Source organism: Tiliqua scincoides, chromosome 12 (assembly GCF_035046505.1).
Source record: "Tiliqua scincoides isolate rTilSci1 chromosome 12, rTilSci1.hap2, whole genome shotgun sequence".
NCBI lineage: Eukaryota > Metazoa > Chordata > Lepidosauria > Squamata > Scincidae > Tiliqua > Tiliqua scincoides.
The window spans coordinates 8,054,928-8,199,106 of NC_089832.1; the positions used below are offsets into that span (position 1 = coordinate 8,054,928).

The window sequence follows — 144,179 nt, forward strand, 5'->3', positions numbered from 1 at the left end:
CCCTCAATCTTTCCTTGCAGGGCTTGTCCTCCAGCCCTCTGATCATCTCGAACGCTCCCCTCTGAATTCGCTCCAGTTTGGCTGCATCATTTTTAAAGTGAGGTGTCCAGAATTGGACATCTCCAGGAGTGGCCTGACCAAAGCAGAGTAAAGCAGAACCACAGCTTCTTGCAACTTGGAAGTTCATCCATGTGGACTAAAATGCCATATATAAAAGCCTGAGTTAGATTACAGTGGTGTAGCTAAGGGGGGACAGGGGGGTAGCAGTTGCACCGGGCATCAAGCCTTAGGGGGGCAACAAGCTGAGCTTGACACTAGTGGCCAAAATTGTGAAAATCTTGGCATGTATGAATAATACCATCATGTTATATATCATTGGAAAGGTAATTTTATGCGGAATGAAATGAAACAAAACTGCACTAGAATATCTGTATTCTATCAAATGTTATGGCCAATTAACCATAAAATGAAAACACAACTGCGTTATGGAACAAAAAGTGGATTTTCTTAACTTAAAACTGATCTATGAAACTGATTGTTCTGAGAGGCAATGACATGTTATTATGTTCTTGGCATGTTGCAATAACATGTTATAATGATACAGCATGAAACCAATAAGGTGTTAATGTGAGTCATCTCTCATTTCCATGTATCATAATACATTTACCCCTGCTAACTGGGTAAAAAGGCACTTTTTCAAGTGTTGCCCCTCTTATATTTAGGAAGGGGAGAATAATCATTCCTCTTCACCCCAGGACAGTGTCTCTGACTGATAAGGGTCATACTTTTTATTTATTCACTTAATTAAATTTGATTTTGTCGGGGGGGGGGCTACAAATCTTGTTTGATTGCAGGTAGCAGATAGATGCCTTAGCTATGCCAGTGACTGAGGGGAGGCAGCAGAACAAGTGGGTGGCGAGCTGCTGGGGGAGGAATTGCTCCTCCCAATTTTCACTTTTTTAAAAGCTCTGGTGTGATGTCACTTCCTGTTGTGACATCACTTCCGGGGCAACATTTTGAGCTTGGCACCAGGCTACACGATCATTAGCTACACCACTGGTTAGATATCAAACTTCTTTTTAAGTCTCTTTGTGAGTATCATCATGGGAAGCTGCAGGAGGAAACCAAAGCTATTGTATAAAATGACACCATATGATCATCAAGGGAAAGGCAACAATATAGTTGAAAGTGGTCCCAGTTGAGTTTGCCTCCAGGGTGGGTCAGCATATGCCGAGACTGTCAGTACAGAATACTGCCTAAGGATTTCCTCCTATTATTTTACTGCACTTTTCTGTCTTTATTGAAAACACGCAGACAAAACTGGGACAATTCAGAATGGATAAACATCCTAGATTTTGTTTTCAGGAATATCTTCTGTCCAGGAAGCTAGACAATAACAATAGTGATTTTGACAGATGTAAAAAAAATTGAAGCACAATGATCTAGACAAAAGTGGGCAAAAGATAGATTGCAATGAATGAATTGCAATCCATTCATTCATTGGCACATTTCTGGTGGATCTCCAAGTTCATGATGGTTATTGAGTTTTTTTTTTTGTAAGCAATATGAAATGAGGTTGGTGCTAGTCTGACTCATCAAGACACTTGTTATAGTTCCTCAACAAGAATGCACAGTCAAGATCACTTAACGCAGGCTAATTGTTTTTAAATTTGTTAGGAACTCTTGAGTCTGAACTCTTGGTTTTGTATACGCAGGACTCATTGGTGAACCACAAGGATTCCAGTTAAAGAAAACAAGAGATCGCAGGTTACAAGTGATGGGTTTGTGCAACTCCTACTTTTTAGACATAGGCTACCTCAGAAGGCCAGGTGCAAAGGAGTAGCACCAGGATGCGGATCACTTGTGTGTTCCCTGAGGCATCTGGTGGGCCACTGTGAGACTCAGGAAGCTGGACAAATGGTCCTCTGACACAATCCAGTGGGGCTCTTCTTGTGTTCTTATCCTTTTTCCAAGATGCTCAGAGCAGCATAAATGGATCTTCCTCTTACCACCTGTCATTTCAGGCTAGAACCGCAGATCTCAAACAATCATGAACTGATTTTTGGTGGGTTGTGTGCTGGCGCTACTCAGAAGCCGCAAGGCATTCTGGGTACAATGCAGCCATTGAAGTAGATTGCATGCCAGTGCTAACCAGACGTCACCATTCTGGGGCGTGATGTGATCAACAAAGTGTGCTGTTGATACCTGGTAGGCTCAAGACATCCTGAGGTACTACCCAGAAGTGGCAAGGCATCCTGGGGCATTACATGGCCACAGCAATGAAGGGCGCAATCCAAACCTGCGCTCAAACAGGCAAGCCAGGAGGCTTGCGCTGTATCCAGCGCAGGATTGTGGCCAGAAGCGGCTTAGCCAGAGGCAAGGGGAAACTCTTCCCCTTACCCCTGGGTAAGGACTGCTGGCCACAATGGGTCTCCTCAGACTAGTGCCACTTCCTGAGGTGAAGCCACTTCATTCTCCCCGGGAACGGGGGTTGGGATCCGGCATAACTGCCGGATCCCAGCCCCACCTCCCGCTCCCCACCCGCCTGCCTGCCCCCAGAGCCACCCATCTCCCTCCCTCCCCCCACCCAGGAACACCTCCCTCCCTCCTCCTCACTGCCCCCCTGTGCCTACCTTTTTCGCTTATGTTGGCCCCGATGCAAGGACCAGACAGGAAGTGGGCATGGAGGCATCTGTCAGCCTCCGCAGGCCTGCACTTTTCGGAGCGCCGGCCTGGCTTCCCCTCGAGGAGGCACAAACGTGCTTTATGGCACGTTTGCGACCCTCCTAGTCTGGCCCAAAGGACTTGGGCTGGCCAAATTGCAAGTTAGGATTGCCCCCAAAGTGAGTTCAGGCAGTAATAGGATTGAGAAGCAATGAACTAGCACAGGGGTGCCCAAACCCCGGCCCTAGGGCCACTTGCGGCCCTCGAGGCCTCTCAATGCGGCCCTCAGGGAGCTCCCAGTCTCCAATGAGCCTCTGGCTCTCCAGTGATTTGTTGGAGCCCACACTGGCCCGACGCAACTGCTCTCAGCATGAGGGCAACTGTTTGGCCTCTTGAGTGAGCTGTGGGATGAGGGCTCCCTCCACTGCTTGTTGTTTCATGTCTGTGATGCAGTAGCAGCAGCAAAGGGAAGGCCAGCCTTGCTTTGTGCAAGGCCTTGAGCTATTGCAAGACCTTCATTCAATCATATAAGTTCATTTTTAATATATTCATTTATGTAAACATATGTAAATTTATTCAAATTTCAAATGCAAATTAATTCTTCCCCCCCAGCCCCCGACACAGTGTCAGAGAGACAATGTGGCCCTCCTGCCAAAAACTTTGGACACCGCTGAACTAGAACATAGGAGACTGCCATAGAAGTCAGTAACTGGTCCATCGAGTTCAGTATTATGTACACCAGGGCTGTCCAAACTTTTTGGCAGGAGGGCCACATCATCTCTCTGATACTGTAGCAGGGGCCTGCAATAAAATTTGAATAAATTTACATAAATGAATATATTAGAGATGGAACTTACATGAATGAATGAAGGTCTTGCAAGAGCTCAAGGCCTATAAAAGACCTTGCACAAAGCAAGGCCAGTGTTTCCTTTGCTGCTGCTACTGCATTGCAGATGTCAAACAGCAAGCAGCCCTTGTTGCACTGCTCACGTGAGAAGTTGAACAGTCACCCTCATGCTGAGAGCAGCTGCGTTGGGCCAGCATGGGCTCCAGAGGGCCAGAGACTCATTAGAGACTGGGGGCTCCCCACGGGCCGGATTGGGAGTTTCTGAGGGCCGCAAGTGGCCCCCGGGCCGGGGTTTGAGCATCCCTGATGTACACTGACTGGCAAACTCACTGGAGTTTCAGGCAGGTATCCTTTCCCAGCCCTACTGGAGGTGTCAAAGATTGAACTTGGGATCTTCTGTATACAAAGCAAAGGCTCTCCCACTTCGGCCTTCCCAAAGAGAGTGATTGGGCCAACCAAGTGAGTGTAACACAGGTGTTCCCCCCATCCTAATACTCTGATACTCTAATCACAACATCACACCAGCTTCCTAATTCTGTACCTGACCTAGACTTTGTTCCTTCTTGGTGTGTGGTTCTTACTCTCTTGGGCTGGCAAGCTGATACTACCATCTACACCAACATATGGACAACCTTAACTGTGGGAAAAGGAATCTGTCAGGCTATTTTGGGCTACATCACTTGCAGGAATTAGACAGAGAGACCACTGCAAGTGGCAGAATCTCTTAGCTGCACAATGCTGAGTTTACACCTTTATGACCTCATTCTCCTCTTCTTTTCCAGCTGTGATATTTTTAACTTTCCTCCTCACATCTGCAGCTTAATATCAAATCTCATCATGGTTGGAGCCACAGCGACAGTTTCCATATCCCCAGGTGAACATCTCATTAATTAATTCTTGTCCTCAATTGTACCCTTTGCATTGCATTCCGTGTAGAAATTGAGGCAGTTTCTGAAAAATTTCCATTCCCGGATCCCCTAACAACTTCCTTTTGTTGATCAGTTCTATAATGAGATACCAGGGTGATGCAGCTAACCCTGTTGGCATTAACACAGAGAGAAATGGGGGTGACACAAGTGACACCAAGTCACTGACATATCTCATTACTTCATAATGAAAAGATGTGTCTTTTAGACACACGCATGGTATTATGTTCAGATACTGAACCTGGCTGCTTTTTCTTCTCAGCTGGGGTGGCCCTCTGAGGAGACTGGGGGAGCAGCTGCTTCAGTGGAAGGCTGGGAGAAGCAATGAACTGGCAGGGGATAACCTGCACCCCACACCTGCCTGCTGCCTTCCTGGACCCATTGCCTGCTTGGCCATTCTGCCTAGCAACTGTTACCCTGCGCATGCCGGATCTTGTCTGATCTCAGAAGCTAAGCAGAGTCAGGCCTGGTTAGTACTTGGATGGGAGACCGCCTGGGAATACCGGGTGCTGTAGGCTTATACCAGGGGTTCCCAAACCCCGGCCCGGGGGCCACTTGCGGCCCTCAAGGCCTCTCAATGCGGCCCTCAGGGAGCCTCCAGTCTCCAATTAGCCTCTGGCCCCCCGGAGATTTGTTGAAGCCCGCACTGGCCCAACGCAGCTTCTCTCAGCGTGAGGGCGACTGTTTGACCTCTCGTGCGAGCTGTGGGATGAGAGCTCCCTCCACTGCTTACTCTTTCACATCTGTGATGCAGCAGTGGCAGCAAAGGAAAGGCCAGCCTTGCTTTGTGCAAGGCCTTTTATAGGCATTGAGCTGTTGCAAGACCTTCATTCATTCATATAAGTTCATCTTTAATATATTCATTTATGCAAACTTATGTAAATTTATTCAAATTTTATATGTAAATTAATTCTTTTTCCTGGCCCCCGACACAGTGTCAGAGAGCTGATGTGGCCCTCCTGCCAAAAACTTTGGACACCCCTGGCTTATACCATAGTCTTTCGAGACTGAAGGTTGCCAACCACTGCCCCACACTCTTCCCATGTGCTCTCCTTGAAAAGCTCTTGAGAGGCGGTTGGGGAGTTGGAGGCTTACCTCTTCACTGCTGCTGAAGAATTGTTGTAGTGGAGAAGGTAGAGTGGGCTCTTCTTATACACCTACTGATTTTAGCATCTGTGAATGCTGAGCCTGCTCCTCAGAGGGCCGCCTGGATGTGACCAGAATCCACCTCAGGTTCATGTCAGCAACTTCCAGTCATGTCCAGGAGGCATTCTGGGTCATGGGTGCGACTTCCAGATGGCCCAGTAAATTATTGCAGCACCACAACCCTGGACATCCATGGATTTCATCTTCAGTGGATTTTGGTATCCATGGGGGACGGCAGGGGTGGGTTGTGGAATTGATGCCCTGTGGATACGGAGAGCCCACTGTAATCATTATTGCGATCTTATTCCTGGTAGCTCTCCTTCCAAGAAGTTACTCAGGAAAAGAGCCATCACCTCTTTTTCTCCTCCACTCTGCTTCTGCTACTGCCATGTCTTCTAAACTGGCAGACTGTGGAGGATGCTGAGACTGGAGAGGTCCTACTCCCTAGTATCCTCCTCGTCCGGCCAGCTTAGAAGTGGAGCTGGGGATGGTGGAGGAAGAGGAGACGGGGGTGGAGGCATATTCAGTTACAGAAAGGGTGGCAGTGGAATGCTCTCCTGGCTTTGGGCAGCTGACCTGTTTCTCAGGCAGGGAGGAAATGGGACAAGTGAAGAATGAAATGCATCTTCTTCCAAGGGGTTCTCCCTTGGAGAGGGACAGGTTTGTAGGGCAACCTACAAGATCTTCAAACATATCATTAGCCTCATGATTCCCCCCCCCCTTTAAAATAACAGGAGTGGAAGGCCCTGATTTGGATTAGGATCGTGGTATAGACCAGTGGTTCCCGACTCCTACTCGGACTTTGTTAAGGCTGTAAGTATTGGCAGGGGTGGTAGGCCCCAACTGTGCTGCAGTGATTGCAGCGCCACAAGGAGCAAAGGGTTTTAAAAGTTACCTGGAGGGTTGCACTGGCGTCCAGGAGGCTTGCAGCCCCCTCTGTAAGCCTCTGCACTGCTCCAAATTGCTCCAATCGGTAATTGGAGCCCACTTCAGGTTTTCATGTGAATTCCATTCATAATTTCATTCCATTAGATTCCATTATCCAGCACGTGACCCCCAAGATGAACCGCCTCCCATGCAGTGCGTGGGGCAATGCCCTGGGGGGTGGGCATTGTGATGCACCATTGCTCTGCTACTGCTGGATTTTTTGGCTATAGGTTTTGACAGAATAGCGATACTTCAATGCGGTTTGTTTAATTGAATTCTACATGAAATTACACATCAAATGATATATAACATGATGGTATTATTCGAAAATACCAAGATTTTAACAATTTTGGCTAATAGTGGTGTCACCTCCCATGTGCGTCACCCAGTGTGGCCCACACCCCCATGTATACCACTAGCGATGCCTCTGCTTCTGTCATTTGCAAGTAATGAATTTCTAAGTGAGAATACAGTGCTTATTTCTGACCATCATCTACTTTATGATGTCACTTCCTGCTTAATGATGTCACTTCCAGCCCACAACAGGCTTGTTCCTGCTTAATGATGTCACTTCCATTCATGGCGCCATGAATGATTTATGAAATAATAATAATAATAATAATAATAATAATAATAATAATAATAATAATAATAATAATAATAATAATAATAAACAATAAACTTTATTTATACCCCACCCTTGTCCCTAAAGGGACCCAGGGCGATCCCTTTATGAGCTTGGAGCTTGGAGCATGAGCTTTATGAGCTTGACGCACCTGTTCTAGCCAGTCTTTCAATATCCTATTATAGGAAATATTTAGTGACGTCCAGCTTATGTGTAAACAGGGCAAGATTTGCAGTATTTCTCATTATTCAGGTATTCGAATTGCCAATCACAAGCATTCCAACACAAGACCAAGAATTGGCAGTTCACGCTGCACTTAATCAATTTTGCCCAGGGGTTGGGGGAACAACAGTGAGGTAGCAGCACCAGAAACTTTAAATCACTGTCGTTTTGAATTACTGAACCACCTCTGCAAAACGGCATTCCCCACAAAGTAATTAAGAAATAATAGATGCCTGGAATGATTTATGGTTTGGAGAATATCTGCTGAAACACAACAACTTTTTGACAAGGGAGATGAATAAACTAGACATAACGGCTATTCACATGGACCAGATCATTTTCCTGACTAAGGGAGAATCAAAGATTTGAACGTTCCTTATAGTTAACTTGAGATGCCAACCGTGTAACCAGTTTTTGCAAACCGAAGTCATAGTAGCCATAAAGAACGAGGACCAGTGAAACAGTCATTGTTGAGAAGGATAATTCTGCTGGGTTGTGCTGCATGGAACCCTACACTAGCAAGTAAGGCTACCTGACTCAGGGCCTAATCCTATCCAACTTTCCAGCACCAATGCAGTCATGCCAATGGGGCATACGCTGCACCCTGGGGTGGGGGAGCAGTCATGGAGGCCTCCTCAAGGTAGGGGGACATTTGTTCCCTTACCTTGAGGCTGCATTGTGGCTGCATCGCTGCTGGAAAGTTGGATAGGATTGGGCCCTCGGTACTCCAGACCTTTAGACCTGGAAGACCTTGGGAAAGTTGGTTGGCAACCTTCAGTCTCGAAAGACTATGGTATAAGCCTACAGCACCCGGTATTCCCAGGCAGTCTCCCATCCAAGTACTAAGCAAGCCTGACCCTGCTTAGCTTCCAAGATCAGACAAGTTCAGGTATCTGCAGGGTAAGTTAGGAAGAAGGTTATCTTGCATTGATGTGGCCTGTAACCAGAGCAGCAGTATCAAAGCAGTGCAGCACATAGCAACACTGACTTGAGATAAGAGCTGCGATTTTCAAGCTTTTTTCATCTCATGGCACTCTGAGAAGGTGCTAAAATGATCAAGGCACACCACCTGTTTTTGGACAATTGACAAGGCATACAAGGGGGCAGTGGGGGGGGGAGCTCACATCCCTCAGTGGCCCTACTAAAATATGACCCTCCCCAAACTCCCACAGCATACCTGCAGGCCATTCATGGGACACTAATGTGTCATGGCACACTGGTTGAAAATTGCTGGTCAAGAGCCTTAATTAGAAGAAGAGAGAGAACTACAGACATGTGCTGAAACCATAAGACATGAAAAACAGTCAAATGAGAACTCTAGTAACTGCAGGAGCTAAACAGCTAACCAGACAGCAAATGGCTACTACTATAGACTGGTATAAAAGAGGATTCATGCTTGCTGCTGCTAACTGTTCCCCATTACCCCCTTATTTTTTGTTGGCATCCTTCAGTCTCGGAAGACTATGGTGTCACGCTCTGAATGGTGGTTCTGGAACAGAGCGTCCTCTCCAGTGTGCGAAGCCTGGGTAAAGTAGGTATGGAGGATAGGCTGCTACGCATGCAGTAAATCCCCCCTCTCCACGTCGCTGGAATGATCCAATGGAAAGGCAGAGGCCAATATGGTTGGTTCCAGCGGCGTCGCAGGAGTTGCCAGAACGTGACTGTGTTCAGCCATGAACTGCCTCAGGGACTCTGGCTCCTGATTTTGCCTCGAGGTTGACTCCTGAAGCCTTTTCCTTAACTGGATGTAGCCACAAGGCAGTGGAGGTTTGGGATCAGAGTTTTCCTTCTCTCAGATGAGCTGCCTTCCCAGTTGCCAGAACGTGACTGTGTTCAGCCATGAATTGCCTCAGGGACTCTGGCTCCTGATTTTGCCTCGAGGTTGACTCCTGAAGCCTTTTCCATAACTGGATGTAGCCACAAGGCAGTGGAGGTTTGGGGTCAGAGTTTTCCTTCTCTCAGATGAGCTGCCTTCCCAGGCTGACGAGTCCCATCTACCCGGTGGCTGTTTAGTCGCCTCTTACGACAAGTACAGCCAAACTGAGGGCCTATTCTTATCCCAGCCCCCAGGGGAAACCCCCTTATAAACCTCCCCATTTGAACCTGGTAAGCTTATTAGGCATTAGGAACGAACAGCTCAGGCAGCAGATAGTATGTATTCAGATGGGCCCCAGAGGTGGGGAGCAAGAGCAGCACTGGGTGCCTGCTGCCTCAGGAACTGGCCAGGTGTGGTTTTGGACCCATGCATGGGCTTGAACCTTTGTCACATGCCCTACAGGCCCCACCTGTGGAGCCACCTATCATGTCAGGTTTTTGGATGCATCTGACTGCCAAATCTAGCGGCAGCCCCTTATATGTTGTTTATAGAAAACCAGAAGAGAGGACCTTGATGTGTCTACCATGGGGGAAGTCAGGGGTTGAGGCTTTCGGATTTCATTGGAACCCTTCTTTCTCCACCTCCCCCTTATCATGACACACAGATGCTAGATTGTATTATTATACCTATTTTCAACATTTTTCTTCTCACACTGACCTCTATGGCCTTTGCCTCTTGCGATGTCACTTCCTAGCCCTGGGGGCTGGGGGATAAGAATAGGCCCTCAGTTTGGCTGTACTTGTCGTAAGAGGCGACTAAACAGCCCACCGGGTAGATGGGACTCGTCAGCCTGGGAAGGCAGCTCATCTGAGAGAAGGAAAACTCTGACCCCAAACCTCCACTGCCTTGTGGCTACATCCAGTTATGGAAAAGGCTTCAGGAGTCAACCTCGAGGCAAAATCCGGAGCCGGAGTCCCTGAGGCAGTTCATGGCTGAACACAGTCACGTTCTGGCAACTCCTGCGACGCCGCTAGAACCAACCGTACTGGCTTCTGCCTTTCCGTTGGACCATTTCAGTGGCGTGGAGAGGGGCGGATTTGCTGCATGGGTAACAGCCTATCCTCCATATCCACATTACCCAGGCTTCGCGCACTGGAGAGGACACTCTGTTCCAGAACCACCATTCAGAGCGTGATACCATAGTCTTCTGAGACGGAAGGATGCCAACATGGATGTTACTTCCAGCTTCTGGGAGACTATTCCTGGTTCTGTGGCTCTAGGTCTAGGGCAACTGCCTTTAGTAACACATTGTCTGTCCCTCTTTCTACCAGCAGAGGAAGATGGGCAATATGTAATTACAGAGAGTTGCCCTAAAAACAGTGCCACAGAATCTGGACGAGATTTACAACTGCTGTGCTCTGAACTTTTGCATCACACCAGCGGACCTTTTGTAAACACCAATGGCCACTCCACCACTCAACACCATTCCAGTCGAAAGCCACTACATTATTAGCTGGTGGGGAGAGATGGTCCTGTACCTCTCACTTCCTGTACGTGCTTCCTTTCCTAGGTTCTTCACTGTTGCATCTCTTACACAGCTATGCTTGCCAAGCACATAGGGCAGTTACAACATAGAGACCAGGAGCATTTACTAGATCACAAACTGCCCAGGGCTGATGAGTAGCCCACACCAGCCACACATGAAGTGGCAGAGAGCAATTCAACCTCCTTGCCGAGATACAGACTATCAAGAGCAATCTAGGACCCTCTTGACCTGTGAATCATTTGAACGATAAAATGTTTGTTTCAAAGAGAACCATCTGTTTGCCCTGGAAATATTCTACAGCTTGTACCAGATATGAAGACAAAGCTAACAGTTTTTTGCAGTGTAAACACTCCCCTTAGATAACAGGGAAAAAGCCATTCTCTTTGTGTTTTATTGTGGGGCTGATAGTTCTGTAGTCTAAATTTGATGAGATTGAACTGGACAGAAAAAGCAAAACCAAAACCCACAAGTCCTTCTCTAGCATACAAAATGTGATCTTGCAGTAGAAGAGAAGATTATTTGTCTACCAGTGCTTATTGGTGTCAGCAGAATAGACAGATGGATTTAAGTGGCTCTGTGTTCAAACCTTGGCTTCTACACAATGCATAAAACCTTGAGTTCCTCTATACAGTGTGCAAGGCAATTATCAGTTAGATAATTTCAGAATTGTTGGCAGTGGGGACAATCCTGTGGAAATGATCTCCTGTCCACTGAAACAAGCATAGATTTGTTTCATTTGTGGCTTGAGCAGAAGACTTTTCAAGGTGGATTGTGACCTGCTGAAATTCAGTGGGTCAATTATTGGATCTTGTAAGGGGGGGGGCCCTTGCTCCACCTCCTCCCGAGGTTGACATCATACGGTGTGGGGTAGGACATGGCAGAGGTTTAAGGCATGGTCAGATGGAATATTTATCTATTTATAGAATTTATACCCTGCCTTTCTACCTAGCTAAGGGCACTCAAGTCAGCTTACAAATAAAACAATACTAAAAACAATGATATATATGATAAAACAATAAAACACAACAAAACTTTGATCCTGATTAAAATACGTTCATTAAGAAGCACCAGCCGCCGCCCCCATGTCAGCATAAAAAGACTTCCCTGAATAAAAAGTTCTTAAGACTCCATCGAAAGAACTCTAGAGAGGGAGCTGTTCTCAATTCCAGGGAGCAGGAATTCCACAGGGGCGCACCACCATTGATAATACATAATGAATACATAATGAACTTACTGCAGCAACTTGGTGCTCAAGGTGAGTAACTTTATTCAAAGGTAGGCTGTACTGTCTCTTGTGCATGCCAGGATACCTCTATCATTGGAAAGGTAATGTCATGCAGAATGTAATGAAACAAACTGCACTGAATTAATTGTATTCTATCAAAAGTTATGACCAATTAACCAGGAAAAGAAAACACAACTACCTTATGTAACAAAAAGTGGATTTTCTTAATTCAAAACTGACCAATGAGATGGATTGGTCTGAGAGCCAATGACGTGTTATTATGACACAGCATGGAACCCATAAGGTGTCAGTATGAGTTAGCTCTCATTTCCATGTATCAGAGCTAATACTAGAACTCCTATTCTAGTGTGACACTAAGGTGTCTACTGGCTTTTTTGTTGGTTGCTGATTTGTTGGGTGACCTTTACTGTTATATATTAAAATAAATATATATGTATGTATGAGTTAGCTCTCATTTCCATGTATCAGAGCTAATACTAGAACTCTTATTCTAGTGTGACACTAAGGTGTCTACTGGCTTTTTTGTTGGTTGCTGATTTGTTGGGTGACCTTTACTGTTATATATTAAAATAAATATATATGTATGTATGAGTTAGCTCTCATTTCCATGTATCAGAGCTAATACTAGAACTCTTATTCTAGTGTGACACTAAGGTGTCTACTGGCTTTTTTGTTGGTTGCTGATTTGTTGGGTGACCTTTACTGTTATATATTAAAATAAATAAATAACTTTACAAATAAATTTATAAATAAGTTACTGTTATCATAAGTTAAATAAAATAAATAAATAACTTTACAAATAAATTTATAAATAAGTTACTGTTATCATAAGTTACTGTTATCTATTAAAATAAAGTTATTTATTTATAAATAATAAATTTTATTTATAAATATTTATAAATAAATAAATAAAATAAATAAATAAAAGTTAAGTAACTTTAACAGGGGTTGCACCAACCCTAATGAAGCCACTGCATTTAGGTTGCGTGTATAATATTGCAATTTATTCTGTATGGTCTGGTACAGGAGGAGGTCAATCATGGGGGTGAGGCAATGAATTCTTGTACCAGGTTATGCCAACCCTAGTGACGTCTCTGATTACAGTCCTTGCTCTTTACTCCCTTCTCCTTGGCAGGTGGGATGCAAGCAAACACATGGGCAAGAGTGACAACCCTAACCAGCATCCATTCCTCCCCCTCCCCCCGAGGTACAATAATACCCTTGCTCAAAAGGAAATACCCTGTTCCAAAACCTAAAAAAAAATCTTGTTTTCTTACTCAGGGCTCCAACTCAGGCCCCTTACTGCAACATCCTTAACTAGACATTTCCAAACCAGGCAACACCAAACAGTAGAAAGACTCATTTTGCATAGTCTGTTGTCGCGCTCTGAATGGTGGTTCTGGAACAGCATCTAGTGTGGCTGAAAAGGCCGATTCGGGAGTGACAATCCCTTCTACACTGGGAGCAAGTGCAGTCTGTCCCTGGTCTGTCTCCCTGGCTATGGGCCTTCCTTCTTTGCCTCTTAGCCTCAGACTGTTGGCCAAGTGTCTCTTCAAACTGGGAAAGGCCATGCTGCACAGCCTGCCTCCAAGCGGGCCGCTCAGAGGCCAGGGTTTCCCACCTGTTGAGGTCCACTCCTAAGGCCTTCAGATCCCTTTGCATAGTCACCATTTGTCAAAGATCAGTAGATGTAGGTGCACTTTGACTGGCATCTTCCTTGGGTAAAGGGGCTTATTTCAGCAGTAGGCTGAGTACCTCGGACACAAAAACCAGTCGTATCAGAGCCTGACCTTGGGCACATGTTCTTATACTGTCAAGAGATTCAGTGAGGCAATTTGATGAAAATCCATACTGATGAATGCCAAACATTCCTGGTAATTCTGGTTTAGGGGATGTTAGAAGCTTTCCACACAGCTTAAAATCCAGTAAATTTTGATACTAGAAATGACAAGTTATGAAAAAAAAAAAAGATCACAGCACTGAGGCCAGAACAGAAAGTGGAGACACCTTTACACTTACAGGTGCTATTTACTAGAAGTCAAATGACAAGTGAACTCCTTAGAACTGCAACGGGGCATTGCTTAGTTCTTGCAAGCAGAAGAGGAAGTAAAGCTGTTCCTCAGCTTCAGGCTTAAGGAGGGTGTACAGTCAAGGTGGTCAGTGCTGGGCCTTTGGCCAAGGATGCTGCGGACAGCAAGGGAGAGGCGTACAAGATGGAGACTGAGGGCCTTGCTCAGGAGTGCAGAGTGGAGCCCAAGCAGCCTCAGATATGGGCAGAGGAGGGGGTTAAGCCACCCAGCTCCTTCCTCTGCCTTCTGGGGCTCACAGGCAGCCCCCCTCACTGGGCAGATGCTTACCCTTTACTGAGCATCTCATCAGCTACTGGGAAATCTTTGTAAACAGGTCCCTTTGGTCTCCATCCCACCCCCTTTCTGCCCTTGCACTGGTGTAAGTATTGCTCCCTTCACAGGCCCTGATCCTGAAAGGAGCCTCCTCTCCCTACCTGGATGTCTTGCCAGCCTGCAGCTGCATGGCTGCATAGTTGAGCCGGTATCTGGTGGGAGTTGGGCCACCTGCAGCCCAGGTTCCTCACAGCGGGCCTGGGGTGGTTGCTGCAACAGGCACCAATCAAGTTAGCCAGGTTGGCTTGCCCAGCAAGCCCAGCGGCAACTGTGTTGCTGTTCCAGGAGGGACACTATGCCTCTGCCACCCAGTGATGGGCCCAGTCAGGCCTCGGCAAAGACCACCAACTGTCAGGGCTCTGCAAGATGGCCCACAAGGACCAGAGGTGAGGACCGCTCTGAACAGTGGGAATCCAGACAAATGAAAGCTCCTCCATATGAGGAAAATTCTAAAAATTTTCTCCTTGACCCTCTGGTTCTCTATGGGGAGATGGCAACTTTTCAGCCAACCGAAAGCAAAAATAACAAACCCCCAATCAGCTAAGTCAGTGGTACTTACATTTTTAGCACTGGGACCCACTTTTTAGAATGAGAATCTGTCAGGACCCACCAGAAGTGATCTAATGACCAGAAGTGATGTCATCAAGCAGGAAAATTTTCAGCAATCCTAGGCTGCAATCCTGCCCACCCTTTCCCAGGAGTAAGTCCCGTTTACTATCATTGTTAAAAGCATATACAGAGCAGTCTGTTCAAAGTACAGATCTGTAACAGTTCCCCAAGTCAGTCACATGCCACAGCAGCATCAAGTCTAATATATTAAAAATAAAATATTGAAATGAATGGGGACCCACCTAGTGGGTCCCGACCCACAGTTTGAGAAACGCTGAGCTAAGTTATTTTCTGGTTGGCTGGGACCATTTTGTAGATGAACTGACTCTACTTACAGACACACTTTTCAGACAGGTGCCCTCATCACTTTCACATCCTACGATGTGAAAAGTTATTGCATCGTATAGCGTGGGTCCCTGTACGGGGAGAAAAGTGGAATAAAAATGCAGTAAATAAAAAGTTAAATAAAAAGATGTGATAACCTGGGGCAGTGATTTTCAACCTTTTTCATGACCAAGGTGAGTATAGTACTTGTAGGAATTTTTTCCCTACTTATAGTGCTATATAAAGCTATTTGTCTCAGAGGCCAATCCCGGGCTCGACAAACCAGCTTACCGTCAGCGTGCTCTGTATGGCATGTTTGCAAGGCCTAATACTGTGCGGGCGTCTGTGCTAGCCCAGCACTGACTGGCGCTGGGCGGGTGCACGGCCTCTGCTGCTCGGCACTAGCACGGACCACCAAGTCGTGAAGAGGAAAGCAGGGGCAGGGGGAAGGCGAGGAGGAGGCATTCCAGGGAGGGGGAAGGCGGGGAGGGGGTGGGAAGAGTGTGGGCTGGAGGCGTGCTGGGGGAAGGGAGTGGGGAGGCAGGGAGGAATGCAGGCTCGACGCCCTACACGAACGCTCTTCCCTCACCACCGACCTTTTGGTTGGTGGTGAATCGAGTAGCCCCATTGTGGTGCTACCTCACTTTCGGAAGTCCCCTTCTGCTGAGGTGCCACCCGCGGCTGTTGTGGGCGCTCTGGATGCAGCGGCAGCCGTTTTCGGTGTCGTCGCAGCCACGTGCTACGGGAGTGCAGGATTGGGCTGTTACTCTTTTGCAACTCTGTCAGTATCACTGAATTTTGTTCTATACTACAATATTTAAGACTTCTGTTACGTTTACTCTTGCTATACACTAAAAATGCAGAATATCAAACAAAAGAAAAGAGGAACATGCCTTCTTCAAGGTATGAAGCCGCTCAAGGGTTGACACCAACAGACAGCAAAGATGATTTTCACAGCTCCAGTCATTTCTCCTAAACAAATTGCTGCTGGGAAATAGCTATATGAGAAAGAAGCTATTGCTCAAGTGTAAAGACAACACGGATACAGGAAATTGGCTGAAAATATGGAAATGAGCTGTGTTCACACCAATCAACTCAAATATTTGGTCATAAATCAAGTGATGGGGACCCAATATCCCAGCGAAACGGGCCAGTGTTGCATGTGGACGTAACTCATTTATGAAAAATGTAATTGCTTGCCGCCCAGGGTAGCTGGCAGAAAGAAATGTGTCATGGGTGGTGTACAAGTCTCAGAAAAAACTCTGCTTCAGTGTACAAAGTGCTGTATCTAGCAACTAATACGCTTGAGGGGTAAATTCTGCATCACATCCATTCTTCAAGCACTTGACAATTTTTGCTTTGTTAAGGTTTAGGGGAAAAAAACAAACACAAAAGCAGACATCTCTGGTGTACATGGGGAAGTGGGGGAACAGTTTGTCTTTCAACAGTGTTTCAAGGTATTTGCATCTTCCCAGAAAATGCATATCACTGTATACCTGGAAAAAATGGATGAATCTCATTGACTCACTGCTGGGTTATTAATTCCTGTTTGGGAATTTTCACGGGATCTAGAAAGTGCTAAGTGTGATGAATGTTTTGTCCAAGGAACCCTGATTGCTAGAAAAACTGAAATGGGACTTTTGTACATCTGCCTTTCAAAAAGATGAGATAAGGGGTATTTCAGCAGTGAAGATATTTTCCAAACTCTGGAACGCTCCAACCTGACCACATTTTTCAGTCAGTACTTCATCTTCTTCAAATGCACCTGTTTCTTTGGAGGGACCAACTTGAGCATCCTTGGACAGAGACATGTGAATCCCCTTTTGTGAAGCCTCCAAACAATTGAGCTGCCTTTTTAGTTGCAAATTATGCAATGTGTGATCATGGGATGTGGTTTTCTAGCTGTAAAACCCATGATCTCTGTAAGGAAATGATGCCTGTTCTGCATTGTAGTGTTTCCTGCTTCCCATTATCCCCTTCCCCAATAAGTTTTCCCCTCTCTGGGGGAAGATGGAAAGGGGGCTAGATAGGTGACATTGTCCCAGTCCAGATAATGATCCCTATACTGTACTCTAGTCATACAAGAAAAAGAAGCATGCTGGGGTTAATGATGTGACTGATTCATACCTAGTTTTGTTCTAAGTGAATACTTAAAAGCGTACCATGTGCTTGTAAAAAACAACCAGCTCAAGATCTCACACCTGAGACAGGACACCAAATTCTGCCTTCCCTTACTCAGTGGCTGCTGCTTCTCCTCTCACACTTCATGGATTTGAAAATAAAGAGGAGCAAATAGTGGAAGTCTGAAAGAAAGTGTTGGGCAAGAGAGTCTCCTAGGAGTCCACCACTCTCCTCTGCTCCACTTCTTCTTTTGTTCCATCACCTTTTTCCTTTCATAACCCATCATAACCCATTCTTTTGCTCCATCACCCTTTTCATAACCCAGCAAGCATGGGGAGAGGAGTAGGAGATAGGGCTCCCAGAAATCTGCCAGCTGAACCAACCACTTCAATCCATTTTGTAGATGAAGTGACTCTACCTACAGACACACTTTCCATACAGGTGCCCTCATCACTGGGATTCCTATGATGTGAAATGTTATTGCATCGTATAGTGTGGGTCCCTGTATGGGGAGAAAAGTGGAATAAAAATGCAGTAAATAAAAAATTAAATAAAAAGATGTGATCATCTGGGGAAGTGATTTTCAACCTTTTTCATCTCACAGAACACTGACAAACTTCTAAAATTGTCAAGGCACACCATCAGTTTTTGGGCATTTGACAAGGTACACTGCACTATCAATGGGGCACTCACATCCCCCAATGGCCCTACTAAAAATGACCCTCCCCAAACTCCCATGACACACCAGCAGACCATTTATGGCAAACCAATGTGCCACAGCACAGTGGCCCCACATATTGGTTCATATCAGAATGAAAAAACAGTGCAGAATGTTTTAGGATTTCTGGAGCAACCCTGCTTGCATGACGTTTTTCTGGTATTTCCTTAACAAGCAACTTAAATGGCGAGTCTGCAAAAAGAAATGTGACATTTGCTCAGTTTGCAATAAGATACAAATGTCTAAACTGAATGCTCTCCTTTCCTGCTTAAAAAAAAGAAAAGAAAAGAAAAAAAAAATCTCCGGGCTCTCTCTCTCTCCCTCGCTGTGTGTGTAAGAAAGAATTAGAACTTTTTTTTTTTTCCCTAACAAAAGCCTTTTCAAAGTACTTTGAAATGTCACAGGTATAATTCTTGGTAGTTGGATAATGAAAGTATGCCACTTTCCAGCCTGATCCCATGGGACGCCAGGCCGAAAAAGATATCTGCAAGATATAGGTCCTAAGCAGCTGCTTGGCAACAGACCAGTGTGGGAAGCCAGGGTGCTGCAGAGACCACAGAGGGGCAGGAACAATGCATGGGCAGGAAGGGTACTGAAGCTTTCTCCAGGCTGCCACGTTGTAACAGCATCTACTCAACCCCTCTGTTTGCACCTGAGGGTCTCTATGGGTGACTGGAAGAGGTGGTGTTGTAGGGAAAATCATCTGGGTAGGATGTTGTCAGAGAAAACAACATAGATGAGGAGAGGGGGTAGGATAGAGGAGGCTGAAGTGCCTTACCCACCTACTGCAAATGCTGCAATCACTCTGCCATTGTGCAGGTGGTGAAATGTGTTCATAGACTTGGGTTTGCCCCCAAGCAAGGCCAGCCTTAGGAGCTGCCGGGTCCAGCTGGAAACATTTTTTATTTTTTGCAGTACTCCAGGTTCACAGCCAAGGTCTGTAGGATCATAGAGATATCAATAAAATTTATTAGTTGTTGGCAACCTTCAGTCTCAAAAGACTATGGTATCGCACTCTGAAAGGTGGTTCTGGAACAGCGTCTAGTGTGGCTGAAAAGGCTGATTCGGGAGTGACAATCCCTTCCACACCAGGAGCAAGTGCAGCCTGTCCCTGGTCTGTCTCCCTGGCTATGGGCCTTCCTTCTTTGCCTCTTTGCCTCAGACTGTTGGCCAAGTGTCTCTTCAAACTGGGAAAGGCCATGCTGCACAGCCTGCCTCCAAGCGGGCCGCTCAGAGGCCAGGGTTTCCCACTTGTTGAGGTCCACTCCTAAGGCCTTCAGATCCCTCTTGCAGATGTCCTTGTATCGCAGCTGTGGTCTACCTGTAGGGCGCTTTCCTTGCACGAGTTCTCCACAGAGGAGATCCTTCGGGATCCGGCCATCATCAATTCTCACGACATGACCGAGCCAATGCAGGCGTCTCTGTTTCAGCAGTGCATACATGCTAGGAATTCCAGCTCGTTCCAGGACTGTGTTGTTTGGAACTTTGTCCTGCCAGGTGATGCCGAGAATGCGTCAGAGGCAGCGCATGTGGAAAGCGTTCAGGAATAAAATTTATTATGGTCTTTATATCTCTATGGCACAAAAGAAAGCAATCAAAATGTGCACTTAAAAAGTGTATGCGAGTTAATGGACCAAATGGATCTAAGCACATTTTAATATAAAATTGCATACAAAACTAGATGAGTGTGGGGGCCCCTTAGGCATGGGGCCCAACTGGGAACAAGATTTGATTGGCTTAAAGCTGACCCTGTCCCCAAGTGTCAAGTTCTCTTTGCAAGAGATCCTGGCTTCAAACAGAAATCGAGGACAGGTCCATATCCCACAGAACTTACAACCCAGATACTGACACATGGGAAACAACAGCAGAAGGTGAGGGAAATGGAAACATGTATGTGATTTGTTTCCACTTCACAAGCTTAAGTTTACAGTGCAAACCTGTGCATGTCAACTCTGACGTTATGCTCAGTGGGGTTTACTCACAAGGAAGTGTGTATAGGATTGCAGCTTGGTCAGTTACTGGAGGAAGGGGGGAGGACTAAGGCTTTGTGCCAAAGGCTTCATGGGAAAGGTGAGCTATAAGAAGGGAATAAGAAGGGAGCTAAGAACGTAAGCAGTAGCAAGGGAGACAAGACGGTGGCATCCAAGGGACACGGAGATCTTTGGAATGTGCACCCATATCTATGAATTAGCTGTTGTTCCCTCCACATCCAGCATTTATTTTTCAGCTTAAAAAATCAGGGACCCTGAAAGAAGATGACTCCGAGGGTTGTATAATATTTGACAACTTAGGACCCAATCCTATCCAGCTTTCCAGTGCAGATGCAGCCTCAATGCAGCCCCGAAGTAAAGGAACAAACTTTCCCTTACCTTGAGGAGGTCTCCATGATTGCCCCCCCCCCAAAATGCAGTGCACACCCCATTAGCACAGCTGCACTGGAGCCGGAAAGTTGGTTAGGATCGGCCTGTTAGTTGTTCTGACAACTGTAATTCTTTGCATTATTTTCCCCAGCCTGTGCATTTGAATGCAGACACATAGCACCGCTTGCTCAGCAGTGTGTGTCTTTGCGTGTGCATTTCAGCAACAACACACCAGAGAATCCACGGCCTTAAATTGATCCTGGCAGGACACTAACAGCATATTACCTGAATCTGGCTAAAGTATGAGGTTGTGCGGAGGCGTTTCTGTTTTGTAGCCTGCTTTCTGTCAACTCAGCACTGTTCCAGGGTGATGAAAAGTGTGTCATCTGGGTTTTAACAGTGCTTAAACAGGAGCTCTGCCTAAAGTCGCTGCCCGTTTGGGGGCTTCTTCTGGAGGTGGTATAGAGCATGTCCCAGTGACCACCCCTGAGTTGCTCATATGAATCAAGGTTGTCATTTATAATAATTTAAAAAAAAATCTGATCTCACTGCTATGCTTTTTGCACTCCAAATGAAACAGTTTGAAGCTTTTCCTAGAGCTTTTCCAGGGCTGGTCCATCCATGAGGCCGACTGAAACAGTTGTCTCAGGCAATGATCTGCTAAGGGTGAGAGCCTGCTTGTCTCTGCTGCTCTTCCTCCTTTTTTCCTTGATGAGCAGGATGTGCAGAGAAAAAGAGAATGATGGGCTAGAGCAGTGCTTCTCAAACTAATTGCAGCTCACTTGGGTCACAGCCCAAGGCTAGGCAGGTCAGGATTTGGGCCCACCTGGCCAAACCGGAGGCAAACAGATGCAACCAGGGGCCATTTCAGGGTTGTGACCCACAAATGGAGGCCACTCCTGTTTCATGCTGGACCTGGGATGGTCTCCAGAGGCCTCTGTGGGCCCCAAAAAGCCTCTGAAAATGACTTCTGCGTCACTTCTGGGTTTTGTGAATGTAATGTCCTGTTGTGTCCAAGGCGTTTCAGAGGCCCGTGGTGGATCGCTGTGACAGAGCTGGAGGCTGAGGTGGGTCACAGCTCTGGTAAGTTTGAGAACCAGTGGGATAGAATTCTGTTCGCCTCTTCCTTTCTGAATCAAGGGAGCAGGAGGAATGGTACTGGTGTGTGAATTGCTGAGGAGGGGTGCAGCACTTTGGTAGACTTCCTTGGACATCTGGAGATCTTTGACCAGTTCTAGTGGTAGAAAAAGGCTTTGCTTGCCTTCTGTGTGCCAAGTCTGCATTTTAGTATTTATTTTATCAAGCTCTTTCTTTGAGGTGAAAAAAATAAAAGGAGTTCATCTAGGCTAGGTGTTCCCAAAATATGTGTCACGATGCCTTAGGGATGTATCCAGTTGCCCCTCCTCCTGGGTGCTGCCATCCTGGATCTCAAAAAATCTTGAGAGTCAAAATGCTGGCGCCTGGCTGAGCTGGGAAGAAGAGGCTGCGAGGCTGTTGTGATCCACGTATGTTTGAGAACCACTGATCTGGGCCATCATCCTATTTCTCACAGCAGCCCATCAGATGCCTCTGGGGAGTCCACAAGCAGGAGATGAAGACATATTACTCTCTTGCCGTTGCTTCCCAGCAATTGATATTCAGACCCGTATTCTGTCTACACCTGGAGGCAGTGTTCCCGCTAAGGTGTGTGGTGGTTTGCCTGTGCACTTCCCAACCAAGCCCACACACTGTGGAGCTTGGCAACTTGGAAGTTCAGCTATGATGTGATGATGTTATCACTGAACATCTGGAGATGGTGTGGCAGCAGCCAAAGTGGTCCATGCGCTGGTGTGGACCCTTTAGAGCAGTGGTTTCCAAACTTACTGGGTGCAGCACCCTCTCAGCCTCTTCTTCCTGGCTCAACCAGGCACCACCATCTTTGATTTCACAAAATCTCGTGAGATCCAAGATGGCAGCACTCAAATGACATGAGATATCTGCCCAAGATATGAGAAATCTTGGGAAGATTTTATGAGATTTATTTATTTATGTATTTATTCAATTTATATTCCAGGCACCAGCATTTTTATTTATTCGATATATATTTATTCGATAAAATTTATATTTTATTAGATTTAAGATGGTGGTCCCCAAATTTCACAAAACGTAATGAGATTGAGAAGGGGGCAGTGGCGTAGCTGGAGGGGGGGTGGAGCACGCAGCCTGGCAGGGAGGTGGGCAAGCAGCCCCTCCCTTTGGAGCCATTCCCTGCGGGGGGGGGGAACAGAGCTGTATGGCTCCGTTTCCTCCCCTTCGGGAATAGCTCTGAAGGGAGGAGCTGCTCACCCACCTCCCTTCCAGGCTGAGCGCTCCATCCCCCCTCCAGCTACGCCACCGGATGGGGGTGACTGGGAGAGCAGATAGGCGGGACCACCCAGGACATACTTTCAACTTTAGGGATCCTGGACCTTTAACAATTATGTAGGAGAGACCATTTCAGCAGGTGCAGCTTCTCATCTGTGAGATAACAAGCTGCACCTGCTGAAATGTCCCCTTCTATACAATTCTTAAAAGATTCAGGATCCCTAAAGTTGAAAGTTTGCCCACCCCTGCCCTAAGGCATTATGATACACGCTTTGGGAACCTGCTTTAGAGGGAAGGGTGCCTGGGTGCATATAGCCTTTACTATACCCATATAGCTATACTAGCCTATAGCTAGTAGCCATTGATAGTCTTGTCTTCCAATGATGGGCATTTGGCTAGTATTTCATAAAGTGGAACACATCCTGTGGCTTTGCCTCCATGTGCTGATTATCCAGCATAGCCTTATCAATGACAAATTGGAGATGGGTGCCATTGTTGCACTCAGAGCTGGCCTATCAATGAGGCTTACTGATTGCCTCAGGGCAGCAGATTGGGTGGGGGGCACTCATCTCTGCCTGCCTGCTTGCCTCCACTGCTGTTCCTTTAACTTCCACTCCCTGGACTGGAAAAGAAATAGGGGGAGCAGAGAAAAAGAGGAAATGAGGAGGGGAGAAGAAAGCCAGAACATTGGAGAGTGGGAGGACCGCCTGGTACACCACTGGTCAAGGGGGCAGCATCTGGCCTGCTGCCTCAGGAGTCAGGGGGTCTTGGGCTGGCCCTGATTGTCCTGCCTCTTTTTATGGTGAGAAAGAGCAATGGCTGGAGTGGTGTGGTCATATTGACATAGGCACAAACTGTTAGTCAGGAAGTGGTGTGTTTTCCACAGATATGATCCTTTAGGGAGAGGACCTCTGATCACTGCAAGCTTCCTCAGCATCCCTTCATAATATGGAGGAGAATTCTTCAAAATTCTACTCCTAGAAACAGGGCAAGAGAAAGGGAAGAGAAGAGCAAGGGAGACAGATTTGACATGAGACCAGGCAACAGAGTTTATATGCTGCCTTTCATTTGAGATACAACTCTACTGCGCTTGAGGACACCCATTTCCAGTAATTTCTCATTTTATGGGTACTGGAATGTACATGAAAAGATTCTTAAGGGGCCATTGAACTTCAGAGAACTGTGCCATGGGGAACTGAGCATTAAAACATACACATATCACTCAGTAAAAAGCACCACTTCCATTAAAACCATATAAATCTTGCAGCCTGACTCAACAACGTTTATGGGGAGACGGTCTCATTGATTTCATGTCATGAAACTTGTTTCCAAGTGGCTGGATGTAGCCTGATTGCCTAGAGATGCTTACCCAGAAGTAAGTCCTACCAACAGGATTCGCTCCCAGAGAAGTGTGCAACCTTAGCATGAGATTCAGTGCTGCTTACAAGCCAGGTTGGTTCTAGTCCACCCAGGGTGTGTGTGGGCAGAATAAAGAATGAACCAATTCGCAAGTGAAGTTGCAGGGCAAGATCTCTCTGGATGATAGGAGGAGAGCTTATATATGCGAGGGAGCAGCACTATCTCTCTCTCTCTCTCTCTCTCTCTCTCTCTCTCTCTCTCTCTCTCTGTGTGTGTGTGTGTGTGTAAGCCTGGCAGCTTGGGAGTGTAATAGCAGACATTTGCCTGTGCTAAGCTGATTTACTTGTTTGAGATCCGACCTCATCATTCTGTCAGAATGGATTCCCACCGATACAGTTAGAACGGGCTGAACAGAAGTGCTTGCAAGCTGCAGGAAAGAAAGAGAAAGGAAAGGAGGGATATATACAAGGCACACATGCCTCTTCTGGATTAAGAGAAGACACTGAAACACAAGAGAGGAACAGTCTCCATTTCCTTTGGAGCACAGGATCCTGTCCCCCTCCCATTTGTTTTCCTCTCTTATTTTTTTTTCCTTTCTTTTCTCCAAGCTGCAAAGATGTCAGTCTCTGGAAAGAAAGAATTTGATGTGAAGCAGATCTTGAGGCTTCGCTGGAGATGGTTCAGTCACCCTTCACAGAGTTCTACCAGTACTGGAGGCTGCTTGCAGCAGGAAGGATATGAGCATAGAGGAACGCCGGTTCAGACTCGGCTGAAAAGCCACTCACGGGACAGAAATGGGCTGAAGAAAAACAGCAGCCCTCTCCACCACAACATCTTGGCACCGGTGCCCGGCCCAAACCCAGTGCCCCACCGGTCCATTCAAACTTGGCATGAACAAAATCTCATTGAACAGCTGCAGGTGACCCAGCAGACACCGAAAGCCGGCACAGAGGAAACCTGTGACAGGGAAGAGTCCAACAAAAACACACAGGAACTGCAGATGATCACAGAAGAGAACCACGATGAGTCCGTTGAGAGGTAAGGTGCTTTAGGACTAAGGGAGAAACAGCTGTGATCTATGCTCTTCTTTAGAACTCTGTGTGTGATGGAGATGGTTTTATATAATGTCATCAAGGTGCGATGTGTGCTTTCCAAAGTACAGGTGCACAGGTCCCTGCCCCAAGAAGTTTACAAATCTAAAATCTGACACTGGTCCAGGGAGACCATAGAGGAAAGCGAAGGTAAACAAAGGTAGAAGGTGCAATTATTTCTCTTGCAGGTTTTGGGGATTAAGGAATTGTAAGAATTATTTTACTGAAAGAGTGGAATTTGGCCCAAACTACTTTAGAGGAGGAGGGAAAAACTAGCACCCCCTTTCATCTTTTCCTTTACAGACACCCCAGAATATACAACTCAGATTTTAGAAAGTGCATGAAACATACACACACACCAGAGAGAGAGAGAGAGAGAGAGAGAGAGAGAGAGAGAGAGAGAGAGAGAGAGAGAGAGAAGCTCTAAGTCTAGGTAAATGAATTTTCTTTTGAAATAAATGCAAATCAAGCAGCACAGTCCTAAGGTGCAAGCTATTTCCTATTTGTGAAATGCCCCCAGAACATGGTCGTTTACATTTCTTCTTATTTACATATTTTTAGTAGCATTGGAAAGCATGTTAAATTTGCCCTCAGGCAATTCATCCAACCCCAGATCATCCCTGCCCTCTGAGTTTATGAGTAAAGTTCAGCTCTGATAAATGGGAAATGCTGGAAACACACAGAGCTCGCACACACACAGAGCTTGCAGTCTTTTGGCACCCTTGCAGCTGCTGCTCCTTTGCCTTGTTGATAAATATAATTAACCTTGAACCATGCAGGGAAGCAGCAATGAGCTTCTCAGAGAGGTTCATTTGCAAGTGGCATTCAGTTCACCTGCTGTTTGCGACAATGGCTGTTGTCCTGTGCATGTTCGCTTGATTCAACCCAATGGGGCTTGCTTTGGAGTTGGTTTAGGATCTACCTGGACTCCTGTGATGCTAAACACACACAAATCCACAGAAATAAGTCCAGTTGAATTCAGTGAGACTTACTCCCCCGTCTGCAGTCCTAGGACTTAGGAAGAAAATGCCATTGAGATAAATGGGACAATATTCAGGCTGCAAGTGGCTTCTTGTGAGTTGAGAAGAAAACAGAACTGATATTTGTGGGATCCAAATGTGTAAACAAAAGAGACGACTTTATTTGGAATGGTGGTTCCAAAAGACACATTTTAGTCATTTAAAACAGAGCCAACAGCACAATTTGCCATTTCATATGCACCCAGATTAGTTTTTTTAAAAAAGATTAAAAATATTGTTTATGAGCAAATTTTAATCCAGAATTGTGAAGTGCAGCTCCATCTGTGAGAACCAAAATTAAACACCACAGAGGCTGCTATCCAATAGGCTCTTTCCTCGGAGTGTGCCCCATTGAAATAAACGAGACTTGTTTCCTAATAAACACGCAGTAGATTGCTCTGTGATTTCATTTGCTTTCTAAGTTGCAACTATATTTGCTGAAAGACACACTGCAATGCAAAATGTAGTTTACTCTCAGGCATTTCCGGGTAGTAAAAATCAGATTAGGCAATGAACCGTTTTATTGCTTCTCATTACTCAAGAGTTGTGATATGTGGCAGCTCTTGAGCCGTTATAATCTACCTTGGGGTGAATTGAATAAGAGGCATCTCAGTTTATTTAAATCAGCAGGGGGCTCACTCAGTGCTCAGTAGGAATAGTTTAAGGGTACAATCCTAACCCCTTATGTCAGTGCTTTCCAGCACTGACATAAGGGCAATGCAGCTCTGAGGTAAGGGAACAAACATTCCTCTGTGAATGTTTCCGTGAGTGACACCCAACTGCAGGATGCAGCACATGTTCCATTGGCATAGCTGGAAAGCGGTGGAAAGCACTGACATAAGGGGTTAGGATTGCGCCCTAATTCTAGGATAGTTTCAGCAGGATTATGGCAATATATCTGTTATTGAATTTACCATGCAAAGATATGGTAAAGAAGCTTGCCAAGAAGCTTGCCGAGAGCCATGATGATGTAGTAGTTCTGGTGTAGGATGTAGACCTGGAAGACCCAAGTTCAAATCCCTGTTCAGTCATGAAGCTTCTTGGGTGATCTTGGGCCAGTCACTCTCTCTCAGCCTCACCTACCTCACAGGGTTGTTGTGAGGACAAAAAGGAGAGAAGGGCGGGTAGTAAAATTACTGATTTTTACTTCCTCCACCTTGGAGGAAGGGCGGTATAACAATGTGAACAATAAATAAATAAGTCCCAAGTTAAATCCCTGACTGTTCTAGAAAAGACCCCGGCCTCAAACCCTTGCTAGTCATTGTAGATAATGCTCAGCTAGATGCACCAATGTCTGGACTCAGAATTGATGCTTGATATCTTCATAAACCTATACAGCCACTGCTAGGTTTAAGCTATACAGTTACTGCTAGGTTTTAAGCCCTGTTATAAGCCAGTTTTAAGCTCTACATAACTATGTAGAGCTTAGCCAACCAGGGCCAGATTTAAACCAACTGAACCAATGGCCCCAATTGGGTCTCACACCTATTGGGGCCTCATGCTATAGTGGTTAGGGTGGTGGGCTAGAACTGGAAAGGCCTGGTTTCAAATCCCCACCCAATCGCTGAATTGTCTTGGGTAAATTGCCATATCTCAGTCTAGCGTCAGGCTATAAGCATAGATGGTTGCTGTCAGGATAAAATGTGTGTGTGTGTGTGGGGGGGGGGACTATACCATGTATGCCACCCCTGAGCTCCTTGGATTAAAGGTGGAATGAAAATGCATGTAAATCTGAAGAGATTAACAGAGTCATATAAATCTGTGCATGGTGATGGAACGATTTGTTTAGTTCCAGTAAGAATCAAGGGCGCTGGCATAATGACTAAGGGCCCAATCCTATCCAACTTTCCACTGCCAGTGCAGCCTCAATGCAGCCCTAAGGAAAGGGAACACATGTTCTCATATCTTGAGAAGGCCTCTGTGACTGCCTCCCCACCACGGGATGCAGTGCATGCCCCACTGGCACAGCTGCACCAGCACTGGAAAATTGGAAAGGATTTGGCCCTAATTCTACAATCATCCCACTTGCAACATTCCAAGTGTTATTTGCTCATTTTTTTAAGGCCCTTTGTTCTTATGGCGGAGTAACACAGATGAACCTCTCTGGAACTTTCTCAATTATTTTACAGGTTTCATACTTAGTTACTTAACCAATCAGCATTTTCAGAATGCCAAAAAGCTTTCAGTAAGGTTTTTCCTGTAGGAAAGATTCTTCTCTGACAAGAAAGGGCTGCAGCTGAAGACCTGTCAGTCACAAGTTCCCTTGGATATGGAGCTCTTAGGGGGAGCCTGTTGTACGTAGAAGAATGAGAATCTTATACTATCACAAAGAAGTGACCTAAACCAGACAGGGGTCCAGTAAATATTTTAAGATAGCATAATGCAGTTTTGCGCTCTACTAGAGCATGTTTACTTAGAAGTAAGGCTCACTGTGTTCAGTAGGATATGTTTTATACAGCTTAAAAGACTTGCAACCCAATCCTGTGCATATCTACTCAGAAGCAAAACCCACTGAGTTCAGTTCGACCTAATCCCAGGTAGTGTGTATAGGATTGCAGTCTTGGGGTCTTTTTAATTTCTGTATTAGTTTATTTTAGGCCTTCCTTCTTTTATACATCCCCACTTTTCTCTTAAAAAGATTCACAGGAACATAAGAAGGTCCCACTGGTTCAGACCAAAGGCCTGTATAGTCCAGCATTGCTTGGACAAATAAATGCTTATGGAAAGCCTGGAAGCAGAACATGTCCACAAATTGCCTGCCCCTGCTGTTACATCCCAGAAACTAGTATTCATATATGTACTGTGTATGAACCTGGAGGTAGCATATAGAGGCTAGCAACCTCAAAACTATCAAGATGCACAAGCCAAAATAAAATGCATACATTGATGAAACTGTGACCAGTGTCATAAAACACAGCACAAGGATAAAATGGCAGCAACAAACTGCCACAGCTGATATGAAATGCTTTCTTCAAAAAGCCATTTTAGCAGCGGAAATGTACATATGGATAGGGTTTGCTTGGCCTCAGTAGGGTGGGCACTTCAGAGATGCTCTAAGTGGATGAACCAGGTCACGCTGGTCAATGGCTTTTTGTATTCGCCACTGCCACCTCTCTCTCTCTCTCTCTCTCTCTCTCTCTCTCTCTCTCACACACACACACACACACACACACACACACACACCCAAACACAAACACAAACCCCTTACTTTACTTGTCATGTGATTTTTACAAACTCAGACGGGTGGGACTTCCAGTTTTGTTTAAAGGTACTATGCAAATGAAGGAATTGCTTTGTACGGTCCCAGCAAATAAAACCAGAAGCCCTGCACTTTCAGATTTGAGGAAATCATGTGAGGAGACTGGTAAGAAGAAGGGTGATCCACTTTCTACTTGCTTTTAGTGGGCAGAAAGAGGATCAATACAGACAGCAACTGCTGCAGGCTGAAGGAGGTGGAGGTGGACGTCGCGGAAGCAGGCTTGGGGTGACAGACATCTTAAATCCAGCACCTTCTTGCCTCTTCCCCTGCAACCAGCTGTTGATGCCACCTGTCTCACCTCACCATATGACTGGGCCACCCCTGTGGATGCCCACAAGATATGTAATAAACTGGATGTCCAGAGTAGAGACTTTGATGACAGCTACAGCGCACAGGAAGGAGGTTCCAAATTGTTCAGGGCTTGAAAGGCAAGCTCCAGGACTTTTAAGATCAACTGAGAGCTATACCATCTGAGCACCAAACAGGAGGTGCACTGAGGGAGCTGTTCTTGGGCTCCCACCCACTAGCAATTCATAAAGTCTGAGCATTTTCCTGAAGTATTAATATGAATCTTTTGCATGATCTGGGTTTTAAGAATATACTGTAAGAGTTTTGATTCATCAAGGCCACATGCATCCACCTAGGCAAGGCTTCAGATGTACTAGAACAGCCAATCAGATCTTTAAGGGACCATCTCTCCTCAAATGAACTTGCTTGCCCACTTTGTTCAATAGATGAGACCTCCTCCATATTCCCACTCTTCTGAGATCTATTTGAGTGACACATGACAGGAGCTTTTCGATCACAGTCTCCAGATTGTCAAACTCCTTTCCCTTGGAGGCCCTTTGTTGGCTCCCTTACTGTTAACACTTTGCTGTCTAGTTAAAACTTCTTTGTTTAGATGGACACTTACAACCCAACCCTATGGTTCCTGGCACCCACAGCTCCAGTGGTGCCAAAATGGTGATTACCAGATCCTGTGGGCACCAAGACACTGCTGGAGGTCTCCATGGGGGATAGGAGCATTTGCCAGCACTCTCTCTACCTGGCATTCCCTCCTCCCATGGTGCAGTAAGTGGGCCTTACAGTACATGTACATAATATTACAGGTCTGTGCTGGAGCTCATCATCAGTGCTGAAGGCTCATAGGATTGGGTCCTTAGTTACATTTATGCTCCTGGTTTGCTTTCCTGTGTTCTGTTGTTCAGCTGTTTTATTTGCTTGGTTTCTTAGCTTTGTTTTGTTTGTTTGTTTGTTTTGTTGTGATTTATGGTACTGTTTTATTGTATAGTATTTTTCTTTTTCTTTTGATGAGTTGGAGTTACTTTTGGAGGCAGAAAGATGAAATACAAAGATCCCCAGATAGAAAGAAGGATATAGAGAACAAATGCCTCTGGGAAGCTCCTAAACTGAAAGCAACATGTTTGTTGTTTTTATTTTTCCTCTCTACCCCCAGCAACTGATTCTCCAGGGTATACTGCCTCTGAACCTGGAGGCTTCATTTAGCTTTTTATAACCTATTACAGCTAGTAGATCCATCCTCCATGAAAACAACTCATTGCAAGAGTAACTGCAACGTTAATATGAATTATGTCTACATTGTATCATTTTGGGTTGGGCATTTTATTTGGTTGTTTTCAACTGTGTGTGCATTTGTGGTCTTTTTAGAAGCTGTTGTTCTCTGCTTCATGGATGGGATAGAAAGTGAAAAGTGCAATAATGTTTAATGTTCCAAAATCGAACAAGTAAAGGTCATCTTGTGACACTTTTCCTCTGCTGTCTTCCTTTGTGAATCATGATGATGTATGTCTACCATCTTTCCCCCCAAGTGACACATACTGAAATTCTGGATTCCTCCAGTGGGAATCTTACTGAGTCACAGGCTATTTCTATCAAAGCTTCATGGCTGTCAGGCCTGACTAGGTGTTGTGCTTTGCATGTCCTCTTCGATTATTCTTCCTTTATTATCATACGTCATTGTGTTCTGCTCTCTAGAAAGCCCACTATCTTAATAAACGTCATGGCCATTAAACAAAAAATTATGAACTGCCCGCATGTTTTGTTTATTCAGTGGTGCCCTGTGCAAGTAGAAGATACACCCCTTGTCTCTGATTTCTACTTGTTCCCTCTTCTGGCTCCTATAGTGCACCAAATTCTGCTCTAGAGTTTTCTGAGCCCCCAGGAGCAAGAAGGAAAAATAGGAAAGTCCAGTGAGCAAAACTCAATTAATAAGAACACAAGAAGAGCTCTTCTGGGTCACACCAGCATCCTATGCTCTTCATTGTGCAATCCTAACTTGCGCTGCAACTGGCAGGCCTGTGGACCTGCACTGTATCCGGCACATGTTGGGCTGTCTGAGACTTGGCCTGAGGCAAAGGGAAAAAAAATTCTCCTTACGCCAGGGAGAGCCGCAGCGGCCTCAATGGGTTACTTGGATCTGCGCCACCTAATAAGCATCTCCTCCCCACCTTCCCCATGCCCCCTGACCCCCGCGCTGGCTGAGCTTGGCCGGCACAGACTTACCTTCTGTTGATGCAGTGGAGGCTGGATGCAGCCTCTGCAGACCAGTGCAACTCCATGCACCAGCCCAGCTGACTCCTAAGGAGATGCAAATGTGCTTGACGGCATGTCTCCTGGGCTGGCACAAGTTAGGATTGCGCTCTCAGTGGCCCAAGATTTCCTGCTGTCTCAAGTGCTATGAAAAATGTCTGGAGATGTACCAGCTTCTGCCACTCTAGCCCACCAATTTCCTCTCTTTCATACTCACGCTTCATCCCCTCTTCCTTTTCCAGTAGGGAGTGGGATGAGAAGCAGTGAATGGACAGATGGGGGGAGTAGGCACTCTATGCCAATCTGCTGCCTGTTTGCCGTCCTCCTCAGTTGGTTTCATAGATGGGCCGGTCTGGCCCTGCTCAGTGGCCAACCAGATGCCCACAGTGGCCAACCAGATGCCCACAGATGTGGGATACAAGGAGAAGGGAAGGTGCTAATTCTTCTCTGCTCTTTGTGCCCCTCTCTCCTTATTGTCAGCATCAGGCATTCAGTGCTGTTTAAATTTCAAGTCACATCTGCATTTTCTATGCAGATGACATTGAACTGGACTGGTAAGTAGCAATGTAAGCTTATTTCATGCTCACACAATGGCTTCCAATCAACATTGCCTAAATAAGGTCAGGGTTGACCATACAGAGAATCATTAAACTGCCTCCGAGTGGGCAGACTTTGGGTGCAAGATTGACAAGGTGATAAAGCAAACATATGCCTTCTAAAAAGAAGGTGGGATTGATGCGGAGGCTTTAGCATATGTTCCTCACCCTCCATCACCAATCAAAACAGTGATTTATTAAGAACTTTCATGATCTAACACAATTTAAAAAAAATACTTTGCAGAAGAATAAAGTTAGAACAAAACCATAAAGGTTTGGAAAAAAAAACAGATACGTAGACCTTTAGGGTATAAAAAATTGGCATGATAAAGTCTTTAAGTAATTAAATTATGTCCCTGTTGTTACAGGTTAGGACCTCTGCAAAATGAAGGAAATAATTACCTTCTGTTTTCAGTCAGATAAGTGGGCAGATAAGGATTAAGCAAGAAGATAAGAGGTGGGAAGGAGGGGTATGTTTGTGTGTGTCAGCTGGCCAGGGACTCAGAGAATACCTTGAAGGTGGTTGTTAGTTGTGAAGAAGATTCCCTGGGCCTCCTAATGCCTTATAAGGCAGGGCTTTTCAAAGTGGGGCTTTGCGACACCCCAGCCTGAAGGCCCTGGCCTCTGCCCCCTTAAGGGGCGGGGGCAGCGAAGAGGCAGGGAGGAAGCTGCAGGGACTGGGATGTACTCACCAGTCCCTGCAGCAGCGTCCTGGGCCTGCGGGAAGCCCTGCAGGAGTGTCTGCTGGGCTCCCCAGCCTGCGGAAAGTGAAAGTGGAGCAATTGCACTCCACTTCCAGTTTTGCGGGATCCTGGGGATCATGTCGCTGCCTTCCCCCACCCCGCTGCCTCCGTCCCCTCCGCTGCAAGCACTTACTGCGACTTTCAAACTCCCAGAGAGTTTGAAAACCGCAGTTATAAGGCATTAAAAACGTTACTTCCAGTTTTTTCAGAAAAAAATGCAAGTGACTTTTTTTTTAAAAAACTCTAAGAGTCAGTCTGAACCTGTCAGAGGCTGAGCGAATGTGTGTGGCCTCTGCTGGGATCAGAAGACCCTCCGGAGGGGGCCCTCAGGGGAGCCCCACAGACCCAATCTGCTGATAAGTGAAACCACGAATATGGGATCTGGGAAAACTAAGAGCCCTCCCATACCTTAACAGTTGCTGTTAGGCATGTGGAAGATTTTCATTTTTCCATTTCATCACTCCATTCATTTTTTTATTAAACACTTTATTCATTTGTTAAATTATATTTCTTTTTTTGTTAAATGAGATCTTGCTTCTAGTATGGCATCAGCAAGCTCCCCTCCCACCTTTTCCTTTCTTTTTTTTAGAGCAGGTGGTGGCAGAGCTCCATTCCAGGGGACCTCACTGCCTTCCTCCAGTAATCACACCTTCAGATTCTTGCTTTTCTCTTGGCTGCTGAACCCTTTTTCTTCAGCTGTCATGTCACTGGCTTCCTCTTTCTTCACTGTCATCTAAACTGCCCCTCGCAGGGTTTTTAGAACATTTCACGTATTGTGATGCATCTTCCACTAACATGCCCTACTTCTTTGACCTAAAACCCACCAGCCTCAGTGTTCCCATGACTGTCCCCTTCCTTCATGTCCCTGGTAGGTTTTATGAATTTTTTTTCCTTACCAAACTATCCTTTTGCTTCCCCTCCAAAGCTGCACTATTTGCCAACATTCTGTGCTGTCACTTTCCCTTCTACAACATCAAGAAGTTCAGCCAATGGCTGCATTTTATAAGCCCTAAGCAACAGGCAATTCTTAGACTATGTGTTAGGTTATGTTGTTGGCAACCTTCAGTCTCGGAAGACTATGGTGTCACGCTCTGAATGGTGGTTCTGGGTGTCCTCTCCAGTGCGCGAAGCCTGGGTAAAGTATGTATGGAGGATAGGCTGTTACCCATGCAGCAAATCCCCCCTCTCCACGTCGCTGAAATGGTCCAATGGAAAGGCAGAAGCCAATACGGTTGGTTCCAGCAGCGTTGCAGGAGTTGCCAGAACGTGACTGTGTTCAACCATGAACTGCCTCAGAGACTCCGACTCCAGATTTTGCCTCGAGGTTGACTCCTGAAGCCTTTTCCATAACTGGAGGTAGCCACAAGGCAGTGGAGGTTTGGGATCAGAGTTTTCCTTCTCTCAGATGAGCTGCCTTCCCAGGCTGAAGAGTCCCACCTACCCGGTGGCTGTTTAGTTGCCTCAGCCAAACTGAGGGCCTATTCTTATCCCCAGCCCCCAGGGGATAAGTTCCCCCCCCCAGGTTATGTAAATCTGTCATTTCTGTGTGATTGGCAAGATGGCCTTTTGGGGAAGCCTTTCGACTGTAAAAAGGGGGGGCAAGCAGAATATTCTTTATATGGGAATGTTTTGCATTCAGGCAGTTTATTTCTTCTTTTCTTTGGCCCTCTTGTGCCTAATGTTAGACATTTCTGGTTTAAAGCCACTATGCTCTGAATCAGATTTTACATTTGATCATATTACACTCAGTAGGGAAATCCGTTTAGAAGGAACTTAAATTATATATCATAGTTCCTTGTTATAAGCAGCAAAAATTGGCTGTAGCTGTTACCTAAGGGAGAAGCAAGAGCTAGTTATCAGTATGGAAGTGGCCTTTAAGTAAAGGTTGTGAAATGCAATTTCAGTGAAATGCAGAGGTATTAAGAGAAGTCGTTGGTACTCCCATTTCAGGCTCCCTATCACTGGATGCTGTGCACACACTAGACCGGGGGTGCTCAATAGGTGGATCGCGATCTACCGGTAGATCGCGAGGCAAAATGAGTAGATCGCGGAGTGCCGAACCCCCTTCAGGTGCCTCTGGGAGGAAACGCCGGGAGTAAGGCCCATTGTACTCAATGGGGCTTACTCCCAGGTAAGTGTGGCTAGGATTGCAGCCTCACAGCCTAATCCTAGGCATGTCTACTCAGGAGTAAGTCCTGTTATACTCAGTGGGGCTCAAGGTACACCAACATACATTGTACACATAAATGTTATATGTTATGATGGTGCGAACATTGTAAAAAAAACTCTGGTAGATCTCCGGGCCTTGCTGGGTTTCAAAGTAGCTCTCGAGCCAAAAAAGTGTGAGCACCCCTGCACTAGACATTAATTTGTGTGTGTGTGTGTGTGTGTGTGTGTGTGTGGTCCATATGATCAATCTGCCTTTTACTGAATCAGATGGCCTATTTCAGTGGACTTCAACCTTTTTTGGGCCACAACCCCAATAAATAAATAATGAGACTGGGGGCCCACTGCCGATCCCGCCTCCCTCTCAGGACCCAGTGTACCCACCCCTGCTCCTGTTGCCACCCACTTCCACCTAACTTGTTTCCCCCCTACCTCTTGGGTCTTCACAATAACCCTGGAAGGTAGCGGCCTCACAGGGCCAGAATTAGGAGCTGTGGGGCAAAACAGCGAGAAGAGGCTGTGTAGGAACTCAGTTTTGATAAGACAGGACTGTTATTGGAGTGGATCAAGGCCTTCTTTTGCACAGGCTTTGAAAGGCTACCATGACCCCCCTCACCAATGAGGCTTTGCAGCCTCATTGGAGTTGCAACTGACAGGTTGAAGAACACTGACCTTTTTAGCTCAACATTGTCTTCCTGAACTCTGCCCAAGGTTTCAAACCAGGGTCTTTCCCTACCTGGTGAAATCAGGACCTTCTACATGCAAAGAAGGTGCTCTGCTCCTGAGCTCTGTTCCTGTTGAACAGCAGTCCTAACCAGCTACCAGGCAGCTACCAGGAAGCCATTCTCTCCACTGTGTGATTCCAATCACACAATGGAGAGAATGGCTTCCTGGTAGCTGCCCATGATCCAGGTGAGATGATTTAGCATCTTCGCTTGAAGTATCTGTTGGCACTTTAAATCCTGGCAGAAGTACATTGCATTGCCTTATGTTATCATGGACTCCTGGATTCCAATAGGATTATCAGGAACTAGGAATATGTCCTATTTTAGTGAGCTAAATTGTACTGTCAGCCTCTGAATTTTCTACATGTACAGAAAGGAACATAGAGATGGGAGGAGGGAGACCAAAGAAAAGTAACTCAATGTATGGACAGATGATTTCCTGATATGCACTGAGATGCATTTTTAAATCCTCCCCTCAGAAGAAATAAGTGCTACCCAGAGAAATCAATAGAGATGTCCAGGATTTTAATATAGGGCAGCCAGTGTCTCCCCCACAGACAGAGGCTACTAAGAAAGAGATATGATCTTGCTTTAACTCTGTTTTAGTAAATCTTTTAAAACAGCCATTGGTTACTTTTTGTGAAAAATGGCTTCTCAGACAAAGTCTGCTGACAATGTATGAAAAGTCAACGCAACCCTGATGGGATGACATCTGAGCAAGCTAAAGCAAAATATAGATTGTTTTCATAAAGGAATGGGAGGCACAACTGCAGAATCAACAGGAAATTGCATCACAGAGTATGCAGTTTTTGAATGGTATGAAAACAGTTGCTATAAAATTCTACTTTATAGAAGCATAGTCTAAAAGCACTTTAGAGCTAATGGACAATTAAAGGTCATTTTGCGGCTGAAATCATTGACTTCCCAACTATTTATGAGGAGATCGGCAGAGCCCATTAGCGGAGTGCGTTTCATGCTTTAGAAAGTTGTCCATGCCGTGCGCCATTAGATCAAACACAGCGCTTGAGCACAGGCTACCCCACAAGGTTAATATTTCCCTCGAAGGAAAATATCACAGGAAAAATAACTACTGCCATTTTTCTGCAAGTGTGATCATAAAATTTTCATTGGCTAGGAAATAAACTATCATTATCTTCTTCATTCTCTCCACATTGACAAGTGACACAAACACAAGGAGCGAGGTTCCAATGAGCTTTCTAAAATTGTTATTTGGTTTAAAAGAACACAAGACATCAAGTCAAAATATTCTATAGCAATTCCAGAAGAAGGGTTCTTTCTAAGAGGTGATGAATCACCTCTAGTGCAGTGGCTCCCAAATCTCTAAGCAACAGGACTCACTTTTTTAAACAACACTCTTATCAGGACCCACCTAGGTTTGCCAGACTTTTTTTTTAAAGGAGAAAGAAAGAAAGAAAGAAAGCAAATTTTATTTATTTATATTAACAATCAGAAGAAAGACCTTCAAATATTTATCTCCCTATATTTACACATGCTTGCGAACTTCAGGAGCTCAACTCATTGCAGGGCAATTAGCAGTTATCTTGCAAACTGCAGGAGCAGAGCTCTTTGCCAGGTAATTAGCAGCTACAGTATCTGATTTTTGAATAGCTTCAGGGCATGAGGCAAGTGGCTATCTGATCTTTCCATCACCCTTTGGTGACCCACCAAAAATCAGGTCCTGACCCACAGTTTGAGAACTACTTCTCCAGTGTGTTCCAATTTTGTGAATGGACATTTCTATGATTCTGAATACATTTGCAGACTGGTTTCAGGACACTTGAGGCCAAAAAAGCAACCTAAAAAAAATCTAAATAGAATACGTACATAAATGGGTTTGATACAAAAAAACAAACATAAGAGAAAAACAGTCTCATTTGCAATGTGAAAGCAAATTGGTTGAGATTTGGTGGCTTACTACAAGCCTGTCCCAATAAGTATGGGATAATAACTCATTTATTTTCAGAGTCATAGCTTGGCTGTTGTATTAAAACTTATGAATGACTTGAAATTGTGCACTTGCCAATTTTAGTTCAACCACATTATTTCTGTCTCTGTTGGTATGATGGTGTAATTTCCTTGGGATAAGGAAGCACTGGAAACTTGAGGCATTTTTAAAATACTTGTTGTATTTATATGCAAGCAGGGGAAACACCCACTCCGAACAATACAGAAGAGAAATGAGAAGTTTCAAAGACACACCTTCAGGATGAGCAAACGCCAGCTACAAACTCATTGTTCAGTCTCTCTTTGTCTTGGTCTCATCCAAAGCAGCCAAGTGCTCTCTCTCTCTCTCTCTCTCTCTCTCTCTCTCTCTCTCTCTCTCACATACACACACACACACACACACACACACTCACACACACACACACCCCTACACAGCTCTCACTTAGGTTGAGAGGTGCGCCACTTTCTCCAGGTTGATGGGCATCTCATTTCACAAAGACATCCTCAGCTATCAGGAGATCCCATTCTTCAGCATTTACTGCCATTGATGAAACACCCACCAAACATCCTGCGCTATTAATCAACAATTCATCTCATACAAGGAATGCTCAACCATCCATTCGTCTTCCACTTTTTTTCCTGTTCTCTAGCCCAATTCTGTTGTGGCAGAGCCAACAACAACAACAACAACAACAACAACAACAACAACAATATTATTACAGGTATTTATATATCGCCTTTCTTGGTCTTTATTCAAGACTTTATTCAAGGCGGTTTACATAGGCAGGCTTATTAAATCCCCGTAGGGATTTTTACAATTTGAAAGAATGTTCTATCTTACAAGAACCACAACATTCAGGTGTTACTTTCTTGATCTGGCCGCACATTCTGGCCTCCATCCCCCCACGCTCAGAGCAGATGGAATTGCTCGGCTTCAGCTTGTCAGCTGCTTCAAGGTCGCACGGTGCCGGTGGCCTCGAACAGGCGACCTTCGGATGTTATCTTCAGGCAAATGGAGGCTCAACCCTCTAGACTAGACCTCCTGCCCAACAACAACCTTCTTAACAAATTCCCCTTTCTCCCCTCCTTGCACACCCAGCTGAATCAGGGCCCAATCCTATCCAATTTTCCAGTGCAGGTGCAACTGTGCTAATGGGGCATGCACTGCATCTTGTAGTGGGGCAGCAGTCACAGAGGCCTCCTTAAGGTATGGGAACATTTGTTCCCTTACCATGGGGCTGCATTGTAGTTGCACCGGGGCTGGAAAATTGGATAGGATTGGGTCCTCAGACATTTCGTAGTTCCTTAAACCACCTATGAAATGTGAACCAGGGAACCATGATTTAACAAATGATTTGACATCTTGGTTTGTTAAGATCATGTAAACCCCAGTGGCTGGTTTAGCTATCATGAAAAACTGGTTTAAGAAATCAGGAAGTCTCCAATTCAGCAGATGGTGCAAAAGAGGAGGTAAGGTTCACGCTAGCTTATTACAGGTTGTTGGATCTCTCTCTCTCTCTCTCTCTGTGTGTGTGTGTGTGTGTGTGCGCGCACCTGTCTGCCTGTGTTCCTTCTTTCTTAGTCACTCTTTAATTTCTCCTTTGGAAACTGCAAAAAAGTAGAGTGATGCTACCATTGGGCTGACCCACTATAGCTCAGGGTGTGACCTGGTTGTGAACCATGGTCACAAGGATAAAAAGTAGTGTGCATTATGGGACAACTGTTTTTACACATTTTCATCCTGCTGAACAAATCTGAGGATGATTATATTTGCTGATGGAAGTACTGAGGCCAAGAGGCTTGCCTAGGGTCAACCTAATAAGCTCAGAGCAAAGGTGAAATTTGAGCCAAGGTTGTTTTCTGATTTGCAGCTCAGTCCCTGAGGCCGCAGTCCTATACACATTTACTCCATTGCACTCAGGGGAACTGACTTCTGTGCAGACATGCCCAAGATTGTGTTGTGTTAGCCTCAATGTCAACTAACTCACCTCTTCTCTTTTGATACCAAATATAATCTCCTGTGTCACTTAGACCACAGTGTGAAGGTATCGCTGGGACATTAGGTTGCTTCCCTGTTTCTACGGAAACGACCGTTTCTAATTATGGTGGGCCTTTCTGACAGTTTATGCAAAACAGCATCTTGCTTTAGGACAAGAACATCGTGCTGCTCACGTTCTCAGTATCTGTTAACTGAATCCTCGCTGGCTCCCAGGTGCGCAATTACTGGTGGTCTGCAGCAATTGGCTTTCTTGTAGAAATGTTTTATTAACAAACCTCAGCTGGGCATGCAGTGAAACTGCGTGTGCTAAAAGCTGGCAGTCCAGTATTGTATCTGTTGCCTCCTTTAAAGAGAATGAATCCAAAACTGGAACCATACAAAGAAGATTGATACAAAGAATTGTGGGAATAGTTAAGAGGGAGAACGATACTGTTAGAGGTAGCAACAGAGAGATCAATGGCACAATCCTAACCCATGTTCCAGCACTGACATAAGGGCAATGCACTAAAGTTGTCAAGGCACACCATTAGTTGTTGGACAATTGACAAGGCAACACTGCATTGCCAGCAGGGGACTCACATCCACCAATAGCTGTCATAATCGTAGAGCCATTGCTTATTTGATTTCTCTGTAAACCACTTTGTGAACTTTTTGTTGAAAAGCGGTATATAAATACTGTTAATAAATAATTAATAATAGTATAAGTGACCCTCCCCCAAACTCCAGAAGTAAGTCCCATCAAGTAGAATGGGACTTACTTTCTGGTAAGCATGCATAGGATTGTACTTTAAAGCTATAATCCAACAGTTTTCAACAACCAGTATTCCAGGGCACATTGGTGTGCCACAAATGATTCACAAGTGTGCTATGGGAGTTTGAGGGAAGGTCATTTATTAGTAGACCATTGGGAGGTGTGAGTCCCTTGTTAGCAGCACGGTGTGCCTTGTCAACTGCCAAAAAACAGATGGTATGTCTTGACAATTTTAGTGCCTTGTCAGTGTGCTGTGAGATGAAAAGGGTTGAAAATCACTGCTATAATTCTATATCCCAGGGGTTCCCAATGTGTATTGCAATGGCTTAGGGTGTTGTCACACATTAACAGGGGTGCTACAGGTTATCCCCAGTTGCCCATCCAACTTGTTCCTTCCCGGCTTCACCATCTTGGAGCTCTCTGAATTTCATGAGATTCAAGATATTGGCACTAAAATCTCACATGATTTGGGTACCATCGTTTTGGCTGTCACAAAATATCATGAGATTTGGGTGTCACCATCTTGGACCTCATGAGGTTTCATGATATCCAAGGTAGTGGTGCTTGTCTGAGCTGGGAAGAAGAGGCTGTGGGGGCGTAGTGAGACACTCACAACCACTGCTATATCTCCTTGTCTGGGAATAAGCCCCAATGAACTCAGCAGGGCTTGCTTCTGAGTAGACATGCATAGGCTTGTGCTGTAAGAAGTGAACTTTCCAGTTAGACTAATAAAGAGAATACTCAGTTATATCTATTGGGAAAAAAAATGGATATTTTTGCTTTATGTGAACTATGCTGCCCTTTCACTTTCAGTAATCTAATACGTAAGATAAAGCTCAAGCTGATCCCTCCAAGATGCACAAAACATCAACTACAGGTCATTCCTCTTTATCCCCTGGGCTTCTGTTCTGGAACCCCCAGAGGGTAAAAAAAATCAGTGGATACCAAATCAGTGGAAAAATAGCTCTAAAGACCCACTTCCAGATTTCTTGCTCCTCTATTGTCACCCCAGAATGCATTGGTATAGACACTATACTGCATTCAGCCACTAAATGGGGTGAATAATGGAATCTAATGGAATGAAATTATAATTATTTAACAGCATGAAGGTAGGAAATGGGATTTTGGTGCTTTTTTCCGTGTTACAAGGCATTTAAAGGCGAACCCTGGAATCAGTAGTGAGTCTAATTAGTGGATACCAAGGGCCCAATCCTATCTAACTTTCCAGTGCTGGTGCAGTTGTGGCAGCAGGGTGTGTGCTGCATCCTGTGGTGGAGTGGCAATCACTGGAATCTTGTCAAGGTATGGGTCCTTCCGCGTTGCCTTACCATAGGGCTGCATTGTGGCTACAGAGCTGGAAAGTTGGATAGGATTGGGTCCTAAATCAGTGGATACAGAGGTCCTACCTGTATACAATAAAAAAAACAACACCTAAATAAATACTACATAAAAATGCAAAGATTAAGAAACATAACCAGCAGCAAGCCATCATAATAAAAGAATAAGAGAGCACACACAAATAAAATGCAAACAGCAATTTAAAAAAATCCACCATAAAACCAGCAGATATTCAGTACTAAAACAACCCTAATAAAACTCAGAAGGCTTATATAAAAAAAATATTTCAAGTCCTCCTGCTAAAAGACTTTCTAAAGAGGAAACACTTCTTTACCATAAGACAAGGGAATTCCATAAAGAAGGTGCCAGCACTAAGAAGCCCGTATTTCTTGCCGCCACATTCCTACCTCTGTAAACAATAGCAAATCTAAAAGGATATTAATCAGCTAAACATTATGGAATGAGCTGTCATACAAACCGGGCACAATGTTTTTGTTGGAAAAAGACGGTTCTTTCTCTAACAATGAGCAACTCTAAAAACACTAAACCATAATAATAGGTATCCTCGGCATCCTCCAGGATGCATCATCCAGGTGATGCATCATCACCTGATGATCCAGGATACATCATCACCTGATGATGATCCAGGATCGTGCAAGGAAAGCGCCTTACAGGTAGACCACAGCTGCGATACAAGGACATCTGCAAGAGGGATCTGAAGGCCTTAGGAGTGGACCTCAACAAGTGGGAAACCCTGGCCTCTGAGCGGCCCGCTTGGAGGCAGGCTGTGCAGCATGGCCTTTCCCAGTTTGAAGAGACACTTGGCCAACAGTCTGAGGCTAAGAGGCAAAGAAGGAAGGCCCATAGCCAGGGAGACAGACCAGGGACAGACTGCACTTGCTCCCAGTGTGGAAGGGATTGTCACTCCTGGATTGGCCTTTTCAGCCACACTAGACGCTGTGCCAGAACCACCTTTCAGAGCGCGATACCAGAGTCATTCGAGACTGAAGGTTGCCAACAAGAATAATAGGTAAGTGCAGTAAAGCCTGTTACAGAATGGCCACGAATTGACTTGGCAGCTTCAATGCAATATGCCTTAAAGGATCTTTCTGAGCTATGAAGGAAAACCTATTACAGATGAATTTCAAAATTCATGTCCTGGATGCAAATGCGCCCTGATTCTTGCTCACATTGGGCCATCCATTTGGCAAGTCATTTTCCTGCCATCACTCTTGCCTAAATCAGATATTAAAATGTATAAGCAATTGCTAAATAAATAAGATTAATTGCAAAAGCAATTATTGTAGAGCAGCTGGGTGAACAATTACTGAATCTAGTATAATTAGACCGGCAGCACACGACCACTGCAAATAAATCAGGTCCACTGGCACCACCTCTGCTCTTCAGGATTTGTGCAGTGGGTCCCTAGTTACAATAATTCTTCTGCTTTCCATAGCCTTTGGACTTGGACAACTAATCAAGTCATAATTGGCTATTTACCTGACAAGCACACAAGATTATTAGTATTTCAGAGCAATGCGCACAGCTTTAATTTGTTATCATGCATGTGAAACGACCTCTTCTGGGATGCTTGGGTGCATAATGAGAATATTATTTATAAGGTCGCAGTTGCCAAATGGTTGCAAATGCTTAGTGTGAGCTGCCTTCAATGGTGATTCTATAATCCGGGCTTCTCAAACTTTATATACCCTCCGTCAGGCACAGCAGTCATTTGAACCTGCTACAAGCCTTGAATTCCTTCAGGGCTATCTGTCTGCTTGCCCTTCATTTCACTGCTGAACCCAGATCACAAGGAAGGCATGAAGACAACAGCCCTCCTCCTCCTCCTCCTGCTGTTCCTATTCAAGCAGTATTTAGCAGCACATAGTGGTAAGCAGTCTTACAGCCTCGTCTTATGCCTGGGCAGTGCTGTCCTTGCATGTGCTGCACAGGCAACAGCCATCGCAAAAGTGACGCAAAGCACTTCATGATGACCCAGCTGTAGTTGCTGCTGGTACTGAGGCTGGTGTGGGCAGGCGCCAGCCTCTTGCACCAGTGGAAGAGAGAGCAGCAGTCAGATGGGGTAAGTGCACCTCCTATGGATGGAGGAACGAAGGTGGCAAGAGGATGTAGAGTTAGAACTAGAACCAGAGGGTACAAACTGCAAGAGAGGAGATTTCAATTAGACATCAGGAAAAAATTCCCGATGGTAAGGGCGGTTCGGGAGTGGAACAGATTGCCGAGAGAGGTGGTGGACTCTCCCTCACTGGAGATCTTCAAGCAGAGGCTCAACAAGCACCTGTTGGAGATGCTCTAAGAGGATTTCCTGCCTAAGGCAGGGGCTTGGACTAGATGACCTATTAGACACCTTCCAACTCTATAATTCTATGATTCTGGAGGCAGGGAAAGGCAGCCTGGGGGCAATTCAGGCCTAGGTGGGGAGTGGGGATGACAGCAGAGGCTGGTGCCACATCCTCCCCCGCCGTCCTGCACCTGAAAGCCCTACACAGGTTACTCAAATCTGCACAAGTTATGGAGAATATACTGTCCACACACGCTACTATTATATGTGCAGAACTTGTAGAAAATCTAACAATGAATATTAATGCAGTTCAAGATCAGATATCAAATTATGATTACGTTACACCTGATACGGTTTCTTTCTGAGACAGCAAAGAGGAGAATGATTGGACCCTTGGATCTGAGTGGCATGTAAAATACAACACTCTGTAGAGCAGCTCCCTTCTTCCTGATTTAGGTCTCTTGGTATTCCTGCTTCATAAATACAAACTAGCTTGCTATTTTCTGAACCATGCAACAAGACAGCTAGTCGTGGCAAAATGGCTCATTTTAATCCCAAACTCATAAAAACAACCCAGAGATGATAAATGAAAATGATTTTCCAGACCTAGCATCATACAAGTTTTCATTAATGTTACATGAGTTCCCCTTTATGTTGGAGACATAAAATTACCTGCAGAGGACATTTTCACAGACAGCAAAAAATATTTTGCAAAAAGAGAAAAAACAGTCAGTTCCTGGCTATGTCTCTCTCCCCCCCCCCAGAGGCATTGCATTTTTTTTATTTTTATGTTTCTATCCCGTATCTTCCAAACTGCCATCGGTTAGATTTAATCTACACTTTATGCAGAATCAGTGGTAAGCTCAGGTGCTGGAATTTTGGAGTCTTCTACATCAGGCTGGAGGCGGGAAGCTATAGTTTATTTAGAGCTCAATCCTAACCTGTGCTGGATCAGGCAGGCTGATGAACCTGCACTGTATCCAGTGCAGGTTTGGTGCAGACTGGGGTGCAATTTGGAGTGAGGGGATTTTCTTCCCCTTACCCTGAGAAACACCCTAGGAAGCTGCATGAGGCTACTTGAATCTGTGCCCGCAAATTTCATGGGTGTATATCCAATTGCTCTACGTAACACTGCTTGGGGGTTAGGGGGTTCAGGGATGCAGGTTAGGTTCTGGCCTGCACAACTGTGGCCAATCCTACCCCCCCCCTCAGGCCCAATTCGCTCCCCAGGTTGCCCTTCCCTGCCCTAAAATGGTCCCTCACCACCTCCATTTCTGTCTCCCCTGTCTTCTTCCACCCCCTGTGCCAGCCTGCCGGGGGCCGCACAAACTTACCCTGTCCCAGCACAAGTCTGGCTTCTCTATGCCAGCACATTTCCATTTGCTGGCCTAGCCTACTCTGCAAACAGTGGCACCTCTAGAGGGATTAAGGGGTGCAGGCCGCACCAGGTGACACACACAGGGGTTGATACCACTGCCGGCCAAAAATTTTTAAATCTTGGTATTTTTGAATAATACCATCATGTTATTTATCATTCAATTTCATTTAAAATTCAATGAAGCAAACCGCATTGAAATATCTCTATTCTATCAAAAGTTGTAGCCAAAAAACCCATGGGGGTAGGGCAATGGTGCCCAGTACCTGCCCACTGCATGGGAGGAGGTTCATCATGGGGCAACGCACTGGCCTTCCGCATCTGGTGACACAAACCCCAGTGACGCCAGTGATTGCAAACGTGCTTTACGCCTTGTTCACTTTGGTTCACTTAGGAACCAACTCAAGGCCGCATTAGGATTGCATTGCCCAATAATTATTTCAATTCTCTCCCATACAAAAATTTCCTGTGCAATTTCAGCAGCTGTTTGCCCCTGAATCCCCGTTGCAGAGGGGCAGAGATGGGAGAGGAGCCTGCCTTCATCTCCTACTTGTATGAAGAAGGATGTTGGATTTGATGAGTGTTGGACTTTGAGCCAGAAAGACGCTTCTGATGTTCTTATGGGCCAAGGGCAGAGGAGCTTGTCATGATTCCTGGGCAAGCTGACTATTAATCATGCCACAAAGTTTTGTTACAAGGGAGAGTGCTGTGAAGATGCAGCTTCAAAGAAACAGGCAAGCCAGAGCGAATTGCCATTTCTACTCCATTTTTGAAACAATCACGCCAACAGGATTAAAGAGGACACCCCCAGGACATTTTCTGCCCTGTGCACTAATTCTGGCTCTTGCATGTCGCCTTCTTCTGCCTGGAATGCAATGCCAGCAATTTGAAGCACTATTTACCTAATGGTCCCAATTTTTGAGCTCAGTCTCCCATATTTATCTTCTAACGCAGTAGCCTTTGCGGCATTCAAAGGCATATAATGAGTTTCCGTCAAATGCTCAGTTAGTGGCTGGCACTGAGGATAACTCATTTTGACGGAAAATAGGAAAGAGGGGGGAAGAGGGAGTCAGGCCTTCTCAATCAACTGCAGCAAATCTTTCAGGCTGTGCACAGATGATCATTTCTATACTTCAGTTGGACTGACTTTCCCCTTAGCACTACCATAATGTTACCTCTAATCAGCCACAGTAGTTTGATGGGGTACAAAATGGGGAACATATAGAGTAACTCTGTTTGACCCTGTCTTCCTCAAAGCAACAGTTTTCTAGTTTGACTTGGTAGCAGGTCTATGAAATTTACTAAACCAAGCAGAGGTAGTCTGGATCTGTCAGTTTCACATCCAAGGAAAAATTGCAAGAAAAAAAATGTTTTTGAATGATCTAAAGCAGGGGTCTCCAAACTTTTTGGCCAGAGAGCTGCATCAAATATCTGGTATGGTGTTGAGGGCCAGAAAAAAATTAAAACATAAAATTTTAATAAACAAATTAGAAATGGAACTTAGATGAGTGAATAAATGAATGAATGGGCTCATTCATTCAACCTCGCTGGACCTCAGAACACCCTGCAGACAAAACCAGAGCACAGCTCTGGTGGTGTTCAGTTGAGTGGGCTAGAGTCTTTCAGGGGACAAGAGGCTGGCTATGGGCCAGGCAGAGGCTGGCTGTGGGCCGCATCTGGCCCCCAGGCTGGGGTTTGGAGACCCCTGATCTAAAGCATCAGTTCTCAAACTGTGTGGGTTTGGGACAGTGGGTTGTGACCCAATTCTGGGTGGTTTATGAATCTGACAGGGTAGATTAGGGTATGTGCATCAAGGGTTAAACAAGCTGCTAATGGGGTGGGGGAAGCACTGCTGCCCAATCACCATCACCACCACACCCCTTGGCATTTATAAATCAAGCAGCAGTTCCTAGAGCCACTAAAAAGTTTGAGAACCACTGATCTAGAGTGTAGGTGCATATATTGCTAAAAGAAACATGGATTTGCTCGAAGAGTTATAAAAACCTGCAAGAACATAAGAAAAGTTCCACTGGATCAGGCCAAAGGCCCATCTAGTCCAGCTTCCTGTATCTCACAGTGGCCTACCAAAGGCCCCAGGGAGCACACCAGATAACAAGAGACCTCATCCTGGTGCCCTCCCTTGCATCTGGCATTCTGACATAGCCCAGTTCTGAGATCAGGAGGTTGCACATGCACATCATAGCTTGTAACCCATGATGGATTTTTCCTCCAGAAATTTGTCCAATCCCCTTTTAAAGGCATCTAGGCTAGATACCATCACCACATCCTGTGGCAAGGTGTTCCACATATTAACTACATGCTGAGTAAAGAAATATATATTTTTTTTTCTGCCCTAACTCTCCCAATTTCAGTGGATATTCCCTGGTTCTGGTGTTGTGTGAGAGGGAAAAAAGCATCTCTCTATCCACTCTGTCCATCCCGTGCATAATTTTGTATGTCTCAATTGTGTTCCCCCTCAGGCGTCTCTTTTCTAGACTGAAGAGGCCCAAACGCCGTAGCCTTTCCTCATAAGGAAGGTGCCCCAGAGACTAATCATTTTAGTCTCTCTCTTTTGTACCTTTTCCATTTCCACTATGTCTTTTTTGAGATGTGGTGACCAGAACCAGACACAATACTCCAAGTGTGGCCTTACCATCAATTTCTATATTATAATATTAACCGTTTTATTCTCAATACTTTTTCTCCCAAGTATAGAATTGGACTTCTTCACTGCCGCTGCACATTGGGTTGACACTTTCATCGACCTGTCCACCACCAACCCAAGATCTATCTCCTGATCTGTCACAGACAGCTCACAACCCATTAGCCTATATGTGAAGTTTTGATTTTTTGCCCCAATGTGCATTACTTGGCACTTACTTACATTGAAACTCATCTGCCATTTTGCGGCCCATTTTGCCAGTTTGGAGAGATCCTTCTGGAGCCCTTCACAATCTCTTCTGGTCTTCACCACTTGGAAAAGTTTGGTGTCGTCTGCAAACTTAGCCACTCACTGCTCAACCCTGTCTCCAGGTCATTTATAAACAGGTTGAAAAGCACCAGATCCTTAGGGCACACCGCTTTTCACCTCTCTCCATTGTGAAGATTGCCTATTGATATCCACTCTCTGTTTCCTGGTCTTCAACCAGTTCTCAATCCATGAGAGGAGCTGCCCTCTAATTCTCTGACTGTGGAGTTTCCTCAGTAGCCTTTGGTAAGGGACCGTGTCGAACACCTTCTGAAAGTCCAGATATATAATGTTCATGGGTTCGCCCACATCCACATGCCTGTTGACTTTTTCAAAGAATTCTAAAAGGTTTGTGAGGCAAGACTTACCCTTACAGAAGCCATGCTGATTCTCCATCAGCAAGGCTTGTTCGTCTATGTGTTTTGAGATTCTATCTTTGATGAGGCATTCCACCATCTTACCTGGAATAGACATTAGGCTGACTGGCCTATAGTTTCCCAGGTCCCCTTTCCTTCCCTTTTTAAAGACCAGTGTGACATTTGCTATCCTCCAATCCTCTGACATCATGGCTATTTTAAGGGACAAGTTGGCCTGGCAAGAACATGAGAGCTCCAAAAAGAACTCCTCCAAATCCCCCTCCCCCCAGAAAAGATCATCTGTACACAGACTGGGAACTTGTAGTGTATTTGATGTCAAACCTCATACTCCTGCTCAAATCACATGGGGCCCAATCCTATCCAATTTTCCAGTGCTGGTGCAGTTGTGCCAGTGGAGTGTGAGCTGTATGTATCCTGTGGTGGAGGGGCAATCACTGAGGCCTTCTTAAAGTATAGGAACATGTTCTTCCTTACTATGGGGCTGCATTGTGGTTACACCAGAGCTGGAAAGTTGGATAGGACTGGGCCCATGGTTTCCTGAATTGGTGAATGTATTTTTTTTTAATCATTAAGGCCCAGTCCTACCCAACTTTCCAGCACTGATGCAACTGCAATGCAGCCCTGAGGTAAGGGAACAAATGTTCACTTACCTTGAGGAGGCCAGCATGACTACCTACACACCACAGGATGGTGGCACATCCTACCCCCAACACACAACCTGTTGGCACAATTGCATCAGCGCTGGAAATTAGGATACAGTTGGGCTCTAAATGTTCATGGCTTTCCTATTTGCCTTTTCCCTTCCACAGGAAATAATTTTGCATAAGAACACATTATCTGTTGAATGTAAAAGGCAAGAATGAAGTGCCATTTGGCAGAAATCCCAGCGTGTGGTTCAAAAAATACAAACAGTCCCCCCCCCCATATTAGTTCTAGGTGAATTTAATTAATTTGCTTTCCACATCTCTCAGACTCTTTGGACGCCTAGCAATTTTCACGGGCCAATTATCACAGAAGTGACCTCATTTTATCTTTGTTCTTCAACAGGCTATCTATAGGCAGCTGTTCCTCTCCTACAGGAGTGAACAACAATGGATCAGATGAATATTTTCACTCCACAAATCACGCAGAGAAGACATTCCGCAAGATGGAAAATTATCTCCAGCAGAAACAACTCTGTGATGTCCTTCTAATTGCAGGAGATCACAAGATCCCTGCTCACAGGTAAAAGATTTGACCACCATCATACCTCCTCTTTGTATCCCAGAAAAAAAGTCCTCATATTTTTTCTTTTGGAAACCAGGCACCAAAGATATGGGAAAGAATGGCCTTTCTGTTACACTGTAGAGTAGTAACAACTGTCACTGATGACTTAGACCAGTGGTTCTCAAACTGTGGGTCCAGGACCCCCCAGTTGATCATGATGCAATTTTTGATGGTTGATGAGACTGACAGGGCAGATTAGGGTATGTCTGTGGTTCTCACACATTCAGCACTGGGACCCACTTTTCAGAATGATAGGCCAACACACATTTTGCTTCCTTAAACGTTACACCAATTCCTGGGTATATTTGGGGTGCCGATTCCAAAAATGGCATCTGTTTTACCCTATCATGTCTAGTTTTGGAGACACCGCATAGCTTGTTTAGTGAATGGTTCAAGCAGGTACCTCATGAGGAAGCCTACACCATGGCTTCCTCATGAGGAAGCTGCTTGAACCATTCACTAATGAGGCTATACTATATCTCCAAATCTAGATGTGATAGGGTAAAACGGATGCCATTTTTTGAATCAGCACCCCCAAATTCATATCAAACTACCATAAAGCTTGGGAAAAACTTTTCTGACCCTCAATTTTGTAGGCCTGTGTAATCTATCAGGACCGACTGGAAGTGATATCATGACTGAAAGAGACATCATCAAACAGGAAAATTTTTAACAATCCTAGGTTGCAATCCTACCCGCACTTACCCAGGAGTAAGTCACATTTACTGTCATTGTTAGAAGCATATACAGAGTAGCTTGTTAAAAGTACAGGTCTGTAACATTTCCCAAATGCAGTCACATACCATGGCAGCATCAGGTCTAATATATTAAAAATAAAATATTGAAATGAACGGGGACCCACCTGAAATGGGCTTGCGACCCACAGTTTGAGAAACACTGGGCTATATGCATCAAGAGTTAAACAAGCTGCTACTGGGGGGGCACTGCTGCCCAATCACCATTCTAGCCACACCCTTTGGCATTATAAATCAGGCAGCAGCCTCCAGGGCCTCTAAAATGTTTGGGAACCACTGTCTTAGACCACCCCCATTAAAGATGGACGACAGTGACATTCTGCAACAGGAATAGCTGAATTCTGCAAGATGTATAAATTATTCAAATAAGCCAGTTTGCATGACTGAGAGTACAATTCAAAGCACTTGATCACCTGGTGCAAGTCCCTTGTGCCTTGTCTGTGACAACTCCAGAGTCGGGGAGGCTGGGACAAGAATCCGTGCTGACCTCCCCGCACCAGATCCAGGCCAGAGATGAGTGAGTTAGCGCCAGCCTAAGGAGGCTGGGCAGGTGGGGGGGGGTTAGGGAGGGTGGCAGGAGGGCAGAATGAGAGCATTTTTAGGCGGGGGGAGGGAGGGCTGGTGGGTGGACTGGGTCCAGCCTGGGCAACCTAGCCCATATCTTAACCCCACTTCCAAATAGCCTGGCTTTACACCAGGCTGCTTTGATCTGCACCAGATCTGAGTATTATTATTATTATTATTATTATTATTATTATTATTATTATTATTATTATTATTATTATTAATAATAATAATAATAATAATAATAATAATAATAATAACAACAGTATTTATATACCGCTTTTCAACTAAAAGTTCACAAAGCGGTTTACAGAGAAAAATCAAATAACTAAATGGCTCCCTGTCCCAAAAGGGCTCACAATCTAAAAAGATGCACAAAGAACACCAGCAGACAGCCACTAGAACAGACACTGCTGGGGGGAGGTGGGCCAGTTACTCTCCCCCTGCTAAAAAAAGGAGCACCCACTTTTTATTTTTCTCTTTTCCTTCATTTTGATTATAACCCTGTAATGCTGGTGCAGTGGCGTCCCTAGAGTTTGTGTCACCCGGTGTGAGAGGCCAGCACATCATGCTGTAATGGAAGTGCACAAGATCCCTCCAGGAGATGGGGTGTGGTGTCAACAGTGGCCCCTTGGTCTGGCAGGCAAACATAGGGTGGGCCAGTTACTCTCCCCCTGCTAAAAAAGGAGCACCCACTTGAAAAAGTGCCTCTTACCCAATTAGCAGAGGTTCAGTAGCCCCAATGAGTAGCCCCATTGAGGTGACTGCCGCACAACACAAGGTAAAGGGAAATAAATCCCTTTACTCTGAGTTGTGTGGCAGCTGCCTCCTACCCTGTGCTGGATACAGTGCAGGCCACTCAGCCTAGCTATTCCACTGCAGGATGAGATTGAGCTGCCCATTACTGATTTCTATTTTTTAAATATATAAAAATTGTGTTATTTTGCTATATGAGAAAGAAAAGAAAGAGTAGTGAAAATAAATCAGTAGTTAAGGTTCCTTCTTCATTGGGGCAATTATTGGGGCAATTACAGGGCAGTTTGTCACTTGGTCCTCCAACCATACTGAACAGGAAACAGTATGTAAAAGATGGGACAGAAGCTTCAGGAAATGGAGCAGAAGCTTCATGGGGCAGAAGCTTCAAACCTATAAATTAACATATATCAGGGGACCTCTGCTAACTGGAAGTAACTTGTGAGTAAAAATTATAGGTGATTTTGGGCACAGCAAACTACCATTACCAGATAATATCACTGTTTGGAACCACTACTTTAATCTTGTTTCTAGCTGATTGCAGGAAAGCAATACTTCAGCAGCACTGAAGAACCCTAGTCTGGAAGCAAACCAAGTGTGCCAAGCCATACCAATCTCCTGCTTTGAGGAAATATTTGCATTAAGTACTCAAAACAGAGCCATGCAGGACACGAGCCAATGACAGGAATTTCATTCCCCAGTAAAGTGAAGCAGCTCTCTAGGAGAATTAAATTACTTAATCATTTGCTTCTCTTGACTGCACACAAGCCTGACGTTTTAGTCAAAGGCAAAACAATGTTGTTCTGTGCCCACAACGCATCATTTTAAAAAGCAGGCAAAAACCCTCAACAAGGAAGGTGTGTGCTCCCCTCATGATGAGGAGCTGAAGTAGATGCTCACAAAAGATTCTGTTCACAGGTTGGTCCTCAGTGCAGTGTCTGACTATTTTGCTGCAATGTTTACCAATGATGTCCTTGAAGCTAAACAAGAGGAAATAAAAATGGAAGGTGTGGACCCTGATGCATTGAAAGCCCTGGTGCACTATGCCTACACAGGTAACTCCTTCATTCTATATTCACTGTATCAGAACAGCTAGTTCTGTGGTACCAGGTTGGACCTTAACGTGCTGTGCGCATGCATTTTTAAAATTTTTTTAATGAACAATTTTTTTTTTTAAATGAACTATGTAGGTGTCTTGGAGCTGAAGGAGGATACCATTGAGAGTTTGCTGGCTGCGGCCTGCCTTCTCCAGCTTTCGCAAGTCATTGAAGTCTGCTGCAACTTCCTCATGAAACAGCTTCATCCTTCCAACTGCTTGGGGATTCGATCTTTTGGAGATGCTCAGGGATGCACAGAACTCTTGCGAGTGGCGCATATGTACACCATGGTGAGAAGATGATAATGGGGGCGGGTGCCCATTTCGGTTCACCTACTTACTTCCACAGCTCCTCCTTCATCTTCCAGTCCCTGAACTGGAAAAGGAAGAAGGGGGACAGAGAAGAAGAGGAAATGTGGATGGGAGGAGAGCAATGAGCTGGAACATTGGAGAATGGGAGGAACAGAGGCTGACACATCATTGGGTATGGGGCAGTTTTCAGATACCCCTGCACATGTCACAAGGTCATGGGCTGGCCCTGGGGCCAATGATCATAGAGTTGGAAGGGACCTTCAAGGTCATCTATTCCAACCCCCTACTTGAAATGGGAAATCTTGGTGGATATCATCAAGATTAATATTAGTCCTTCCAATAATAATATCGTAATCACCCAACAAGGACAAAAAGCAGTTGCCGAGACCATTCTCCTGGGATAATGACTGCTTGTCCTGTGGAGAGGGAGCAAAAGGGATGGGTGAAGGAGGGCAGGCTGAAGCCATTGCGATGCCCCGGCCTGTGGGCCCTGGCCTCTGCCCCCTTAAGGGGTGGGGGCAGCCAGGAGGCAGGGCGGAGGCAGCAGTGCAAGCTCCAGGATCGGAAGTGGAGCGAGATCACTCCACTTTCACTTCTGAAACTGCGGGGAGCCTTGCAGAAGATCGCAAAGGGCTCCCCAAACCCATGAGAGGCTGCAGGAGGCTCAGGTAAGTATAACCAAGCCCCTGCAGCCCCCCTGAGCTGCCTTCCCCCTGCTGCCTCCCCCCTGCCCCGCAAGAACTTAGAGCGGCTCAAACTCTCCACGAGAGTTTGAAAACTGCTGTCCTATGCCCTTGGCCCAGGCTTGACATGGTCCCTTAGATCAACTCAGATTTATGCCAGCAAAGAGCTGGCACAGACCTGAGTAGCCCCATTGAGGAGCAGGGGGTAACAGGGTAGACAGTTATTTTTTTTACCTAGCACTGCCTTGTTCCTGGCTGGCCCACAGCATGCATTGGAACCTGCACCACTGCTGCTGTACGCTGTGGGTTGGCCCAAGATAGGATTGGGCCAACCCTAGTTTCTCGAAAATGACATCATAGCTCCAGCTTTCTGCTTTTTTTTCTTTCCTCAGTTGGATGGGCAGCAGAGGTCATTTCTGGACTGTTTCTGGCCTCTACCCCTTTCCTATTGGCCCTCCCCCTGGCACCAGATTTCTCCCCTCTTTTTCAAGGGTTGGCAGACTTGTGACATCATTGGGGCAATCATGTGATATCACCATGTCATGCCTCAGAAATCTCAGGTTTTTGGATGCATGCAACTTGGCAACCCTTCTTGGGGCTTAGCTGAGATTGTAAACCTGGGTTTTCTTGAGCCTACTTTTATTCTGAATGTGGGGTAGCAATCCAAATATAGCAGCTGCCCCCTACAGTGTGACATGACTCAGTGTGATATATCACCCTCAGGATTCTTACTAGCTCAGTGGTTCCCAAATGGGTGGGATGCAACCCACCAGGGGAACCAGAAGAGGGGTTCTGGTTTAACAAGGGGCTGCCAAGTTTTATATAGATGAAGGCAGTGGTTCCCAAACTGTTAATCGCAGATGCCCAGGGAGCTGCAGAAACCAGCCCGGGAATCCTAGCAGGAAACTTGCTGCCCTATACAATGTATAGGATTGTAGCCCTAATGGGGAGTTGTGGCCAATGGCCTCTTAGGTGAAGGGAGTCGCCAGTCAAAAACATTTGGGAACCACTAGCTTAGGGCCTCACCAAGCCTAAATCCTACCCTGAGTGTAGGCCAGACCCATGTTCTGGCACTGTCCCTCTTATAAATGGAAATACAGGTGGAGCCTATTTATCCACGTTAGTTCCATTCCATGACTCGGATTAACAAAAAACATGTTCTGCTAAATTCCATAGAGTTACGCAAATACACTGCAGCCTGACACTTCCGGATGGAAGGGAACTAAGGCAGCTGTTATCAGTTCCCTCCCCTCCACTCCATACTCAGCCTTCCCCATTGCCAGCTGCCCAGTTTCTTTTACATGGGATGCTGATCTTTTAAGAGTCCAGCCCTTTGCGTTTCTACTCAGAAATAAGCCCCATTGTAGTGAATGGGGCTTACTCCCAGGAAAGTGAGGAGACGATTGTAGGTTAAATCTCATGCTTTGCTTGGTGGGAAGGCTTGCTTGAGTCCTAGATAGCCTGCACCATGGGGGGGGGGGGAATTGCTTGTGTGATTGACTGCACCATCTCAATGGGGGGGGGAATTTGGGAAAGAGTTCCTGGTTTTTTTTAAGCAATCCCTTCTGTTGCTACCACACCTGCCCCTGTGTGTGTGTGTGTGTGAGAGAGAGAGAGAGAGCGAGAGAGAGAGAGAGAGAGAGCGAGAGCGAGCGAGCGAGCGAGCTCCACCTTGCTGCACGTGTTCTGGCTACAGAGATTTTCCCCTTTCCCCCTTCCCCTCTTTGCTGGCTCAGGGGCTCTAGGACTGTTACTGTTCCTTTGCAAGGGGAACCTCTTCCAGGGCTATTTCCCTGCCTGGGCGAGGCAGAGCTTTTTTGCAGTGTTTTGGGCTGCCTGGAAATGGATCTAGATGCCAGCGAAGGGCAAAGGAGGCAAAGGTGTGTGTGACTTTTGGTTCCCCCACCCCATTCCCGTTGGGACAAATCCACAGATAAAAAATCCGTGGATAAATAGGCTGCACCTGTACTGCGCAGGAGAGCCATCTGCCTGACTCCATTTAATTTGAAGAGTTTCAAATCTGTGAATAAGCTAATTGATTAGTTGCAGCGATTCAGACATTCATGCTTCCTCCTCTTCTTGTCATCTTTTCAAAGGGCACAGCTACGACTTTTTCTGTGTCAAGACAATAGAGCAAACAATTCCCTTTTCAATCCTTTTCAAACATCAGTAATGCAGCAGCCAAAAGAAAAAGGGCACACATTTGTTTCAACTGGATTTTAGATATCTTTGGTGGCAAGGAAATTGCAGCAGTGCTTTCAGAATGGGAACAAAATAGGAAGGACAGGGGTTGGGGGAAAACAGTAAAATACAATGAGAAAAAGAATATTCCGAGGACCATTTAAGAGCCTACATGGATCTGTCTTGGATACTAATCCCTTGCAGAGGAAATAATAATTTTGCTGTCAGATGAGGAGAGAGAGAGCTTGCTGTGAAGCTAAATCAAGGTATAAATATTTCAGAGGAGAAGGCCTAATAGAGCCACTTGTGTCTCTTCAAATGCATAAAAAGGCACAATTACTAGGACTAGACATGAAAGGAAACCCTTATGAGGATGTGCATGACTGAGCTAGTTTAAAAAACAAGATGCCATCTGGATTATTCAAGCTTTGGGAAACTCAAGGAAAGAATTGTGATGATGTCAACACAGCCAAACTAGGTCCAGGAAGGATCTAGGCTGCACAGAACATCATCATGTCATTTTAATCCAAAGCCAGGTTTTCATTAGTAACTGATACAAAAATTCTTTTGGAACTAGTTCCAGTGAAATCCAAAGATGCTCAAGAAATTTAAGGGGGAGGGACAAAACAGAATGACTTTAGAGAGTGGGTGAGAAATTCTGCAAAATTTTAAGGTGTAGCTAATCAGAGGCCTGCCTCCAAAGGTATGCTTGGGCATCTTTCTTTAGGAAAGATGCAGCCAAACTGGAATGGGTTCACAGAAGAGCGACAAGGATGATCAGGGGGTTGGAGAACAAGCTCTACAACAAAAGGTTGTATATTTAGCCTGGAGAAGAATAGGCTGAGTGGGGACAAGATACTGCTATTCAAATACCTGAAGGGCTGTTGTGGAAAAAGGAACAAATTTGTTCTCAGCTGCCTCTGAGAGTAGAATTAGATCCAATGACTACAAACTGCAAGAGAAGAGATTCAGATTGGACATCAGGAAGATGTTCTTGATGGTCAGGATGGTTTAGCATTGGAACAGACTGCTGAGAGAGGTGATAAATTCTCTCTCACTGGAGATCTTCAAGCAGAGGCTTGACAAGCAGCTGCTGGAGATAATCTAGGCAGATTTCCGGCTATAGACGGGGGTTGGACTAGATCAGGGGTGCCCAAACCCCAGCCCCGGGGCCACTTGCGGCCCTCGGGGACTCCCAATCAGGCCCGCTCGGAGTGCCCCGTCTCCAGTGAGTCTCTGGCCCTCTGGAGACTTGCTGGAGCCTGTGCTGGCCCAATGCAACCACTCTCAGTGTGAGGGTGACTGTTTGCCCTCTCATGTGAGCTGTGGGACGAGGGCTCTCTCCACTGCTTGCTGTTTCACATTTGTGATACTGCAGCAGCAGCAAAGGAAAGGCCAGCCTTGCTTTGTGTGAGGCCTTTTATAGGCCTTGAGCTATTGAAAGACCGTCATTCATTTATATAAGTTCCATCTCCAATATATTAGTTTATGTACATTTATTCAAATTTTAGATGTAAATTAATTCTTTTTTCCCCCGGCCCCCCGACATAGTGTCAGAGAGATGATGTGGCCCTCCTGCCAAAATGTTTGGACGCCCCTGGACTAGATGATCTTGCGGGTACCTTCCAACCCTATGATTCTATGCCCAGTTGAAATTTGGCCTTCTTTTTTAAGTCACAGATCCTTATGCCCATACCACAAACAATCAAAGTCTCCTAGGTATTTATCTCTCAAAAGAGAGAAGGCAAAAATTCCTTTGGATGTGCCCAAACACATATTTGGATTCAAACCAAGGTCTGGATACACCCCAGTGTTTGATGGTAGAGGCTAGAGCAGTGCCAGATGTGCTTAGACATGCTCTCCTTGCAGAGGTGGAAGTGCTAGACCCCCTGCCAGTGGTTAGCTCCATTTTATCACCATTTCTCCCTGAAATACCCCATGAATATATGTATTCATACATTATGACATATTCCCAGGGCACTCCAGGACCACTGGGATTGTTCCAGAGGAGATGCCATCCAGAGAGGCACCACATTACATACCATAGATACTATAGTACATGAAATTTTTGCCAAGTAATCAAGCTCCAATTATCACTTCGACTTATCTACAGGTCAATCAGAGGGCAGAGCCTTTCAACTCTGAACAGTTTCTTCTCAGCTGAGCTTTTTGCTCAGCTCAGGCAGGCACCTCTTAGTGCCTCTTAGTGACTTTCCAGGGACATTCCAGCCAAAGTTAACCTTTTATTCTCCTTCCTTCTGCTGCAGCCTGGTTCTGCTTAGCAAATGCTTGCAAAGCAGGTCTGTTTTTTGAAACACCAGGATGGGACCCTCCTTCCCAGGCTACAATTCAGTGCACTATTACTTAAGAATAACACCCATGGAAAGCAGTGGGTCTACTTCTGAGTAAAAACGGTTACAAATATCTCATCTGCAAATCAGAATTGCAATTCTGCAAATCAGAATTGCAATTCTGCAAATCAGAATTGAATTGCACACTCTCAGTTATGTGTTATGGGTTGTATGTTGTATGTAGAGCTTAACACACCAGATACCTTAAAGGTGTTTTTGATTCATGGTTCTCATGTCCACCTTAAAGGTGGATTTGATTCATGGATCTCCTAGAGTGGTTCCCAATCTTTTTCACTTGCATATCCCTTGGCAGCCCATTTCCATAAATTGTACCCTTCATATTAGCAAAATGTTTGTAATTTTCCTGCTTGATGATGTCACTTCCGGTCATGACATCACCTCTAGTGGGTCCTGACAGAGTCTCATTCTAAAAAGTGGGTTCCGGTGCTGAAAGTGCGAGAACCACTGCTGTAGAGATTAGAATCTCTCTGGCAGGGAGACCAGAGTTTAGATACAAGCCTTCATCTCCTCCATATGAAAGCCCAGACTTCATGTATTCATCACATATTTTCTCTTTTCATCTGTCTGAAGAACAGAAGACTCTGCTGTTCTTCTGTTCACTGTTTTGCACCAGAAGTGTGCTGAGAAATTCTGGGTGATTGATCACTTTTCATATTATGTTTCAGCTTTTTTACTGTGATGGTTTTCAATCACTGGTTCAGAGATGAATTGATGACCCAAAACTAGCTATTGGTGGGGCTTTCAATGCCAACTAGCTACCTCCCTTCCTGCCTTGCTGGTCTTGCAAGGCATTCCTGCCTTGCAAGGCATTCTGGGGCACGGCCTGCCTTTTTCTGCCATTATTTCACTCTTTTTCAATTACCCCTAAAGGTCCTGTTGTGTGTCCCTGGGAGTACGTGACTACCAGGTTGGGAACCACTGTTTTACTGGTATGTCGTTTACAGTGCACTTACTCTGATAGTGTTTACAAAAAGGTGGTGAAGACCAGAATTTAAAAAAGAATAAAAATGTATCTTATGATCTTTTACTATGTTTTTAATAAATTAGAGACTACGGTTCTTAGGTAACAATTAGTGGTAGGTTATTTTTCAGGATCTGGCCTCCGGTAAAATCAGACAAAACTATAGTCAGACACACCCCTAAGTTTAACCCCTGACTTATCCAAGGGTCATAGAAAATTCCATGATTGTTGGCTCAAAACCTGCCCTTGACTTATCTGTGGGGTCGACTTATAGGCAGGTTTCTATGGTAGTTTTAAACTGTTTTATAGCATATACAGGGGTGGCCCTTGTTATCCGCAGGGGTTCTGTTCCTGGAACCTCTGTGGATACCAAAAGCCATGAATGTTTGAATCTGCCAATTTGGGCCACCTGGACTGGAATGGAATGGACCTGAACATGACTGGAATGGTAACATCTGGAGCCCTTCTGAAGCCTGTGCAGAGGCCTCACACAGACACACTTCAATGGGGTCTAGCCACGAGTTTGGAACCCACAGATGATGAAATTTGTGAGTTCTAAACCCACTAATGTGGAGGGTGTATATTTCCTATCTGACCAAACTGAGCATGAATGGTGTCTTATGGCGTAAAAAAAGAAAAGTCAAAATACAATGAAAACTATCAACACATAATGAATAAACAATCCATAAAATAAAAATCAAAGCTACCAGAAAGTGCCAAAACAATCAAAATCACAGAGAACAGAAGAACATAGGGGTAAAGAGTCTTCGTAACTCAGCAACAGACAGCTGGATGAGATATTAACGAGCCCCGGAGTCCACACAGTAGAGCTTCCTATGCTTTTACCTTTGCTATTATTGATGTAGACTATTAACAGTTTCCTGCCTGGTAATCTTGCTTCCACAGATGAAATAGTTTCCCATCAACAGCTTGTGCTATTTTTGAAGCTCCTAACAACTGTCCACTCTTCCATTTTTTTTTCTAACCATCACAAAGAAAAGGAAGTGTAGTGTAATTATCACTCCCAAGAAATCTGCTTTTTCTGTGTTTTTTTGAAAAACAAAAGACCAAAACACTCATCCTTTAAAAAAACACAAAAAACTCATTCAGAATGTAGAGATGCTTGCAAAAAATAATAGTGCCATGAAGAAGATCAGCTGTTGCCAGCAAGTATCTAAGGGCCATATGCTATGCAACTTTCCAGCACTGATGTAGCTGTGCCAATGGGAGTGCTGCTGTATTCTGCTGTGGGGGGACAGTCATGGAGACCTCCTCAAGGTGCAGGAACATTTGTTCACTTACCTTGGGGCTGCATTGGCACTGCAAAGTTGATTAGGACTGGGCCCTAAGGCTGCAGTTCTGTGCATCCTTTGCCTAGGAGTAAGCCTCATTGAACATAATAGAACTTACTTTGCTATTTTGTACTTTGAGTACACATGAATTAAGATTGTTTTGAGGATTACTTAGTTTTTAACCACCATTATAAAAAAACAAACCACCAGAGAAAATATAGTAACAGTATGACAAGATTTAGGTAGTCAAAAACCTTTTATAAATGTTGATGTTGGTGTTCTGTGTTTGCTTCCAGAAATTCGTAGCAACAATATACAATAAATGCTCCTGTACACCAGGGATGTGCAGGAGTCACAGTGCCAAGTCTCGAGTTGAGTCCCAAGTCTCCCCCTCCTTGATTCGAGTCGCCCATGAGTCATAACAAGCGGCTGCTGCAAGTCGTTCAGAGCCATTTTTAGAGCCATTTCGACTCAAGACCAAGACTTTTGGAGAAACAAGTCGAGTTGTGAAGGGGTGAAAAAAAAGTGCAAACAAGCAAACCCACACACACATCAGTTGCAAGCATACACAAAAGCAAGCCTGGATTTGAGTCTGCTTGAGTCTTTTCACTTTTAGGGGAAAACCGCCGAGTCAGTGCTCAAGTTTTCAACACGTGTGACTCAAGTCCATACAAATTGCAAAAAACATGTGTTTTCATGACTCAAGAACAAGCCATCCGAGTCATGGCCCATCCCTGTTTTACGCTCTCTTCCATCCCAATGTCACTTAGCTTAGAGAGATTTGCAGCCCAATCCTATGGTGCCCAGCACCCATAGGAACAGTGGTGTCAAAATGGCTGCTGCTGTAGCCTATGGGAAACAAGGCAGCTGCTGGAATCTCCTTGGGGTAAGGGAGCATTTGCTCTCTTACCCCGGGTAAAGGTACCATGGTCGAAATGGGTCTCCTCGGCTCTTTACCAACTGGTGTAGCTAGAGGGGGGCACTAAGTTTTGCAGGGAGTCTCTCTGCAGCATGCAAGCGGCTCCTCCTCTCCCCTTTGGAGCCATGTGGGGGGGGAACAGAGGTGAATGGCTCCCAAGGGGAGGGGGAGGAGCCCTGCAAAACTCCCTGCAAAACACTGCCCCCCCAGCTAAGCCAGTGTCTGCACCTGCTATTGAACTCACTCTATGCTGGGTGCCGGAAATGTGCTTAATGGCACATTTGCAACATCCAGAGCCAGCAATACACACATACCACCAGCACAGAAGAAGATATGCCTGGGACCTTGAGCTACTTATCAAGCATTACAAATCAGGGCTCGCCCAAGACCTCCCAAAACCAGAGGCAGCATGCCAAATGTTGCCTGCCCTTACTTGGTAATATGCCAGCCTCTCATTTCATAAATTGGAAAAGGAAGTATGGGTGGGAAATGAGTACACTTCCTCTTTTCCTCTACCCTCCTCTGCCTTCTCAAACCCAGGGAATGAGAGCAAGAGGAGGAGTGGTGAAAGTAAGCAGGTTTATGGAAGTATCCCTGTCCAGATGCAGCCCGAGTCAACCATCTTAGTTGACCTCATAGATGGACTGGCCATGCTACTAACCCATTCTTTATTTTCAGAGTGTCTTTCCTATTCAACTTGTCTGCAAAGGAAATGCTGGATATTGCAAAAGATTCTAGGGATGGGCAAATGTTCTATGACACATGCACCATCGTCTCAGTGAACTAGACTAGTGAACCTAGTACAATAAATCAGCTGCATGTAGCAGGTAAAGAATCATAAGTATGTGCATGTCATCTTTCCAGTGGAGTCATCCTTCCTTCCTTCCTTCCTTCCTTCCTTAGGACCACTTCACCGAAGTAATAAAGAATCAGGAATTTCTTTTGCTGCCTGCCAGTGAAATTGCTAAACTCTTATCCAATGATGACATCAATGTTCCAGATGAAGAGTCCATCTTCAAGGCTTTAATGATGTGGGTCAAGCATGACTTGCAAAACAGGCAGCGAGAACTTGGAATGCTCCTCTCCTACATAAGATTGCCCCTTCTATCGCCACAGGTGGGTCAGGACAATGCGTGATTGAGACATGATGCACTGTGGGTACTGTGAGGCAAGGTTGGCCTTGGAAGGGTTTGGTTAAAGAAGCAGATTCTTAAGGAAGGGTTTTAAGGCATAGAGATAAGACTAGAGAGCACACACTGCCTGCATTTCTAGTGTGAAATTGAAAACTGCATTTGCCTGTGGTCCCCATTCAAATAAGGAGCATCATTGCTTGCACTGGTGATTAATTCAATTTAATGCTGGAAGTACCAATAAGTGAGACTGAAGGAGCAGATAAGAGGAGCAGAATGTGTTAAGGAGTCACTAGGAAGACTTGTGGGGTGGAAGTGGAGAAGGGTTAACAAACATAGCAGTAGTTTTCTGATCGGTCCAATATGAACAGCAAGATTCCCTTTCCATGTCTCAGTTACTAGCTGATCTAGAAAATAGCCCCATGTTTACGGATGACCTTGAGTGCCAGAAACTTCTAATGGAAGCTATGAAGTATCATCTGTTACCAGAGAGGAGGTCAATGATGCAGAGCCCTCGTACCAAGCCAAGGAAGTCTACTGTTGGCTCTCTTTATGCTGTGGGGGGCATGGATGCCACCAAAGGTGAGTTCACAAAGTGGGCTTTTGTCTAAAAATGCTGATGCTACGATAAATGAGTTGGCCTTTAAGGTGTCACAGACCTTTTTCGTTGCTGAAGCCTAACAACATATTTCATCCAGTGTGTAAATTCTTAAAAAAAAAAAACAACAACAAACAAACAAAAAGACTTTGCTTTTTATTGTTTGTCAATGGGCCAGCTAGGACTATACCATCTAACTGACCTATGCACTGTGCGATCAGAGGAGAAGGTGCACACATTTCTCCTTCCCTCGGTGTTACTTTCAGCTCTGCATACTCACACAATTAGTACATCCATTCCATTCCTCACAGAAGAATGTGGGGCAGAGTGATGTGCCCTCACTTGTAATCGTGCAGTGAACAGGCTGATTGATTGGATGGTATTGTTCAAATGGCTTCATGCCGTTAAATAACAAGGCATACAGTGGACTCTTGGTATCCATGGGGGATCTGTTCCAGGACCATCCCCCTGTCCACCCTCCTCTGTTGACTAGTGTTAACCCTTTTCCCCCTAAAACTTTGTGTGTGTGTTTCCTGCATCATGTCTTGCTTAGGTGGTTTTAACTAGGAATTGGATGGGGTCATGGATAGGTCTAGAACCTCCATGTTCAGAAGCAATAAGCCACAGAATAGTGTTTACTGGGACACTGCTTGCAACAATGGAAGAGGTCTATTGTCTGTATAGTCTGCTTGGAAGCCTCCTGTTTGGCCCAGTGGGGAGCAGAATGCTGGCTAGCTGGGCCTCTAATTGACACAGCAAGGCTCTTCATATATTTTTATTTCTAACTTGACCCTCAGCCGTTGCTGCAACCCTCTTCCTGTTACCTGCACCTCTTGTTCTCACCTAACTATGCTCCTGCTTGCCTTTCACCAGTTATGTTTTGTCCTGTGTCTTCTGAAGCACTGGAGACAAGGCTACATTTTGTTCCCCACTCTGGTAAAGACAACCAGAGTAATGCATTCCTATCAGCCAAAACATATTTTGTCCCATCTGATATAAAATGATACCAGTTTATTATTATTTTTTAACAGCAGGTGATAAATGTGCCTTCTCTCCCTGCAAAGCTTCAACCTCAGTCCGTACTGTGTACTACCCCAGAAAAAAAAAGAAATTATTCAAAGAGGTAGTAGCATTACTTGCTCTGGCAAAAATAGCAGGTGAAACTGGATGTTGGAACTGATTTCAAACACAGTGTCTTGCCACCTTTTTGCAGCACAGGGGAAATATTAAACACGGATTCATATGTGCTTGCTCACACTGCTTTGAGGTTAAGAAGCACAGCATGCTCTGACCTCAACATGGAAAAAGAACACATATTGGGTAGTACCAGGGCCTCTGAGAGGAATTTTATCAGGGGGTACAAAGTTTCTTTTGGGCCCTTTTGCAAAGGGGGAGATGAAACACAGCGGGGAAGGGTGGTGACAGGTGAGCAGAATGGGAGGGAGGGGTGAAGCAGGGTGAGGGGAGGGTAGAGATAGCCAGAAATGTCTTTGGAGCCCAGGTCTACCTACCCATGTGGCATCAGTAGTGTTCCCAGCATCCCGTATGGGCAACATAGGACGTAGGAAAATATCAGATCCCAGTAAATTTCTGGGCCCCCTCCATTGGGCTCCTGGGCCCCCCTTTTGACTCTGGGCCCAGGTACAAATTACCCCCTTTACCCCCCTCTCCTAGGCCTTGAGGGCCACCTTCTGGAACTGTGGGCCCAGCACAATAAATGTTTCCAATAGGGCCCTGCAGCTCCTAAAGGCAGCCATGCCCATGGTGAAATCATCACATTCCTTACTGCAGAAAATGTGACTTCTTAAAGACCAATGGTACAGCAGGGTAATGTGCATGTGTGTGAACTTTTGTTAATGCTATGTTTTTATCTCTTTGGGGAGGCACATGTCCAGATTTAACAGAGCGCTAGAGGATGGGAGGGGTGAAAAGGGGGATAGTCAATCTACTATGTCCCCCCAAAATGCTGTATCTACTACAGTGTGAAAACAGCATGGTGTTTCCACATATGACTATAAGCGGAAAAGCACCACTGGGTGACGCTGCAAGGATCGTGTCCAGAAGTACTCCAGCATTTCTCAATGTTTGCCCCCCGCTATACCACTTCACATGGTCCAACTTATTGGAAGTACCACTGGAAGTAACTGACACTGGTGGCATCACCAGTTACTTTCACATTGCGAGGTGAGACGCAACATGACAAACACTGCTAAGAGACTCAAGGCTGCTTGTCACATTGTATTGCTGGTCTTGCTGCCAGGTGATGGGGGTCTGGGGGTCCCACACGTATCACCAGATACCACCTAAAGTACCACCAGTTTATGTGAGTACTACTGGTTGAGAAACACTGCTCTAGTTCCAGAGGAATGTACACCCGTGAAACTTGCTAAAATATTTTACTCACAAACTCTTACGAAAGGGGGACCAGGAAATAGATTCTGCTTTTTATTCAGACAGATGGACCTGAAGGAAATTGTTTGAGTCAAGCAGGGCAATTCACAGGTGATTTCTGCCTACCTGCATTATTGACCAGAGGCTAAAAGCAGCTCTTTCACAGGCACCTGCAGCCCCCAAATGATTCACTGAAGTGACTCACTGGGAGTCACGGCTTTTTAAAAAGTGCCAGATTTGAGAAGCACCAACTTGAGCACCTAATAATAAATGCTGCTAGAAGGAAAGCTTGACAAAGCATTAACAAAAACCCACACATAGAGAAATGTCTTTTACTGAGGCAGGGCCAATCCTATCCAACATTCCAGTGCTGATGCAGCCATGATGATGGGATGTGTGCTGCATCTTGGTGGTGATGGGACACTTACAGAGACCCTCTCAAGGTAAGGGAACATTTGTTCCCTTATTTCAGGACTGCATCGGTGCTGGAAAGTTGGATAGGAATGGGCCTGCAGGCTCTTGTTCCATCAAGTTCAGCACAGTATTGTCTATATTGACTCTACAGGTCTCCAGACAGGTCACATTCAGAGATGCTGGTATTTGTGTCTGGGGCCTTTATATATGCAAAGCAGGTGCTCCATCTCTGAGCCATAACCCCTGCCCCAAAATGGTCTATGAAGGGCCATATTTCCCCGTTTATGTTGCAGATACAGTAGGCCCTTCTTATCCATGGGCTTAGCATCTGCAGATCTGAGTATCCACAGATATGAAGCCCACAAATGGAGGGCCATAGAAGACCTCCTGGTCATGACTGAACATCACTTTACAGCTTAGAACGCCTCCCAGATGCAACCGAAGTCACCAGTGTGAACTGGAATTCACTTCCGGTCATGTCTTGGACGTTTCTGAGGTTCATACGCAACCTCTGGAGGGCCAGGTGTGACCCCAGGTAAGATTACTGTGGCACTGCGCTGCCTCTCCAGAAGATTTAATTATCTGTGGAATTTGGTATCCATGGGGGGTCCTGTGGTACCCCCACAAGTACCAAAGACCCACTGTATGCAACTTGCCCAAGGGAACAAAAAGGTGACCAGAGTCACCTGTTGATTCATCTTTTAGAAATGACAGGATACAAGTATTGTGTATTCCCCATTCCAAGTTAAATCCATTTTCCCATGCCAACTGTATTCATACTCTATTAATGCCCATTGGTAAGCATCAACATGCCATTCCTCCCTCATCCTTCGACTTCCCAAGCTATTGATCAAGTTCTATACTCAAAGTGATCAGAGCCTCTAAAAGACTCCTCTACTACAAGTGGCAAGCACTCTTAGAATGAGGCATCCCCCCTTCATTCTCACAAGGGAGAGAATGCATCTCCTAAGATGGTGTTTGCTGCAATATAGACAGGAATCATATATAAAAAAAGAAGGAAAATGTACTTGCTTCTCCAAAATCATTAATCTCATAAAACTCATTTGATTGACTTTGGGTGCAGTCCTAACCCCTTATGTCAGCGCTTTCCTGCACTGGCATAGCAGAGCCAATGGGACATGTGCTGCATCCTGCAGTTGGGTGTCACTCATGGAGGCCTCCTCCTCCGCCTGGAAAGCACTGACATAAGGGGTTAGGATTGAGCCTTAAAATTTCTTTAATTGGGGACAGCCCTAGAAATTTGACATCTTCCCTTAGGTGCATCATCAGTTTTAATATTCATATTTTCAACAGGAACTACGACCATTGAGAAGTATGACCTGAGGACAAACAGCTGGATTCAAATTGGAACCATGAATGGGAGGCGGCTACAGTTTGGTGTCGCTGTGATTGACAACAAACTCTACATTGTGGGTGGAAGAGATGGCCTGAAAACATCCAACACGGTTGAATGTTTCAATCCTGTGTCCAAAGCCTGGACTGTGATGCCTCCTATGTCAACTCACAGGCATGGTTTAGGTAAGTATTTGCAGAGCATTTTCAAAAGACCCGTCTACTCAACCTGAGAGTGGCAGGTTATTGCACACAAACATAGCAGCAGCGTGTTTGGGGCCACTCACAGAATGATGGTTCGCACATTCATCAGCAGCATCACTTGCACGTTGACTGGGCCATCACAGATGAAACATCAAAGGAAGAACTTTCACATCATGGCCCCAAAACATCAGTTTAACCCAACCTGACTTGTACCATGTAATTTATGATAAAGCTAACAAATAAAGGGGTTTCCTTTATATATAAGATTTCCTACCTCAGTCCATATTGACAAACTCCCTCCTTAGTTTTCAAAAATAAGCTAAAACCGCCATATTCCTTCTGGATATAAGTTCTTCATTTTCTGTTACATTTGTGTATACATTTCAAGACTTTACATTTTAAATAGTAGTATTGAATTCTTTGAATGCTATGATAATTACCTGCCTTGGGGATACATTGGATAGCTGTGTGTGTTTGAGGATGGGAACAATATTACTTAAACAAATACTAGTTTTTTAAAAAAAAAAATGCCTCACAGCCCAATCCTGAGCTGCCTGGGGCACCCAGGCTCAGCGGCATCGAGGAGGGCTGCTGCAGGAAGTGCCTCGGGAGAAGGGGATGTTCGTCCCCTTCCCCCAAGTAAGGTAAGCAGCCCCGCAATGGCACTTGTGTAGGGCACGCAGCCCTACACGAGCGCCCTGGATCCTGCAGAGCAGAGCTCTGCAGATCCTCCTCCCTCCCTCCCCCCGGCATGCCTCCCTCCGCCCTCTCTCCGCCCCCACTGGCCTCCTCCCTCCCGTAACGCCTCCTCCCCACCCCCGCCTACTATTCCGCAGCTTGGCGGTCCTGGAGACTGCCGAACCATGGGAGCTGGGCGACTGCCCGGCGCCAGCCCAGCAGGAGCCTGGTGGTGAGCCCCTTACGGCACGGCACATTTGTGACTGTGCTCGGTGGCACAGAGCTGTGCCACCGAGCACAGGATTGGGCTCTCATTTATCACTGGGCAAAAAGGCACCTTTTAAAGTGGTGTCTTCTTAACTTTAATGGGGGAGAGCAACTGTCCTTCACCCCATCATGGCATCTTTTCCTGTTGATGGTGTCTGTTGGCTGTTGAAGGTTCTTCTGCATTTTTTAAGAGTGTGAACCCTTTGGGGTCAGGGAACCCATGACCCATGATTTACTTATTTCTATAAACCACTTTATGAACTCCAGCTCCAGCCTATTTATACACGGATTTTTTATACACGGATTTGACTCAACACAAATGGCCCCTGCAAATGAGAAGGAATGTGCTGATCCCTGGAGAAGGGGAAAAATGCATCCCTTTAAAATCAGTTAAAAAAAACTGAAAAGTCCTTTAACAATAGCCTCCTTAATGAGAGAGAGAGAGAGAGAGAGAGAGAGAGAGAGAGAGAGAGGGCAGCTGGCTGACAATCAATCCTTCTCTCTCCAGCAGAGCCCTTCCTTCCCCCCTGAGCAGGTAGAAAGAAGATACTTTGCATTGGTGAAGGGAGGGGTCGGAGTGAAGCCTTTCTAAGCACTTTGAGAGAGACTGATTGTTGGATAGAGTCTTAATGACTCTATCTTAACATCACAAAGGTCAGCAAGGCTGTTTTTAAATCACGCCAGCAAAGAAACTTTGTTTTTTAAATTGATTTGCTATAGTGCAGTTTTTTGCCATCCCCATGAGTGCTTGGAACAGAACCCACATGAATAATGAGGCTTAACTTGTACTTTTGTTGAAAAGCAGTATATAAATATTATTATTATTATGTATTTTCACACAGATGTTTTTGACTAGATTTTGTATATATCCACCTATTGAGTCCTTCCCAAGGGTCTAGAATAGGCAGCTAATTTTTGTTTTCATGTTGTTGCTTTACAAATATCATCACTGTATGTACACTGTTCCTAGTAAGGTTCATAATTGACAGATGAACCTTACTGACTGTTCATAATTGACAGATGGTGCTTGTGCTCATTCCAATGGTGTTCAAGTGCTTTTCCAGGTGTTTTGGGATTATTATTATTATTATTATTATTATTATTATTATTATTATTGTAATAAAAATATTTATTACTTTCCCCCCACCTTTTCATTTTTTAAAAGGTAGATTGGTAGTGCAATACTATGCATATTTGCTCAAAAGAGTTTAAAGAAACATTCTCTCAGGTAAATGTGCACGAGATTGCAGCCTAACTTCAATCTTACCTATGCATGCTTAATCAGAAGTAACTCTCACCATATTTAATGGCACTTACTCACAGGTAAGTGTGTATAGGTGTGCATCCTTAGTTCTTATCCCAGGGCTTATGTCCTTAACGTCCTGGCACTTGTGCTGGACCCAGGAGAAGACCAATTTTCCTACCAGCATTCCAACTACCCCATAGGATGTAGTGGAGCTCACTCTGGCACTGGTGCATCAGTATGGGGGAAGCTAGAAAGGAGTGGGTTTTTTTTAAAGACCATAGAGGGCTTGTTCCAACTTGCTGAGCACCATCTCCTTTGGTTGATGGTTGATGGTTGATTCTTTCTCGTTTCACCTAAACATTAGATAATAGAAAAGGTCATGTACTAGAGATCTCCTTTGGTTGGCAGTAGATCTCTAGTACATGACCTTTTCTATTATCTAATGTTTAGGTGAAACGAGAAAGAATTGACCCTGGGGACTTCAACATGTGCTCTACCAGTAGGCTATTGCTCTTGTCATAACATGTTCTGTCAGACAGAGACACACATGACACATTTCAAATACAAGCATGCCTCTGTATCCATGGGGATCTGTTCCACGGATCCTCCCCCCATGGATATGGAATTACAGATATGGGGGAGGCCAGTATTGATAATGGCCCCCACCTCCCACACATTAAGAGTGTTTAAAAACTTACCGGGGAAAGTGTGAGAATCTTCCTTTAATGGGTTGCTGTAATCCAGCTTCCGGCAACTTGAATACTTGATTAAACTGGCTCTAATGCTAAGTAGGAAATGGGGGCATAGCCCCTGCATCCATGGATAAATGAAACTGTGGATACGAGATCTGTGGATTGGGGGGGGGGCATATTAGCATCTTATATTATTCTTGCCTAATTGCATTATTGTTAACCACTTTGGGGATACTATTAGACAGGTGGGTGGGAGGCAAAACTTATTAAATAAACGTTAATTACTTTCAAAACACAGGATTATTTGCTGACCAATCTCTCCTTCCTCTCTTTTCTTTTCATCCTCAGGCGTAGCAATGCTTGAAGGACCCATGTATGCTGTGGGTGGTCATGATGGATGGAGCTACCTCAACACCGTTGAAAGATGGGACCCCCAGGCCCGGCAATGGAATTATGTCGCTAGCATGGCCACCCCCAGGAGCACTGTTGGGGTTGCAGCACTGAATAGCAAGTATGTTGACTTGTATACCAAGGCTGCATTTGAGTTATTCACTCTAAGACTTGCAATCCACTTTTCCTCTTGGCTTTTGAGACTCTAATGAGATCAAATTAAAAACCAGTAAAAAAAAAAAATCAAGAACAATAAAAAAACTCATAATTTAGAGCACACAAAACATGTGACCATAAAAAGGCTTCTTATGATCTTGATCTCCTTTGATCATCTTGAAATAAACAGAAGAATGAAAATAGATTGGCAGTAGATTCAAGGCAGGCCAAAAGTGTACATCTTCACACAACATAACAAACATGTACTCTTTCTACCTGTCCTGAATCTACTTCCAATCTTTTTTCATGTTTCTGTTTATCTCACGATTATTAAGATCAAGTTAAAGATCCTTTTCATAAATACACCATTCTCTGTTTGCAGGGCTGCCCAAACCAAGGCCCAGGGTTTATTATCAATAATAATCTCAAAAGCCCTCAGGGACTCCCAATCCGGCCCACAGGAAGCCCCCAGTCTCCAATGAGCCTCTGACCCTCCAGAGACTTGCTGGAGCTCTTGCTGGCCTGATGCAACTGCTCTCAGCATGAGGGAGACTGTTTGACCTCTCGCATGAGATGTGGGATGAGAGCTCCCTCCACAGCTTGCTGTTTCTCATCTGATGCAGCAGTAGCAGTGATGGAAAGGCTGGCCTTGCTTTATACAAGACCTTTTATAGGCCTTGAACTATTGCAAGACCTTCAGTCATACATATAAGTTCCAATATATTCATTTATGTTAATTTATTCAAATTTGAAATGTGAATTAATTCTCTTTTTCCCCCTATTCTCTTTTTTCTCTGACATAGTGTCAGGGAGATGCTGTGTCCCTCCTGCCAAAAGTTTGGACACCCCTGGGTTAGTGAATTCCTTACTTGTTGACCATCAGTTCCTACAACATTTGGACATGCTGAAAATAAAGGAATTAATTCAGACAACTCATTTTCAGAACATGGAAATATTAACTTAAGAACTTAAGAACAGCCCCACTGGATCATGCCATAGGCTCATCTAGTCCAGCTTCCTGTATCTCACAGCGGCCCACCAAATGCCCCAGGGAGCACACCAGATAACAAGAGACCTACATCCTGGTGCCCTCCCTTGCATCTGGCATTCTGACATAGCCCATTTCTAAAATCAGGAGGTTGCACATACACATCATGGCTTGTAACCCGTAATAGACTTTTCCTCCAGAAACTTGTCCAATCAGCTTTTAAAGGCGTCCAGGCCAGATGCCATCACCACATCCTGTGGCAAGGAGTTCCACAGACCAACCACACGCTGAGTAAAGAAATATTTTCTTTTGTCTGTTCTAACTCTCCCAACACTCAATTTTAGTGGATGTCCCCTGGTTCTGGTGTTATGTGAGAGTGTAAAATGCATCTCTTTATCCACTCTGTCCATCCAGTGCATAATTTTGTATGTCTCAATCATGTCCCCCCTCAGGCGCCTCTTTTCTAGGCTGAAGAGGCCCAAACGCCATAGCCTTTCCTCATAAGAACATAAGAACAGCCCCACTGGATCAGGCCATAGGCCCATCTAGTCCAGCTTCCTGTATCTCACAGCGGCCCACCAAATGCCCCAGGGAGCACACCAGATAACAAGAGACCTCATCCTGGTGCCCTCCCCTACTTCTGGCATTCTGACTTAACCCATTCCTAAAATCAGGAGGTTGCGCATACACATCATGGCTTGTACCCCATAATGGATTTTTCCTCCAGAAACTCGTCCAATCCCCTTTTAAAGGCGTCTAGGCTAGACGCCAGCACCACATCCTGTGGCAAGTAGTTCCACAGACCGACCACGCGCTGAATAAAGAAATATTTTCTTTTTTCTGTCCTAACCCGCCCAACACTCAATTTTAGTGGATGTCCCCTGGTTCTGGTATTATGTGAGAGTGTAAAGAGCATCTCCCTATCCACTCTGTCCATTCCCTGCATAATTTTGTATGTCTCAATCATGTCCCCCCTCAAGCGTCTCTTTTCTAGGCTGAAGAGGCCCAAACGCCATAGCCTTTCCTCATAAGGAAGGTGCCCCAGCCACGTAATCATCTTAGTCGCTCTCTTTTGCACCTTTTCCATTTCTACTATGTCTTTTTTGAGATGCGGCGACCAGAACTGGACACAATACTCCAGGTGTGGCCTTACCATCAATTTGTACAATGGCATTATAATACTAGCCGTTTTGTTCTCAATACCCTTCCTAATGATCCCAAGCATAGAATTGGCCTTCTTCACTGCCGCCGCACATTGGGTCGACACTTTCATCGACCTGTCCACCACCACCCCAAGATCTCTCTCCTGATCTGTCACAGACAGCTCAGAACCCATCAGCCTATATCTAAAGTTTTGATTTTTTGCCCCAATGTGCATGACTTTACACTTACTGACATTGAAGCGCATCTGCCATTTTGCTGCCCATTCTGCCAGTCTGGAGAGATCCTTCTGGAGCTCCTCACAATCACTTCTGGTCTTTACCACTCGGAAAAGTTTGGTGTCATCTGCAAACTTAGCCACTTCACTGCTCAACCCTGTCTCCAGGTCATTTATGAAGAGGTTGAAAAGCACCGGTCCCAGGACAGATCCTTGGGGCACACCGCTTTTCACCTCTCTCCATTGTGAAAATTGCCCATTGACACCCACTCTCTGCTTCCTGGCCTCCAACCAGTTCTCAATCTACGAGAGGACCTGTCCTCTAATTCCCTGACTGTGGAGTTTTTTCAGTAGCCTTTGGTGAGGGACCGTGTCAAACGCCTTCTGAAAGTCCAGATATATAATGTCCACGGGTTCTCCCGCATCCACATGCCTGTTGACCTTTTCAAAGAATTCTATAAGGTTCGTGAGGCAAGACTTACAGAAGCCATGCTGACTCTCCCTCAGCAAGGCCTGTTCGTCTATGTGTTTTGAGATCCTATCTTTGATGAGGCATTCCACCATCTTACCCGGTATGGATGTTAGGCTGACCGGCCTATAGTTTCCCGGGTCCCCCCTCTTTCCATAAGGAAGGTGCCCCAGCCCAGTAATCATCTCATTCACTCTCTTTTGCACCTTTGCCATTTCCACTGTCTTTTTTGAGATGTGGTGACCAGAACTGGACACAATACTCCAGGTGTGGCCTTACCATCAATTTGTACAATGGCATTATAATATTAGACGTTTTGTTCTCAATACTTTTTCTAATGATCCCAAGCATAGAATTGGCCTTCTTTACTGCTGCCACACACTGGGTCGAGTCACCTGTCCTCTGGTGGTCTCCATGACTAGCTGCTCTAAGGCACAGTCATTTAGCATGTCAAGGAATCTAGTCTCCTTTTCGTGACCAGAACACAAATTGACCCAGTCAATATGAGGATAATTGAAGTCCCCCATGATTACAACCTGTCCCTCCTTGTCACCTCCCTGATCTGTTTCCTCATTTCAAGGTCCCCTACTGGTCTGGAGGATGATAGTACGCCCCCAGTATTACATCACTCCTCAGGCCTGGTAATTTAACCCACAGAGATTCTACGGTGGAGTCGGACCCACCTTCAATCTCTACTTTGCTGGATTCTATCCCTTCCTTAACATAAATGGCCACCCCACCTCCAACACGCCCCTGCCTGTCCCTCCTGTAGAGTTTATAGCCCGGGATTGCGGTATCCCACTGATTCTCCGCATTCTACCAGGTTTCCGTTATGCTCACTATGTCCTTGTTTTCCCCAGTCACCAGACTGACTGGCAAAATGCCATATGTTGGGGAACAAGGCAGCCACTGCGCTTAGGCAGTGGTTGTGAAGCGAATGGCTGGGGAGGCATTTTCTGTGGCATGGCGCTGCAAGGTATTCTGGGGGCTACCCGGAAACTGCAGCACCTGCAGTGGAGGCTGAGCTCTCGCTGCTGCAGGTCTGACCTCTCCCTGTATAGTAACAAGCAAGTGTCTCTTACTATACAGAGAGAAATTAGAGCTGTAGCAAGCAAGAGCCTCCCATGTGATCCTGCAACCCCTCAGAAAGTGGGTGGAGCATGCCAGCAATCACAGGGGAGGCTGGGGCTATTTTCCTTGGAGTATGAAAGGTGAGGCTTTGCCTCCCCTCCCTGCACATCCCTGGTGATCATGCAACCTTGAAGTAGATTCCATTTGCAAGTGGATGTTTGAAATGTTTACTAATAGATGAGATATCTTACACCACTCGTTTATCATTCTCTAGGTTATATGCTGTTGGTGGGAGGGATGGCAGCTCCTGTCTGAAGTCCATGGAGTGCTTTGATCCCCACACCAACAAGTGGAGCATGTGCGCTTCCATGTCAAAGAGAAGGGGAGGAGTTGGTGTTGCAACCTACAATGGGTTTCTGTACGCGGTGGGAGGCCACGATGCTCCTGCTTCTAATCACTGTTCACGACTCTCTGACTGTGTTGAAAGGTAAGGGTGCAAAAGAGGAAATCCTTGCAGTCTTTGATGCAAGTCCTCCAGGGATGCTACCAAACTCCACTCCTGCCAAAATTCCTGGTGGTTCTAGACCCCTCCCTGTACTCAGCAGACTAGATCTTATAAGACAAGGACAGGTCCATAGATTCTATGCATTTCATACATTTGTGGAAAAACATGCCTGTAAAACATATACTTGGCAATGTATTATTGCATCAGTGGTTGGAATAGGACACGCACAAAAAACCATGCATTTATATAAATACATCTTTTTTCCCCCCAATGTTCGCAAAAATGCAGATTAATGAGAAGAACAGAAATTTTAAAAAAAATTGTGCAAGTGGGGCCAGAACAGAAATAGAGAGCTGCCTGCCAGAAAATGTAATTAAATGTAGAATATGTGAAATCTTCTGTTCCATAAAACAGTGAATGAAAAAGAATGTATATTAAATTTGACTTCTTTCTAACAACTCCTAATTTTATAACCAGAAGCTATCTCACACATCCTTCAAGGTCCCACAAAGGCAGCTATATTGAGGTCAGAGTAATATGCTAATTCATTCTTGAACTTTTAAGATAACCTACAACCAGTCTCATTGTTTTCTCTGCTATGAATTACGGTGCTGTACCTGTTCAGAGAGGCTTATACCTGCTAGGAAGGCAGTGTTGTTCAGTGATAGCACTTCATGTTTTGCATGGATGGAGTCCCAGGTTCAGTTTTCAGGTAAGGCAGAGAGAACATGCAGTATAAAACACTATAGAACAGCGTTTCTCACTGGGTGGGTCTTGAGCCAATTTCAGGTGGGTCACATAGCACGTAGCTCAACCACCCCTGAAAATACAGAGCTGAAAATACAGGGCAGGGCAGGCTGTCTGTGGGAGAGAGGCATGGTGTTTTGCCCAGAATAGGTAGGAGGATGGGATGCTGAAAAGGGGGAGGACTCTGTGGTTGGAGGAGGATCCAAGTCTGTGATCTGCTTTGACTTCCAAGCTGGAATGCTTGAATTCCAAGCTATGTGAAATAACAGCATGAACACACTGTGTAATGGGATCTTTTGTTTGCAGTCTAAATTGATGGTGTCATTTCTGGCCATGGCATCACTTCCAGGTTAATGACCTCATTTCCAGTGGGTCCCGACAGTCATTCTAAAAAGTGGGTCCTGGTGCTAAAATGTTTGAGAATCACTGCTGTAGAATCAATACCAACCATCCAGCTCAGTATAAAGGAACATCTTATGATCCTAGAGGAGTTGATTAGTGTATCTATGGATTATTTTTTAGGATGGTCCTGGTATTATTATATGAAGGTATGTAATTATCTTATTAGCATTGTCTAGGATCTATTGAATTTATTGTGTGTGTGTGTGTGTGTGTGTGTGTGTGTGTGTGTGTGCATGCTGTGTAAGAAATTTAATAGATGCAAAGCCCTTAAATATTAGGAATTATCATAGCAACCATATAATCCAGTGGTTCTCAAACGTTTAGCACCAGGACTCTTTTTAGAATGAGAATCTGTCAGGGCCCACTGGAAGTGATGACCAGAAGTGACATCATCAAGCAGGAAAATTTTTAACAATCCTAGGCTGCAATCCTACCTGCACTTACCCAGGAGTAAGTTCTACTGACTATAATTTTTTAAAGCATACACAAAGGAGCCTGTTAAAAGTACAGATTTGTAACTTTTCCCCAAGTGCAGTCACATATCATGATAGCATCAAGTCTATTAAAAATAAAATATTGAAAAGGATGGGGTCCTACCTGAAATTGGCTTGCGACCCACTTATTGGGTCCCAGTGGGTCCCGACCCACAGTTTGAGAAACACTGAATCAATGCTCTGTTGGTTTTGCCTTTGATGTTTACTTGATGGGGCTCCACATGGAAACAGAATAAAGAATGGCTGATTGACTGTCACCATACTGGCACTGCATGTTTGGTAGGTATTTAGACTACATGACACCTGATTATACTTTAGGTGAATATTTCAAGAAAGAGCGCACTCATGAGTCTAGAGCTCCCTCTGCTGGCTGAAGATTAGCATGATTAGATGATCTGATTTTTCTGATTTTTACAAAGATTTATAATCATTTCAGTGTCCAGAGTATCTGGATCTTAATGTGAATCAGGAATAGTAGAATCTGTTATGGTTTTTATTCCTCCCCCAGTTAATCCTAAACCATTTTTGTTAACATTTTCCATCCAATATTCTAGGTATGATCCCAAAACTGACACCTGGACCACCGTGGCCCCTTTGAGTATTCCTCGTGATGCTGTTGGCGTTTGTCCTCTTGGAGACAGGTTATATGCAGTTGGGGGGATATGATGGGCACAGCTACCTGGACACTGTAGAATCCTATGATGCACAAAACAATGAATGGACAGAGGTAATTGACTCCTGAACACTCTGCTAGCCCAATATATAATATATCCCTGATTGTGACCTTCACTCAGCCATCAACTACATATTCAAAGGTCTTCTACTCCATCCACCTCAGAGAGGCCATCTAGTTCAATCCGTTGTTTGTTGCAGAAAATCCAGAGCTAGAGCTTCCCCAACAGATGATTACATAGCCTCTACTTGAAGACCTGTGGCAGGGGAACCCATCTTTGGAATGAGCTGAAATTTAGGCTGATGAGGATGATGATGATTAACTGCACACCCTTAGTGTAAAGAAATAATCATTTATGGTCTGCAAAAAGCAACTTTACTTTGAAATGCAGATATATTGCACAAATACCTCAAGATATTCTAGGTCCTTGGGAAGTAACTGATATTTAGAAAATGCAGGCATGCCCTGGTATCCATAAGGATTCTGTTCTGGAACTGTGTATACTGAGGATGCTGTTCCACCCTCTGGAGGCAAGAGGAGCTGCACCACAGGGCTCCCTGACCCTCATAACGCCTTTTAAAGACACAAAAATGTCATTTCCGGTTTTGCAGAAAAATCAGAAGTCACTTTTTTCCCATTGAAACATTGATACAGGTGGGTGCATGCGGTCTCTGCAGAACTCAGAGAAGACCCTCTGGAGGTGAGGGGAGCACAGAGGGTTTGTGGGAGGGGGTATATGGGGCTACCCTTCCACAGATACTTGAATCCTCAGCTAAAGGATTCACAGATAGTGGGGGCTCATCAGGTGAGCTGTGAAGTGATGATGATAATGATAGGAACATTTATATATTGCTTTCCAGCAAAAAAATAGTTCACAATCCTATAATTTACCTGGGATTAAGTCCCACTGAACTCAATAAGATTTACTTCTGAGTAGACATGCAAAGGATTGCACTGTTAGTAAACTTTTTTTTCCTAATTACATTTGATGGAACATGATGTGGAGTTTACTGCTTGCTGAACACGAAGTTGTAAATATTTAAAGAGCTATGCTTGTACACACACACGTACACACACAGAGTTTAAAAGTGACTGAATGATATATTACACAAAGCTAACTAAGTGTTTTCCGTTTCATAGGAAGTTCCAGTCAACATAGGACGAGCCGGAGCCTGCATTGTAGTTGTGAAATTACCATGAACGGTTGTGATCAGGTGTGAAATGATACCTGAGCACAACTCCAGAAAGCAGCATGGCAGAAGAGGAGAAATTATATCTCTGAATGAACAGAATGTGAACAGCTTTCATTACAAAAGGAGGAAAAAACAAAAACAAATGAGCCAGCCTGAAGTCTGAGCATGCAAATAGCATTTATCTGCATTCCAAAGGCATACCGGGCAGATGTTTAATCATCCTGGTGCTGACCTCTGTGCATGAGGAGCAGCCAGGGACACACTGTGCTTAAAAAAACTCTCAGTGTTCTAGTCCAAGGGTAACCCTGAATCTGTGTTCAGAACAGCCAATTGTGCAGCACTAAATGAATGGTGTACATTTGAATATCATTGTTTATCTTGGCTAATTGATTCTCCTGCTGCTAGCTCTGGGGAAGAAGAGTAGGGAGCCATGAGGAACACTGATGATGATTCCTGGACACAAGAAGCCCTGCTGACTTCCCCATCCTCCGCCATCCACTACTTTGACTTCTGAGATATCACCAGACAATGCTTACCCACTTTTGAAGAACTATGAATGGAGCAGCTCTGAGCCTCCTCTCCCCATACCACACAATGAAACACGTGATTATGATTTCAGCTATGGGGGAGAAAAGGGGCAATGAAGCACAATGGCAACCCTCTAGAGAACACAGGGTTCTGACCTGGTATGAGAGGCTGCAAACAGGAAATGGCAGAAATTCAGATATAGAGCCATGCTGACATTTTTGTAATTGCTGTTGCTAAACCGAGAATTACTGTAAGACACAATTATTATGGCAACGGCCTCCAGCTGTTCTAGACCCAAGAGGACCCATTCACAAACCAAATCTGCAAAGATGGATCCATTTTTTTTAAATTTTATTAACTTTATTTTTTAATATATTATTTGTTATCTTTACTGTCTGCACACCTGTCCCGTGCATGTGTGTGGATCAGGACTAGTAATCTATCCATGGCTACTAGTCATGATGGCTGTGTACTTCCTACATGTTTGGAGTCAGATGTGCCTCAGAATACCAGTTGCTGGGAAAAAGCCACAAAAGGAGAGGGCTATTTGCTGACATGTCCCAATTCTGGGCTTCAGAGACATCTGGTTGGCCGCTATGAGAAAACAGGATGTTGTTGGCTTAAGTAGGCCTTTGGTGTAACATAGCAAGTTCTTCTCTTCATGTTCTCTCTCTTCTCTTTTTCCATGAGATAACCATAGCCAATATTTCTTCTAGGGCAAAAGTTCTCAAACTTTTAGGGAGATTTACTCCTTAAATAAGTTTTTGCAGGGGAGGGGCCAGGGCACTGAGGCGATCCCCAAGATTGCATCCCTAAAGGGGGACAAGGGGGTGGTTTTTACTTACTTTCAGTAACAAAGTGCTTTGCGTGCGCTTATGTCTCAATGTTCCAAGCGTTGGGGAACGCTGTGGAGGGTTGGAGGCTGCAGAAGCCCTACGTTAGTGAAAGTAAGTAAAAAGCACCCCACTCGCCCCCCCTTAGCAATGTGATCCTGAGGATCGCCTCACTGCCCTCTCTCCTTCCTCTGCCCCTTAAAGGGATGGAGGAACCTTTGCACAAACTGGTAAGACACGATCCACCAGTTTGAGAACCACTGTGCTGACCCCTTCACTTGCTGTGTGGCAGGTCCTGGGTGTTTCTGAACTCAAGGTGATGACATCATCACCAGTCTTCCAGGAGCACTAATTTCCAAGGAGCTTGGCTTCAATGAAGTGTGAGCAGCACAGCTGTACAGCTTAAAAAGGGAACAATGGACACAGTTTGGGTTGCTCAGAAGTCACCAAACAAACACCCAGGTAAACAGAGTTTTCTACTTTGTGGGGAAAAGCCTTAGAACAAACTGAAAAGTCCCTGAAGTAAAGATGGCAGGATATAGCACAAGGTCTCACTCCATGTTAGGTAGACCAGGGGGCAATATTGAGCTAGATGGACCAATGGTCTAACCCTGCAGAAGCCAGTTCTGCAAGTTCACAAATAAGCTCTCCTGCCACAGTGGGAAGGTTTGCAGGGTCTGAACACAACTGCAGCTTCCTGTCTTAGTAAGTTGTCCTGTTGACCTCTGTGAACTGCAGCCTCAATGAGAAAGAAAACAAGGTGACTGCTGTGACCAGAACAGATGGGTGTATCAGCCTTGATTGGTAGACTTTGAACCTGTGAAAGCACACCTTGTAGGTTAGGTATTCACAGGTGATGTTCAATGCATGTATGGGGAAAAGGTCAGAGGAGCAATCCTGTCCCCCTATACATGGTCATTGTGTTACATGAAGAGATTGTGCAACTGCTTCATCAGGTTTGAATTTTGTATCTGTAATATGCCACCACAGCGGAAAGTTCATTACTTTTATTATTATTTTTTAAAGATGTTTAATGAAGGTGGCAGATAAAATTGGTGCTTTGACAAAACCATGCTGCTATGACCATATTAATCATGGTGCATCTGGGCACTCCTGGAATTCTGATTTGCTCAGAAACCCCCCATCTGTCAGAACGTTTTAACCAGTTTAGCCCTTCCCTGAAATAATCACCATCCACCAAGGCATACATGGAATCGCATTTGCAGAACGGTGAAAATATGTATATCATATTGATATAACAAGTCTGTGACCTCAGCTGAGCAAGCCTTGTGATGCATTTGGATAATTATAGCCCAGGACAGGTGTGCTGTGTTGAATTATGTACCATTAAAATAAGCATGTTTTACATTTGAAAAGATGCAGAGTGCTAAGGAGGGTGACTCAATGACTGGGAGGGATGTACATCAGTGACAGAGCACATGTCTTGCATGAAGAAGGGCCCTACAACAATTCTTGGCATCCCTAGGCAGGGCAGAGAAAGATTCCTGCTTGCAACCATGGATAAGTTTGAAACCCTGGAGAGCCAATGGGTTTCCCAACAATGACAGAAAGCACATTCCGTTGCTCCGGTATATTGACTACTTGCTTTGGAAAGGAGACAAAGTATGTCCAAGGCTAGAGTTCCACACATGCTCTGATGGACACAAGCAGCTCCATTCACTTCAAAGAACACAAGATACTCCATTCAGTTCAATGAACAAAGCATACCCATGTTTTTGTGGGAGAAAGGCCGAAAGCTGAATGGCAGAGCAGGTGCCTTGAATTCAGAAGGTACTGGTTTCAATCAGATTATTATTATATAACCTTCCCTTCCTCCAATGAGTTCAGGGGTGGTATACATGAGTTGCCTCCTTTTCATTCTTACAATGAAAGAATGAAACAGAGAGATTGTTCAAGGTCATCCATCCTCTCCACTCATCACTTTCATCCCTACCTTACACCACACTGACCCCACTCCTTGGCATCTTCAGGTAAAGGGATCCAAGGTTAGCAAGCCTGGGAAAAAATCCTAGCTTGATGGGTAAACTTGATGTGAATTGAGGTTCTATGACTGGAACTCACAATGGCTCCAAAAGCAAGTGTGGAATAGGGTGTGGTGGTTTAGATTGGTGCCTAGAATGGGAAGTGGGTTCATCCATCCATTGCCCATGCCAGTTCCTTGATTTACATTTCCCCCCTTTGAAGCTGCTCTCTGTGTGTGCAAATTTCTCCCATAGTGGTTAACAGTTTCAGACTTGGATCTGGGTCATTATGCGTGAGAAAATTAGGCTCCGGGATCTCTGCGGACATACAAAACCAACTTGTTCTGAGTCAGACCATCACTTCATCTTCTTCATAACTATATACACTTATTGGTAGCAGAGTCCCAAGAGTTTGTAGGGGTCTTTCTTTTCCCCCAGTCCTACCTTGAGATGCTGCAAGGGACTAAGCATGGGGTCATCTGCATGCAAGGCATGTGCTCTGCCACTGAACTTCAGTCCCAGTTAATTACTGACTCCTCCAGCAGTATGATGACAGTGCAATGCAAACCCAAGGGCACTGATGTGGCTCCTTACAATGAACATTAACTTTAAAAAAAATTCAAGTGTACCTGGTGGAAAAAAAAGGCAAATGCAAATCTGTTTCCATGCATTTGCCAATCTATACAGTGAATGGAGGGGGGGAGGATGTTGAAGGAAGAGGCTATTATTAGTTTCTGATATTTCACATACTACCATCATATGGACAAAGGCATGTGACACACACAAACACACAAGCAGGAGATCCATTCCAGGTTTACCACCACCAAGTTCTGGATACCAAATTCTGCGGATATTTAAATCAGCAGAGAGGCCCTGCCAGAAAAAACTGGAAATGCTTTTTAGAAGGCTCCAGCAGGACTTCTGAGGTGCAAGGAGGCTGTGCATAGTCTCCCTGTGCTGCAAGAAGACCTCCCAGATACAACTGGAAGGCCTTTCTGGTTGTGTCCAGAGGTCCTCTGAGGCCCTCCAGCCATGGTTGGCACCAACAGTTAATCAAATCCACAGATGCAGAAACCACGGATGAGAGCTCTCTCCCATTAAAAATGAACAAACAGGCAATTTATAGATTCAACACAATATTTTTGCAATATTTCTATATATACACACAAATGATACCATATGATCATCCAGGGAAAATAACAGTATAGTTTTAACCAGCCCCTGTTGAGTTTGCCTGTTGGATGGATCAGCATATACAGAGATTGTCAATATAGAATAATGCCTAAGAATTTCCTCCTATTATTTTACCGCACTTTTCTGTCTTTAACGAAAACAGAGAGAGAGAGAGAGAGAGAGAGAGAGAGAGAGAGAGAGAGAGAGCCGTTGTACAAATCGATGGTAAGGCCACACCTGGAGTATTGTGTCCAGTTCTGGTCACCGCATCTCAAAAAAGACATAGTGGAAATGGAAAAGGTGCAAAAGAGAGCGACTAAGATGATTGCTGGGCTGGGGCACCTTCCTTATGAGGAAAGGCTACGGCGTTTGGGCCTCTTCAGCCTAGAAAAGAGACGCTTGAGGGGGGACATGATTGAGACATACAAAATTATGCAGGGAATGGACAGAGTGGATAGGGAGATGCTCTTTACACTCTCACATAATACCAGAACCAGGGGACATTCACTAAAATTGAGTGTTGGGCGGGTTAGGACAGACAAAAGAAAATATTTCTTTACTCAGCGTGTGGTTGGTCTGTGGAACTCCTTGCCACAGGATGTGGTGCTGGCGTCTAGCCTAGATGCCTTTAAAAGGGGATTGGACAAGTTTCTGGAGGAAAAATCCATTATGGGGTACAAGCCATGATGTGTATGCGCAACCTCCTGATTTTAGGAATGGGTTAAGTCAGAATGCCAGATGTAGGGGAGGGCACCAGGATGAGGTCTCTTGTTATCTGGTGTGCTCCCTAGGGCATTTGGTGGGCCGCTGTGAGATACAGGAAGCAGGACTAGATGGGCCTATGGCCTGATCCAGTGGGGCTGTTCTTATGTTCTTATGTTCTTAGAGAGAGAGAGAGAGAGAGAGAGAGAGAGAGAGAGAGAGAGAGAGAGAGAGAATATATTCCTTCAAGAAAAACAAGTCTTTGGGATAAGTAAAAAGAACACCTCACTAAAGCTGACCAAGTGGAAGGTTAATTTTCAAATTCTGCCAACTATTAAAAAAATTATCTTTATAGTATTACACAATTTGCAGGAAACAGGTAAGGAGAATGGGCAGATTAAGAGAATGTTTAGTAAAACAAAACAGAAAAAAGTGGGGGAGGAAATGTGTGATCTTTTTAAAACCGATAAACTCACACATTTAAAAAAAACCCTTATATTTATAGTATGAAAAGTACAGCATGCTGTTTAAATAAAGTCTACTTTCGCCAATGAGGAATTTGTGGTGTAATATTATATGATTTTATTTGCCTTTTGATATGCCTGCTATTCAACAAACTAGCAAGAGAGGGAAGTTTCTCTCATTTGTTTTAGGGTTTAATTTGATCCCTATGGGACTCTCTTGGGCAAATGACAACTTTGGGGGAGGGATTTTCCTTGAACCTGCTGTGGAAAGGAAGAGGGTTAAATACCCCCTGCCTGCATGCCAGCCACAGTCCTGACCCTGATTTATTAATTTGCTTAAGATGAAAGCATGAATGATGCCCTCAAATGACACACTGTGATTCTTGTGACAACGATGATTCACTGTGACAACGAAAAGGCCACAGTGATGAGAACACAGGTCTGAAGATTTGAGGGTCAGAAAAACTTAATTTCAAAATTTATGGTGGTTTTACATGAATTTGCAGCGCTGATTGCAAAAATGGCAACAGTTTTGCTCTGTTCTTGTGTTGAAGATACAGCATAGCCTCACTAGTGAGTGGTTCAAGCAGCTTCCTTGTGAGAAAGCCATGGCATTGGAATCAGCACCCATTTTTGGAATCATTTTTTTAAATCAGGGTGGGGTGGTGGGTCAGGAGGCTTCAGAGTTGAAAGGGGATTTAAATCCCCTTACACCTATGTAAGCTGCTTGACCTACAGTGGGTCTCCTCAGACCTGCACTAGTGAAAGTTCGAAGAGAGAAAGTGGAAGGGAGGCTGCAGGAAAGGGGGATAATTCCAGAATGTGCCATTACCACCAGATCCACCCCCTTTGGCAGACTCTCCACCCCATTACGCCCCTCATTAAGACCCTCCCCACCTAGTTTCATACCCTCCCTGTCTGTTCTGTCCTTCCCCACTCTTCTCACCTGTCCCACCTGCTTACTTGCTCCAGCAGGCTGGGGGGGGGGCAATGACGTGAGCAGGATGGCACCGACCTTCCTGCCAGGATCCCCAGCAATGCATTACTGAGCGAGCTGCCAGAGCGCCTCTTACGACAGCACTGACTGCTTAACAGCACTCAGCACCAAGTGGAAGAGGCTCTAGGACAGGGGTGCTCACACTTTTTTGGCTCGAGAGCTACTTTGAAACTCCGCAAGGCCCGGAGATCTACCAGGGGGGGAGGAAGCGTCTGACAGACACCCCCTTTAATGTATGGAGCCCCTGCTGGAGTCTAGTCAGTTTCGTCAGTTTTGTTGCTGCATGCCTGAAGAGCAGCTAAAGTGTCAGTTTCAGTGTCAGTTTAGTGTCAGCTAAATATGTCAGTTTCGTCTAGTGACTAGACGAAACTGACATATTAACAGTTTGGAGAGACGGCTCTGCGATCTACTCACTTTGCCTTGCGATCTACCAGTAGATCGCGATCCACCTATTGAGCACCCCTGCTCTAGGATATTGGCTGGTAAGTATAGGATTGGGTCATTAGTGTAGCATTAAGCAAATTAGTTCTGAGCCAGGTAGTATGAATACTGAGTAACCTTAAGCAAGTCACAAAACTTGCCTTCGTCAGCTGTCCTCCCCAGTCTCTAATTAATTAGCCTCTATTTTTCGTTTTTAAAAAAATGTTTATCGTACCTTTCCTACCCAGAGGGGAACTCAAGGTTGGCATACGAAGAACGAAAACATAGGAAACCCTGAAATAAGACAGAACAATTGTGACAAGGAAGCATCACACCATAAAATAAATACAACCATTGAGATGGTTGTACACAACCCCAGAAAACCAAGTATCAGTGACCAACAAAGACAACTCACCAAACGCCAACCAAAACAACCAAGTTTTTAACAAGGTGAGAAGGATCCACTGCCCCCAGTGGATGGTTTATGGTGTCTGGAATAAGGGCTCTGTTGATGATTTCAGCAGACTTATATGGGAGAAGGTGAAAACTGAATCTTCTAGGCAAGCACATTCGCCCTCAGTTATTTATTCAAACAGAACAAATGCTGCTATAAATGCTTGCTCAATAGATTACTAATGTTGTTTAATAATTCAGTCCACTAATCTTATTCACAGAAACACAGTGCATATGGATCATTTTCTAATTAATTGTTCCTTGCATTAGACCTGAAAGTCTGTAACACTGCCTTAAGTAGTGCTTAACCAACGCTCTGTAAATGCCTGAGAAATGAGTTGGACAAACACATGGTTTAGCCATACCCAGACTGTAGCACTTTCTACGAGAAAGGAATGGTTGCACGTTCAAAAAGCTGTATGGTCTGGTCTATGCATGGAGCTCTACCAGGGGGTCACATATTCATGCATCCCATATCCACGGATTCACTTATCCACAGCTCAGGTCCATGCCCCCCACCACACGCACCCCCTCTGGAGGTGAGGGGAGCAGAGGCTCTGCCAGGCTCGAACTGAGCCCAACAGTTAAAAAACGCAACTTTTGCTTCTTAGTGAAACTGGAAGTGATATTTTAAATGCCTTATAAGGCATTAGGAGGCCTTGGGAAGGCATTAAAAAAGTCACTTCTGTTTTCACAGAGAAACTGGAAGTTGTGTTTTTTTAATTGTTGGGCTCAGTCTTAGTCTGGCAGAGGCTGCAGATGGATATAAGGTGAGGGGAGCAAAGAGCTCCCTTGGCTCCAGAGGGTGGGGGGCAGGCATTTGCCCATATCTGTGGTTTCACATAACTGCAAGGGGTTCAGGGATGGAATCCCCCACAGATACAAGGTCATGCCTGTATTTTGCTGTGTTTTATGCCTGTATCTCGAGGAGTCAAAGGATGCCACACGGCAGATCCTGGTGACAAAAAGGGGAAAAACAAGATAGTCAATTAATTGCTAATGGTACCTACTCAGTTACTCCCATTAGATTGATGGTAGAAAGGGGTAGCAGAATCCAAGCCTCCCTTGCCTCTGATTTGCCCTTTTGCCTGTTTGATGAAATTAACTATCAGAATTCTTCATATTTCCTGCATACTAATATTAAAATGGAGAATTAAACTAGTCACAGAGTTAACATAATCAGCCTTCCCCGCCCCCTTAGACCAGGAAGATTCAGGTTTAAATCCCTGCTCAGCCATGAAACTTCCTGGATGACCTTGGCCCAGTCACTCCCTCAGTCTGACCTATCTTACAGGGTTGTTGTGAGGACAAAAGTAGGGAATTAATTATGTACACCACTGCGAGCTTCTTGGAGGAATGGCAGTAGCATACACACACAGGGGAATGATTGGGGTTGTGGTGCAAGGAGGATAGTGCTTACTCCTTTCTCTTTGCTAAGATCCTGATAAAAATCACTCTCCATTGGATATTTCCCCTAGGAGGGAAGATGCTGTAGGTATAAAATATCAGTTTTCCTATTGGGGCAAACACCTACAGGGATGCAATTCATGGTTCCGGTTATTAACTTTAAAGCCCTACATGGCTTGAGGCCAAGGTACCTCAAACATTATCCTCTGGTGATATGAATACACCCATCCGTTATGATCACAGAGTGAGGTTCTGTGCACATCACCCTCTGATGATTGGTTGGTGGTGACACGCAAGGGGGCCCTTCTCAGTGGTGGCTTCCAAAAAGTGAAATTCCCTGCCTTAGACTGTGAGACTGTCTTCCCAAAGGAAAAATGCAGGGTAGGAATTTTAAAAATAAATGAGAAAAAACATTGATATTTTCATTAAGACCAAGCAATGCAAGAAAAGACCAAGCAATGCAGAAAAAGGAGTTAAGCATCTTCTTCCCCTGTTCCACAGCCCCGATCCAGTAATAATTTAAACACACACACACACACACACACACACACACACACACACACACACACACACACTCTTTTAACTTCCTATTTTGACCTTAATACTGAGGATTTGATCACACACCCCCCCCCCAATGTCAGGAACAGTATATTTCTTGCAATAAAAAGTTTGCTCAGAAGATGGAGCTGTACCATCATCTTTAAAAGCAGCACACCTTCAAATAAAATACCTTCCTGTAGTAGTGTGACTAGCTGTAAATAAAGCAAATTAATACACTTCTCTGTCATCTTTCTTTGGGAGTCCATCCCTTTGCTGGTTGGAGGCATTTGCCCACATTTTGTGGTGCATTCATTTTGCTGGTGCATTTTCATGATGCACCAAAGATTTTGTGCGTGCGTGTTTTATGCACTCTGCTGTTGCTTTTTGTCCTGGCTCTCAAATTCCTCCTAGTGTGTTTGCTGCCATTGGCAATTCCAAGCATGGATTTCATAACACATTCAACATTCTCCAGCTGGTGTTTGAGTTCAGTTCCTTCTATTCACCAGCATAGCTTGCTGGATTAAAGAAGCACGGCAACAGCATAAACAGAATACAAAACAGACTAGGCTGTTGTGACGAGAATACAAACTGGCTTGATGCTGATTTCATTTAATCCTCTTACCCTACAAACCCTATTTAGCATTTCTTCAGAGCAGTGGTTCTCAAACATTTTAGCACCGGGACCCACTTTTTAGAAAGACAGGTTGTTGGGACCTACTGGAAGTGATGTCATTAACCTGGAAGTGATATCATGGCTAGAAGTGATGTCATCCATTTAGGCTTCAAAACTAAGCCATGATCAGCCAAAGGTCCCATAACACAGAGCACTTGTGCTGTTATTTTGCATAGCTCTGAATTCAAACATTCCAGCTCGGAAGTCAAAGCAGAATAAAGACTTGGTTCCTTTTCCAACCACACAGACCTTCCCCCTTCTCCTCGCCTATTCATGGCAAAGCACCATACCTCTCTCCCACAGGGTGCCAGCCCAGCCCAGCAGCTTTGTATCCTGTATTTTCAATTCTGTATTTTCAATGACAACTGAGTTAGGTGCTATACGACTCACCTTAAATTGGCTTGTGACCCACCTAGTTTGAGAAAGACTAGTTTAGAATCATTTGGGGAGGGGGAGGAAGCAAAGACTGCAGAGAACATGGGGCAGAGGATGGCAGAATGTAGGCAGCAAAAAGAGATGATGCTTCTACAACTTGAACATATCTATGGATAGGCAGAACCCACCTGAGAAATTTATCTTATCGTAAGAACATAAGGGTCCCTCTTTTGGGAGGGACCCTGAAATCTGCTTGGACTTTCACTTATGGTGCCAACCCCAGTATCTGCAACATGATGTTCCTCTAAACTCCCACTCCAAGCCTGGATGGTGCTGTTTGCTGAGATTCTGCTAGAACTGTCCTTCCACATATTTGGAATCCCTAGCAAGAAGAAATGACTGTTAAATCAGTTTAACAGACCAAACCTATGGTTCGCTGCTGCATCCAATGGGGCTGGGACAGCTGCCAGAGGCCAACACAAGGAGGCCTGTGTTGGCCTTACAGTCTCAGGAGGGCATAGCATCCAGCAGAAGCCTCTGTTGCCATCCCTCCTGGGCCTGATCTGCCCCAAGGTCCTTCTTCCTTCTGTCCAGTTCTGCCCTCCCCTCCCCTTCTCCCTGCCCTGAAACTCCTCACCGCTGGCCAGTGGTAGTACTTACCACTGGCTACTCCACACCATCATCCCGGTGCTGAGGCCTAGCACTGACTGGCACCAAGCTCAGTGCTGGCACCGCGCCCTTTCCGCTGGCACAGGAGTGCCTTAAGGTAGCACATCAGCCACTGACACTGCCCCGGGTTAATATTGGGACCTAAATCATGGCTCTATCTGATACTTTTATTCCACTCTACTTTGACGACACTCGATCCACAGCGATGGGACTTACTTCTAAATATATCTATTTAGAAGCAAGTCCCAACGTTTTAATGAGATGCACTCAAAGCTGTGTGTAAAGGATAACTGCCTTGGTCTACATGCACTCAAGCAGGCCTAACATCCAGGCACTGACCAGGCAAAGATCTGCCCAGATTTAGCAAACAGTATCATTGGACACTCTCTCAAAACATCCTCCAAGCTTGGACAGAACCAAAGCAGTAAAAAAGATTGCAGGAAATGTCATATTTATATGATCTCCTTCCTCCACAGAGCTAAACATAGGGTTACCCCACTTTATGCTCATAATAACTCTGCCAAGTTGCGTAGGTTAAGAATTAGAGTTGGCACAGAAATTTCAAAGTGAAAATTGCATTTCTCTCTTTGGTAGACAGAGGTCACGGATAAGGTCTTCTCACTTTGGAGTAGAGTGTTGTGATTTTTTTTAAAGACCCGCGTACCACTCTTTTCATTTCCTTTCAACTTTGACCTTACTGCAGTCCCACTCTTTTAGAAATAGCACAAAATTTGAGGGGGGGGGGGAGAAGCGGGAGGTGAATAAGACTTCATTATTGCTCCATTCCTCGGACTTCATTGTGAATAAATCCAATTATATCCTAGTAATGAGAGTCCTGGATTTTAAAGTCATGTTTAATGAATGGTAAAATGTACTCAAAAACAAGCTGAACAACTCTGCCTGCCCCAGAGGTCCTTGGAGATCAATGCGCTTAATTGGTTATGGCAAAGAATGGGAGCAGATGTGTAAAGATGTATCGATCTAGCTAGCTTCTCTGAAGTAATGTTGGTGTTAGTGCAAGAGAAACTGGTTGAAGAATAATTCCTCCCTATAAAGGGGTCCCGACCCCCCTGAGAGTGGCCAGAGAATGCACAAGACAAAATCCATAGAAGGGTGTGCATGCTTAAGTCCCATTGATGCCGCTAAAGCATTTCACAGAGTGCTTCAAAGGCCTATGCCTTGCAAGTCCCACTGAGTTAAACAGGATTTACAGTTGCCTGCCGAAGCTGAGAGGCATGCAGCCAGAAGGAATAACTACACTGGAAAGGGGTATCTTCACCTGAAATACAGCACCTTCATTCCAGGAAGGAGCTGACATCATTAATAACCTATAGAATTGTAGGTTTTTACATAAGCACAGACAATTGTGAATGAGCCACTCCTCAAACTTGGAAATCTTATCTGAAGAGCAAGACAGGTGTTAATTCTAAACAAATTTGCATCTCTGATTACACAGGCTTTTTTTTTTTTTTTTTTTGCAGAAGAATCAGACATAAAAATATTTTTATCCTTTGCATTTTTTGCATATGTTTTTGCTCATTAAAATCACAACACTGGTTTATGCCATGATATACAACACAAATTAGTGGGATTACAGCACTCAGTGCCAAAGAGATTCCATATTGCTTGCTAATCCTATTAACATTCTGTCAAATGTTCTCTATTTATTATAATGTTTACTCCAATTAAGAAAGATTAGTAGGCAGATATGGGATCCATTTCCTCTGGGGAAAACACACACACACATGAAAAGTTGAGTAAAACTTGATATGACGTATGGTTACCACTGAAAATAATAGCCCTGCATGTTTTCCTCCTGCCTTCTCAAAAAATATGAAACGCATAGTATCATGCTCCAAGTTTCTCTGTCCCATTCTGCATAATTGTCTACTCTTTGCAGAAATGCAGAACCTTGGAGTGCAGCAACATTATGTCATGTGTTTTGCATACACTCCAAATGCCCCATTTGCCAAGGAAGGCCTTATTCTATGGTCGCTCTTCTTAATAAAACACTGCCCTTTTCTTTGCCTTTGTGGAGATGCCAGGAATGACTTTTAAAAATTCTGTTCATGCGCGTGCACACACCTCTACCTGCATTTGAGTTCTTCAGGTTTCAACCCTCTCCCACATCTTGAGTCAAATCTCAAGACTTGAGCAACAGCCACTAGAAGAAATGCCATGCTGGGGTAAAGAGGGTCAGTTGTTCTCCCCCCACTAAATATAAGAGAGCACCACTTTGAAAGGTGCTACTCAGAAGTATGTGGATAGGACTGCGGCCGCAGTCAATGAATGCCAAGTCATTATATAGTCAACCGCAGCTTAAGCTGATCCATGGATCAGGCTGCAAGATTTCTTTTCAGCCAAGAAGCATAAGCCAGAATTTCTAAGGCTTTTTCACTCTTGCTTTGAAGAGGACTACAATTTCCCTGTGATATACTGAGCTTTAAATTACTGTTGTGACCTCTCACCCTTATCTTAATCGTAACATAGCTTTTGTCTTTTGGATAAATGGAAAGTTGTGTTAATCTTTTATTAGATATACTTACTTTGAATTATAATTGGATGACCTATGAAGATCATCATCAATTTTTGATCAGGGCCCAGATGAAAATAGAAGAATGTGATTCATTAATTATGCATCCTTTGAAGAATCTGTGAGAGGGGGGAATATATCACATCCCTCCCCCCACTGAAGGTATGTGTTTTTTTTTTCCTTTCTAACATGAAGATTTGCAAGCCCTTTGAGGAGAAAAAGAAAGCCCAGATAGTGAGAGACTCTGTTGAGGGCATTCATGAGGAAGAAGTTGTACAATTCCTAAATGTTCAGTTTGAAAGTCAAAAAGTTATAATAATTGTACCTTGACCCTAAATGCATCATTTGGTAACAAGTCCTACAGGTTTGCTTCCAAAGCATTCATTTTCAGCTCAATCCTATATGTGTCTACTCAGAAGTATGTATAACTGAATTCAATGAAACTCGCCCCTGAGTAAGTGTGTATAGAACTGCAGTCTTCGAAACAATATGGTTATCATTAACTAGTACCACAAAATAACCAGGCGATAAAGCACATATTAAGTTAAAAACATGATACTTGAGAAAAGAATTTTCTAGTGTTGCCTGATTGTGAGTGGAAGAACGTTTCATCTTGAGGAAGAAGTTGTGAAATGAACTTGTGTAAAGAATATTGTTAAAATATGTACAGCCTCCTCCCAAGAGGGCAGTTAACCACATAGCAGCAGGAAGATAACAGATGATAAAAAATTAAACTCACACACACAAAAATTGATGATCACCATCACCACTTTCCCACAGATTGTAGTACCCTATGAAAATAACCAACAAAAACATCAAAGCAGCCCCACCAATGACCAGAAATAAAAATTCTTGCCCCCTTCAAACCAGAAGAGAAAAACTCTTCCGCTGTCCCTGGAACACTGGCAAAGATGAAAGCAGCATCCATCCAATGGAGTGAAAGAAGTGGTTCAACAGAGGAGCTACCTTATGGCTTGGTCCATCTAGATCAGGGGGGTGAAACTCATTTCATACAGCAGACTGAATAGCACTCATGATGCCTGCTGAGGGTTAGAGGTGATGTCAATAAGTTGGAAGTGATGTCATTAAGCAGGTCATGTCCAGAAATAAGCATCCCCCCTCCCCTTATTTAGGAATTCATTAGCTGCAAATGACAGAAGAGAACATAAGCAAATCTTGACCATATTCAAGATATGGGAGAGCTCAATAATCATGCAGGCCGCCCTTTCAGCAGTGCAACCTCAGCAGCTGATGGTGGTGCTGGGAAAGTCCAAGGCCTGGATAATGAGCTTCTGCAAAGGCTGCATCCAGACCACAGTCCTTATATTTTTCACCCCTGATCTGGCCCAGTATTGTCAGCACCAACACCAACTGGCAGTGGCTCTCCAAGGTTTCAGACAGGAATCATACTCTGCCCTATCTGGAAATAAGGGGGATTGAACCTGAGAAGTTCAGCAACAAAGCAGCTGCTTTTCTGCTAATCTGCAGCTGCTTCCATGTTGCATGACATCTCCCAGTAGAAATGTGAATTTTGTTCACTTTCCTCCACATGACAAAGTCCTTCCTTTTGCACAAGAACGTTTCCACTCATGGAGGAGACCCCCTGGACATCACTCACCATATATATATATCACACCATATTAGGCTATCAAATGATACAACTACAGCGATGAGAATCTGGATAATGTCACATTTCATGAACTTCTTCATCAAAGAGATTCCACAAAATTTGAATAGCTACTGCTTATGTCACTGTTTTCAGGCCAGGGACAGGCTGGGTTCAGGTCTGAGGGTGACTGAGACTGTCCTGGGCCACCCCCTTGGAGTCTGTCCAGCTTGAGAAGCTGGTCTACTTGGTGGCCAGGCTCCTTTTGAACCACCCACCTCTCCTCCTTGCTCGGCCCCTTCCAGACTCCCATCCAACCCGAGATCTCAGGCCAGGATAAAACCGGCAAGGCCACTGCAGCTGCTGGCCATGGTGCCCGGCTTGGCAGAAGGCTGCAGTTGTGGCCAGCGCCTCTCACAGGATGTGTATGCTCATCGCCCAGCCTGAGAGCTCCAGATGCCGCTTGCCAAAGTGCACCAGCCACTGATCCAGGGGAGCCTTTGGTAGGTAAGTCCCTGCTGGTAGGCCAGGGTTAGGTGGCCCCTGGCGAACTTCTCATATGGCCTGGGGTCAGTTCCTTACCCAGGGGGACAACGGGGGACTGCTTCCTCACTATCCTGTAGGCTCTGTGGGAACTGGCAGCCTTCTCCCCAGGGTTGTGGCTGCCCAGTGACACCCCTCCCATATTAGACCATACAGACTACAATACAATATCATACACACAACCTAAATGCGGCAGTATCACTAGGGCTGGTGCCACCCCATTCACTTTATGCATTTATTTTAATATATAATAGTACAGGTCAACCAACAAATCAGTAACCAACAAAAATCAGTGGCCAACTTGATGACACTTTCACACCTGAACAAGAGTTCTAGTATAATCTCATATACATGGAAATGAGACCTGACTCATACTAACACCTCATTGGTTCTCGAAACAATCAGTCTCTTTGGTCAGTTTTGAGTTAAGGACATCCCCTTTTTGTTATATAAATAATAATAATAACAACAACTAGTTATTTATATACTGCCTTTCTGGTCATTCAAGGCCATTTACATAGGCAGGCGTTTCTAAATCCCTCAAGGGGATTTTGACAGTCCTAGAGGTTCTCTCTTTCAAGAACCGACAACATTTCAGATGGATCTTCCTGGTTTGGTCTCAATTCTGGCCTCCAGTTCTCCCATGCAGGCTGGCAAGCAGCTCCATCTCTCACATGGAGGGCAGAGAAGATGCTTCTTGCTCACACCAAGAGCAGGTGGAATCACTCAGCTGGACTTGTCAGCTGCTTCAAGGTCTCACCATTCTCAGCAGTTCAGGAGCTGCCGGTGTCTTCGAACTGGTGACCTTCTGATGTTATCTTCGGGCTTACAGAGGCTCTACCCTCTAGACCAGACCTCCTGCCCTATATAAAGCAATTGTATTTTTCTTTTCTTATTATTTGTACAGTACATAACATTTGATAGAATACAGATATTTCAACGTGGTTTGTTTCATTGCATTTTGCATGAAATTCCACATCAAATGATATATAATATGATAGTGTCATTCAAAAAAACCCAAGATTTCACATTTTTGGCCATTGGTGGTCTCTCTCTCCCTCCCTCTCCCCCTCTCCCCCACACACCCTGAGTGTGTAACCTGTTGTGGTTTGCAACCCCCAGCCATGCCATTGAGAATGAACCACTCCAAACTACCAGAAAGCTGCAGGGGAAAAAATTCTAGAAAAAGGACAGTTGCCTGCCACCAAACAAATTGTAAGCAACCTCTAAAGTTATATCAGGATTTATTGATCACTTCCACCGTAGCAGTTGAATAGCAGGAAAGAAAAGAAAGAGAAGGCAAGGCTTGAACTGGAAAGCAGTATCAGGACTCGGGGGGATGTGATTCAAAAACCTTGTGGGTTGAGGCTGAGACCTTGCCTAGAGAACAAATTGGGGCTCTGCATGAGGCTGTAAACACCAAGCTCGTTACCTATTCAGTACACAGTAGTACAGCATACACAGAGACACAAGAACAGAATGGGCAGCAAAATGGCAGACGCGCTTCAATGTCAGTAAGTGTAAAGTCATGCACATTGGGGCAAAAAAATCAAAACTTTAGATATAGGCTGATGGGTTCTGAGCTGTCTGTGACAGATCAGGAGAGAGATCTTGGGGTGGTGGTGGACAGGTCGATGAAAGTGTCGACCCAATGTGCGGCGGCAGTGAAGAAGGCCAAATCTATGCTTGGGATCATTAGGAAGGGTATTGAGAACAAAACGGCTAGTATTATAATGCCGTTGTACAAATCGATGGTAAGGCCACACCTGGAGTATTGTGTCCAGTTCTGGTTGCCGCATCTCAAAAAAGACATAGTGGAAATGGAAAAGGTGCAAAAGAGAGCGACTAAGATTATTACGGGGCTGGGGCACCTTCCTTATGAGGAAAGGCTACGGCGTTTGGGCCTCTTCAGCCTAGAAAAGAGATGCCTGAGGGGGGACATGATTGAGACATACAAAATTATGCAGGGAATGGACAGAGTGGATAGGGAGATGCTCTTTACACTCTCACATAATACCAGAACCAGGGGACATCCACTAAAATTGAGTGTTGGGCGGGTTAGGACAGACAAAAGAAAATATTTCTTTACTCAGCGTGTGGTCGGTCTGTGGAACTCCTTGCCACAGGATGTGGTGCTGGCGTCTAGCCTAGACGCCATTAAAAGGGGATTGGACAAGTTTCTGGAGGAAAAATCCATTATGGGGTACAAGCCATGATGTGTATGCGCAACCTCCTGATTTTAGGAATGGGTTAAGTCAGAATGCCAGATGTAGGGGAGGGCACCAGGATGAGGTCTCTTGTTATCTGGTGTGCTCCCTGGGGCATTTGGTGGGCCGCTGTGAGATACAGGAAGCTGGACTAGATGGGCCTATGGCCTGATCCAGTGGGGCTGTTCTTATGTTCTTATGTAACAAGCAACAGCTTGACAGGGAAGCTGAAAAGAGGAAACAAATGCCTGTGTACACAGCTTTAAGATCAGGGTGAGCAAAAGGGGAGGAACTTGCGTACCAAAAAACAAATGAGCTGTGACAGACTCACTTTGGGTGATAAATCACCTGGCCGGCAGTATCTCATTTCATGCATGCCAAATTTTACTCTCCTCATAGTGAATCCTGGGAAGGATTCAATTTTCCAATTATGATTCCAGCATTCTTCATACTGATGATCAAATCAAATTCTTTCCCATAACTTTATTTAAATCTTCCCTCCTCCACTGAGCTATAAAAGCATTGTCTCAGAGAAAAAAAAATGTATTGAGGAAACTCACAGTACACTAACCTCTGTGCATCTGTATGAACCTGGAGGTTCCCCCCCCCCCCCTATAATTTGCTCTTTAAAATGCAGGATTCAACACATTTAAGTGGGAGTTTAATTCCTGCACAATGGAGTAAGCTAGCGTGCTATGCTTTCACTAGCACCCAGTCAGAACCAGAAGGTGCAAAGACAATATTTCTCAATCTCCACATTGCAGATTTCAGGTACCTACCAAAACTCCATCAAGCCTCCACAATCCAGGCCAATGGCTTCTGGAGGGCCTGTTCCAACATTAACATGTTCCTTCCCATGACATGAATGTTGGAATCCCCAGGTCACTGTGGGTGGAGTCTTGACTTCTACAAAGTCAAGTTGTTGAAACACTCAATGAAATATTCTTCCATAGCTTTAAGTTTACATTCTCTTTATTTTCCTTTCTCCACTGAACTCTAAAAGTTTTGTCTTCCAGAAAAAGAGATTGCTTGCAATATCCTATTCTGTGTTCATGTATGAATCGGGAGGAAACCCATGGAGTATGAATGAACAAAAAATGCTATCCTGTTATTTATTTATTTGAAAAATTTATATTCCACCTTTCCCATTCTGAACCAAATGCCCAAGGCAGCTCACAAAGCTCCCTAATAAAATGTACAATAAGTAGAATAACTAAAATCATTAAAGCAGAACAAAATAGAAAACCCAAACACACTGTACAGCCAATGAGGAGGGGGTAACAATTTGGTCCAGAAGGAGCAGTCAAGCCACTGCACTTTTACAGAGGGGAAACACCCACCAGTCAACCAAATGCCAAATGAAACAGGTATGTTTTGAACCTTTACCAAAAAATCATGAATGAGGGAGGGAGTACTTAATTCCCATGGATAGAATTCCACAACTGTGATGCTACTGCAGAAAAAGCTCACCCCTGCACTGCTGTCCCTCTAACTTCAGACGGAGGGGGAACTTGAAGGAGAGCTCCCTCAGATGACTTAAAAGGGTAAGCTGGAATGTATGGGAGAAGGTGGTCCCTCAAATGGCCTGGACTCATACTGTGAAGGGCCTTAAAGGTCAACACCAGCACACTGAATTGGGACCAGAAACCAATGGGCAGCCAGTGTAGCTGCTGAAGCAATGGCCCATCAGAGTCAAACTACCTAGCCCCCATAACCACCTGGGCTGCCACATTCTGCACTAATTTTAGCTTCTGAACCATCTTTGAGGATAGCTCCCCATAAAGTGTGTCACAGTAGTGCAGTTATGAAGTCACTGTTATTAGTGGTCCATCAAGGGCAGTACATCATCTTACCAGTGATGGTTTTTTCCAAGGCCCCAGCTCTGGTACATCTTAAAACTGGAGATGCCGGACAGTGTTTCTGGGTATGCACTCGTACAATATGCACACAGGGGGGCGGATCTATTGCCTGCGTGCATGCTGTGCAAGAGACTTCAAAGAGCACAGAGTGTCTTTCAACTTAACCTTATACGATCTCTGTTTGATTATGTCACCTTTTGACCCAATGACCAGGGTAGGGTCATCTTAAATATCTTCAGTTGACTCCTGATTTCTATCCTGAGTTCAGAGCAGCACAAAGTTTTTTTATAGGACATATTTTTCACTTTTCCCTTCTTGATCTAACCTTCTGATCCCCTTCCCTACCAGCTTACCCTTCATTCCAACCCTTTTATAGTACCTACAGTGCAGGCAGAATGCACTTCTTGCAGATTTAAGCAAGTTTGCTGAAGCACCTAAAACTGTCTTTTATGCATATTCAACATTCCTTTCCTGGTTGCTCCAGACAGACCCATAACTGCAACTTAATATGTCCTTTTTTTAAAATTGGGTTGCAACCATTTCCAGCTCTGGCTAATCTTACTGGGGGGGTGGGGGGAGAGGAGGGAACAACAGCAACATAAATTTAGTATTTTAAAACCTAAGCAAATGGAAACATCCTTCAAATCTGGAGAAGAGTTATGCCACTCAGAGGAAGTTAAAAAGCACTCATTTGCATTTCTGCACTCAGCGGCAGGGGCTACGAGGTGTTGATTATGTTCCATGTGTGACCTTTTTAGTTTTTAGGTAATGTGCCTCAATTAATTGTCTGTGGCATCGTAAAGAACCTTTTTTTGCTGCAGCATGACTCGGAATAGCCATAAAATTCTTTCTGTACAGCTGAAGTATGAAATGCACAACTGACCTTAGCACTTTGCAGTAGCTCACCGAAGCTAATGCAGACTTTCCGTTGGCATAAATTACAGAGCAACTCACACACTGACTTGTTCAACAAAAGCTTTCCTCGTAGGCACAGCAGGTTTGGGTAAAGTCACGGATAAGGATTGTGTTCTCAACCTTGTACCCCAGCCCTTCTGTTACCCTGCATCCCGAGAACCCCTTAAGAATGCTACTTTCAATGAATTGCCTCAGCCAGTTTAGTTAAAACAGATTTCGTTTTCAGGATACATGAAGCTGCCTGAAAGACAATTCACTGTCCATCAACCTTAATACAGTCATGTCCCCTATCCTCAGGCGATATGTTCCTGCAGATACCCTAAACCAGGGGTGCTCACACTTTTTTGGCTCGAGAGCTACTTTGAAACCCAGCAAGGCCCGGAGATCTACCAGAGTTTTTTTTACAATGTACGCGCCATCATAACATATAACATTTATGTGTACAATGTATGTTGGTGTACCTTGAGCCCCACTGAGTATAACAGGACTTACTCCTGAGTAGACATGCCTAGGATTAGGCTGTGAGGCTGCAATCCTAGCCACACTTACCTGGGAGTAAGCCCCATTGAGTACAATGGGCCTTACTCCCGGCGTTTCCTCCCAGAGGCACCTGAAAGGGGGGGGGTCGGCACTCCGCGATCTACTCATTTTGCCTCGCGATCTACCGGTAGATCGCGATCCACCTATTAAGCACCCCTGCCCTAAACCATGGATAGCAGCAAATCATGCAAGTCCTCTAGCTGTCTCCTCTTTGAACCTGCATGTTAGTGTTAAAAAGCAGGCACAAAGAGAAAGCAGTTTGGAGGGCTGCAAATAGACAAACAAAACAAAAACAGACAAGGTAAACACGACAGGGGAATTTCTGAACTGTGGATACCTGAAACTGAATCTGCAGATATGGGTGTGTGTGTGTGTGTGTGTGTGTGTGTGTGTGTGTGTGTGTATGTTTGTTTATGACTGTATTGTGCACACCGACTGGCAGTGGCTGCCCAGTGCTTCAGACAGGGTCTTCTCAGCCCTAAATGAAGACGCCAGATATTGAATCTGGGACATTCTGCAACCTGGGACACTCTCCTTACACCCTGTGGTCTGATCCAGTTTTCACCTCCCACACCAAACTACACTATGTAGTTTTGGAAAAACTTAAACACACAGAGTCAAGGCAGACATTTATTGAACATGTAACTTGGCCCTGAGGGCTTATGTCACAGGTGAGCCAGATTGATGGCTATGGAGCAGGAATGTAATGATCAACTGCTTAATGGAGGAGTTTGTTTTTATCTCCGCTTTTCCTTTTCTTCGTGAATTGAGGATGTTGTGTGAAGGATGGAGCCCCAAGAGCACATGTAGCAGTGACCAGACAGCTGACTTATAAATCGGTTTCACTTAACCAGCTGAATTTAAATTTCACCCCAACCATTAACACACCTGATATAGCAGGGGTGTCCAAACTTTTTGGCAGGAGGGCCACGTCATCTCTCTGACACTGTGTCAGGAAAAAAAGAATTAATTTACATTTCACATTTGAATAAATTTACATAAATGGATATATTAAAGATGGAACATATGCATGAATGTCTTCAATAGCTCAAGGCCTATATAAGGCCTTGCACAAAGCAAGGCCAGTCTTTCTTGCTGCTGCTGCATCACAGACCTGAAACAGCAAGCAGAGGAGGGAGCCCTCGTCCCACAGCTCATGCGAGAGGTCGAACAGTTGGCCACAATACTCAGAGCAGTTGCGTCAGGCCAGCACAGGCTCCAGCAAGTCTCCAGAGGGCCAGAGGCTCATTGGAGACTGGGGGCTCCCTGCAGGCTGGACTGGGAGTCCTTGAGGGCCGCAAGTGGCCCCAGGCCTGGGGTTTGGGCAACCCAGTCTATAACAACAGCCTCCAAACTTTAGCCAATGAGTCATATCCAAGATGCCATAAACTCAGCTCGGGTGCAGCAGAGACCTTACCATTCCACACTGCAGTCTCTTCTCTTAATGCCAGATCAGTGCAGAAACTCTGGCTGAGCAGTCACTTCCCCTGGGAGATCAGAGCACAGAGCCTTCTGGGGCAATTGGCAGTGAAAGCAGCTGCCCAGCATGAGTTTCTTCAATAATTGGGCATGAAGAGAAGTGTCTGTGGAGTGGTACAGTAAGACACCAGTATTGTGACACCCAGATCAAAAATCCTAGTGCACCGCAGGCCAGTTTAGAGACTGCTGGTCTACAGCAATTCAGTGTTCCCTCAGCCTCAGCCTTCTCTCTGCAATATGGTCATAATACTCTTCTAGCTTATGGTATTGTTGTAAATATGATGGAGATCAAGTACGTTAGGTTAAACACACTAAATTGCCACGGAAATGCTAAACATTTACATAAGGCCGGGGTGTCAAACATAAGCACACTGCGGGCCAGATACAGCCCATGGATCTTTTCATCCAGTCTGCATGAGAACTGGTCTCTCCCAGCATAACAATGGCTGCCTTCCAACTGCTGAGTAGCAAAGTTATGCCTTGGCAGAAGAAGTGCTGATAGAAGGGAAGCCTGTGTGATAATTGGGCTCTCCCATACCATGAAAATTTATTTATTTATTTATTGGACTTGTAATCCGCCTTTCTCCCCGAAGGGCACCCAAGGTGGCTAACAGCACTTAAAAATCATTAGATACATAAAAAGAAAACCCATAAAATTATAAAATACAAGAATAAAACAAATAGTAAAACAGCAAGGCCTGCAGCGTTAAAACGAGCAGTATAAAAGTAATTATTTAAAAAGCAGCCATCATGCTCTCTTATCAGGCATCAAATGCTTTCTGAAATAAAAGTCTTCAGGCTGAAGATTGCCATATTTTCTGTAATTTGCAGCTAATGAGCTCCTAAGTGAGAAAAGTGCATATTTCTGGTCATGATCTGCTTAATGACATCACTTCCTGCTTAATGATATCACTTTCAGGCCTCAGCATGCACTATAAATGCTATTTGACCTGATCCATGAAATGAGTTTGACACCCTGACCTAAGATATGGTTCCAAGCCTTCTTAAGTCCCTGTTGTGCTTTCTACCTTCCCTCATGACTTTCCAAAACCCTGTAGACATGGAACTGCCATTCTGAGAAGAGGAGATGGGGCCAACAGTATCTATGGAGTCCTAGAGCAGGAAACAGGAAAACACAATCAGGTCCAACCATCCTCCTTCCAGTCTCCTGCAGCATTCCATGAAATATTCATCCCACACTGACCAACACTCTCCCATTGGGCAATTCTGGTAATGTATAAAACCACTTTTCCATCTCAGTGCTGCATGTGACATTGGGAAATGTGCATCTAATAGCTGAATCAATGCAGGTAAGTAAATGGTGTGTAAAATTGAGTAGAAAGATCTTTACTTTTTCTTCATATTTATTGTCACAGACTATCCCCAGAATGGTGCGGGGTTGACAAAGCATCCAAGTGAAGTCCTCCATCCATCTGTGGCTTGTTTTCATTAAACAGTATAATTTCATGTCAAGGGAATTTATGCCCAGTCCTGTCATGTGTTATACTCGGTGTTTAAGGTGCATCAAAGGTGTTTTTGATCATCCAGGTTTGAAGAGCAGTTCATCCATTTAGTTCTCCTGTCCACAACATGACCTTCATTTCTTCCATGATAAAAGTTGAAAAAACTGTCCTTCTGTCAAGGACAATTCAGCACCATTTCCTTAATTATGGGGATCCTGTAGCTTGGAGTATGATCCAAGTGTATGAGTATGGAGTGTGATGGACTATGATCAGAAATGGGACTCCAAACTATGAAAAAGCAACTGAAAAACACCTTTTTGGGTCTCATCTTGCTGTAGCAAAGAGCATTCAACATTCCACAAGGAAAGTTGGTTTGAAACTCAGAAGACTGAGACAAGCTTACCTGCTTCTCTTGCAGTGGACTGTTCTTAGAATTATTATTATGTCTTGCTTTCTATTTGTTGTATGAACCACTATCCAGATTTTCAGACTGGTCTAGAGTGGGGGGGGGGGGGTTTGGCAGGAGTTTCCTCTCCTCCTTGCACAGATGGATGAACTTTCAGTTGAAACATACTTATCAAATAACACCTTCCTCCTGTTTCAAAACTAATTAATACATTTTTTTTAAAAGTATAATGGCTTCCCATGAAGAATTGGGGCAATTTGTGGTTTCATGATGGAATCTGTGGGGGAGGAATGTTTTTCGTCTTTCTCCCTTTTCTTTCAGATTAACTCACCATATGGGCTGGTTGGGAGACAAGACCCCCCCCCATCAGTGGCATCACTATGGGGGTGTGGGCTGCACCAGGTAACGAGCGCAGTCCAAAACTGTGCCAAAAATTTTTTAATCTTGGTATTTTTGAATAATATGATCATATCTCAATTGATCCGTAACTTCAAGCAGAACGCAATCAAACAAGCTGCACTGAAATATCTCAATCAAATGTTATAGCCCCCCCCCCAAAAAAAAAAAACCAGCAAGGCGTGGCAATGTTATATCACTATGTACACTGCCTGGGGCTTTGCCCCCCCCCCCACTGCATGGGAGGTGGTCCATCATAGGGGTGATGTGCTGGCCTCCCTCACCAGATGACTCAAACCCTAATGATGCCACTGTCCCCAGTAGAGATGGAAACGTGACCCTTTTCCTGCATTTCTGGTGGCAGTAGACATGCATCTACACATATAAAGCCAGAGTGTGATTGTATGTGTGCTTTTGATGTGGTCTCAGGATGGAGTGAAGCTCCAGTTTTCTTAGAGGGAATATAGTCTTTCTTAGTACCAACCCTGGAGATTGCTACAGCTCCATACAGAGGAAATAAGAAATGTTGACTTATTCCTCAAGCACTCATGCAAATTGGAATGTAACTTGGTACCCAAAAGCGATAGTGATTGTGCCAGGCAAATGTCTGGACTCCAGGAAGGGTATCTTCTTGATGTAAAGCATGTGACCCTATACAAACCTACTGCCCCTCCTGCACATCCCTAAGGGAATACAGCACCCTCTGGTGACAGCCCTGTTGATAGCACTTGCCTTCCAAGTTAAACATCTGTGATAAACCACTATCATTTGGCTTCAGCCAGCTCTGGAGAGTTCGGATGCCAAATGCATTTATTAGATAGATTTGGAGGGTGGAGGGAAACTGAGCTTAGAACTTGACATTCCGTGCCAGTATCAAGCAAAACTATGCATGGGGGAAAGCGCAGAGCGAAAAATTAATTGGCTGTGTCCATTACCACTGTGCAAGCTGAGCAGTCCCCTGAAGCTATCGCTGTAGACACGGCCATGGTAGACTGCGGCAGTGATGAGAGGTCTGGGCAGAGCTATTATTATGGAAACCACTAAGGCAGAGAGTAGGATCCAGGATCCAGAGGGGCTAACAGACTTCTGGTGCATACCTTATATTTGTGCTTATGATTCCTGGCAATAAGGGGAATTAGGGGGGAAAATAATAAAAGGGTTCAGTTTATTTTAATGAACTACTGACTTGAGTTCAATGGACTTCTGGGAAACCATGTTGATGCAGGCACAGGAGCTTATGAAAGGATGCGTTATCCCCAGCATTTTGAACTGTTGATCCAAGGCTGTGGTTCCCAATCCATGCCCAATCCCACCTCCACGGGGGAGGTGATCTATGAGTTGGGTCTGGCAGTTTGCAAGCATGTGGAGTGCTAGGCGCTCATCGCTTCACTGACCTTGCATGGGCCCTCCCACCTTTTCTTGACCACGATTGGCCCAAAATTGGGACAATCCAGCAGTCATCAGATGAGGCGACATTATTGCACCATCACCATGTCCCCTGTGGCTGTGCACTCAGTGGTCCCCAACAGACCCAAGTGCAGCATGGTGTAAATTTACTTTACCTGAAAGTAAATACTGATCTAAGACAACTGCCTGAGTGCCAAACTACAGCAGATGCTCTAAGTGCCATGATTGGGGCCTGCATGGCTTTTTTTTTTTTTAAATGAAAAGAACAGCTGTATGGTGTCTCAATCTGGATGAGGGCCATGTGTGTGGGGGTCAGGTGTAACTCAGAATTTTTTTTTTTTTCCAGAAAGAAGATGGTGCATCTCCTGGGCAATGGTGTACCTAGTACTTGGGGCAGACTCCTCCCACTGCCACACCCTTAGCTTCTGGAAGCCATGGGTAGACTTGCTCTATATTTCAAGATCCCCCGTTGGAAGCCAGGTCAACTGGTATTCAAAGTGGCAGGTAGACGTGGACTCCACCCAAGATCCTCGCTGGGGAGGACCAGGTCTACCCAGCAGGTAGATCTGGCCTCTACTTTGAGACCCCTGGTGGAGGCCAAGTCTACCCATCATTTGAATACACATACCCAGCTGGAACACCTCTGCTCCTGAGCATTTTGTGGCCAGAAGGGGTGAGGCCAGATGGGGACATCAGTATTGGGCTGTATATAGGAAGATCAATATAAAGGCAAGCAACACAGGCCCTCTCTTCTAACGTTGGCACCTCTAAGAACCAATGAGTTGCTATGATTTTTGTGCCAGCCAGCAACATGCAACACAACAGGCACATGACACCACTATTATGGCTGCCACCTGGGGCACACTGCCTATATCCCCTTGGTCTGCTAATTCTCCTGGCTTTCCTTTTCTTGTCCTGATGCTCTATTTCAAAACAGAGTTGCAGAACAAGAGATATATGGGAGGCAAGATTTATCAGCAGCAGCAACTATGGCTGAAGGGCACAGGATGCCACCTGAACTCAGGACATACCCAAGACCTCATGGCACCTGAGGTGCTGTGCTCACCATTTCCTGGGATGTGCCAGCACCAGATCCTTCCACTTCTTGGTTTTGAAAAGCAACACAGAGATGGAACAGAAAAGGAAGTAGGGAGAAGAGAAGATGTTTTAGCTCCTCACTCTACAGAAGTGGAGAAAAGTGAGCAGAGGACGGTGGTCACCTTCCACCAATCTACTGCCTCAGGCAATTGTTTTAGTTGGCCTCATGGATGAGCGGGCACTTCACCCATTGTTCAAAGGAGCTAATTCAATTGCTCATGGCTAAAGGTACAATTTTTTTTTTTGCGATAACAAAATAAAAATATTCAACACTGCTTTCTGCACTTCTCATTTTTGTAAAACAAAAACAACAATCTGCAAAAAAAACAAAACCATTTTCTAATACCTCTACTTATTGGTCACTGCAGGCTGGTTGGGCTGGAATAAGGGGGAGGGGATGTGTGCATAGGTAATGACTGTGGCTGCATCTGCCAACACTATACCACCAAGATCACCTACCTAGTGCACTTTTAAAGCAATTATAATTTATACAAATTGAGCCCTTGGAATAAGAACACATAATATCACTTTCTGCACTTCTCATTTTTGTCAAAAAACAAAATCTGCAAAAAAAAAAACATAACTAAAAATAAAAATAAAAATAAAAATAATAATAAAACTTTATTTTTATCCCGCCCAAAAAGGGACCCAGGGCAGCTAACAACATTTAAAACAGATTAAAACATAATTTCACAAACAGATAAAAACGTATTAAAAAACACATTAGCAGAACCCATAAAAACAGTAGTCAGAAGAGTCAGAATAAAAGAGCATAAAACAGTAGTTCTTAGAGGAATCGGGCCTGTAAAAAAGCAACTAAAAGATATATAAAAGATGTTAATAAGGCCATAACGTCAGAAGGCTTGGTTAAACAACAAGGTCTTCAGGCCTCGCCGAAAGGTCTCAAGAGAGGGAGCCATTCTCAAGTCAAGGGGAAGGGAGTTCCACAACGTTGGTGCCACTACTGAGAAGGCCCTATTTCTTGCTGCCGCCCCACGTACCTCCTTAGGCGGCGGCACTTGTAAAAAGGCTTTCTCCGATGACCTGAGAGGACGAGCCGGATTGTACGGAAGTAGGCGATCTCTAAGATAACCTGGCCCAGAGCAGTATAGGGCTTATAGTAGTATAGTATAAATCACACCTCTACTCATGGGTGGGTTTGCCATGCACATGTGGGTGCTATTTAACAAGGGGGGGGGACTTCTACTGGTCCCAACTTTTTATCCTTGAAAACAGGGAGACAGAGTGGGCCCACTTTGTTAAAGAGTTAAGGCCTCTTTACCCCACCATGAACCAGGATGATATATGGGCACCATGCAGCTGCTACTTGCATTCAAATTCCTTGATACTTATAGATTTATACCCTTCCTTTTGGTCAAGGGTATCTTAAAGTACTAATAGAAAACAACCCATATAAAGGCAAGAAAGGACCAACATTCTCAACTATAAATTGGGTGTATCACTGGCTAGACAGCAACAATTCCAAGAAAGGTTCAAAGGATGCTGATGGTAAATTTCAACATTAGTAAATAACACAACTGCATGAAAAGCCAAGGGCCATCTAGGTGGAATAGATCGCAGTGCCTCAAAGCAGCAATTCTAGTACTCTTCTCTGCATTGACCTCATTCGAAGCTATGGTTCTATTTCTGGGATGCAAGAAGAACTGGAGAACTGATAGAGAAAAGTTAGTTTGCAAAAATGTGTGGAACTGAGTGGAGGCACAGTCCTCCATGCCCCAAAGATCCCCTTTGTCTATTAAAATGTTAAAGAAAATCCATCTATTTTTAAACTGCCATTCTTCCAAGAAGCTCAGGGTGGTATAAGTAATTCTTTCCCTCCTTTTATTCTCACAACAACCCTGTGAGGTAGGTGAGGCAGAGAGATAGCAACCGGCACAAGGTCACCTAGGAAGCTTCATGGTTGAGCAGGAATTTGAACTTGAATCTTCCGGGTCCAATTACTGAGTCACTACCCCATCCTGATTTTATACACATGAAGTTTCTGAGTCAGGTTATCACACCCAGTACTGTCTGTTCCAACTGCCAAGGGTCTTCATGCTCTTTGACAGTCCTGCTATGTGGGCTTCTCTTGGCTAAATATGCTCAGGACTGAACCAACAGACGTCTTCACACAAAGTACATGCTCCATCATCAAGCTACGAACTTTCCTCAAGTCAACAAACGACCCAATTCTAGTGACACATAGCACTGGTGAACAGTGAGGTTCATCAGCACACCATACTGATCACTGGATTGGCAGCCACTCTGCCCACTCTGCAGGATTGGTCCATAAGACACATTTCTCTTGCCTTTCCCAGGCACCCAAAGAGGTTTGGAATACACGCAGTAATGAAATACACTCTCCGAAATATGTTGAATGCAAAGTCATACTCTGGAAGCCACTAGATGGCACCATAACCCAATATACAAGAGGAGTTCACTGATTTTCCCTGCAGTCTGATCATCACAAACACATTATACCATTTCCTTGGATGTGCCTATATATTTGTGGCAAGTATATGCTAGTAATATATGGGGGATGTTTACAAGTAACAGGTAAACTGAGAATATTGAAACACAGTTTGGACATCTTCTCAAGTGGCAAAAACACTCAGCACAAAAGTAAAATGTGTGTCTCATACTTATTTCTTGCAATAAATTAGAACATATTTACTTAAACCAATACACTGTAAACATGAATGTTGTATACTGAGCATACATACACAAGTGGAAGGAACTCCCAACTCCCCACCTAGTAGGAATCTTTCAACATGACACTTGTCCACATTTTCCTGCTGCAAGCAATTGTACTTCTTTGTCTGTAACTTATGTGATCAAACCCAGAAGCAAACAACATCTAGAAACACACGTGTAAACTGAAATAGGGGTATATCTAATATCATTTCTTCCTGGCAGCTATTAAAAGGCAAGAGCACAGGCTAAACATATATTCACCTAGGGACAATGATGCAATAACATGGCAGAGCAGCCCCTCTGCTCCACCAAGGCAGAGTGCCTTCTGTGAGCAGCCAATTAAACAGAGTTTAATGAGTTTGCATGACCCTCTCCCAGTTTGGAAAGGGAAGACCAGATCTTCGTGTGATTCATACAGAGGGCCTAGTTCACACTGAAAACAATCTGCATGGTATCATACAACTTATTCAGAAAAAAGATTTTATTTATGTAGAACATTTATATCCCACTTTACCCCTCCCTAGGTAGTGCCAAAGGCAGCTTACAGTATTTTTTGCCCCACAGAAATTGCACTTGGGAGGGGTATGGCTCTCTGATTTCATTTTTTCTTCCTCCTCCTCACAGGGCACTTAGGGGCCAATCATATGTTTCCCTAGAGCCCAGAGCTACCTTGGCACCAAAATGGCTACTGCTGTATCCTATGGGGCCAGGGAAGCAGCTGGAGTTCTCCTTGGGGTAAACGAACAAATATTCCCTTACCCTGTGTTGAACTACAATGGTTCCAATGGGTTTCCTTGGATCTGTGCCCACTGTATGCAGAACCGAGGATACCCATGGCAGGTTTTTTGGCTCAGGAGGAAGCGCTGGATTCGGCAGCATACTCTGCGGCTGTCCTCACCCCTCTCCTGGGCCTGATCCTCCCCTCCTTCTACCTCCTCTCCATCTTTTCCCCCCACTCTAAAAAGCCTCGCCAGCCACCAGCGGGGAAAGTTACCGCTTGGCACTCCAGCGACACATCAGTCCGATGCTGAAGCCCAGCACCAACTGGTGTTGGCCTTAGCGCCAATCTAGCATCCTTACCACCACTGCCAGAGTGCCTTATGGCACATTTTGCAATACCCGGAGTTGCCAGGAAAATTGGAGCACATGGGGGTAGCTTGAAAGTATTGGGCTGTCCATGTTTCTCTGTGAGGGGGAGGCTGCTGTATAGTTTAGCTACCAGAGATTTACTACAGATGGGGTAGTCCTGCGACATAGTAATTCTGAAGAATGATTCCAGTCACCAGAACACCATTTACTGCTGCTTGGTTCAGAATGAAAAGTCCATCTAGTCCAGCATCCAGCTTTCCACAGCAGCTAATCAGATGTCTCCAAGGAGTCCACCAGCAATAGCCCATTTTTACAGTGACTTCCCAGCACCTGGCATTTATTACCATCCTGCCTCTAAACAGCTTATATCCCAAGTGCCCCTTTCACAAACAGTGCCTCTTTGCACAAAAGGAGGTATATTTTCACTGCTCTTCCCTTAACTTTGTATCCTTCTGCACCCCATACAATCCTGTTTTTTGAGGGGTTCTTCAACCCCCTGGTGCAAAATTTTGTTGCCTGCAGACAGCAGGGTGACCAGAAGTCATAACTGCAAAAGAGATCAAGGCACCCCAAAATGTAGGACATCCAAGAATAATGTAGGACATGACAAAATAAAAGCTAAAACACTTGCATATTAATTTCATGTCAATTTAAACACAATATTATTATTAAATTTAAAACTATATTATATATAATTACATATAATTTATTAATTACAAGAAGGCTATATGCTGCCTGCAGGGGTCCAGTCACATGGAAAAGGAGGGCATTTAAATTCTTTTCCAGGATATGAGGCTAAAAAAAGAGGACATGTCCTGGAAAAGAGAGGACATCTGGTCACCCTGGTGTGAGTTGAGTTCAACTGCTCACAAGCTTCCTTCCCCATATGCTCCTCTTTAAACAATATTTTCTTTACTCATTTTTAAATGTGTATTTGCACCATGGATGCATTTAAGCACAAGCGTATCCAAGTCCAATGATTACAACCCTCGTTTGCATCTCAGCTGATCCAGTCTGGAAACACAATAAATGTAAACAGTTTGGAAACTTGCTTTTTGGGTCCAAAGTGCAGCAACACACTTGGCAAAGCCAGCAAGAAGACAAATAGTTTGGCAAAGCATCCCGATGATCCCAGCCAAAGATTTTAATACTCTACATCCCCACTGGTAAAATATTCCACATGAAATGTAACAGAAATGTTCTGAGTCTCCAGAACAAATGAACCCTCCAGAATGCATCTTTGTAATTGTTGTTGCTTCACACAACTGAATACAGCTCATGTTCCTGCCAAGAGTACGGAAAGTTCAATTATAATAATTATATTAATGGCAGTGGCTTCCAAGTTAATAATGAACGTACAACTGTGGCTTGTCTCCTCACTGAAGAACCAATCCTCACCTTTCTCATTACACATAGGCAGAAATGCAGCAAGCTGGGCAAGTTCATATTTGTTTTTGAAAACATTGTTTCTCAGTATCCTCCAAACAAATTACTTCCTATGAGCTAATTAGCATCTACAATAGGCAACAGGAGTTTGGAGCAGATTTATAATGGGTGAGGTTTTTCTTGTCTAAATAGAAACCCATTTGCTCTGGTTCAACTTGTATTGTGGACACAGCTTTGGGGTCAGATCTGGGTAAGTAGGTACTATTGATGCTATTGGACCATTCCTTAGAGATCCCTAGAAGAATGCCCAGTGCCAGAAAGCACCTGAGAAACTGGATGCGATGCATGAATAACTGTTGGCATCCTTCAGTCTCGGAGGACCATGGTGTCACGCTCTGAATGGTGGCTCTGGAACAGTGTCCTCTCCAGTGCGCAAAGCCTGGGTAAAGTAGGTATGGAGGATAGGCTGTTACCCATGCAGCAAATCCCCCCTCTCCACGTCGCTGAAATGGTCCAATGGAAAGGCAGAGGCCAATACGGTTGGTTCCAGCGGCATTGCAGGAGTTGCCAGAACGTGACTGTGTTCAGCCATGAACTGCCTCAGGGACTCCAGCTTCGGATTTTGCCTCGAGGTTGACTCCTGAAGCCTTTTCCATAACTGGATGTAACCACAAGGCAGCGGAGGTTTGGGATCAGAGTTTTCCTTCTCTCAGATGAGCTGCCTTCCCAGGCTGACGAGTCCCATCTACCCGGTGGCTGTTTAGTCGCCTCTTACGACAAGTACAGCCAAACTGAGGGCCTATTCTTATCCCCAGCCCCCAGGGGAAATGAATAACTATGTGCACACATATTAACAATCATGTACATTGCACTAGGGCTGAATGTAATGTGTGAACAGTGCTAATTGTGTAATGGCTGGCAAACCGTGTTAACAGGGATGCATGAGCACCCCAATGCTTGACCTGAAACTGACTCAAAGTTTTACACACATTCCAAGTGAAGGTCTGCAAAAGCTCATACCTCTGTGAACCAGTAGTTTGATTTCTTGATTCTGCTTGCAAACATTTGAGCAGAGGAGTTCAACAGGATGCTCACAATATCTCTAGCTTGTGCAATGCACAAATAATTCCATGTATGGACAATGGGGTATCATATACATACTATATATATATTTTCCCCTGCTTACTGGGCAAAGAAGCACCTTTTGAAGCACTGCTCTCTTATATTTAGCAGGCGGAGAGCAACTATCCCTTTTCACCCAACATGGTGCTTTTTCCAGTGGCTGTTGCTGGTGTGGCTTCTGTATTTTTTCTTTTTTTAAATTGTGAGTCCTTTGAGGAATGGGAACCATTTGTTTCATTTTACTATATAAGCTGCTTTGTGAACTACACTCTTGTTGAAAACGGGTATATACATATTCTTAATGATAATGAACAAATGTATATATGGGAATAGAACTTCACTTGAATTGTGGAGCGGTAAAGCTTCATTTCTAATGTCAACCCAAACGACACCTATACTGGCATAAGAACAGTAACTAAAAAAAGACCAGCTTAAGTCTATGTAGTTCAACTTACCTGAGCTACGGATTTGACTGTATGGCAGTGGCCATGGATGGATCATAATTTATTCCCTTCCATTAAAATCTAATGGGAAAAAACACAGCACATTCTTTAGCAACCAATCTTCAAAGAATGGCAAATGAAGGAAGCACAATGATTCCAGGCACAGGCTGAAAGCAATACCAGCCAACTCAATGTCAGCACAGCATGGGCCTAATTATTCAATTTTTAAACTAATTTTGAGGGCTTTCCAGTGACTATGGGGCTTAACAGTTTTAGCTCAGATAGCAGCGGCTGATTGTTTTCTGCACTAGAGGGGGAAAAAAAAGAGAAAAGTCCTAGCATGACAAATGGACCTCATGCTTTATAAAATGTTTTTGCCCAGTATCTTATTATCTCATTCATAAAAAAAAGGGTTTGATGGTTGGCAGCTGCCAACCGTAATTATCTTTCACATTTTAGTAGTTTCCCTACATCATCATTGCCCCTGCTGAAAGCTTTCCCCCCCATGTTCCTTCTCTGCTCCCTGTTAGCATGCATCAAGTATTTATTATGGTTTCTTAAACAGTGCTAATGCATTGTGACAATTTACAGGATTATTTAAAAGCAAAATTTAACAGGTCTCTGCCCCAGAGAACTTGTAACCTATGGATGCTGCTGTACTAGATTCAGCAATAGGGACCAGTGTTTTTCAACCTTCTTCCTCTTTTGCAAATACCACCAGAGACTGCTGCTGTGTGCAAAAGTGCTTATTTGTCCTAGCAGCAAAGTCTTCTCCGCTTGTTGCTGCTTACTGATCCTTCCTCTACTCTACACCCAGCCTGCCCAACCCACAGCTCTTTTGAATGGCCAGGCTGTCACTTGACCACTCCTTGTGACCAGTGCATATTTTCCACTTATGGGAGGCTCAGGTCAGCAGAGCAGTGTCATAGAATACTGGACTTCTCATTTTTCACATTTTTATATCATCCTTCCTCCAAGGAGCTCAGGATGATGTACATGGTTCCTTTCCTCCTTTTATCCTCACAACAACCCTGTGAGGTAGGTGAGGCAGAGAGAGAGAGAGAGTGAGTGAGTGAGTGTGGCTGGCCCAAGGTCACCCAGGAAACTTCATGACTGAGCAGTGATTTGAACCTGAATCTTCCAGGTCTGAGTCCAACTCCTGAACCACAAACACTATCCTAGCATCCATTGGAAGGGACCATGCTGCCTCATAGCTGACACTCGCCAGTCTCACAACCCAATCCTTTGCATGTCTACTCAGAAGTAAGTCTCACCAAGTTCAATGGGACTTAATGCCAGGTAGGAGTGCATAGGATTGCAGTCTCAGACTCCAGAGCACAGCCAGCCCTGGGCATATTTGGTTTGCTCCTGAACCCAATAGTCTCCAAACATAGGCTGCCATTGCCCTTTTGTACCTGCTGGTGCTCCAGCTAGGGGGAACTGAAGCTCTACTGGCACCTCCAATCTTTAGGAACTCATCGGAACACAAACCACAGTGCTCCTTGCTCCCAAAGCCCTGGTCAAACAGTTAAAAACAGTAACGTGGCAAGGGCCGCAATCCTAACTCAACTTTCCAGCACCGACATAAGGGCAATGCAGCTCCTAGGTAAGGGAATAAACATTGCCTTGCCTTGAGGAGGCCTCCATGACTACCCCCAATGCAGCACATGCCCCACTGTCACAGCTATATCAGTGCTGGAAAGTTGGTTAGGATTACACCCTAAAATAGTTAAGACTAGATTTAGGTGAATCAACTCCTTCTCACAGACAACACAGCTGTAGATAAGCTTATTCAAACAGAATAAAGGTTCAAGGCTATATAGAACATACAAATGCATGACAAAGCTAACAACATGTGCAGCAAATAAAAGAAAACAGAACTAACTCCTAAGTTTCCCTGGACTACCTCTCACCTGCAGAGCATAGCACCTAAGCTTGAACAAAGAGTGGACCTTCCTTTCTGAAGTACTACCAACAGCAATACTGCCAGCATCTCATGCAGGAACAAGGACAGACCCTGATCAATCTATTTTAGCAACAGAATCAAACACTTGAAGAGGCAACACTGCCAACCTGTCTTGGCTAATTCAAAGCCCAGGTTCTCTGAACCTTCCAGGGCAATTATGCCACGTGCTGTTGCAACCTCCCTCCCAACTGGAAAATCTCAGCTGTAGCACATTTACAATTAGCACTTGGCTCTTTTCACTTTTAAAGACAAAAAAAAAAAAAAAAAGGATCTGGACAGATAACATACAGATGGCCACTCCTACTGTGTGATAAGACCTTTTTCTTAGTGCAGCTTGGCTCAACAATTTTCCAACTGGTCAAAATGGAGCTGAACACAAAATAAATTTATAGCTTTCTTTCCATAGGTCACCTAAACCCTTGCTCAGCATAGGTGACTACAGCACTTCAGACAGATAGCCACCAAGCCTCTGCTTGAAAATTTCCAATGAGTGAGAGTCCACAACAGCCCAAGGCAGATTGTTCCAGGTCCAGATAGTTCCTACGGTTAGAAGATTCTTCCTCATGTCTAGCCTAAATTTAATTCCTTGGAACTTCAATGCACTGGTTGTAGGCTTGCTCTGAGAACACTGTGAAAGCAAGCTCTCTCCTTATTTGGTGTGACGGTCCTTCAGATACCAGAAGGTGGCTTTTACATGCCTTAGAAAAGTCTCTGTGGCAGTGGGACCTAATGCCACCTGTGATGTGGTGAAGCGCTTGGGATGGAATGAGCAAGATTTTTAAACAAAGTATTAATAAGTTTCAAGTTAGGAACATGTGGTAGATGTCTGATGAACTTCAAAGACGTTATTTTTGTTGTCTGGTCTTTGTGGGGCATAGCTATGGGCTGTCATGACTAATTCCTGCACTTCAGCATTTATCACTACACCCACTTTTCCCAGCACTTTCCCCTAGTCTAGAAAAATACAATTAGTAAGAAATTGGGGCCAGGAAAGTAAGATAAGTTCTCTTCCATCACTGCAAAAATATTTATTTAATTAATCTGTAAAACTTCTTGCCACAGGATGTGGTGATGGCACCTGGCCTAGGTACCTTTAAAAGGGGATTGACAGATTTATGGAGGAAAAGTCCGTCACAGGTTACAAGCTGGGATGGGTATATGCAACCTCCTGGTTTTAAAAATAGGCCATCTCTGATGCCAGATGGCAACAGGATACAAGTGTCTTGTTGTCTTTTGTGCTCCTTGAGGCATCTGGTGGGCCATGGGGGAAGCTGGATAGATGGGCATTAAGCCTGATCTAGCAGGGCTCCTCTTATGGAAAATTTAATACCATTTATACAAAATGGCATTAGTGGTTAGGCATCCTATCTTATGGTTAAGACATGGTTGATGGCTGAACATATTTCTTCAAATAACTATTTTTGATTTTCCTTTAGATTTTTATAATTTAAAAAACTTGATTGGAATTAATGCATTGCAGCAGCACTATCATTGGCTATTGTCAGTTAAGACAAGAACATGAACAAGGTTTCAACATGATCATTTCTTTCCTTCACATATAGTCTTTTGTTAGGGAGTCCATACCATCCCCAGCAAAAACTGCCACCAAATTTACAGGGAGATGGATGGCAGCCAATTCAATTAGAGAGGCCAGGATCAGAAAATAGAATTTGCCCTATACTGTATTGTTTGAGCTCCAACAACTTGTTGTGGGGGACTTTGCAGAGTTTGGTTTATTTTTCAGATGGGTCAATTTCTGTTTTAAATTGTGGAGGGCAGCTGCGCTGTTCAGAGCTATCACCACTGCAAATTTTCTTAAGCAAACTTCAAGCATGAAGCTGTGACTCCTGCAGCAGCCAGTGAATAATACAATCATAAAATGCTAAAGATATAAGGTACCTTGGAGGTAATCTAGTCCAAACCCCTGCTTGTGCAAGGAATTGCTAGAAGCAAGGCAGGCAACTGAAGGAATGGAATAGGCTGACTGAGGCCAACTGCTGGCAGGTACCCAGGAAGGCCAACTGAGTGCCAAAGCTGATGGAGAGAGGACATGCTCTCATGGCCTATCCCAGTGGTTCCTAAACTTACCTGGATCACAAAGTCCCTGCAGCCTCTTCTTCCCAGCTCAGCTGAGTGCCACCATTGTGGATCATGCAAAAATCTTGTGAGACCCAAGATGATGGCACCCAAATCTTCTGAGATTTCGTGAGATCCAAAATTGCAGTGCCAGGGGGAAGAGGGAGGTGGGGCCACTGGGGATATCCTGCAGCATCCGTGTGAGTGTGCCATGATGCCCTAAAGTAGTGTTTCTCAAACTGTGGGTCAGGACCCACTAGGTGGGTCATGAGCCGATTTCAGATGGGTTCCCATTTATTTCAATATTTTATGCTTAATATATTAGACTTGATGCTACCATGACATGTGACTGCATTGGGGAAATGTTACTGATCTGTACTTTTAACAGGCTACTCTGTATATACTTTTAACAAAGATAGGCAATCCTAACTACACTTTCATGAGAGTAAGCCCAATTGAACAAACTAGGACTTACTTCTGAGTAGACCTGGTTAGGATTGTGCCCATAGTCAATGGGACTTACTCCTGGGTAAGTGTGGGTAAGATTGTAGCCTAGGATTGTTAAAAATTTTCCTGCTTCCCTCATGACATCTGGTGGGTCCTGACGGATTTGCATTTTAAAAAGTGGGTCCCAGTGCTAAAAGTGTAAGAACCACTGCCCAAACATGTCACAACAAACACTTTGGAAACCTCTGGCCTATCCCAATCTTTTAACATGGTTAACAGAGGCTTCTGTCACAGCTCTGACCTCAACAATTTTTCCAGTCCCCATAAATCATCAGCCTATGAACAGCATCACAATAAAGAATCAACCCTTGTCCTCTGAATACATTTATAGCGGAAGCAAAATTCAGCAAGGGCTTACTACCCTTTTTTATTGCAAAAAGTAATGGGCCATGACACCCCTGTCACACAGCTGATGGATATCAAAGCTCTCCATGATTAGGAGCAGATGAATAGCAAACTTTCAAAGTGTCACTTGAAATTATCAAACTGGAATGGATTTTCAGCACAACATCAAGGTAGCAGTGGTTGATAAGAAAAGTACAATCCAATTTTCCTAGATGGATTAACTGCAAGCTGTCAAGTGTGGCTAATTTGAGTACATTTTTTTCCCTTTCCAGGCAAGCCTCGCTCTTCATCTAAGACATGCACAAGGTAACATGGCTGTTGTTTGGTGAATAAATAATATTGATCATTTCCCCGGAATTATTCAGAGAAGTGTCATAAAAGAGGCAAGAGACTAGAGCAGTATAGCCTATGAAACTACCTTATATTGAGATAGAACAATGACACATCTAGTTCAGAATTACGTACACTGTTGGTCTCCAAAGTTCTTTTTTTAAACATTTTTTTGTGGGGGTTGTGGTGGACTGTTGTTCGTCCTATGTGAAGACGTTAGAAGATTAAACTTGGGACAATTTGCCAAGTATGTGCTTTAACATTAAGCTGTAATTCCTCCCAACTTTGGACCATTGACCCATCTAGGTCAGTAATGTTTGACAGACAGCAGTTCTTCAGGATTTCACACAAGGTTATTTCTCAACCCTACATGGACAGTGAACCCAGTACTTTCTACCTACAAAGCAGGTGTCCTAACACTGACCTACAGTCCCTCCCCCATATAGGCTATTACCAAAAAAGATACCCCTATATCCAGCTCTCTAAATCCCCCTCAATTATATAAGTTTTTTTTTCATATGTTCTAACCTTGGGGAATGGGAACAGAGCATGTGTTGTAGGGGGTGTAAGGATCATGGCAGCCTATGTACATTGGTGTCAACATCTGAAGCAATTTTTCTTCTGTATGCTCACTCCAGACTGCTTCACTTCATTGCCTCATTTATCTATTATTTCATTAGCCAACTGTCTGTATTTCCAGACAGTTGTACAGGGTGACCCCCCCAAAAAACAGAACCCACAGATCTTTGAATAATTAATTTTTAATTTTTTTAAATTTTAATTAAACAATTTTAATTAAAATTGTTAATTTTAATTTTTCTTCTTTTTTCTTTCAGGGTATACAAGTCGACTTTGTGCATGAAATATTGGAACAATAATCTTCCCCAATATGTCTTGGTCAACCAAGGAAAAGACATTTTGGACATTACTGGACCTTTGTAGAATTTAATAAAATTTTTATGGGTTCTGTTTTTTTTTTTTTTGGGTCACCCTGTATGATTGTATGTAGGTTGGGGGCAGAGCCTTCTGAAACACCATCACTCTCCAAACATTTGTTCTTCCCATTTGGAACATCAGATCAGACATGGATTCTATTTCAGTTTAGTGCGTATCCTGAAGTCATGACAGTGTGTATCTCCACACTCCATATGATGGGCCTGCAGGGAAGCACAGATTCACCTGAGGGGAATTCACACATTCATCTTTCACATGTTCCATCTGTAAACAATGTACTTATTGACCTGTACATAAATGCTATTATTCACATATTAGGTTCACCACATATATAGCAGTCAACACGATATATTCCTAACTTCTGAGGTGGTTTGATCCCTGGCATCTCTTTTATGGCAGACAGTTATTCACACAAAAACATGTAACATGCACAGACCACTGTACTTAACATGATGAACCATGCCTAGAGGTGGGTGAAAATGGTTGTATTTTCTCAAGGATTTTTCACGGATCCATTTTCACAGATTCTTCATGGATTTTCTAACTTTTTAAAGTTAGAAGTGCATAACGCAGTGTTATGTGTTTCTATTCCAAGAGTGCATTTTAATAAATTACAATTATAAAGAGTAATTGCTTTAAAAATGTACTAAGTAGGTGGTATAAGTGGTATAGTGTCAGCAGATGCAGCCATATGCATGTAGAAGTGTTACAGTGTTAGAAGTGTAAACGAGAATATACAGAAGTGTTACAGAATAGTTGATTTTTTACAGATTTCACAGATTTAGGGTTTTTTTCCTTTTTTTTTTTTTTTTTTTACAAAAATGAGAAGCGCAGAAAGCGGTTTTATGTGTTTTTATTTTGTTATCCCCCAAAAATCTCACCGCTAACAATGCCATAGCCTTAAGGCTATGTGCTTTTTCTGTGTGCAGCCCTATTCCCACATCATGTTGTACATGTGTGAAGCCTTCATGCCCAAGTTATGAAATTCAGGATGAAATTCAGAATACAGGTTATTTAATAACTATATTCATGTAGTTGAACTCACATGCATTGAACTTACCCATGTCATTACCCATGTCACCCATTTTTTGCATGATCCTCACGCTCACAGTGTACTCAAGTGCACTTCATTGCTTCATTTATCTATTATTTCATTAACCAACTGTCTGGAAAATTTATTTCCAGAGCTTTTTATGCAGAAGTCTGTGATTTTTTACTGTGCTAAAGGCAAGCAGATGTGGGCGGATTTTTTTTTTCTTTTGTCTTTTGAGTTTCTAAATATTTAAACAGCTTCCAAAAAGGTAGTTCATCTGTTGTTCAGCAAAAAACAAACAAACAAGCAACCACCCCTAGAGAGTCTGAAATTATTAGTCTTCAAACATTTATCGTCTATGTCAGTGATTTTCAACCTTTTTCCTCTCGCGGCACACTGGCAAGGCACTAAAATGGTCAAGGCACACCATCAGGTTTTTGACAATTGACAAGGCACACTGTGCTGTCAATGGGGGCTCACATCCCCTAATGGTCCTATTGATAAATGACCCTCTCCCAAACTCCAGTGGCACACCTGGGGACCATTCGTGGCACACCAGTGTGCTACAGTACAGTGGTTGAAAATATTTTAAAGCTGAGCCCTGGAGGTAATCCTGTTAGCCCTCCTCTACCATCTGAGGTAAAATGGGTGCCAGCTGTGGAGAGGGGCCTCTTAAGGAGCCTTGCACCCTCCTGGCACCTCCATTGGCATCTTTTGGGCATCGAGTTAAGACATTCTTTATTCTGCTGGACTTTTTAAATGCTTCAAACAGCTGTTTTCCTCTTGTGTTGTCACACTGGTTATTCTTGATAGGATGCTTGCTTTGTTTCTTGTAAACTACCCTGGAAACTCTGTGGAAGCATAGCCAAGGAAATAAATAATATTTCCTAAGGAAATAACACCTACACCAGGGGTGCTCACACTTTTTTTGGCTGGAGAGCTACTTTGAAACCCAGCAAGGCCCAGAGATCTACCAGAGTTTTTTTACAATGTTCACACCATCATAACATATAACATTTATGTGTACAATGTATGTTGGTGTACCTTGCATAACCGCATGAGCCAATATTGCACAATACAACATAATTAACTATAAACATTTTTTGTAATTACTTGAGTTTACTTTGATGACTTGCACTGAAGTGAATCAGCCAAGGATGCATAGTCCGGACAGTAGCTACTGACAGCCAGCCTCAAGCACACTTCCAAATGTTCATCAGTCATGGTGGAATGGTACTTGGACTTAATCATCTTCATGTAGGAAAAGGCTGACTCACATAAATAAGTGGAGCCCTTCCTGCATCAGGTGCTCTTATATCCCTGAGGGCCCTATTGCCTTCAAGTGGCTGCAGCTGTGCAGCACACTCTGCTGGATGCCCAGGCCTTACCCTTAAAGGGGCCACTGCTGACACCACATCTACCTCCTCACCAGATCTTCCTCGATTCCAATAGGGGGGGGAGCAGATCTCTATACAGACCAGTGCAAAAACAGGGGAAAGGTGTGAGGGAGGGAAGATCTCTATATAGACATCACAGCAAGACCAGTGCAAAACCCCTTGCACACAGAACCAACAGATGGAAGTTGGGGGGGGGCAGATCTCCATACATACCAGTGAAAAGCAGGGGAAAGGTGTGGGGGAGAGAAGATCTCTGTATAGACATCACAGCAAGACCAGTGCAAAACCCCTTGCACACAGAACCAACAGATGGAAGGGGGGGGGGGCAGATCTCCATACATACCAATGCAAAAGCAGGGGAAAGGTGTGGGGGAGGGAAGATCTCTGTATAGACATCACAGCAAGACCAGTGCAAAACCCCTTGCACACAGAACCAACAGATGGAAGGGGGGGGGCAGATCTCCATACATACCAATGCAAAAGCAGGGGAAAGGTGTGGGGGAGGGAAGATCTCTGTATAGACATCACAGCAAGACCAGTGCAAAACCCCTTGCACACAGAACCAACAGATGGAAGGGGGGGGGGCAGATCTCCATACATACCAATGCAAAAGCAGGGGAAAGGTGTGGGGGAGGGAAGATCTCTGTATAGACATCACAGCAAGACCAGTGCAAAACCCCTTGCACACAGAACCAACAGATGGAAGGGGGGGGGCAGATCTCCATACATACCAATGCAAAAGCAGGGGAAAGGTGTGGGGGAGGGAAGATCTCTGTATAGACATCACAGCAAGACCAGTGCAAAACCCCTTGCACACAGAACCAACAGATGGAAGGGGGGGCAGATCTCCATACCTACCAGTGCAAAAACAGGGGAAAGGTAAGTCAGCCCCAGTAGAGTCAATGGGGCTCACTCCCAGGGATGCCTGGACGGGAGAAAAGCCTGCCAGCAGCTCCTCTCCCAGGGAGGAGCCTGCCAGGGGCTCACTCCTAGGGATGTGTGGACAGGAGAGAAGCGACTCATTTCGCCTGGAGATTGACTGGTAGCTCTCGATCGACATAATGAGCACCCCTGACCTACACAGTTTCTGTATGCTGTTAAGTGCAGGTATTGTTTTGTGAGGCTACCTGAGAAGGCAGCTTAATTTGACTTAACTTGACTACTACCTGTAAGGTGTTTTGTGAGGGGGGAGTTTTGGAGGGAAACCCAAAGTTGCTTAAAGCCCTGCCTCTAACCCGCAATTAGTTACCGACCCTTCTCTGGCAGAAATATGAAAGTGGTGAAAAAGCCTTCACAGAGGGTAGGCAAATTGTGGCTGCAATCCTATCCACACTTACCTTGGGAGTAAGCCCCATTGACTTACTTCTAAGTAGGCATGCATAGGATTGGGCTCTCTATCTCTTAGGGTACAATCCCAACCAGGTCTTCTCAGAAGTAAGTCCTATTTTGTTCAGTGGGACTTACTCTATGGAAAGTGTGGTTAGGATTGCAGCCTTAAACACCCAAACACTATAAATCTTTTTTTTTTTTTGGCATGCACTTCCACTTGGAAAGCAGGCAAACCTTACACCTCAGCTCTCAGAAATTTGCTTTGTTTTCCATGAAATGTTTCCTTGCTTAATTTCCCATGAAATGCACCTTTGGGGCCCAATTGCTTTGGAAAGCTCACTAAGCTATGGGGCCCATGATTCAAAATGGTGGGCAAAATGCTTGCAAGACACAGCCTGAGGGACCTTGCTCTCTAATGCCAGATACATGAGGGTGTGATGAGCTCACACCCAGTGAGCCGGATGAAGGGGTTCAGGAGGATGTGGGGATATGAGCAAAAGCACTTTGTACATGTTCAAGAGGCACCCTTCCTTATTATTATTTCCCTGGCACTGTTGGAAAGAAAATTAAAAATTTACATAAGAAGAGGCCTGCTGGATCAGGCCAAAGGCCCATTAGTCCAGTTTCCTGTATCTCACAGCGACCCACCAGATTGCTCAGGGAGCACACAAGATACCTATATCCAGGTGCCACTCCCTTGCTCCCAGCATACTGAGGTAGCCAACCTCTAAAATTAGGAAGTTGTGTATACCCATCATGGTTAGTAACCTGTGCTGGACTTTTCCTCCAGAAATTTGTCCAATCTCCTTTTAAAGGCATCTTGTCCAGATGCCATCACAACATCCTGTGGCAAGGAGTTTCACAGACTATTACATGCTGGGTAAAGAAATATCTTCTTTTGTCTGTTCTAACTCTCCCAACACTCGGTTTTAGTGGCTGTCTCCTGGTTCTGGTGTTGTGTGAGAGGGAAAAGAACACCCCCCCTATATATCCATCCCCTGCATAATTTTGTATGCTTCAATAATGTTCCCACTCAGAAGCCTTTTTTCTAGACTAAAGAGCCCCAAATGCTGTAGCCTTTCCTCATAAGGGAGGTATCTCAGTCCAGTAATCATTTATCATTCATTATTTATCATTCATTAACAAAATTGTCAAGGCAGATGTGGCATAGTTCTCTCTCTCACACACACACCCTAAACGGCAATATGGGCATAATTGGGCCCCCAGTTATTTCTCTCTCACACACAAACAATATCAACAGAGATTACAATTAACATGGGTCTTTTTTTATCCATTATGCTTTTGGAAATCTTTTAACCCAATCTTGTGAATTGGGAACAGGGACACTTTCCTTAGGCCGCTATCCTATAGATAGTGACCTGGGAGTAACTTCCACTGAACTCAATGAGACTTGCTTCTGAGTAGACATGTGGAGGCTTGCGCTGCTAGCCACTGATGTTACAGAGTTTAACAAAAGATGTTACTTGAGGCTAAATAGGAAAGCCCCAACAGAGAAACTACTTTAACAGTAACACATTTTTTAAAATCCCAGAAAAAACTAAGAAAAAGATAGAGTAGAATGTCCTCATCCAGTTATGGACCTGGCCCCATGCCAACCGGGGTGCATACATGTTGCCTCCCCCCGATACTTACCTAACCACACAGAGCCTCATGTGGCGTTCCTAGCAGCTTCGAAAGTCTTCTGAGGCTTCTGAAGCGCTCTTAAACGGTACCCTTGGGTTTCTGACAAAACAGAAGTACTGTAAGAGCGCTCTGGAGACCTCAGAAAGTTTTTGGACCCACTAAGAATGCTGGGTGGGGCTTTGCCTGCCTGCGGAATGGAGAGCAGGTGGAGGGCAGGCGGAGGTGGTGCGGTGGGCAGAGGTGGTAGCAGCAGTGGCATGGTGGGTGCAGTGGTGTCGCCCCCACAAGGTCCATAGGCCTGGCACCTGGGGGCTTTTCCCCCTCCCCTGCCCAGACCCACCACTGTCCTCATTTTTTACCTTGCTATTAAACACAAAAAATCTTAATGTGAAATTGAAGGCTTGCAAATCCTTCTACCCCTTAGGGCCCAATCCTAACCAACTTTCCAGAACCATCCTGAAGAGAAAAAACATCTCCTTACCTTGAGGAGGCCTCCATGACTACTCCCACTCACTACAGAATTCATGCTCCATTGGCATGGTTGCATAAGCTTTGGAAAGTTGGATAGGATTGGGCTCTTAATGAGGGCCAGAATTTTGGTTGAGAAAAATGACAACTGAGAGCCGAATACTGGGCTCGGTGCCGCGGCTTCGTGCCGCCGTGCACTGTAGCAAACGTGCCATAAGGCACAGTTGCGAGCCTTACCGCCAGGCTACTGCCCATGCTAGCCCAGCACCAGCCTTGGTGCTAGTGCTGGGCTAGTGCCAGGCTAGTGTGGGGCAGGCGCCCAGCCTCTGCGGCTCAGCGGTCCCTGAGGCACGCGGGGAGGGGGGAGGCCGGCGGGGGGGCACAGAGAGGGTGGGGGAGGCGTGCCTGAGGGAGGGAGGGAGGGAGGGAGGCATGCTGGAGGAGGGAGGAAGGCAGGATTGCGGAGTTCTGCTCCGCAGGATCCAAGGCACTTGGAGAGGGCTCCGCGCCCTACACAAGCACCTTTACCTTTGTGGGGCTTTACCATTGTGGGGCTGCTTACCTTACCTGAGAGAAGGGGATGAAAGTCCCCTTTTCCAGAGGTGCCTCCCGCGGTAGCCTGGGGCGTGCATGATCCGGCGGCAGTCATTCTCAGTGCCACTGAGCCTGGGCGCCTCGGGCAGTTCAGGATTGGGCTTTAACTTGTTTAGGGAAAAGAATTGTCATTTTTGCTGCATGTTACTTGTGCATGAGAAAAATTAATGGTATGGCAGAAGGCAGAATGCAATGGGAGTCACATACCTTGTTGCCTTGTTTATGTCCGTGTTATACAGAATGGGGAGTTTTTGAAATCCTGCTGGTGACTGCCTGACAATTAAATGGAAAGAAATACACACACACACACACACACCCCAAACACTGTTCATTGATTATTCTGTTCACTGTTCACCCCAAACACTAGGGGCTGTTCATTGATTATTTATGACACCATTTGGGGTTTAACTCGTCATTAGGGCCACATGGCCCTCCCCACAGTTGAGAACACTGCAAAATTGTAATCTCAGACTGCAACCGAACCCCACAAAGGTGTAAGATTATTTCCAGTTGGGTTATATCCCCAGGTGAGCATGCTGAAGTGAAACTACCAAAAGGAAATGACATTTCATGTGGCTAATTAGCTTTTGTTTGCCCCCAGGCTTTGCCCAAAGAGAAAAAACCTCACTTTCTTGTCTTAATGACAGTTGTACCAATTCCGAACCTTGATATTAATGGAAAGTAATTGCTCGTTTTTTTCTTCTGCTCAATAGTTTGTAAACTAGCTGGTGACTGTGTTGGTTCCAATTAAGTGAGACGGAAAGAGGGAGGGAAACCTGTTCTCATTTGCATCCCAAGCTCCAAACAACAGAATCCATTTTTGTTTCTGCAAAACAGAACAGGTCTGGGATGAATTGGTGCAATTGAGCCATTGTTGATCTGGACTGTCTCTCTGGAAAATGAGGATTTGTGGATGACAAGAGCATCAACCAGTAGCATAACTATGCAAACAGGATAAGAAGCAAGTGTTGATGGCATTCCTGGCTTGGTGTAGAGTCAGCGGTGGTGTGATCCGGAATACACACTGATGCCACCTCAGGTCCACCACTTCTGAACAATTATGAGCAAACATTTACTGTGTGCCTCACATGGTTTCCTCAATTGCAGAACTTCCAGTCTTCATTTATGTGGTCCCTGTAAATCAAACCAAAAGTCCTGAATTTCTGGCTTTAAGGAAACTGCACCTGGGGGAAAGATAAGGAGCCAAGTCCTCTGCTTTCTGTTCACTTTTAGTGGGCAGAAGGTGGATCAGTGCAAGTTGCTTCTGTGACAGGTTGGAGAGAGGCGGTGGCAGCAGCAGACTCAGGAAGAAGAGCTTCCTGAGAATAAAGTGCTTATTTCTGGTCATCACCTGCTTAATGATGTCACTTCCTGCTTAATGACATCACTTCTGGACCTCAGCAGGCATTGTGAAAGCTAGGGCCTCTGAGAGGAATTTTATCAGGGGGTACACAGTTTCTTTTGGGTCCCTTTGTAAAGAGGGGTGGTGAAACAGCGGGGGAGGGTGGTGATGGGCAAGCAGAATAGGGGCAGGGAGGGGCAAAACAAGGTAGGGGGAGGGTAGAGACACCTGGAAAAGTCTTTGGAGCCCAGGTCTACCAACCCATGTGGCGTCAGTACTGTCCCAAGCATCCCCAGTCGTGGTAGTGTCCCCAGCATTCCATGCGGGCAACAAGTCTAAGTAGATAATAATAACAACAACAACAACAACAACAACAACTAGATATTTATATACCACCTTTCTGGTCATTGGATTACTCCTCTGACTTTATCCAAGGCGGTTTACATAGGCAGGCGTTTCTAAATCCCTCAAGGGGATTTTTATAATCATAAAGGTTCTCTCTTTCAAGAACCAACAACATTTCAGAATGGACCTTCCTGGCTTGGTCTCACTTCTGGCCTCCAGTTCTCCCACGCAGGCTGACAAGCAGCTCCATCTCTCACATGGAGGGCAGCCAAGATGCTTCTTTCTCACACCAAGAGCAGGTGGAATCACTCAGCTCAGCTTGTCAGCTGCTTCAAGGTCTCACCATTCTCAGCCTTCAGGAAGCTGCCAGTGTCCTTGAACTGGCGACCTTCTGATGTTATCTTTGGGCTAATGGAGGCTCTACCCTCTAGACCAGACATCCTGCCCTATCCTCCAGATAGGAAAACATAAGATTCCAGGAAATTTCTGGGCCCCCTCCTTTGGCTCCAAGGCCCCCCTTTGGACCCTGGGTCTGGGTACAAATTACACCCTTTACCCCCCCTGGTGAAAGCTATCTAGCCTGCTGTATGAAGGGTGTGATACCCCTGCTGTAGTCAATAGGACTTCCTCCAAATCAAATTTGAATAGGATTATAGCCTTAATGGAACATGAGCTACATACAATCTCTCAAGCAGCCCTTGGGAGAGACAATGACTTGGACATCACAGAAATCAGCATATGCCCCAAATGTCTCAGTTTGCCTTCTGCTGATCTTGATGCTTCTTCTCAACCAGGATCCTTTCAGAAGGCCCTTTAGAAAGCAGTACCTGAGGATATCATTGCTCCTGCTGTAGGAGAAGCCCCTGAGTTCTGCTTCTTCACAAACTACATCACAGCCCTCCAGACTTTCAAGCCCATGTACCTCAGAGGTGGGGTTACATGAGTGAGAAAAGGCTGCATGCTCTGGGAGATTGTGGAAGAGGCTGAGAGTTACATTTGATCTGGGAGAGACTGGGAAGGAAGCCAGAAGAGCAAACTGGCAACCAGCAGCTGGAGGCATGCATAGAAGACCCATGTAGCTGGAGTTTGCAGGATAGGAGCATGCTGCTTAATTTCATGCAAATGATCAACCTTACATATTTGTAAATAAAGCACAGATTACAGAGACACCAGAATTTCCGCCTCCAAAAGGAGCCAGAAGGCAGATGGTTTTGCACCCTTGGGACTTCTGATGAGAACCTTAAGAAGAGCCCCACAGGATCAGGCCGAAGGTCCATCTAGCCCAGCTTCCTGTATCTCGCAGTGGCCCACCAGATGCCTCAGGGAGCACAGAAGACAACAAGAGGCCTGCATCCTGGTGCCCTCTCTTGCACCTGGCATTCTGAGGTAGCCTGCTTCTAAAATCAGGAGGTTGCACATACACATCATGGCTTGTAACCTGTGATAGACTTTGCCTGCAGAAGTTTGTCCAGTTCCCTTTTAAAGGCATCTAGGCCAGATACCATCACCACATCCTGTGACAAAGTGTTCCACAGATTAATTACATGCTGGATCATTTGGGCGAACTAGGGTGCAAGCATATCACAAGATTTCAGCAATTGCTCCAACAACTTTCAAAACTTTGTTGCAAACTTTAATCATATTTTTTCTGCCTCTGGTTATAAGCTGTTTTTTTAGGGGGGGGGGTTTAGAGAAGAATGCACTTGCAATAGAAATGTGCAGTGACAGAGGTTCAACTCCCATTTTGCTAGTTGTGACATTGTAATTACAGGTAAGAATCTATTGATGTAAACACTTCATTTGCGAACCATCAGCCGTCACAAAAGCAGGCTGACATTTGGGCTTAGTGCATTCGGCTGACAATGGGAAAGACTGACAGCCAACTTGTGCAAGTCTAAGAGCTGCCAAATGCACCTCATACAAAATGGGCTTTTAAGCACACACCAGGCATATGGATCACCCTCTCTCCTTGCTGCTTCTCTGCCCTCCAGGATAAAAACAGTAACAAGGGCAATTAACCGAGACAGGCCTGTTGTGTTATCTTTAATTAACCTGTGCATGTGAACTGTCACCAGCATTGCTGCAATGAAGGCAGAGAAGCTGGTCAAATTTTTCTCGGATGAACGAAGGGAAGAAGGACAAATGGGCGATCTCTGTCATTTCAGATAGCCTCTTCCCCCTGATATGATCCAGGAGCCCTAGAGTAAACATGGGTGTCTTTCCCCAATTTTAGAGGTGGGGAGGCTTGAGAGATGCAGCTCTCCTCCCACCCGCCTCCTGTCCCATCATTTTTGCGTGCACACAGAGATATGAACATCACAGAAATTTACAAAAGGACATAGTGGAAATGGAAAAGGTGCAAAAGAGAGCAACTAAAATTATTACTGGGCTGGGGCACCTTCCTTATGAGGAAAAGCAGTTCTTCGGCCTAGAAAAGAGGCGCCTGAGGGGGGACATGATTGAGACGAGTGGATAGAGAGATGCTCTTTTCACTCTCACACAACATCAGAACCAGGGAACATCCACTAAAATTGAGTGTTGTGTGAGTTAGGACAGACAAAAGAAAATATTTCTTTACTCAGCATGTAGTTGGTCTGCAGAACTCCTTGCCACATGATAGGGTGATGGCATCTGGCCTAGATGCCTTTAAAAGGAGATTGGACAAATTTCTGGAGGAAAATCCATCACTGGTTACAAGCCATGGTATGTATGTGCATGTGCAACCTCCTGATTGCAAGGGAGGGCACCACAATGCAAGTCTCTTGCTGTCTTGTGTGCTCCCTGGGGCATTTGGTGGGCCACTGTGAGATAGAGGAAGCTGGACTAGATGGGCCTATGGCCTTATCTAGCAGGGATGTTCTTACTTAAAAACTTATGCCCGCACACAGAGATTTACCAGTACAGCATTCCCAAAACAGTGAACAGAAAAGCTTTTAAAAAAGCAAATTCATTAAAAAAATATTGTAGCAATAAAAACAATGTAGCACAGCTGCTAGCAGAACAGAAACCCATACCCAAATTGATGGCTGAAGAGATAACTACGCTATCATGCTGTAAGAGCATGATTGAAGCTTATGAGATTGAGTTCCTTAACTCAATAAATATCAACCAGATTGGACCCACCAGCAGATGGGACCATGGCATGATTTGTAGTTGATTGCTCCCATCAAAGTCCTGATCTGTATTTGTCCCCTCCCATGGTTATTTACCAGGGGAAAAAAGCTCCCATTAGCACAAGATGACAAGCCAGTCTCACCGACGATATCCCTGGGACAGAGCTTAGCATAGCACAAGTGTAGTTTCACAGCACATTTGAAAGCTTAACCAGGGTGAAGTCAACAAACTGGTTTCAGCCCTAACCATGGTTTATAGTTAACCATGGTTAACAGTATGTCTGCAATGGGTGCCCTTTGGGGAGAAAGGCGGAATACAAATCCAATAAATAAATAAATAAATAAATAAATAAATAAATAAATAAATGGGCCAGTGACTTGCTCAAGGTCACTTTAGATGCTTCCTGGATTAACAGAGATTTAAGGCCAGGGTTTCCCAAATCCAACTTCAGTTCTCCAACCACTGAATCGTACCAGCCCTTTGAAAACAACCCACATTTCCTGCAAACAGTCAGCAAACATTTTGATGTTCTCTGTCACTATGAGTATTTGCCCACTGAGGGGGAAAAAATGAATGTCAAAAGCTATTATGGCAACATGGACCTCAACTATTGGAAAGAGTGGGGGGTGGAAGAGAAGTAAACGGTTGTAATAACCTGAAACTATTGTCTTATCCTTTTGACCTTAAAGGTTCATAGCCATTTCTCCATGCAGCAAAAAATAACCTGAAACATTCTATCTTTTTATGACATGACGAATGAGCTTCGATTAACAGCAGCTAAAAGAAGAAAAAGCCACTAATGTGTTTTATACAGTCACTGATCAGTTCTTGACATGCAATATTTCATTTGTTTGAAGACATTAAGAGATGTTGTGTACCTAGAAACAACAGCTTGCATGAGGGTACATCTATCATTACATGCATCGTAAAAACAAGGAGGACATAAATTTGTTTCTGCCTGTTAAAATCTAATTACCTGTAAAATCATTACTTGGCACTTCTGCTAATTGACACAATCAAGTTAATGATCCTCAACATATTAAAAAACGCATGCACAATGGGGTTGGCTGGTCGCTTGCACACCAAATGTTTGCTGGTATGGATGATCTCAGGTAAGAAGAGCCCTGCTGGATCAGACCAAGAGCGTAACAAGTTCGAGTATTCTGTTTCCAACGGTGCATGAACAGAAACGTGGAAAACTTTCAAGCAGGGTTACAAAAGCAATGCCCCTTCTCCACAGTTGCCTCCTGGCAACACATATTGCCTTTCATGGCTGTCATCACTGACACATAGATAAGCATATTGTCCATGAGTGATCATCTGTTAGTCATCTAAACTAGTTCATCTAATCTTTTCCCTCCCTTTCAGCTCGCCTATCCTGCAACACACCTGCTTGCAAATTTCATCCCTCCAACCCCACCATATTCAAGAGCCTCTTGGTCCCTCAAACTACTTTGGCCTTTCTCCATTGCTACCGACCTATGCCTGGAAGTGCCTCCTGGAACACCTGCACGATGTCCCTCTTTTTCTTCATTCAAGTCCCTTCCCACCTGTTCTGTATAGACTTTGGCCAGGGCCCATGAGAGGGGGATACAGGTGTTACATTATTCCTTGGCCCAGGGTCAAAAAGGGGTCCAGGAGTCAAAGAAGGAGAGCCAGAAATGTCCTGGGATCTCAGAAAATGTGTGCATATGTTGTGTGAAGACTAGCATTCACATTTGTATAATCCCAACATAAGTTTTATATATTTGTAGAAATTATGATCCAATGATCATATGAAGTTACGATCTAATAGAGAAGGGAAAGGGCCCAAAATAAACTTTGTACCCTCTGATAAAATTCCCCCAAGGCCTTTGTTACAACACATAACACCTTAGTCCCTTAAATAACCTTAAGAATGTGCAACTAAGGATACAATCCTATCCTGCACTGGATCAGGCAAGCCAGGAGGTTTGGGCTGTATCCAGCACAATATAGGTGCCCAAAGAGGCTCAGCTAGAGGTAAGGGGAAACTTTTCTCCTTACCTCCAGGTAAGCCACCCTGGCCCCTATGGGTCTCCTCAAACTTGCAGCACCTCTTGAGGTGGCACAAGTTCGACGAGAGCAGAGCGACTTGAAGCCACTCTGAACTCCTGGGGAACTGCCAGATCCCAGCCCCGCCTCCCACTCCCTACCCTCCTGCCTCCAGGACCCACCCATGGCCTGCCCAAACTCGGCCAATGCAAGACTCGGAGCCTACTCACGAGGAGGAGGACTTGTTTCGGCCCAACTGCAGCTCAGGATTGCGCTATAAGGCAACTACATATTCTGTTCCCTGCCTCCATTTCTCTTCCCTTCCCGTCTTCTCCCTTGTGTCCATCTCTATTGCAAGACTTTCAGGGCAGATTCCTGGTCTTTCATTCTGCACAAAGTGCCATTTATGTTGATGGCATAATAAGAACAAAAAAAATTATAAAGACCCCCCCACATTCTATGGTAGAAAATTCCATAAATTAATAGTTGTGGATTTTAAAATTCTAAACATATAAGTAAGATATAAGTAACACCAGACCACTAGAGAAGTGCTGGCTGCATCTCAAAATTGATAAAAGAAGCAACAGGAACTTTGAGCATATGCTTCACGCATCTCTAGGGGCAGCTCCTAGGCAAGGATGGTCTGTACGGTTGCTGTTTCTGAAGCCAAAAAATGTTCCAGAAGCTTGAGGATCTCTATGTGTAGGAGGAGATACGCTGAAGACAAATCCTTGTGATAAGAGAGAGAGAGAGAGAGAGAGAGAGAGAGAGAGAGAGAGAGAGAGAGAGAGAGGCAGGCCTGGTGTTTTGTCATTCTTGGTTGATAAATAACATGTCTCTTATTCTGATAAACTGGAGTGCTGTCATTTCTGAGGGATATATGGTGATATGAGGTTAGAATAATGAGGGGGGGAATAAAGCCATCAGAGGATTTCAAGTATCTAAGCCAGCTTTTGAAAGCCTCGCCTGCACTGTACCACATCATGCTGCAAGTAGGATCTGTCATTGTTAATGCTGTTTCACATATAAATTCCCTGCAAGAAGAAATTGAACTCATCAGCAGTGGTGTCACTAGGGGAGTGAGGGGGGTGCAGGCCGCCCGCACTGGGTGATGCACATGGGGGGGGACACGACACCACTACAGGCCAATATTTTTTAAAATCTTGCTATTTTTGAATAATACCATCATGTTATATATCAATTGATGCTTAATTTCATGCAGAGTGCAATGAAACAAACCACGTTGAAATATCTCTATTTTATCAAAAGTTATAGCAAAAAAAAAAAAAAAAAAACCAGTGGGGGTGAGGTAATGGTACATCACCATGCCCACCACCCCAGGCGTTGCCCCACCCGTTGTATGGGAGGTGGTCCATCATAGGGGTGGTGTGCTGGCTTCCCACACCAGGTGACACAAACCCTAGTGTCACCACTGCTCATCAGTGAAAAGGGTAGCAGCAAAAGAAGCTGGCTTCTAATGATCCAGGGTGTTGATCCAACTGACTCAGCATTGTCTCCTCCAATTGACAGCAGCTCTCCACAGTTTCAGCTGGAGGTCTTCCCTTTTTAGGGAGGCGGCTAGGGATGGAATCTGGGACTTCCTGCATGCAATATACACAACAACAACAGTGAGAAATGGACTTTCTCGGTTCCTTTTCTCCCCACTGTGCTTGATTTTTATCTTGCTAGTAGTTTTGAACATGGGGGAGCATTAAAAAAAAAAGTGACCCACCATGGGGCAGGAGGTCTGGTCTAGAGGGTAGAGCCTTCATTTGCCTGAAGATAACATCCACAAGGTCGCCGGTTCGAGGCCACCGGCACGGTGCGACCTTGAAGCAGCTGACAAGCTGAAGCCGAGCTATTCCATCTGCTCTGAGCGTGGGAGGATGGAGGCCAGGATGGAGGCCAGATCAGAACAAAACATCTGAATTGTTGTGGCTCTTGAAAGATAGAGCCTTCTTTCAATTGTAAGAACATAAGAACATAAGAACAGCCCCACTGGATCAGGCCATAGGCCCATCTAGTCCAGCTTCCTGTATCTCACAGCGGCCCACCAAATGCCCCAGGGAGCACACTAGATAACAAGAGACCTCATCCTGGTGCTCTCCCCTACATCTGGCATTCTGACTTAACCCATTCCTAAAATCAGGAGGTCGCGCATACACATCATGGCTTGTACCCCATAATGGATTTTTCCTCCAGAAACTTGTCCAATCCCCTTTTAAAGGCGTCTAGGCTAGACGCCAGCACCACATCCTGTGGCAAGGAGTTCCACAGACCGACCACGCGCTGAGTAAAGAAATATTTTCTTTTGTCTGTCCTAACCCGTCCAACACTCAATTTTAGTGGATGTCCCCTGGTTCTGGTATTATGTGAGAGTGTAAAGAGCATCTCCCTATCCACTCTGTCCATCCCCTGCATAATTTTGTATGTCTCAATCATGTCCCCCCTCAAGCGTCTCTTTTCTAGGCTGAAGAGGCCCAAACGCCGTAGCCTTTCCTCATAAGGAAGGTGCCCCAGCCCCGTAATCATCTTAGTCGCTCTCTTTTGCACCTTTTCCATTTCCACTATGTCTTTTTTGAGATGGGGCGACCAGAACTGGACACAATACTCCAGGTGTGGCCTTACCATCGATTTGTACAACGGCATTATAATACTAACCGTTTTGTTCTCAATACCCTTCCTAATGATCCCAAGCATAGAATTGGCCTTCTTCACTGCCGCCGCACATTGGGTCGACACCTTCATCGACCTGTCCACCACCACCCCAAGATCTTTCTCCTGATCTGTCACAGACAGCTATGGGGATTTATTCAGCTATGGGGAGCTATTCTGTCACAGAATCCCTATGGGGATTTAAATAAGCCTGCCTTTGTAAACCACCTTGAATAAATTCTTGAATAAAGACCAAGAAAGGCGGTATATAAATTCCTGTATTATTATTATTATTATTATTATTATTGTTATTATTATTATTATTATTATTATTATTATTATTATTATTATTATTATTTGCAATCTGAAGTTGTGTCGTCTGTTCTTAAGAGCTTAACACCACTTTGGTCCTGCCTTGTTCTGCCTCCCCTCGGAGGAGCTGACTACCAGGACTTGCATGATGAAAACTGCCCAGGACACACGTATTTTAGACTATATTTCAGCAGCGTCAAGTGTAAAGGCGGAGATTGTCACAAGTCAGTCTGAAGTGACAGGAAGTTTGGAGCAGCACGTCCAAGTGCTTGCAGTGAATTCTGTCTTGCTGCTTGAACAATATTATTAGCTCCTGACACTAAAGATGTACCGCCAAGTTTTTAATCTGCCTCTTTATCTGCATTGCTTATCAATGAGATGCTGCCAGATGGATCAAGACAGCTGAAATGACGGTCTGTGGTGCCGTTTTTTTCTTTTCTTTTTCCCCCCAAAGTGAAATGATTGAATAAACAGCACCTTATTTTCTGCAACATCTTACACAGAGACTAGTTAACATGCTTAGGCTGCAGTCCTAAACATGCTTACGTGAGAGTAAGTCCCACTGAACACAGTGTAAACATGTTTTGAATAAACATGTATAAACATATTTCTGAATAAACATGTTCTGGATTGCCTGGTCAGTGACTGATGCTCAGGGCCTAGGAGAGGGGGAAAAGAGGGTATTATGTATCCGGGTCCAGGGTCAAAAGGGGGACCCAGGAGCCAAAGGAGGGGGCCCAGACATTTCCTGAGATCTTACATTTTCCTATCTACTCAGACTTGTTGCCCGCATGGGATGCTGGGGACACTACCATGACTAGGGATGCCGGGGACCCTACCGATGCCACATGGCTTAGTAGACCTGGGCTCCAAAGACGTTTCCAGCTGTCTCTACCCTCCTCCCACCCTGTTTTGCCCCTCCCTGCTCCCATTCTGCTCACCCGTCACCCGGCGGGGAGGGGGGTCAAAACGGAGCTGTACGGCTCCATTTTGCCCCCCCGCCAGGAAAGGCTCCGAAGGGAGGGGCCGCTCGCCCACCTCCCTGCCAGGCTGAGTGCTCCGTCCCCCCTCCAGCTACGCCACCGCCTGTCACTCATCAGCATTCTGCTGATGCTGACAGTGAAACATACCATCAATTGTGGAACTCCTTGACACAGGATGTGGTGATGTTGCTTGGCCTCCAGCCAAAAGTCCAAAACGAAAAGTCCAGCACAAGTTATAAGCCATGATGGGTATACGCAGCTTTCTGGTTTTAGAAGTAGGCTATCTCTGAATGCTGAGTGCAAGAGAATGGCAACAGGATGCAGGTATTTTTTTGCCTTGTGTGCTCCTAGAGGCATCTGGTGGGCCACTGTGAGATACAGGTAGCTGAACTAGAGGGGCCTTTGGCCTGATCCAGCAGGGCTCTTCTTATGTTAAAAACCATTATGATTGCTGCTGCCCCCCCCAAAAAAGAAAAAAGTTTTTGAGGAACGAGTACATTAACGAATTGACTCAGGAATAAATGTAACTTCAGGGGAATGCCCTCATTACTACTACTACTAATATAAGGATAATTGTCTAGCACAGTGGTTCCCAAACATTTTAGCACTGGGACCCATTTTTTAACATGACACTGTATTGGGACCCACCTAGCTTCATGAAATTTGAAAAGCTACACCATGCCAGCTGTTCAAGCCTCTGTTTTTATACTTTTTATTTTGGTGTGGGGGGAGCATTTGTTGAGCTCAATGTTCCTTGAATTGGGACCATTCTGATGGTGTTGCATTCCCCCTGGCCTGCCCTTCCAAGTGGATTGAGGCACTCAGTTTATACTGCTCAGTTTCACTTTCCATATGGCTGAATACATTGTCTTTTTCAGGTTCAGGACCCAGCAACTATCAGGTAGTGATCCACTAGTGGGTTCTGACCCACAGTTTTGGAAACACAGATCTAGTGTCCTAAACCAGGGGTGCCCAAACCCCAGCCCTGGGGCCACTTGCGGCCCTTGAGGCCTCTCAATGTGGCACTCAGGGAGCCCCCAGTCTCCAATGAGCCTCTGGCCCTCCGGAGATTTGTTGGAGCCCACACTGCCCCAACACAACTGCTCTCAATATGAGGGCGACTGTTTGACCTCTCACATGAGCTGTGGGATGAGGGCTCCCTCCACTGCTTGCTGTTTCACGTCTGTGATGCAGTAGCAGCAGCAAAGGAAAGGCCAGCCTTGCTTTGTGCAAGGCCTTTTATAGGCCTTGAGCTACTGTAAGACCTTCATTCATTCATGTAAGTTCATCTTTAATATATTCATTTATGTAAATGCATGTAAATTTATTCAAATTTTAAATGTAAATTAATCCCCCCCCCCGGCCCCCTACACAGTGTCAGAGAGATGATGTGGCCCTCCTGCCAAAAACTTTGGACACCCCCATCCTACACGAATGCTTTTACCTTACTGCTGACCTTTTGGTCAGTGGTAAACTGAGTAGCCCCATTGTGGGGCTAATTCCCTTACCCGGGAGAAGAGGATGAAAGTCCCCTTCTCCTGAGGTGCTGCCCGCAGTAGCCCAAGGCACGCAGGATCTGGCGGCAGCCGTTTACAGTGCCATCAAAGCTGCGTGCCCTGGGTAGCTCAGGATTGGGCTGCCCGCCTTTATAGTGCTTCATTGATATTTTCTATATCCTCATCTTCTTCACTACAATTATGTCATTTTTCCCTGTAATTATTTTCACTGTAATGATAAGCGCTGATCAAAATGATGGTAGAGCTATAAAGTTATCACTATAATCTTTCCAACAGTTTTGCAAGATAGGCCTATTGTATTGTGATCCACTTAAGGAGAGGGTTGAGTGGGTATTGGTTGTATTTTGTTCCTGTACTTTGCTCCAGAGAGACACTGTACTTTGCTCCAGACCCTGGAGGCAAAAAACAAAATTGCAACTAACAATGCAAGTCTATGAGTAGTTAGGGAAAAGTCTATGTAGGATTTTGTTTCATTTAGTCTTTAGGACTTTGTTTCATTTGCCTTTAACTCAAGACCTGATCTTGCAAGACCTGTTTTTGTCTGATTCAAGTGCCTGCTTTTGAATATTTTAAATCTAGCCTAAGGTTGAGAGCATGTTTGTGAGAGAAGGGAAGATCGGAGAGAGGAGAGCCTCAATTCTACAGCCCCAAACCATTAGCCTGGTTAAAGGCCTGAATTATGTTAGGATTGCACCAGCAAATTTGTGCCACTAATGCTAAACTCTGGATATGCATCCCAGTGCATCCAGCTGCGCTGAGGAGCACTGGGAAATAATCAGTGCTGCTCTCAAGGGAGTGGAAACCCAGTTACCACTCAAAAGGTTCCCCAAATTTTCCTCAGGCTCTGTAATCAATTATTTATAAGGTCTGCTAATACCTCTGTTTGTTTTGGAGACAAGCAAGTTATGAATATTAATTCAGATCAGTTTTTAACTACACTCTTTGTGAGCCACTTACCAGATTGGCTAGATGCAGACCAAAACCAGCAGAGGTTTGTTTAACTGCCGAGAGATCTGAATGCCCTAGGCCAGTGATGGCTAACCTTTTAGAGACCGAGTGCCCAAACTGCAACCCAAAACCCACTTATTTATCACAAAGTGCCAACACTGCAATTTAAGGTTGAGGTGAATATTGAGGTTTTAGTTTAGAAAAAACAACTCATACATTAACATCTTTTACCCACTATTACTTGTAACCCTTAACGAACTTTTCCTCTAGAAATTTGTCCAATCCCTTCTTAAAGGCATCTAGGCAAGTTGTCATCACTGCTTCCTGTGGCAAAGAGTTCCACAGACTAATTACATGCTGGGTAAAGAACTATTGTCAGGGAGGGGGTGGCTGCAAGACCTTGCCGCTGCTCATTTTCTCAAACAAGAAAATATATTTTTTTTAAAAAGCCCCTCCCACAGAAGTGGGCTCTAAGGCTGCAATCCCAGCCACTCTTTCCTAGGAGTAAGCCTCATTGACTCTAATGGGGCTTACTTCTGAGTAGACACGCAAAGGAGCAGACTCCAATCCCAGGCACCCTTTCCTGGGAGTAATCCTCATCCACTGTAATGGGGCTTACTACTGAGTAGACACACAGGAGGTCTCCTCTGCTGTGGAGGAAAAGCCTCTCCTTGCACTGAGTGGGGACCTGCTCAGGGAAAGGCGGGCTGCAAGGGCTCGCAATGGCTGAGGAGGAAGGCGGCTCAGGATTGGCTGGTGGTCAGCCAGTGAAGGGCCCTGAGCCATTCCAACTGAAAAAGCCAGGAGCCTGCTGGATGCTGATTGGCTGAGCCTGCTGGAGAGTTGGGGAAGGGAAAAACTGAGCTTAAGCCTGCAAAGTGGGCAAAATTGAAAAGGGAAACCAACGTGGGGCAGGTGGGGGTGAAGGGAGAGGAGGGCAGTGAGCTCGGGGGCGGAGGGAAGCAGCCCGCCCTCCCAACACACGGGGAGCGGAAGAAGCCTCCGTTTTCTTTAAAGTGACACGCAGCTTCAGCGCCCCTCCCCAGGCTGCCTGGCTCAGCGCTTCGTGCCCGTCTGGCATGCGTGCCATAGGTTCGCCAACACTGCCCTAGGCTGAATAACTTTTCCTGACCAAGGAAGTTAGCTTCTTGTTTGATCAATCAGAGTTTTTCCATCTTGGCTTCTAAGTGATGCCATTGGAATAGGGTGGGGATTTGTATTGGGTCCTAATTACAGTCAGAAATAAAATGGGCACAGTATACCATGTCAAATTATGGCTATAAATAAAATGGAAGTGTGGCATGGGAGTTAGCATTTAGCGCTAGCACCACAGAGACTTGGGTTCACTTCACTTGGATTAGTTTGAAACAGCCCTTCCAACAACCTACAAGTCGGCTGTAATAGGTTAGCTGTCAGGAATGCTAGCTCGCCCAATCTCTATAAAGTTAAGAATGCAGGAGACCTGTTTGTGGTGCTTGGCAGTCCTTACTAGATCAGTTTTTGCTGATCTCTCTCTCTCTCTCTCTCTCTCTCACACACACACACACACACACACACACACACACAAGCACACGCACACGCACACACGCACGGAGAGATTATCCAGGAAGCACACACATGCCTCTCATCCAGTCCAACCCTATGGTTCCCAGCACACACAGCTCCAGTGGCGACAAAATGGCAACTGCCAGATCCTGTGGACACTGCCAGAAGTCTCCTCAGGGGAAAGGAGCAGACTGGCAGAATGGGCAGCAAAATGGCAGATGCGCTTCAATGTCAGTAAGTGTAAAGTCATGCACATTGGGGCAAAAAATCAAAACTTTAGATATAGGCTGATGGGTTCTGAGCTGTCTGTGACAGATCAGGAGAGAGATCTTGGGGTGGTGGTGGACAAGTCGATGAAAGTGTCGACCCAATGTGCGGCGGCAGTGAAGAAGGCCAATTCTATGCTTGGGATCATTAGGAAGGGTATTGAGAACAAAACGGCTAGTATTATAATGCCGTTGTACAAATCAATGGTAAGGCCACACGTGGAGTATTGTGTCCAGTTCTGGTCGCCGCATCTCAAAAAAGACATAGTGGAAATGGAAAAGGTGCAAAAGAGAGCGACTAAGATGATTACGGGGCTGGGGCACCTTCCTTATGAGGAAAGGCTATGGCGTTTGGGCTTCTTCAGCCTAGAAAAGAGACGCCTGAGGGGGGACATGATTGAGACATACAAAATTATGCAGGAGATGGACAGAGTGGATAGGGAGATGCTCTTTACAGTCTCACATAATACCAGAACCAGGGGACATCCACTAAAATTGAGTGTTGGGCGGGTTAGGACAGACAAAAGAAAATATTTCTTTACTTTATGTTCTTATGTACCACTGCCTGGAGCTCTTACCTTGCTTTGGGCAGAGACCATCTGGTGACTAGCACTGGCCCAGCACCAGCACTCCCTATTCGGAGGGTGCCATAAATGTGCTTTATGGCACATTTACATCACCAAGCACTGATGATGAGCAGTCTTCAGGATAGGGTTATGAGTGAGATAACACCATTCTTGCTTGCACAATTGTCAAGGTGGTGGACCTGAGAAGAGGGGCTAATGTGAGAGTGAAAGCTCACACATCCCCCTCCTGCAGAGTCAGTGAAATAAGAAAGGCCATGTGGGCTGCCAGCTTTCTGAGAGAGTCAGAGACCAGAAATGGAAGCTAAACACTCCAAGCTCAGAGTTGGAATCACATGTAACCTGTTGCTGTTTGCAGACATATGTTGTTTGCACATGTAACCTGTTGTTGTTGTGTGCCTCTATCTGACTCCATCATGTATATCTGTAATTTACAAAGAGATTGTAAGCCTCAGTTGATCTCTATTCCAGGAATACTCTGGCCCTAGAACATCTCATCACTTGGGGAGTTTGGGTGCAAACTCCTATCGGTGAGTATTATGGTTCCTATATTTCAGCTGGGGGTTGTTGAGGCTTGATTTGGGCAACAGTAATGAGCTTATGGCAGAAGCAAGATTGAAATCACCTTCCAAGTCACCACTCAGGCTTTTAGGCACTATGTTACACCACCTTTAATATAGGGGGGAAGGTCAGCCTGAGGTCATGGGGTTTAAGCACTTGGCAATTAACCTATAGGCTTAAGTTGCAATTTTATAATTTTTACTGAGACCAAATCCCTTTGCTGTATTCTCCAAGGGCACACAGCCATGACATGGTACACAATATATTACACACACACACAGACACACACACTGAGGTAGTGGGAGACCCTTACATTGTATGAGAGACAAAATGCTTTTCAAGAACCTAGCTAAATGGCTAGCTTCTTTGTTTAATCAGGCTCAACCCTGATATATTGCAAACTCATCTAATTAAAACAAGACAGCCTCCTGATCAACAATTAATCACAGAAAGGAAGCATCAATATAAGTGGGTCATTACATGATTGAATTTGTAACCTCTTTGAGCCCTCAGTTCTTTCTCCCCCCTTCACACTTAAATGAAGTAGCATAATTTCAGTGAAATGTTTTGCAAGCCACTTTCCTCATCTGTAGTCCTAAAAAAAAAAATCCCGTGTTTACTACAAATTTTTGTTTCATATTAAGAGAACCCTCTGCACATGGTGTGACATGGTCATGTTGATCATTGATTTAAGAGAATTAAAAAAAAACTGAATTAATATAAGAAGGGAGAGTTGACAATTGTTGCTTTTTGTGGAATCACTACTTTTTCACAGCCTCCAACCAATCACAGATGAATGTAACATCTTTGAATGCCCTATTTTCATAGCCAATTGTCCAATACCTGTCCACCCCTTTGCACAAGTTCTGAAAACTTTTAGTCTTCTCACTTATTTTTCACTATCTTTTTTTTACTGATTTAAAGTCAAGAT

At 44.7% G+C, this 144,179-nt stretch overlaps 1 protein-coding gene across 1 annotated transcript; it reads left to right on the top strand.

The window, feature by feature from the left end:
* Window positions 1-24,617: 24,617 nt before the first annotated feature.
* On the top strand, window positions 24,618-81,494 carry KLHL4 (kelch like family member 4). Its single transcript, XM_066639987.1, is given in 12 exon segments — window positions 24,618-25,239; window positions 50,473-50,649; window positions 53,682-53,818; window positions 53,954-54,150; window positions 63,483-63,695; window positions 64,105-64,291; window positions 68,427-68,651; window positions 71,901-72,063; window positions 76,279-76,491; window positions 78,707-78,806; window positions 78,808-78,879; window positions 79,966-81,494. Coding segments are annotated over 12 exon segments (2,166 nt in total). The 5' UTR covers window positions 24,618-24,817; the 3' UTR covers window positions 80,026-81,494.
* The last annotated feature ends 62,685 nt before the right edge of the window (window positions 81,495-144,179 follow it).